Source organism: Andrographis paniculata, unplaced genomic scaffold (assembly GCF_009805555.1).
Source record: "Andrographis paniculata isolate CXL003 unplaced genomic scaffold, ASM980555v1 Contig82END, whole genome shotgun sequence".
Classification (NCBI taxonomy): domain Eukaryota; kingdom Viridiplantae; phylum Streptophyta; class Magnoliopsida; order Lamiales; family Acanthaceae; genus Andrographis; species Andrographis paniculata.
The window spans coordinates 740,844-846,432 of NW_026137620.1; the positions used below are offsets into that span (position 1 = coordinate 740,844).

General features: G+C 29.8%; 13 protein-coding genes and 1 non-coding gene across 21 annotated transcripts; 4 read left to right on the top strand and 10 right to left on the bottom strand.

The window, feature by feature from the left end:
* Positions 1-8,933: 8,933 nt before the first annotated feature.
* On the bottom strand, positions 8,934-10,067 carry LOC127241203 (F-box protein At3g19470-like). The gene has a single exon (XM_051260133.1). It carries the CDS (start codon positions 10,065-10,067, stop codon positions 8,934-8,936), a length of 1,134 nt encoding a protein of 377 aa, XP_051116090.1.
* Positions 10,068-12,264: 2,197 nt separating this feature from the next.
* Positions 12,265-13,377, bottom strand: LOC127241406 (putative F-box/kelch-repeat protein At1g12870). Of its 2 annotated transcripts, none has more exons than XM_051260438.1 (2): positions 12,539-13,377; positions 12,265-12,459 (listed from the first exon to the last, which is right to left on the bottom strand). In XM_051260438.1, the coding sequence occupies exons 1-2, from the start codon at positions 13,338-13,340 to the stop codon at positions 12,383-12,385; spliced, it is 879 nt and encodes a 292-aa protein (XP_051116395.1). In that variant the 5' UTR covers positions 13,341-13,377; the 3' UTR covers positions 12,265-12,382. The 2 variants fall into 2 exon arrangements, with proteins under 2 accessions (XP_051116395.1, XP_051116396.1); XM_051260439.1 differs by having other exon boundaries at positions 12,417-12,544; positions 12,640-13,377.
* Positions 13,378-14,663: 1,286 nt separating this feature from the next.
* Positions 14,664-20,768, bottom strand: LOC127241479 (E3 ubiquitin-protein ligase ORTHRUS 2-like). The gene is made up of 9 exons (XM_051260547.1): positions 20,169-20,768; positions 18,797-19,332; positions 17,884-18,009; positions 16,886-16,985; positions 16,746-16,807; positions 16,548-16,653; positions 16,225-16,366; positions 15,897-16,114; positions 14,664-15,352 (listed from the first exon to the last, which is right to left on the bottom strand). The coding sequence occupies exons 1-9, from the start codon at positions 20,592-20,594 to the stop codon at positions 14,963-14,965; spliced, it is 2,106 nt and encodes a 701-aa protein (XP_051116504.1). The 5' UTR covers positions 20,595-20,768; the 3' UTR covers positions 14,664-14,962.
* On the bottom strand, positions 17,355-17,502 carry LOC127241558 (U4 spliceosomal RNA). Its single transcript, XR_007836555.1, has one exon. It is a non-coding gene; the product is annotated as a U4 spliceosomal RNA (small nuclear RNA).
* A 5,590-nt stretch (positions 20,769-26,358) lies between the features above and the next one.
* Positions 26,359-29,413, bottom strand: LOC127241417 (sterol 14-demethylase). The gene is made up of 3 exons (XM_051260453.1): positions 29,238-29,413; positions 28,563-29,067; positions 26,359-27,597 (listed from the first exon to the last, which is right to left on the bottom strand). The coding sequence occupies exons 2-3, from the start codon at positions 29,043-29,045 to the stop codon at positions 26,602-26,604; spliced, it is 1,479 nt and encodes a 492-aa protein (XP_051116410.1). The 5' UTR covers positions 29,046-29,067; positions 29,238-29,413; the 3' UTR covers positions 26,359-26,601.
* Positions 29,414-36,243: 6,830 nt separating this feature from the next.
* Positions 36,244-40,646, top strand: LOC127241318 (protein NRT1/ PTR FAMILY 6.1). The gene is made up of 4 exons (XM_051260300.1): positions 36,244-37,144; positions 37,295-37,512; positions 37,630-38,210; positions 39,535-40,646. The coding sequence occupies exons 1-4, from the start codon at positions 36,901-36,903 to the stop codon at positions 40,388-40,390; spliced, it is 1,899 nt and encodes a 632-aa protein (XP_051116257.1). The 5' UTR covers positions 36,244-36,900; the 3' UTR covers positions 40,391-40,646.
* Positions 40,647-41,738: 1,092 nt separating this feature from the next.
* Positions 41,739-44,416, bottom strand: LOC127241323 (uncharacterized protein At4g14100-like). 4 transcript variants are annotated; one of them, XR_007836502.1, is made up of 4 exons: positions 43,919-44,416; positions 42,103-42,354; positions 41,934-42,018; positions 41,739-41,866 (listed from the first exon to the last, which is right to left on the bottom strand). XR_007836502.1 is itself a non-coding variant. In XM_051260308.1 (2 exons), the coding sequence occupies exons 1-2, from the start codon at positions 44,370-44,372 to the stop codon at positions 42,167-42,169; spliced, it is 642 nt and encodes a 213-aa protein (XP_051116265.1). In that variant the 5' UTR covers positions 44,373-44,416; the 3' UTR covers positions 41,739-42,166. The 4 variants fall into 4 exon arrangements, 1 of the variants encoding a protein (XP_051116265.1); XR_007836501.1 differs by having other exon boundaries at positions 41,739-42,018; XR_007836500.1 differs by having other exon boundaries at positions 41,934-42,354.
* Positions 44,417-46,328: 1,912 nt separating this feature from the next.
* Positions 46,329-47,253, top strand: LOC127241326 (40S ribosomal protein S27-2-like). The gene is made up of 4 exons (XM_051260310.1): positions 46,329-46,488; positions 46,572-46,673; positions 46,806-46,834; positions 46,920-47,253. Exons 1-4 carry the CDS (start codon positions 46,486-46,488, stop codon positions 47,044-47,046), a joined length of 261 nt encoding a protein of 86 aa, XP_051116267.1. The 5' UTR covers positions 46,329-46,485; the 3' UTR covers positions 47,047-47,253.
* Positions 47,254-51,223: 3,970 nt separating this feature from the next.
* LOC127241321 (ethylene-responsive transcription factor LEP-like) lies at positions 51,224-52,625 on the bottom strand. The gene has a single exon (XM_051260306.1). It carries the CDS (start codon positions 52,373-52,375, stop codon positions 51,578-51,580), a length of 798 nt encoding a protein of 265 aa, XP_051116263.1. The 5' UTR covers positions 52,376-52,625; the 3' UTR covers positions 51,224-51,577.
* Positions 52,626-57,620: 4,995 nt separating this feature from the next.
* LOC127241319 (MND1-interacting protein 1-like) lies at positions 57,621-70,300 on the bottom strand. 2 transcript variants are annotated; one of them, XM_051260303.1, is made up of 4 exons: positions 70,100-70,300; positions 68,526-68,626; positions 59,858-61,240; positions 57,621-58,306 (listed from the first exon to the last, which is right to left on the bottom strand). In XM_051260303.1, exons 3-4 carry the CDS (start codon positions 61,229-61,231, stop codon positions 57,812-57,814), a joined length of 1,869 nt encoding a protein of 622 aa, XP_051116260.1. In that variant the 5' UTR covers positions 61,232-61,240; positions 68,526-68,626; positions 70,100-70,300; the 3' UTR covers positions 57,621-57,811. The 2 variants fall into 2 exon arrangements, with proteins under 2 accessions (XP_051116260.1, XP_051116259.1); XM_051260302.1 differs by lacking the exons at positions 68,526-68,626; positions 70,100-70,300 and adding an exon at positions 63,204-63,434.
* Positions 70,301-70,933: 633 nt separating this feature from the next.
* On the bottom strand, positions 70,934-78,698 carry LOC127241317 (retinoblastoma-related protein). Its single transcript, XM_051260299.1, has 19 exons — positions 78,503-78,698; positions 78,296-78,397; positions 77,776-77,883; positions 77,487-77,611; positions 77,302-77,398; positions 77,158-77,204; positions 76,284-76,482; positions 76,048-76,114; positions 75,514-75,690; positions 75,228-75,424; positions 74,295-75,141; positions 74,036-74,195; positions 73,852-73,924; positions 72,875-73,051; positions 72,675-72,794; positions 72,457-72,601; positions 72,264-72,376; positions 71,495-71,610; positions 70,934-71,413 (listed from the first exon to the last, which is right to left on the bottom strand). The coding sequence occupies exons 2-19, from the start codon at positions 78,377-78,379 to the stop codon at positions 71,257-71,259; spliced, it is 3,009 nt and encodes a 1,002-aa protein (XP_051116256.1). The 5' UTR covers positions 78,380-78,397; positions 78,503-78,698; the 3' UTR covers positions 70,934-71,256.
* A 1,641-nt stretch (positions 78,699-80,339) lies between these two features.
* Positions 80,340-80,846, top strand: LOC127241204 (uncharacterized; the record flags this gene model as incomplete). Its single annotated transcript, XM_051260134.1, has 2 exons — positions 80,340-80,584; positions 80,697-80,846. Coding segments are annotated over 2 exons (285 nt in total), but the record flags the coding sequence as incomplete, so codon positions are not given.
* Positions 80,847-83,986: 3,140 nt separating this feature from the next.
* LOC127241320 (probable protein S-acyltransferase 7) lies at positions 83,987-95,556 on the bottom strand. 3 transcript variants are annotated; one of them, XR_007836499.1, is made up of 8 exons: positions 95,424-95,556; positions 95,076-95,237; positions 87,867-88,422; positions 87,618-87,794; positions 85,910-86,224; positions 84,722-84,955; positions 84,245-84,645; positions 83,987-84,107 (listed from the first exon to the last, which is right to left on the bottom strand). XR_007836499.1 is itself a non-coding variant. In XM_051260305.1 (7 exons), exons 3-7 carry the CDS (start codon positions 87,908-87,910, stop codon positions 84,385-84,387), a joined length of 1,011 nt encoding a protein of 336 aa, XP_051116262.1. In that variant the 5' UTR covers positions 87,911-88,422; positions 95,076-95,237; positions 95,424-95,556; the 3' UTR covers positions 83,987-84,384. The 3 variants fall into 3 exon arrangements, 2 of the variants coding, with proteins under 2 accessions (XP_051116262.1, XP_051116261.1); XM_051260305.1 differs by having other exon boundaries at positions 83,987-84,645; positions 87,618-87,774; XM_051260304.1 differs by having other exon boundaries at positions 83,987-84,645.
* On the top strand, positions 95,025-95,838 carry LOC127241325 (uncharacterized). Its single transcript, XM_051260309.1, has one exon. The coding sequence runs from the start codon at positions 95,100-95,102 to the stop codon at positions 95,661-95,663; it is 564 nt and encodes a 187-aa protein (XP_051116266.1). The 5' UTR covers positions 95,025-95,099; the 3' UTR covers positions 95,664-95,838.
* The last annotated feature ends 9,751 nt before the right edge of the window (positions 95,839-105,589 follow it).

Here is a 105,589-nt window from a genome sequence, read left to right on the forward strand (position 1 = left end):
ATAAAGGTGTATTTGTTTGGAGGTTTGAATTTTTAGTTGTGATTTGAATAGTAAAAATTTTGTATTTTAATAGTTATATGATGTGATATAAATAGATGTTCATATCATGTTTTGAATGTAATTGATTTTTAGTATAATATAAAAAAATAAAAAATAGGTGTTTGATTTGATATTTTTGGAAAAAAAAAATTGGATGAATAGTAAATTGAAAATTCAATCCCCCAAACAAACACACCTATATATATTTATTTATATCAATCAATTTGTTCACCCAACATTTTTTAATAAACTAATTTTTTATAAATATTATTAAAAAATTCAAATATTCGCACACATTAAAATAATATATACAATATTTACTCATAAAAAAAATCAACAATTCATCACAAAATATTATTTTTTATATTACCAACACAGTTCTACATATTACACACAAAAATTCAATTTATCTAAAAATGCTAAATGAACAGATTGAATATCTTTATATTAATCGGGGTAAAATAATTTTTATATACAAAAAATATTACTTCCTCCATCCCACTTAAATTGTCCTCTTTAGATTAAGTACAGAGTTTTAGATATTGGATAATTAATAAGTAATTAAGAAATATATTAGTAAAAATAATTATAATTTAATAAAAATAATTCTATATTAAAATTAATATAGCTAAATAGTTTAATTATAATAAAAAAATTATAAACTATGAATTTTTAATGTGATTAAAGTATATAATTTTATTTCTAAAAAGAGAAATAATAAATTATATGGAACGAATGAAAATAAAAATAATAGATAAATTAAGTGTGACAGATGGAGTATTAAAATATAATATTTATTGAATTTTATATAAAAAAGTAAATATATACTTTCGAAGTGGGCGAAGGAGGAGGGTATGTTTTTATTTAAAATATTATAATTCTTATTTAATATATATCATTTCATATTAAAAATTCATCTTGATTTGAATCTTTATTAATACAAAATTGTGTATTTTATTTTTAAACAATAATAAAAAAATAATATTTTGTAAAATTAAATAATTATAAATAGCACAATTAAAAATTACTCCATCCGTTCCATGTAATATGAGTGTATTACCGTACACACTAGAATTTAAGTAAAATATAATTAGTAAGTAATTAAGAAATATATTAGTAAAAATAATTATAGATTAAGATTAAAAAATTTAAATTTTAAATTTTAAAATATAATTAAAGTGTATAATTAATTTTCTAAAAAAAAATAAAAAATTATGTGGGACAAATAAAAATTAAAAATAGAAACAAATTATGTGGGACAGAGAGAGTAGGAACTAGAGCCAAAGAAGCATGACGATGCCATTGTAATGAAACAGTATTTGAACCTAATTCTAAAATAATTATGGATTTATTTTATTAATTAATTGGTTCAATAAATTCTATAAAAAAAATTATAAAACTACTATAAATAAACTAATTAACATTTATAGCATATTTAATAAATTTACATAATTAAATTAAACAAAATTCGATCAAAAGATATGTATCCATTTAAATTTTTTTAAAAAAATAATAATAATAATAATAAAATATTAAAAATATAATTATATAATTAGAGAATATTCTATTGTGTGTTGTAAAGTCAACATCGTCAAAGATTTCAACGATTGGGAGATTACGCGTGCAAAATTAAAGGGGTCTCTTTGGTGGGGCAGGTTGATTTTAATTTTTATTATATAATTATCATATTTTTATATATAAAAAATAAATTCTTTGTGTATTATTAAATACTCATTCTATCTCATTTGAAATAATTCATTTATTTAGCATATTTATTTAAAGTAATATATTTTGTTCGCTTTTAAGGATTATATTTATATTTTTGTGTCATTATATTTAATATTAAAAATATTCTTATATTTTTATATTTCCTCAGTCCAATGGAAATGTTACCATTTTTCATTTTCGTCCGTTTCAAAACAAGGTTACCATTTCATAATTTAGTAATTGTAGTACCTGACTAACATAATAAATACCTTTTCAACTTACAATTTATTACACAAATGTCATTACTTTTATATTACATCATACTAATAGAGGTATTTTTGTCTTTTTTACTACAATCCAATATAATACTAATATTCAAAAATCTACGTGCAAAAAGCGAATGTCACCCTTCCAACGGACGGAAGGAGTAATTTTTTTCGTACAAGTATCATTCTATTAGTATTATAAGATATTAATGAAAGTATTTTTTCAATTTTTTTAATTTGTATTATATTTTGATATAATAATTAATATTCAAAACTCATCTGTAAACAAAACTTTTATAACCTGAAGGAGGTAGTATAATTTAATTAATAATAGTGAATTATGATATTATTTTATTATATTTTTATATATGTAGTATTATTAGTAATTTTAAAATAAAAATTAATAGATAATTAAAATAAAATTGAATATGTATTTAAATATTTTAAATATTATTTATTTCGTCCCACATAATTTGTCTACTCTTTTTATTTCGATTCGTTCCATATAATTTGTCTTTTTTTAAAAAAAATATAATTATACACTTTAATATTTTAAAATTCAAAATTTATAATTTTTTATTTTAATTAAATAATTTAGTAATCTTAATTTTAATTTATAACTATTTTATTATATTATAATTATTTTTATTAATATATTTTTTAATTACTTATTAATTATATAATACTTAAAATTCAAACAAGTTAGTTAGAACATATGGAGTATATCTCAATAAAATATATGCACTATAAATATAATTTTGTAGAAATTTTTTTAAATAATATAAATAAATGAAAAAAAAGACTATATATTTATTTATAATTAAGATAAATTAATTTTATAAAAAAAAAAAATTTTAAATATAAATAAAAATATTTATTTAATAAGAATATATATAAAAATAAAATGATTTTGAATGTATTTTATGTGTTATATATTATAAAGTTAATGAAATTAATTTAAATTTATTAAGTACATGTAGATTAATAAACTTTAATCAAAATAAAAATGTGACCATTGAAATAAGAAAAAAGAAAAAAACGATAACATAAAAATATAAAAAAGTACTCCCTTCATTTCATATAATTTTTTTTTACTTTTTATTTTTGTCCGTTTTGCATAACTTGTCCTTTCTATTTTCTGAAATATAATTATACATTTTAATCTCATTTTAAATTTTAAATTTTATAATTTTTTTAATTGTAATTAAATTATTTACTTATTTTAATTTTAATTTATAATTATTTTTACTAAATAATAATTATTTTTACTAATAAAGTTTTTAATTATTTACTAATTATATTTTATCTAAATTTTCGTGTCTATAGTAATACATCGATATTACATTGGACGGAAGGAGTATTATTTAAAACAAAAAAAAAAATTATATTTTAAATTAATTTGAGTGTGAATGTGAGAGAGAGGATGGGATGGTATAGAGCAGAAGCTGACGTGGAGAGTGAGAGTTCCGATGGCGGCAAGGTGTAGGGACCACCGTTGATTTGACTCATCACACAACCAACTTTCCATCCTCACCGTCAATTTTTGCGGCTGCCGAAAATTGCCGCCCATACATTAGACATACTTCCCTTCCATCACATTATTTATTTCTGTTTTGATTTTCTGACATACTCCTATATTTTTAATTAATATTCTATCTTTAGTCGAAAATTATGTTCATAACTAAATACTCTCTTTTTTTCGATACAATTGATTTGTTTATCATTTTTATTTATTTTAAAACAATAGTCTCATTTTTATAAATAATTATATCACTATAAAATTATATTTATTTATTATTATTACACAATTATCATTACTTTTTACACTAATATATTCACAAAGGAAAAAAAAATTTTACTCGTACTTTTTATACACTGCTAATATAATATCAATATTTTTTAAATCATGCGCCAAATATAACCGAGACTATACTTCTGGGACGAATGGAGTATAATTTTTAATAAAAATAAATAAAAAATATAATTAGTATTTTTTATGATAATAAAAATAAATTAAAATCACAAAGATAATATTGGTTATGGTCATTCATCAAATTTATTTTTTTATGATATACTCCCTTCGTTCACAAACTGACGTCCTATTTTTTTATTTGAAATATTCAAGCATTATTGTTATTATTTTATTTTTATACACAAAATTTACTCTTTTATCCTTATTTTATTTACTTTTTTTATACCCAAAACTAAATACAAATTTATTATTTTATAACAAAAACTATAATTGCCTAAAAATGCATATAGATATCAAATAGAACATCAGAAAATTGAATGAGTGAGTAATTTTTAATGAGTATTTGCTTAATCTCCATAAAATACAAATATACATATAAATTAATATAACATATATATTTTCAACTCATAAAAACTCAATCACTAAATGTAAAATATTATTTTTTATATCACTAACACAATTTTTTACTACATACAAAAAATCAATTCATCTGAAACGTTGAGTGAGCAGACTGATTATATAATCAAGTTACTCGTTCTTTAAATAATTCTTCTTTAGTTCCATATTTTGTGTCCGAGTTGGTGTAGATACAAAATTTTAAAGAAAATATAATTAAGGCGCAGCAGTTGACTGGAGATCTAAGGGTAAAATAGTTAAGAAATATATTAATAAAATAAAAATTATATAATATAATATTCTTTTAGTCCGCTAAATTTATTCTCACTTTTCTTTTTAGTCCGCCCTCTAAATTTATCTCATTACTAATTTCGGAAAAGTCAACAATTTAACATTTAATTATTATCCTTCATTAAACACTTATTTATAACAAATACCACTAATTTTATTACATTTTCTCTATTTATTTTTTAATTAAATTTTCAAAAATAGCTCAAACTATCTATCACTTTTTCAATAAAATATTTATTTTTTTTAAACTCCGTGCGGAACCCAAATAGACTAACTTTAGTGGATGGAATGAGTAAATAATTATAAATTAATATTCCCTCCGTCCCAAAAGTAAATATTCATTTGCTTTTTGCACATAGGTTTAGAAATATTAGTATTATATTGAGACATAGTAGAAATAAAATAGAAATGACTAAATTAACCTTATTAGTATGTGTGATATGAAGGTAATGACATTTGCGTAATATATTGTAAGTTGTAAAGGTATTTGTCATGATAGGTAGATAGTACAGTTACTAAAAAAGGAAATGAATACTTTATTATAAAACGGACTAAAATAGAAAAATGAATACTTTGTTATGAGACGGAGGGGATATTAAAATTAACTAATTTAATTTAATTAAAATTTAAAATAAATTTAAAATATAATTAAAATAAATAATATTTTTCTTTAAATAATTTTTTTAACCTTTCCTAACAATGTAAAACAATATAAATAATAATTATCTCAACATTCTGTTATAATAAGAATAATAATTATCGCATCTTTCTATAGCAATGAATGTATTATTTTTATTGATTGTAACAATTTGTTAATTATTTAAAAATATTTTTTGTGCTTTTATGAGACAAAAAAAAACAAAATATTTTAGAGCAATAAAATCAATAATAATATAATCAAATTAATATTAATGTCAATACAAAATACATTAAATAAAAAATTAAAATAATATAAAATATTAATAACATTGAGTCGGTGAAATTATTTCATTATCGTTATCATAGTCATTATCTCTTACTTTTGTTGGCATCAACACTTTGAGCCTCACCTTTTTTTTTTTTTTTTTTTTTTTTTTTTTTTTCACTTTGAGCCTCACTTCTGTCCTATGATTGTTGAGATAATATGATTGGTTCGTTAGCAATGAGATTATTGAGATTTTGTAAAACATTTTTGTCAAATGAATTTTATCACCAAGAAAAAATAATATACTCCCTTTGTTTTACTAAAATGTTACTATTTTTCATTTTCGTCTATTCCAAAATAAGATTATTATTTTTTAATTTAGTAATTGTACTACCTACTTCACATAATAAATATCCTTTCAACTTACAATATATTACACAAATATCGTTACTTTTAATTTACACCATACTAATAGAGGTATTTTTGTCTTTTTTATTATAATTCAATATAATATTAATATTCAAAGATCTACGTGCAAAAAGCAAACGTCACCCTTATTACAGAACGGAGGAAATAATTAAGATTCAATTCTTGATCGAATGTTTACAATTTTTCTTTAATTTTTAAATGTTCTTTGATTGATTGGTTGAAATGGAATATTTATTTCTCTTGTTATAAATCAATTTTCAAAGCTATGGGTAAAAAAATACTCTTCCAATTCCCGAAGAATAGTCTCAGGGATCGACATGAAATTTAAAAAATAATGATATTATATTAAAAATGGGTATAAAATAAATAGAGAAAAAATTAAAATATCCTTGTAGGTGTATTTTTGTAAAAATAATAAAATTTGTGTGATAACGACGAAAAATATGAATGATTTTAAAGTGATATGATTATTTTTTAAAATAAGATTATTGATTTGAGACATACAAAAAAAAACAGTAGATTTTTTAATATTAGTATTATATTAAATTGTAGTAAAAAGGACAAAAATACTCCTATTAGTATGGTGTAATATAAAAGTATTGACATTTGTGTAATATATTGTAAGTTGAAAGGGTATTTATTATGTGAAGTAGGTAGTACAATTACTAAATTAGAAAATGGTAACCTTGTTTTGGAACGGACGAAAATAAAAAATGTTAACATTTCAATTGAACGGAGGGAGTATATGTTTAATCTAAAACCTCATTCAAAAGTATTTGAAGTGATCATGTTCGATTATCGGCAATTTTTGCATCTGTAGATTCTCAGTCGAATTGTTACTTGCATTTCCATGATATTGGAAATAGTGGTAGTTGGTTATCTTTATATAATATATTTCATCCGTCCCACGTAATTTGTCATCTTAATTTTAATCTAAAACTAATTAGTCATCTTAATTTTAATCTAAAACTATTTTTATTAAATCATAATTATTTTTACTAATACACTTTTTAATTACTCAGTAATTACATAATATCTAAAACTTTCTACCTAAACTAAATGAGATAATTTAGCTGAGACGAATGTAGTATAAAAATAATAAATGTGTGTAGTATATTAATTTTTTTAAAAAAATATATTAAAAATTTTTTGTTAAAGAAAAATAACCTAATTATTATTTTTATTTTTTTATGCATAAGGGGACAGTTATGACCATGATAACTACGGTGAAAGTAGGCACGGTATCAATGTCTAAGCCCACAGTAAACATACGATGAGATCAAACAAAAAATAAACACGACTTGAAAGTCCAGTCCGAGTATTTTACGTCGAGTTTAGGACTCCAAAAATAGATTTAAAATTTTTCGAGTTGTGCCTGGCCCGGCCCGGTTTTTAAAATAAAGACAAAAATTAAAACATAGTTTGATAGTAAAATTCTTAATTTGTATATATTTTACTATGAGTTCTTAAAACATGATTTGCAATCATACCGTGCTGGCCCAGCACGGTTTGGAATTGGGTCAGTCTGACCCGGTACAAAAAAAATCGGGCTGGTCCGAATTGTCACCCTTATTTTTATCGGACCCCTTGGATATAATTATAATTATAAGATGTGACTTATTTTTATTTTGAATTATTCGATTATAAAATAATTATTTTAAAAAAAATACTTTACTTTTTCTTTTTTTTTGAATATATATATTTTATCATCACATTATTATTTTTATATAAAAAATAAAGACACAATTATTTTTATTTTAAAAAATTTCACGGATTTCTTCGATAATTTTTTTAAAGTTAATTTCATCAAATTGTCACAAACATCCGTGACAAATTTTGATAAAGATATTTAACCCTTAAATTGTCACGAATGTCGGCAACAGTTCTTTTATAATTTAATTTCCAAAAATCATCACAAACATATGCTACAATTGTTTAAAAACATATTGATTGTTAATTATCAATTATTGCACATTCGAGACAACTAAAAAAATATTGCAAACTTAGGCAACACTCTTTTGATTATTTAATTTTAATAAAATGTCGTGGGTATTTGCAATAAATATTAATAAAAGTTATTCTTGTAGTGAAATTTTGCTAAAAAAAAAAATGTAATATTTTATTTATGATATAATTATTTGTTGCGAAAATCTGCGATAATAAAATTACAGATATTCTCTCTTTATTTACAGTATTATATCATGCCAATATAATACTGTCCGAGGCATTAACGTTGCATTTCATAATACTCCATTTCTTTTCAAAATAATGCTCTTATTTTGTCATTTTTGTCCGTGTCAAAACAAAAGTCATATTTTTCACAATAATTACAAAATTATCTCTAATTTTTACAATAATTATATAAAGTAAAAATATTTTGATTTTTTTAGAAACATTTTCCTTAATTTTCGTGCTCATCCTAAATATCTTTATTGTTTTGAAACTGATGAAATATATCTTTCTACAAGTTATATATATAATACATGGGTCAACCTTAACAAGCAAAACATATATAACAAAACTTGGTGATTTAAATTATTGCATGATCATTAAAAAAATAAAGAAATAAAAAATATCAATTTAATTAGCGAGACAAAATTATCGAACCAAATTAATATAAAATCTTTCCTAACAAGGAATTGAAAACAAAAACAGAAACCTATTTTAATTAATTAATACCCAAACACCCTGCAACATTTCTTTTCTGGTATGTCCAAACACCATGCAATATTTCCAAAATAGGAAATAATTAATTATACTTAATCTCCACCCCCACACTTTATCCTCTCACATCATCCAAATAAAAAAATAAAATATATATTTCTCTCAATCACATCACCTAATTTCTAAATTATCCTGCTTAATACTACCCACCTAAAAACTCGTGCCAAAAGCAAATGTTGCACCTTGTTTGAGACGGAGGGAGTACTCAGTTACCGAAGAAAAGATTATCTGAATATCCTATCAACGGATATCCTCGAACTACACCATCTGGTTTTACCATCAATTTACTCGTCTTTTCGATCAAACTATAGACTAAGACTTTACGATAACCAAAACTGAATATAAGCTCTCCATCATCGTCGGTAAACAACATACGGATCGACAGCCCATCGATCAAATCGTCATCGTCAAACTTATGATACATCGTCCACGGAACTGCCACGCCATCAAACTCCGACCATTCGCCGCTTCTTTTCTTCCACACAACACGGCACACGTCACTATTCATATCACCAATGAGCGCGCAAAATTGGCCATGCGAACAAGCGTAAAGACAATACGACGTTGCAGTGCTCGATCCTTGTCCTGTATTGTAAACACATTGATAGAACTTGTTGTCCCTCGGGTTGAATAAAACCAGCTTAATATCGTAGCTATTTGTTTCTTCTTGTTTTTCATACCCTTCTTGCAAACAAATATGACCGTCCAAGGAGAAGCTTCTAATGTCATCCGCGATTGTTATCTCCATAATCTTCGACTCGTTCCAACACCTTCTTTTGCTGTTAAACACCGAGTATTGTTTCATACTCACATTGGCGGCTACTATTTTATAGTCTTTCGATATTGGATCGAAACCAATGCCGCATGTGAAAACATAAGGATACGCAAAAAGGTTCCCCGAATTTGTACCGCGGGGATATGAAAAAGGGGTCCCCAAATTCGTATACTTTCTAGCAGATGGATTCCAAAGATGGATAGAGCGTTTTGCGCAAGACTTCCATAGAATGAGTATTAGGCCATCGCAGGATTCCACTCGACCGACGAAACTTCCCCGGCGTTCGAGGTCCACCGGCAACAGCTTTAATTCATTATTTTCCAATTTAGAGAGGGAGATTAATGCAGCATCAAAGGACCATAATGCAAGAAACATGTTCTTCTTGGACGATGAATGGATCTTGGAATGACGACGATGCGCAAGCATAAAGTCTCGGTTTGACACAGCTTCGGAGATGGTGTGATTCCATGACTTGGCGACAGATTTGAATCGATAGAGAGACTTGACGGGAAGTCGCATAAGGATGAGCTCGAAAACATCGGCACAAATTAATTCACTCGACATTGTTCGATCTACAATAATATTATTTATCTTCTTCGTCACCACCACTACTTCCACAGAAGATTCGATGCTACTGAATGTGTATATATGTATATATATAGAACCTGTAATAGTCAATCGAATATAAACAAATATATATAATGTCCCAAACTTGGATAAACATTGAATTTTGTTTATGATTGAATTAAATTGATTTTATGTAGATTCTGAATATCCAATCTCATCTAATCTTATCCTACATAATTAGTAATCTATGTGGTTATAGCCTTTGATGAATATTTTTACTATTTCTAAAACAAAAAAAAAAAAAATTCAAAAAATATTAAATTAAACATCAAATTTATATATGGAAAAATCAATTTTGATCCATTGAAAATCAAATAAATCAATTTTGGTCCATAAAAAAAAAAAAAAAAAAAAAAAAAAAAAAAAAAATCATCAAAACTTGTCCTAATAAAAAATCTTTTAATCAAATTTGAAACCTTAACTAAAAAATTCATTTAATTTAAAGTACCGGGGAGGAAGGTAACCCTAAACCCCACCGTTGATCACGACCAAGTTGCACCTAGCCGGAGCTCCGGCAACCTCGTCCGAAAATACAGTCATTAATTATATATCTGTAAATAGGAGTTATGAAAAGTAGAGATATGTAAAATTTGCGCATGCATATACGGCAAATAGGGACGGGCGTGACTTAAACTCAAAACCTAAGGCATATCGGATGCATAATGACCGTTTCACTTAAAAATTCAAATATCTACGCTAGTATATTTATTATTTAATGGAGTAGTATATTATCGATTTGTTTATTTTGTATTTTTAAATTTAAATACTCGTCCCACTCGGAACCACATTTACTTTCTTTTACCTTTAAATATTACTCATTTTGTTCACTGGTCACATGTATGTTTTGTCATTGTACTTAATAATGTTAAAAATATTCTTATATTTGTATAATTATTTTTTTTTACAAATGTCCTTCTATTAATATATAAAACACTAATTGAAGTAATTTTTTCAATTTTGTCTTAATTTGTATTACGTTTTAATATAATAATTAATATTCAAATATTAACACACAAAAAATATTAGGGACTTTTTTATTATATCAAAACGTAGGTATAAATCAATAAAGAATGGTAAAAAAAAAGTTATAATATATTATTGTGGGTTTGTTTATTTTGTATTTTAAATTTAAAATATTTTTGTGTATCTTATAATATTAATATAATGATATTTGTATAAAAAATTATACAAATATAAAAATATTTTTAATATTAAATACAATGATGCAAAATATAAATATAACTTTAAAAATGAAAGAATTTATTGATAATATAAAAAAATACTAAGTAATATTTTATATTTAATTGTTAGCACTGGCCCTATATATATAGTATGTTCATTTAAAAAACAAAAAAAAAAAAAGTTAAGTGGACAAATTTGATATTTATTTATTTTTTTTTTTATACCGATTTAAATATTTATTTTTATTTAAAAATTATACTTTCTAGTTTGATATGTTTTCATATGAGATATGAAAAATATATATATAACCTTTCTCAACAAGCAAAATATAGTATAACAAAACTTGGTGATTTAAATTATTGCATGGCCACTAAAAAATTCGTCAATTTAATTAGCTCGAATAAAATTAATTTGAAACAATATTTTCTGTCATGAAATCCTTTATCGAAACAAAATCATCAAATAAAATTAATATACCGTGTCTGCTACACTGTAGACACGGTATTGTCTGCTACACTGTAGATACGGTATTTTAAGAATGATGTAATAAGTAGATAATTAAGAATGTATTAGTGAAAATAATTATCCGATAATATAAATAATTATAAATTAAGATTAAGATAACTAATTAGTTTAATTAAAATTTAAAAAAAATAAAATTAAAAAGTTTAAAATGAGATTAAAGTGTGTAATCATTTTTCACAAAAAGGAAAGTGACATGGTACTTTGGGACGGGGACAGAAACAGTTACGCGGACATGGCATGTGGGAGAGGGAGTAATATTTTTCGTAACAAAAAATTCAAAATAAAAAAAAATAATAATAATAATAAAATTAAAAAAAAAATTAATTAATTAATTCAACTGCTGAAAAACAGATTATCTGAATATCCTATCAACCGATATCCACGAGCTACATCAACTGGATTTAACATCAATTTACTCGTCTTGTCAATCAAACTATAGACTAAGGCTCTACGATATTCAAAGATGAATATAAGCTCTCCATCATCGTCGGTAAAAAACATACGGATCGACAACACATCGATCAAATCGTCGAGCTTATGGTACATCATCCACGGAACTGCCACGTCATCAAACTCCGAGCATTCGCCGCTTCTTTTCTTCCACACAACACGGCACACGTCACTATTCATATCACCAATGAGCGCGCAAAATTGTCCATGCGAACAAGTATAAAGACAGTACGAAGTTTCAGTTCTCGAACCTTGCCCTGTATTGTAAACAGGTTTATAAAACTTGTCGTCCCTCGGGTCGAATAAAAATAGCTTAATGTCGTAGCTATTTGTTTCTTCTTGTATATTATACCATTTTTCCAAACAGATATGACCGTCCAACGAGAAGCTTCGAATGTCATCCCCGATTGTTACCTCCACATTTTTCAACTCGTTCCAACGCCGGCTTTTGTTGTTAAACACCGTGTATTGTTTCATGTCCACATCGGTGGCTACTATTTTATAGTCTTTTGATATTGGATCGAAACCAATGCCGCATGTGAAAACACGGTGATACGTAAAAAGGAACCTCAAATTTGAATGTCGAGGATCGGGATCTGGAAAAGGGCTCCCCAAATTCGTGAACGTTCTGGCCGATGGATTCCAGAGATAGATAGAGCGGCTTCGGCGAGACATCCAAAGAATGAGTATTAGGCCATCGCAGGATTCGACTCTCTTGATGAAGCTTCCCGAGCAATGGAGTTCCACCTGTAATGGCTTCAATTCGTTATTTTCCATTTTAGAGAGGCCGACCGTCGCGGTGCCGTAGGACCGTAACGCAAGAAACATGTTCTTCGTCGACAAATTGATCTTGGAATGATGGCGATGCGCGAAGAGAAAGTGTCGATTCGACGAGAAGACGGAGATGGTGTGATTCCATGACTTGGCCACGGATTTGAATCGGAAAAGAGACTTGACGGGAAGTCGCGCGAAGATGAGCTCGGCGACATCGGCCGAAATTAATTCACTCAATACACACGAACTTTGTAGTTGTTGTTCATCTACAATATCCATAGATTCAACGATACAATATATTTAACCAATTTAATAGTCAATCGAATGAATGATTTCATTCGATTGAAATATATATACAATATTTCGAATTTGGATAACCATTGAAATCTGTTTATGACTGAGTCAGATTTATTTGATGTACATTCGGAATATCCAATATAATCTCATCTCATCTCATCTATATCCCGCATAAGTAGCAACTAAATAATATTTTTGATTTCAGGTTTTATTTAAAAAATAATAACAATTTATTTGATTATAGTCTTTTTTTTTTTTTTTAACTGTTTACTATTTTTTTAAAAAAAATTCAAATAAATTAAATTAAACATCAATAATTGTTTTATATAAATTAACGATTTAACGAAGAATAACACAATAATAATGTATTTGATGATAATTGTAATACATATTTATTATGATAAAATATTTGTATTTTTAAAATATTATATTTATAATATAAAAACACATTTTTTAATAAATTGATAATAATTTGCTAATATATTTTAAATTATTATTTTTATTAAAATATTTTAATAATATTCTAATATTTATTACTCATACAATAATAATAATAATAATAATATATTTTTCAAGAATCCATCGACTAGTACAATACAAATTTTTTATAACATTGCATTAAAATTCAATAAAATTCATAAACTTTAAAAGTTCATGAATCATTGAATACCTATAGATTTCAGGTTTTAAAAGTCTGTCAAAATCTTATAAAATCTATTTTGAATACTCCCCCTTCATATAATGAATTTATTCAAAATTGAATTTAAATTAAATTAATATATAGAATAATTTATTAAATAAGAATTATTATATATATAATAAATATATTAACTAATATTAATATATTATAATCGGATTGTCGTCAGATACAAAGTAAAAACCTCAATCCCAATCTTACTCATTTATTATGGTATCGAATTCATGTCAGCCGATATACATAATCAAATTAAAATTCTCGATCCAAACCCAATTATTTTGTATTAAATTATTGTTTCAATTTTTTTCCAACACTAGGACTAATTCAAAATTAAACCCAAAAACAAAAGCAATAATAAATTTCAATATTATGTATATTGTGTCGAAAATGAAAATTTTTTAAAAGAATAATAATCATCATTGTCAAAAACAAAAAATAACTTCAGCCTAATTTTTCCAACACTAGGACTAATTCAACATAAAATATAAACTGCGGATCTAGTGCTTCAAATTTGATCGACTCAGCATATCATATACTTTTATATAATATATTTGACTCGATCAAATCAACACATATTCCGGCCCCAAAATCTATTTACAATCCTAACATGATAGATGAATCAAACACAAATATATATATATATATGTATACATACAATACCTATTAAAATTCACACCAAACATAAACACATTACCCATAATTTTAGAATGAAAAGAAAAAAGAGTACATCTAGAAACTAGAATGGCTCACAATAATATCACAAAATCCATACCAACATTACCTACAAACACAGTTCCCTTCCCTTCCCAACACAGATCACAGTCATGCATACAATAAAACACCAAGTCCCGAATCCGATCATCAACGACAATCCCAAAAATATATAAAATGTACGGATTAGGATACATTACCCCTGGCTGCCGGCCTTAAGCCGCTTAGAGCATCTCCTCGGACTGCTCTCGTCTTCGCCGCAAGCCACTCTGCGGCGTCGAGGAGTTTTGGCTTCAGGTGAGGATTGCTTTAAGTTGGTTTTCTCATTCTCTTTTCCCTCGGCAGCTTTTAGGGACTCTTTGTTTTCGTCAGCCTCTTCGACATTCTCGTCAGCATCATCATCTCCTTTTGCAGTGTCAATCTCGGCATCTGCATCCGCATCGTCGCAATTACTTTTTTCGTCAGCTTCTTCGCTCAATCCGTCTCCTTCACCATTTCCGTTCTCGGTGGCTTCTTCCTCGATCGTGTTTTCCTCTGCCATCTGTTTCTGAAGTGATTCGATCACGCCCATCAGCTCCCTGTTCACCTGTTTGAGTAATTACCGTAATGTTAAAACAATATTTTTTAGACTTTAAATAACAAATGAAACAATTTGACGAACCAAATAACTCACAAACCAAGCTCAACCTAACTTATTAACCGCTCGACTCTACTCATTTATACAACTAAACAAACAAAACCAAGCTCAAATTAAAAAATTGTTTTTCCTATAAATAAACATTTCAAGCTTGGCATACAAGCAGCTTAAATAAGCTTGTTAGTAATGATATATTAAATTTTTATAAGATAAATACATATACATATATATCATACATATAAAATTCAAATCAAACTCAAATTCGAGTTCAAGTTTGAGTCTAGCGATCCAAAGCTCAAACCATCATTTTAGCTCGAAATATTAACAAACCAAATTAAACATGTACAGATAGCATGTTTGCATCAAACTCGAACAATCTATACTCGAGCATGCTCAGCTCATTTAAAAGCTACCAAATGGGTATAGAATTAGGGACATTTTAACCACAAAATAAGAGACTACTGCTAGAATACGATGAAAGGAAAAAAAATACCTGAGGGTTTTGGAGGTAATCAGATATATCATTTTTGCAAGTCGGGCATCTCATTATATTTTTCTGAGTCCGGAGAGTTCTCGTCCCACCACAGGTCCTCTCTTTAACAAAGGACTGCCCCGCAAAAGCACCTTCCAAACAGCCCTTACAGAAGTTGTGGGCACAGGGGGTAGTGAGGGGGGACACCATCACATTTCGGCAAATAAGGCAACTAAACTCTGCAATTGTAATCAGCAGGCACAGTGAGGGACGTGAATTAATATATATATATATATATATTATGTGATTTACAAACTGGAATTTCAATAAAATCTATAAATGAATATACCTCTTAAAAGCCTTTCCTTCACAGATTTCTTATAGCCAGCTTTTGATCTCCTCTTTGTACCTGTTTCAGAAGCCTCACCATCACCGACTGATTTCCGGCTCTCAGGCGGAGGCTTCTTCCACGTCCAACAACCCTTTTCCTCCTACATTAAACCCAAAAAAAAGAAAGTATGAATAAATATCATATATCTCAAATTTACCATGTAATAAATACTATTTGCAAAAGTCGCAAATATTCTGCAAGATTCAGATCGGATGCTTGCATTGAACGCCTGCAAACATACATTTAAGGACAGTAATTAACAAAGCATACTAGATTCTCACATCGTATCCCCAGGAAGGATCGCCTTTTCTTTCCGTAATATCAGTCGCATGCTTCAACTCGGCAACTTTTGGAAGGGAGGATCTTGGCATATCTCCAAGTGTATCGCTGGTTTAGACAATCATAATGTTCTTCTATATGAAACTTGAGGAAAAAAATAAATAAAGTAAGTGCTATATAAAGTGAACATCACAAGATACCTCGTCCATGGAGCGGGATCATTATCGCATCGAACAAATAGATAGCGGCAAAGTTTGTGGCCCTGTTTTGATTGAACGCAAATTTAGTTAAGAGTATAGTTCAAGTAACAGGATAATGTCCCTTAAGACATATTTCCTACCTCTGATCCAGCCTTGCGCCAGCATTTCTCAATCCGGTAAATCCCATCATAGCGAACGCCTTCCTGGGGTGCATAAGAAGACCTTTTCTCCTTGTGCGACCTACACGAAAATTTGGTTCAGCATGACAAAAGCATCGGAAAATCTATGTTGGATAAACCAAAAGGAAATAGCAATCAGTTTCTCATTAATTTTACATACTCATCAATCTGAAATCAAACCATAGAAGCTTCAAAGTGTGTTTCAAAAGAAAGGCATATTAAGAAACTACAATTATACAAGCACATTCGATCTGGAAGATAATATTCCATTATAGATTATCATTTTTTTTAAAAATGTTTTGGAAAGTTTTTTTTCACACACCCTCTCCGGGATCGAACCCGGGTCACTAGCACCATTAAGAGGAATGCCAACCACTCGACCCAAAGGCAAGTCGGCGTTGAAAGTTTTCTTTTTTTAAAAAAAAAATAGGACTTTCCCTTGGAAGTCCTTCCAAAACTTCTTGACGGCCAGAGTCAAGCCCATGCCGAAGAGAGAGTTTGGAGATAGTTTTCAACAAGCAATAGACACGCCTTGATTAGAACCTCACTGGCTGCGTCACTGCCCCAACCACAAAGATAGTCGGCATTGATAGTTAGAATCAAAGAGTACGGCAGTTCATCTCCAACCAAGTAAAAATTAAGATCTAAGAAGCTAGATTTACTAAAACAGCAATCTCAACATTTCCATAGCCATAGCTAACACCATCTTTATTTCAAGGACCCTATTCAGTTTGTTGAAACCCTACAAGCTTTAATTATTGCCTTCAAGGTGTCAATTACTATTATCATTATTTTTTTTGTGATTAGACGACGGTCTTGTAAGCAAACCAAAGATCATGAAAAGGTTCCTTCTTTTTCATAGCTGAATCTAAAGTTGTTAGTGATCTTGAGGAAATATCAAGAGAATATTTATAGCAGACTATATAGTTCAATTATTCCAGAAAGAGAGATCATGTTACCGCACGACCCGGACTGGATATCCTTTTCTGCAGCTGCGTCGTAAGGCTTCATTAAATTTTTCAAAAGTTTGATCAAACGACTGCGACTTGTTTGTTCTTTTATTCCCACTGAGGTCTCGTCCACCACTGCAACAAATAAAAAAATTGATATTAAATTGAGCCAATGAACATACAAATCATTGAGGCAGGAAAAAGTGATATCACTAAAAATGATGGTATATATATCCATGTATAACATGCAATAACACACACATTAAATAATTTTTCAATATTTCATCCACAGGGAACAAAAAAAAATCGTTGAGCTATCACCATTGCATATACAAGAATACTCCAAAACAAGTATGAGTTTCCCAAGACAACAAAGGTTCATTAACAAAATTACCACCAAATTCAGTGCCGGTTGTAAAAAGCAATAACATATACAGAGCTGCGTATAATATGCATTTCTCTAGGTGAGCACACAAATGGCTGCTCACAGTAGTTTGCAAAAACTGTATACATGAGGGAACAAAGTGCCAAAACGAGCTAACTTACAGCATAAAGAGTAGTTATTAAGTACTATTAGCATTAGAGGAGAAAGATCCTATCAACAAGATTAACGGTGATGCAAATATTAAAGTAATTACCATAAATAAGCAAATGAAGTAAAAAATTAATGAATTGCTGCAATAAAATTACATTTAGGGCGCGAAATTCCATTATCTTAAAGACCAATAAATTAAATCACAAGATTTAGAGTTTGCACGTGATAATTAGATTGAAAGACAGGACAAAACTCGCACCGACCTAATTTATTATTGTTGAAAACCGACAAAATTCTTCATCTCCAACCAGACAGCATAATTTAGAAATTTTGGCAGATTATGATAAAGAGTATAACAATCAATATGAAAATAAATCAGATTTATACCTCCCAGTATAGAGGAACCAATCTCCATGGTCCTCATCGTCAACGTATCCACCAGAAAGTGCAACAGATTGTGCCCCACAATCCGCCTGCCCACAAATCCCAGCAACATGGGGAAAATGAGCACCCCACTGTCGGCACTCCATCCTATCCTCCCAAGTGTCGCCAACACAAACGCCCCTATTCCTTGTCGGGTCATTTTCAGCCGTTATTGGCCCGAAATGGTCAAGAGGTACTGTAACAAAAATCTTGCCACTACACGCATTCGCTTTTCCAGACTTTTTTGCCCGAGTTGTTGTGAACGCCTTATCCGGACGATCTTGATTGTGGATGACGTGATATACTTTTGGGGCACCACCTGAATGATTAGAATGGGAAAGTTTTGCCATTCTTATGGCCATGACAATAGCAGAGTTAATTCGCGGCTCCATCGCCATCTTGGGCGGAATCGACTTCCTACACATGGCACACGTCTTCTTTCCCTGAATTCCAACCCACTTCTGAAAGCACTTCAAACAGAAATTGTGGCCACATGGAGTCTGAAAACACAATAAATGAATTTCAGATGACAGTATAATAACTATAACTAGTTCGCATTAATAGATTTTATTATCCCGAAGGGAAGCATATCTACATTAATTGTAAACAGCAAAGCACATCAAGAAACAAAGTTCTAAACAGTCAATATTCCCCAAGCACCTCTCATATTTAGTTAATTAAACATATTATTAACAAACGGTAATATAAATGAAAAGTCAAAACGCTAACAAACTATAAAATGATTAGATGCTAACACATAGCCGATGTTATGATGTGCAATAAAAACTCAGCAGTGAAGGATAAAATATATATATATATATACATATAACATAGCAATCAATAACAAATCAGTACAATCTCAAAGAAAACAAAAAGCACTAGCAGCTTCAAATATAGATACAAAAATTTGTTGGTTAATTATAAAATCATAAAAACACATCAAACAAAAAGCATCCCTAATGTAAAGTGCCACTCAAATATACAAATTACAATCCTCATATGGTTCTTCATGAGAAGCCTTGCAGGTAGATATTCAGCCTGAGATGCAGCCCTACAGATCATCCCCACAAGGTCTCTATCAAACCTTTTAAGACCACAATATGCATCAATGGAGTCGATCTATCACAATGTATCCAAATAAACAGATCAAACAGGCAAAGCTTGATTTTCATTTTTTTTTTTTCAGAATCTTAATCAAATTAAGAAACAGAGAGATATCCCACATCATCAGCTGCAAGGTCAAACGATTTTCAAAAAAATCCCCAAAACCAGAATCGACAGCACAAAAATTCACAGAAACGAAAATCTCATGTGAAGGAAGCAGAGCAAGGCATACCGAGACCGGCCTATCCAAGAGCTGCATGCAAATGGAGCATTTAAACTGATCCCCCAAAATCCCCAAAACATCGCCGCCGCTCTTCCCCTCCTCATCCTCTATCCCACCGCCTCCCAAAAGCTCCTGACGCCGCACAGCCTTCTCCTGATCCGTCAACGACGAATCCGCCTCAATCGCACGGATCTTCTCCACCAGTCCCCCGCCAGAGACCGCCGATTTCACATCGGCGACCGTCGCAAGATCGGAACAATCAGGACAGTTCCAGTTGCGCGCGTCGCCTAGGGTTTCCAGCGGCGTGCTCAGGCACGACGCGTGCCACGGCGTGACGCACGTTTTGCAGGTGACAGTCTCCCCTTCCGCCGCCTTGCAGTTGCAGACCATACAGACGCCGTCGCCGTCGCATGGGAGGTCGCCGCCGTTGGCCATCGGAAAAGTACAAAAAAAAGGGGTGACGTTTGATGAGAGTGTACAGTTGTTGGGTTTGGGCGTCAGCGAGCGACGCTTCTGCGGTACGGTAGCGTTGGTGCGGTGCGGTGCGGTTTGGCCTTTAAATTTATTTTAATTGTAAAACCTGGGGGTTGTTTGGCGCGGACTCCAAATTCGGAATTAAATCGCAGAGGGAACTTTTTTGAAACTGAATTTTATTTTATTTATTTTTTTCAATTTATGTTTTTGCGCTCTTCGGGAACTGGAATTTGGAGAGACGTTTTCGGTCAGAATTTATTTTCCAAACGCGCCTTAATAAATCAACCTGCATTTAATAGGAAAAAAATTGGTGATACAGTAGGAGTATTTATTACGCAACCATATTAATAAAAGAATTCGGTTAATACTGTAACAAAATAACGTAATATTTCTATATATATTTTCTTTTTTTTTTATAATAATAGACATTTTTTAAATTATGTATTAATATGATATTTTAAATTTAAAATTAAATTGGAGTACTTTCTAGATCCTATAAAAATATATTTTTTTCGTCTTAATATAATAATATTATTTATTTTTGTCTGTTCAAAATAATAATTTTATTTTCATAAATAATTATATCACCATAAAATTATCCTTATATTTTATTATTATTACACAATTGTCAATATTTTTTACGCTAATATATTCACAAGGGCAAAAAAGTCATTTATCATTATTTTTTACCGACTATCAATATAATATCAATATTCCTTAAATCTCATGTCCAACACAGGACTGTACTGTTGGAATTGAGGAGTATCATTTTCTACTTTGGTTCATTCAAAACAATGATATCATTTCATAATTTAGTAGTTGTATTACGTAACCTAACATAATTAACTCTTACAATTTTTAATATATTACGCAAATATCTTTTTATATCACATAATTTAATATGAGTATTTTTATCTTTTTTTTTTATAAACCAATATAATAATAATAATAATAATATTTTTAAATTTACATGCAAAAAACAAATGTTATTCTTCTTCCATGACATGACGGAAGTAGTATTACTTTTGTTTTATAAGAAAAAGTATCATGTATTTTTTTTATTTTTTTTAGATTTTTAAATATTAACTATTATATCAATGTAGTATAAATCAATATAAAATGACTAAAATATTTTATATTAGTCTCTTTAAATATAAATACAATAATATTTAATGAATAAATTATATAAATATAAAAATAATTTTATTATTAAAATATAATGACATAAATGGTAAATAATATTGTTTTTATAGGAAGTAGTATAATAATATAATAAATAAATAATTATTTAATTTAATATTTAAAAAAAAATTAAAATAATAAATTCCAAAAAGTAAAGTTTGACAAATAAACACACCCTATAAAATTTCTATAAAAGCATTAACCTTATTTTTGAATTTTAAATTTTGAATAAATAATGCATTTACTTATTTTGAAATTAAGATAGAAAATGGTATGTATTGTTTCTATAGGGAACAAAATAAGTGTGTTGTTTTAATAAAATAAAAAAATGAAAATTGATATTAATTTTATAGAAATAAAAAATATATATAATTACATGATATAATATATTTTACCTACTAAAAAAAATCAATATAAAATATTCCGGTGACTCAATATTTTGGAACAATTTCTCATAAATTACTTTAAAAAAATATAAATACACACATTAATATAATATATATATTATCTACTCATAAAAAGTGATCATTCAATACAAAATATTATTTTTTATATTACCAATATAATTTTTTATAAAATTAAAAACGCAACGATATTATAGTAATATGTTGTGCTTTTATGTTTTGTATAGAATATTATGTTGAATAAAAATAACTAAATACTCCCTCCGTCCATAAACTAATATCTTATTTTTCTATTTGGGACGTCCAACAACTATTGTCCTATTTTATTTTTTAAATACAAATTTTACATTTTTACCCTTCATTCATTTATTACTTTTAATTTCTACCAGAGCAAATTCGTCAAATCATAACAAAAAGATAATCACTTAAAAAATCGTGCAAATATACTTTAGGACAATAGAAATTTGACGGGGAGTATATTATTGTGTGTTGTAAGCTGATATTTTATATACATATTGTAATATCATACTTTTGTGTTGAAATTAAGTAATATTGTGTTGTGAATAATATTATAAGTGTATATATTATATTTATATAATATTGGTATATTTTTCTATATTGTCAATATATATATATATTTTTTCGAGTAAAGTGAGTCTTTTAGTTAGGGATACAATATTTAAATATTCTAATTTAACATGTTAATTATAGTATTTTAATATTATTTTATTATTTTTTATATAAGTGATGAGGTTATTATTTTTAAATAAAAAATCATACATATAATTAAAATAAAATAAAAGAGGCATTGAAATACTTTAAATATTATATTTTTAATAAAATATACTCTCTCCGTCCCTTAATCATATATCAATTTTTTTATTTTGGTCCGTCCCAAAAGTATCAATTTTTTTTTTTAGTAATTCTACCAACTACCTAACATTACAAATATAATTTCAATTTACAATATATTACACAAATATTATTATCTTTATATGATACAATACTAATATGTTAATTTAGTCTTTTTACATTTATTTCTACTTTATCATAATATAATACTAATATTTCTAAAACTCCGTGTAAAAAACAAATTGATATATAGATATGGTACGAAGAAAGAATATAATATGAATATTATTATATAGAAAATATATTTTAATATAATATAAAAATATATGTACATTTATATATTATTAACATAAATTCATTTTATAAAACAATAAAAAAATGAAATATAGATAAAAATATTTATTTATTAATGAAATGTAGAAATAGATGAATTTTAAGTGATCATAGATTATGTATGATAGAGTATATATTATAGAGTTGATAATTTTAATTTATATTTGTTAAATATATTTTAAATAAATATAATTTACCAAAAATATAATTTTTTTAAAAAATTAGACATGACAAACTAAAATAAAAATCGTATCAATTGATTCAGGACATATGATATATTCATTTTTTTTTTATATTAAATGTCGTATTCAAATACCGCTTTATTTAATACGGTGGTATTAGAATCGACATTCTGTGTTCAAAATTGAGTGAATTTCATTTATATTCGATCTTATCCAAAAACCAATAAAAGGAAAGTAGAATAATATCTATCAAAACCTTTAGTTAACTAATCAAACGTCTTCAAGTTTCAGGTTTGATTGTTCGTTATTTCAAAACTCGTTAAATTTATAATTAGTTGATTGACACGCACACAACAATAAATTTTGCACTCGTGGGCGTTGAACATTATGCTGAAAAGTCGTATGGAGACAAATATTCGGATTTATTGATTTAACGGTTTTAGGTAAATGATTGTGATCTATTTTTATAGTCGACGCAGGTCAAGTTATATCAAATTGAGTTTCCATATTATCACTATGCATTCAACGTTAACTAAAAGTCTAATTCTTAATAATTTAACGAGTCGATTTTATAATCTGATTGGATTATATCGCGGTGATATTATAAAATTCAATTTTAAAATTTTTTTGATTGAATTTAAAGCTTTCTACACAATTTTTATTTTTTTAAAGAAAATTTGTGATATCATTTATCAATATCATTAAAAAAAAAAAAAACTCACATTTGTTAATTTTTACTATTTTTTGAATTTTTTGAAAAATTTTAAAAATCACTATCTAAATTAGAACCCAAGTCAATTTAGGTCTTGGAAATGGGCTGCTTAATAAATTTCTGGGCCATGTGGGTTGAGATTGGTCTTGTTCTGGGCTTTCTTTACCCTTTGAAGTGGAAATTTTATTAAGGTATGTTTGAATTTGAGATTTGTATGATTCAAAATGAATTGTTGGTTGTTTATTTGTTTGGAATTTTTATTTTTTTTTCAAAAAAAAAAAAAGTTGCTTTATTAGCAAATTTTTTCTAGACACTATTTACAATACCATAGGTGTGTTTGTTTGGGAGATTGAATTTTAAATTCACTATTTATTCTTTTTTTTTTCTTTAAAAATATCAAATCAGACATCTATTTTTTATTTTTTATATTATACTAAAAATTAATTTTACATTCAAAACATCACATCAACACCTATTTATATCACATCATATGACTAGTTTAATTCAAAATTTTTACTATTTAAATCCCAACTCAAAATCCAAACTCCTGAACAAACACACCTATATATTTCCTTTATTCCATAACAAATGATATATTTGATTAAATACATAATATTTAAGGTGATATTGGTTGGTTAGTTAATAATAATAAATTATGGTATTATTTTATTAATTTTTTTTTATGTAAGATATATAAGAAATTTGTAATATTTATTAAATATTTTAAAATATCTCAATATATTGTAATATGAATAACATTTTGTAAATAATCTAATTTTATATTATACAAACAAATTAATATATTTATTTATTTGTGATTAATAAAAGAAAATTTAGATGTAGATAAAATATTTATTTATTAAAGAGAAATATAAATAAAGAGATTTTAAATGAATCGTACATAATACTCCCTCCGTCTCATATTTATATATCAATTTGCTTTTTGCATGAAGTTTTAGAAATATTAATATTATATTGAGATAAAGTAGATTTAAAAATAAAAAGACTAAATTAACCCAATTAATATTGCATGATATAAAGGTAATGATATTTGTATAATATATTGTAAATCGGAATGGTAGTTATAACGTTAGGTAAATAGTACAATTATTAAAAAAAAATAATACTTTGTTATGAAACGGATCAAAATAAAAAAATAGATAGATTGTTAAGGGACGGACGAAGTATATGATATTATATGTTAAAATTAATTAAATTGATTTATAGTATTTGTTATGTTTCTTATCGGTATATTTTACCAAACAAAAATGAAATGGTGCAATTAATTTGTTACGAGACGTTTTATCATCTTAAAAAAATTACTAATATTTATTTACTCCACAATTCTATATATATATAACAAACAAGCAAACCCTATTTTTTATAAAGGAGATCTAGCCATGTTACATTATTTCTACTTTCAGCATAATGCTTATATTATATTGATAATGTTGTCCTATATTTTAGTATTTTATTTGTTACCTAACATACATATTTTATGCAAATGTCGGAATAAATGTCTCATATCATTACATAAGAAAATGAGCCAACTAAACTTCTTTTTTTGGGAATGTTTTTTAGTCCTTCTTACCTAAATGTTACACAATTTTCATTTTAATCCTTACTACATAATTTATTATTTATTTTTATTTTATTAAAAAAAATAATTATATACTTTCAATTATATTTTAAATTTCATAATTTATCATTTATATTTTTTAATTATTTATTCATTATATTTTAGTTAAATATCCAAAATATCTGAAACGTTAACTAATGAAAACCTTTGACAATGTTATCTTAGCCTCTTAACACTAACTATCGTAAAGTCCCTATTAATAGGTAATAATCTCGTGATACAGTATGACGGTAATATTTTCAGTATGAACCAACTGAAGGTGTCAAACCCTACGTTCGATCGAGAAAGCGTCGACGGGATATCTCGATTCTCAATTCGAAAATTCTTCCCAACACTAAACATGAGATGAACCAAGATTTCAACCTCACGAGTATAAAATCATCTACTTTCGAACAATTAGAGGATCAAGGCAAGAAAATCATCAACACAAAGACAAACCCAAAATCAGATAAAAGAAAACACCACAAGAAGTCGATAACAACGGCAGCAGAAATCGAAATCGAATCGACAAAACAAAACGAGCATACACCAAGAAACCAAAAAACCAAAAAAGTCTGTAATCGCAAGACTCGAAAACTACAATCTACCCGAAACTAACAGATTACGCTGCATAAAAAAAAAAAAAAAAAAAAAACGTACCTCCGACGACCTTTTATCATAGTTATTAAGCAGAAAGCACTCGCCGCTTGTATCGAACCATCACTTTCCCCTTCACCCCGACGACCATCGCGTTCCAGTCGATTTCCGGGAACGGCGAGATCAGCTCCATCTCGAAGTTCCTCAGCAAATGGCTCCAAATAGCTTTAATCTGCAGATACGCGAAGGGTTCGCCGAGACAGCCGTGACGTCCGCCTCCGAAAGATATGTAAGAAAACGCGCCGGCCGCTTTGTCCTCGTCCCTCCCGGGGGCGAACCTGTCGGGATCGTAAACGTCTGGGTCTTTGTAAATGTGCGGGAGCCGGTTCGCAAAGGCGGGGGACGCCGCGACGATGTGTCCCTTCGGAATGTCATATTCTTTTCCTTCCCGGGTCTTGACGGAGAAGTCGCTGTGGGAGCTTCGGAGCAGCATTATCAATGGCGGGTGGAGTCGAAGGGCTTCTTTTATGCAGCGGTAAAGGACTTCCATTTCTGACAGAGTGTCGTAGTCGAGTTTGTTCCCGTGCTTTCCGAGCAGGTTCTTTTGCTCGTCGACAACGGCCGACATGTACCTTGGGTTGCAGAGGAGGTACGAACCGGTCCACGTCGAGGTAATTGAGCTCGTGTGCTGGCCGGCGAAGAGGGCGGCGATTAGGAGGCCAGTGATCTCGCTTTCCGTCGTCGAACGCCCGTCTTTGTACTTGGAATCGATGAAGCACTGGAGCAGGTCGTTCTGCGACTTGCCAGTTTGTTTCCGGGAGGCGATGATTCTCTCGAAAATCTCGGCGAGTTTCTTGCGGGCTTGGTCGCGGCGGCGGTGGGCGGGGATTGGGAGATACGGAAATACGACGCTGATCGGGAGCATTCCATTGTCGAGGTCGTGGAAGAGAGCGGAGACGTCGTCAAATAGCTTGTTGCGAACTTCTTCGCCTAGCAAACATCGGCTTGCCGTCAGGATGATTAGATGTTCGAGCTCGTATTTTAGGTCGACTTCGCCGCTATCTCCCCATTTCGAGAAATATTCCTGCCGACAATTTGAAAAGGCAACAAAAGCGTTGTCATTTTCGATTCAATTGTAAGATGAAATTAACACAAGACACGCAATTTCACTGGAAAAATTTGCAAAAATATCTTCATATATACCTTATTATCACTTTGTCTTGTATTTATCTCGCTGGCAAAATATATCTCACATGTTTATAAAAATCGCTATTTATATCCTTTGGCCGCGCATGGCGTGAACGTCACGCGCGGCTAAAGGACATAAAGAACAAGTTTTTGCAAACATGTAGGATATATTTATTGCAAGCGAGATAAATACATGACAAAAGTGATAATAGAGTATACATGAGGAATATTTTTTGCAATTTTCTCGATTTCATTGCATTACATTCTCCTAGAACAAGCCCATTGCATCGAAACATGTAAGGTTTACTCTACACTTGCAATTGTATGGCGAAATAGGAAGTTTTGGAAACATCGAGTAAACAAGGATTATCGGCACGATGTAGCTATAAATGCATTGTTACAGAATACTTTTTTCTAACCATAGTAAAAACTATCGACAGCCTTTTTCTCTTGTCGCCATTCTAGAAGTTCAATTTAGCACCCGAAATCCGATAGATGTAAATGGAAATCAAGAACCTAGTTCAAAGCTGCACAAATAATGGCTAAACCCGGAAGAAGAAGCAACAGATTCATATGCATTTGAATATCACACGGCGTAAACCAACCGAATTCGAACAATTATCCAGTATCATTTACAAACTCAACTCATCATGCTATCATCAACAGCAAATCCATGAACTAAACCTAATTTCCCCCAAAAATCAACAAAACACAATGGTAGTATCAACTATGGCACAAGATTGTATCACTATCAGATGCATCAAAACTGTAAAAATGTCTTCGATTCAACCTCAATAGCTGTGCATCTAAACAATCAAAATGGACAGGATCGAAAAATGAAGATACAGAAGGGGAGAATACCTCAGCTTCCGTAACCATCTGATCGACATAACCTTTGAGCTTATTAACCCTGAGTGCCTCGGTGAAGAATCTGAACTGCTCCTGCCTAATACTGTAATCGACATCGAACACCACACCAGGTCCAAACGTAGGCACATTGAACTGGTACACCTCCTGCTGGCTGAGATCGGATTCCGGAGCCTTGAAGAAATGAGCAGAAACCTCAGGACCAATCAGGAACGTGATGCTCTTGTTCAGAAATTTCAGAGTGAACACACCCCCAAGCTTAGGGTACTCCTCCCGCAGCATCACCACCGGTCCTTTCATGAAACGGATCAAACCGCCGAGAACCGGCCACGCGCTCACCACCGGCGGCAGCCGCTTTCTGGATCTAGGCATTATCAACGCCGAGATCAGCTTCGCCGCCACCAGAGTCGCCACCAGCAGAAGCCCTACATTCAGGATTTTGGATTCCGATTTCGCCGAGTACTCCGCCGCCTCCATTGTCGCCGGACAATTTCAAGTTCTGCAACGCCACAATAAATTGGGAGAATTCAGACTACAAAAATTAGAAATAATAATAACGAAAAATCTCAGATCCAAACCGCCATTAACGAAAACAAAAACCATTAACCCTCCCACCAATCAATTAACACACAATCTAAAAAATATAAGTATCAGTGCGGATGAGCATACCAATTAATTGAGCAGGGGAATAAGCATCAGGGGGAGTGGGATTGATTAGGAGGAGATTTCCGTATCCATAATATATATAAAGATGGATCGAAAGGGAAAGGTATCGAATGGAATCGAAGATGGAAGGGGTGAGCTGTAGGAGTGTGGAGTTTTGTGTGGGGGTTAAACAGTGGGCCGAAGTCCCAATGGCTGGTTTTGGATGTATTGTGGAGTTAATTTTAATTTAATAATTTTGTTCACCATTAAAGTTAGCACAATTTGATTTTGGCTGTTAATAAATATTTTGTCCGTTCAACTATGATGTATATATTTCTTCAGTTCTGTATATTTTTTCCGTTCACTTATATTTATTTTTTTATGTAGATTTTTTAATATTAATATTATATTGAATTATAGTATAAAAAAGACAAAAATATTCCTATTAGTATGGTATAATACAAAAGTAATAATATTTGTGTAATATATTGTAAATTGAAAGGTATTTATTATGTTAAGTAGGTAGTACAATTACTAAATTAAGAAATAGTAACCTTGTTTTGGGGACGGACGAAAATAGAAAATGATAACCTTTCGATAGGACGGGGAGAGTATTTATTTTTGGCTTCGTATTTAATAAATAATAGTATTTTAATTATAGTGGACAGTTAAAAATAGTGTAACGATATTTTTGCATTTGTTTTTTTTTTTTTATGTAAAAGTAATAATGTGATGTAAAGTTGGCGTGTTTGTTTGGGAGTTTGGATTTTGAGTTGAGATTTGAATAGTAAAAATTTTGAATTTGAATATTTGTATGATGTGATATAAATAGGTGTTGATGTGATGTTTTGAATATAAAATTGACTTTTACTATAATATAAAAAATAAAAAATAAGTGTTTAATTTAATGTTTTTGGGGAAAAATGGGATGAATAGTGTATTTAAAATCCAATCCCCAAACAAATACACCCTAAGTGTATTTGTGAAAAAAATGAATATTTAATGAAATATTTACTTTGTAATTCGATGTTCCAAAATATAAATATGCTGAGCAGAAGGAGTATTTTATTAAAAAAGTAATAGATATTTGTAATATGTTTTAAATATTAAATTAGAAAGTAAAGTAAATAAATAGATAATATAATAAAATTAATCATATTTGTTTTAAATAAATATTAATGACAATAATAATTCAATGTTAATTTGTTAACCTAGACAAAATTAATAATGAGATAAATTTAATGAATAAACTAAAAACAAAAGTGCAAAATAATTTTGAGATAATATTTTATTAAAAATATACAAATTTTGATAATTACATAGTAAAATATTAAAAATAAATGTTTTATAATAAAAATGTATACAAATTATTATTATTATTATTATTATTATTATATCTCTATTTTTGGCAGAATATTTTACTGATTTTATTTTAAATTAGAATTATTGTTGTTTAGTAATTATAATTTTTAATAAAAATATATATATTTTGTTTTAAATACAGTGTAATATTTGATTTTGACATAAAAATTTAAATGAAAAGTAAGTAAAATAATTTAGAAATTAAATTATATAATTAAAAAAAATGCATATTTATTTTTTATTTAAATATAATATTATTGATATATGATAAATTTTAATAAAAAATTATTTATTTAATATTTTAGTTTAAAATATTTTTGTGTGTGTAAATAGTGAAAACTTAGATGGTAATATTTAAAATAACTAAATATAAACATTATATATATATATTTTAAAAAGAAAATTGTCAGAATAAACCCTAAATGTATAATAGTGAAATGGAGTATATACTTATTAAAAAATAAATATTTTTTATGCTTGAATTTATAAATAATAAAATTGATAAACATTATATATATATATATTTAAAAAAAAAATTGTGAGAATAAACCCTAAATGTATAATAGTGAAATGGAGTATATACTTATTAAAAAAATAAATATTTTTTATACTTGAATTTTATAAAAATAAAATTGATATATCGAGCAAATTAAAGAAATATTATGGATATTGAAATTTAATTTTAATTTTAATTTTAATAATATGTAAATATAATATTTTATAAAAATATAATTAATATTTTATTGAAAATCATCCGAACAAATAATGTAAAAAATATTTTTAAAAAAAGTCTTATTATTTTAATTAATCTAATCACGTGACATGCACTCACGTCACCTCTGTTCCTAGCATTATTTTATTTTTATTAATTTTAAATAAACATTATTATCAAATAATTTTATATTTATTCAAAGGCTAAGACGCAAGCTGCCTAACTACTTAAAAATAAAAATATTTTTCATTTACAACACAAGAAAAATTAAAATTAAATGACAAATATGATTTTTTTTTTCATCAAAATTATATTATTATTTTTTTTTATATTGTTAAATTAATAAATAAATAATTTTATTTATCCATAATTTTTTTTTATTTTAATATATAATAATTAATTTATTATTATTATGTCTGATTACTCTTATCACTTATTTATAAAATATTTAATAAATTTATACATAACCATATTGTACTTTTTACACAATTTTACAGGACATTAAAGTGTGTTTGTTTGGAGGTTTGATTTTGAATTGAGATTTGAATAGTAAAAATTTTGAACGTCAATGGTTGTATGATGTGATATTTTGAATGTAAAATTAAATTTTAGTATAATATAAAAAATAAAAAATAAATGTTTGATTTGATGTTTTTTGGAGAAAAAATAGAATAAATAATATATTTAAAATTCAATCCCCAAATGAATATTTAGTTATGGGACGAAGGAAGTAATATTTTTTGTATAAAGATTTTTTTGGCTTATGTTTCAATTTGATGTGGTCAAATTACTAACTTATATATATATATATATAAACTTATGGTTGTGTTCTTTTAGCAAAAAAAAATAAAATATAAACACATATTTTTAAAAAAATTAATATATCACATACGTTTATTATTTTAAGTGAATGATGATAGTACTATTATTATTATTATTTTATCGGTCCATCATATTTAGTTAATTTGGCCTCGACATGAAAATTTTTAAAAGATATATTTTATTAAAAAAATTAGAAAATATAAAAACATAATTGGATTTATTTTTGAAAATTTAGTTATTAGGAGTAATTAAAAAGAATGAATAGTGAATGTAATAAAATTGATGATATTTGCGGTAAATAAATATTGAATGAAGTGTAATAAGTAAATAATTTTTTCAATTATATTAATAAAATAAATTTAACAAGCGGACAAAAATGAAAATTAAGAATAAATTTAAATGACAGTAATAAGTACTATTTTTGTGTATAATTGAATTGTAAGAAGATTCATGTGTTTTAAATTCATAAACAAAACATAATTTTTCAGAAATGAACAAATGAGAATATTAAGAAAGAGAATTGGAAAAGTATAATATTTTTGACATTTATTTTCATATTTTATTTTATTACCTCCGTTCACAAATTAATGTCCTACTTTCCTATTTGGGACGTCCAATAACTATTGTCCTATTTTCTTTTTTAAACACAAATTTTATATTTTTACTCTTTATTTATTTACTTTTAATCTCTACCATACAATTAAGGGCAAATTTGTCAATTCATAACAAAAAGACAATCACCTAAAAAATCGTACAAATATACTTAGACAATAGAGATTGGACGGAGAGAATATAATTTTAATAATTTAGGTGGTAACGGATAAGATATTAATTTAATTTATGTTATATAATATTTTAATATTGACAATATATATTTATTGTAATATACTCCCTCTGTCCACGGGAATTGAATCATTTGATTAGAAACACAGTATTTAAGGTGAGAATATTTAATTAGTTAATAATAATTAGTTATGATATTATTTTTTTTGTATAAATAATAATATTTATAGTTTTAAAGAAAATTAAATATATATGATTAAGAAAATTAAAATGTATGTTTAAATATTTAAAAATTATATAGAAATTAAAAAATATATGCAATATGGATATCTTTTGTAGAGAATAATATCTTCTATGATACAAGTAAATAAAAAAATATTTTTGTTTATTTATAATTAACATAAATCAATTTTATAAAAGATGTGTAGTTTTAAATATAAATAAAAATATTTATTTTTTTTGAAGAGAGATATAAAAATAAAGGGGTTTTAAGTGAGTCCTACGTCATTTATAATAAATGTTGTATGTCATGTAGTTAATTAAGTTGATTTATATTTGTTAAATATATTTTAATTTAATAATTTTTACCAAAAATAAAAATATATCAATTGTTATGGAAGAGACAAAAATAAAAATAATGTCAATTATGATAGGACGAAGGGAACATATATGTATATATATATATATTTAATTTATAACTTATAAAATAATACAATATATAAAGATTAAATGCTATTTTAATTTGTTTTGTAGATATCCAATCCCAAGCCCCTACCCTCCCTTTAATTTCATTTGCTAATAACAGTAAATAATTAATAAATGTTAAGTAGTCTATAGGGTTTGGTTAACACTAAGGGTGTGTTTGTTTGGGGTTTGAATTTTGAATTGAGATTTGAATAATAAAAATTTTGAATTTGAATAATTGTATTATGTGATATAAATAGGTGTTGATGTAATGTTTTGAATGTAAAATTGATTTTAGTATAATATAAAAAATGAAAAATAGATATTTGATTTGATTTTTTTTGAAATAAAAATAGGATGAATAGTGGATTGGAAAATCAATCCCTGAACAAACACACCCTAAATGTATAGAGTTTAGGGTTTGAAGTTCAGGTTGGAATGGATCAGATTCATCTGTATAAGTGGATAGACTTTTTTTTTTTAAAAAAAAATATTATAAATTATTGAAAAATATGAAAATTTATTAAAATATTTGTTTTTGTTATTTTCAAAATATTTGTAAAAAAAATATTTTTATTAAAAAAATATATTCCTTTTTCATTACAATTATAATTTTAAATAAATATATTCATAATATATATATACATGGAAGTAAAAATTTTAATACTCCGTAAGGCAGTAAATGAATAAATTAGCTAAGTTGGGCCATTTGTTTGTGTGAGGCTTCAATTAATATCATGGCCCAGCCTAGTCTGGCCCAGCCCTTTCAATATGGACCGGTCCGAGCCTCACACAAAACAAACAAATTTTATATCTTAATTAAAATATTTATTAATACATATAAAAACAATAAAGAAAAACATTTGATTTTGTTTAATCCTCTCCTTTTCCCTCAGTCTCATAATTAGGTATCCATTTGTTTTTTTAAGTAATTTTAAAAATATTACTACTATATTGAGACGTAGTAGAAATAAAGTAGAAATGACTAAAATAACCTTATTAGTATGGTGTGATATAAAAGTAATGACATTTGTGTAATATATGGTAAGTTGTAAGAGTATTTGTAATGTTAGGTAGATAGTACAGTTACTAAAAAAAGAAGTGAATACTTTGTTATGGTACAAACTAAAATGAAAAAATAGATACTTTGTTATGGGATGGAAAGAGTATACTTTTGAATTTTTTTGACACAAGTTCTTTTCTTTTAACATATAATACTCCCTCCGTCCCAAAAGAAGAGTCTTATTGAGAGTTGACACTAGAATTAAGGAATAATAGTATTTAATTGAAAGCAGGTATAAAGTAGAATGTAAATGACTAAAATGCCCTTGTTTTTTTTAGGATTTTAAAGAGTATATTAGAGTAATAATTATGGGTAATATGGAAAAGTATGAATAATTTTGTTATAAAGTGGGGACTACGGCTACTAAATAAGAAAACAAAATAATTGTTTTGGGACGGATAAATCTTTTGGGACGGAGAGACTATTAAATTTTTTATTTTTTATTACAAAATATTACGTCAAATACTACTAATTTATTTTTAGTATCCCTAATTTATTTTTTAAAAATTCAAAATTATAAAAAAAAATATCTATCTAAAGAGAGCCTAGTTGATTTTCACATATATTTATTTTGAAGTTTTTTAATTTTTTTAATTTTGTAATAATACGTTTTGCCTATCTCATTAACTAATAATATAAATCCAAATTGTGTTTGTTTCCTAGGTTTGACTTTTGTGCAGAATTAATTGTTTAATATAGTATATATATATATATTTTAAAAATATACAATTAATTTTTTATAATATAAAAAGTAAAATATATATTATTCAATTTTCTGTTTTTAATATATAAATACTAAAACCACGAGTAAAAATCTACAAAGAAATTGAGCTGCACAAAGGTGGTTTTGGCCCGTGGGTTTTGGATTCAAATAAAATTTTAATTTTATATAATTATTTAATTTGATATAAATATAATTGATGTGATATTTTTAATGTATAATTAAATTAAATTATAATATAATATAATAAATACTTCTTATGTCTCCACTCAAATATTTTTTTTTACCATTTTCGTCTGATTTTTTATTTGGGTAAAAGTAAATATTTTTAATTTTTACTTAAATTATAAACATACAATTACTACATCTGTTATGCACTTTTACTAATTAATAAGATATTACTCTCTCCGTCCCATATAGCATGTTCACGTTGTCGTTTCTGTCCGTCTACGTTCTATGTCACTTTCTTTTTTTTTCTAAAATGATTATACATTTTAATCTTATTTTTATACTTTTATTTTTTATTTTTAATTTTAATTAAACTAATTATTTATCTTAATCTTAATATATAATTATTTATATTATAGAATAATTATTTTCATTATACATTCTTAATTATCTACTAATTACATTCTTCCTAAAATACCGTGTGTGTAACAGACACGGTATTGGGGACAGAGGGTACAAAAGCTATGGGACGAAGAGAGTAAAAAATATATAATTTAATTTAAAATATTTTTGGAGAACTTTTATTTGGAATACTTAAAAACAAGAATAAAAAAAAAAAAACTCACAAGCAATTTAAAGGCAGAGTTAATGGAATGGGCCAAACCTCGAAATTTTCTTCTAGTGATCCAAAAATGGCGGATCAGATTGGATGAATGGGGTGGGCTTTGAAGCTTCTGCTACCCAACCACTTTCTCCTCAGCTGTTCTGCTCTGCTCATCACTGCTGCCGCCATTAATGCACCTTGTTATTTGTTTTCTTCTTCTTCTTCCTTATTATTAACCTGTTCAGTATTTAATGCAGTCTTCCTTCCTCCACATGGATGTTAGTTGGATCCATCAGAAATATTTATTGCTCCTTCCCTCTCTCAATCAGAAAGCAATTAAAATTCCTTTGACAAACAACTTGTTATTGTTGAGCATTTTCGGTTGAAGATTATTATTATTGTATGCAGGAATTACTGGTTACCTTGTCGTACTGCAGTTGCTGTGGACGATTTTGTGAACTGTTGATGGATTAGCTAGCTTAGCTATTTAATCAATCATGGCGGAGGTTGGTTGTTGGTGTTGAAACTTTTGAGAGATTCTCTCTGAATATTGATTGGGAACTGGAAGCTCAACCATCATTGCTGCTGCGCCATTAATGGCGTCTGATTCCTGCAATTATGATTTTCCAACAGTATTTCGCATCAATTTAATCATGAATGTGATGTTGATGTACCGAGTTTAGTGGCTAGATTAATTTCTGTATATATAGATATATATGTTTGTGTTTGATTCTAATCTGGAAGTGAAGTGAAGAAATAGCAGAGGTTATGGTTATGGAAGGTAGGGAGATCAAATCACCTGAAGTTCTGCCGGAGACGCCTCTCGGCGTCGGAGATTGTCACCGGAGGAAGAGGCTGGGGATGTACTTTCTCGAGTCCGACGACCGGAGGACGGCGCTCGGCGGAGGATACACCGGCGGTGGATCGACGCCGGTGAACATCCATGGAAAGCCTCTCTCGGAGCTCCAAATTAACAAAACCGGCGGCTGGATTGCTGCATTCTTCATCTTCGGTATACATAAGCATATACAGATACACATATATATATATATATATAGATCGGTGATCTATAGGTTTAGTTGAAGGTTTATTGATCAATTTGAGGATTGGGGGAAACTGAAACCCTACTTTCGAATCTCGATTCGAAAATTTATATTTACAGGTAATGAAATGGCGGAGAGAATGGCTTACTTCGGTTTGTCGGTGAACATGGTGGCGTTCATGTTCTACGTGATGCACCGGCCGTTCGAGAGCTCGGCGAACGCCGTCAACAACTTCCTCGGAATCTCTCAGGCTTCGTCGGTGCTCGGCGGCTTCCTCGCCGACGCCTATCTCGGAAGGTACTGGACGATCGCCATTTTCACAACAATCTACCTTCTGGTAAGCAAATCAGCTCTGCAAATCATCTTCAAAATCACACCGATTTAATTTTAACCTAATTTGGTGAAACCTACCATTGGTGTTCGGTATCAATCAATCGATCGATCGATTCCGGAGGGGCTAGCAGGGATAACTCTGTGCGCAACAATGGCGGTTCTGACGCCGAGCCAGGAAAACTGCGACCAAATCGCGCTTCTATTAGGCAACTGCACGGCGGCGGAGCCATGGCAGATGCTGTACCTCTACGCGGCGCTGTACGTCACCGGATTCGGCGCCGCCGGAATCCGCCCCTGCGTGTCGTCGTTCGGCGCGGATCAATTCGACGAGAGGAGCGAGGATTACAAGGAGCATTTAGACAGGTTCTTCAATTTCTTCTACCTGTCGGTGACGGTGGGGGCGATTGTGGCGTTCACGGCGGTGGTATATATACAGATGAGTCACGGTTGGGGGTCGGCGTTCGGGTCGCTGGCGATCGCCATGGGAATGTCGAATTTGGTGTTCTTCGTGGGGACGCCTTTGTATAGGCACAAGCTGCCCGGGGGCAGCCCGCTGACGCGGGTGGCGCAGGTGGTGGTGGCGGCGTTTAGGAAGAGGAAGGCGGCGTTCGAGAGCAGTGAGATTGTTGGATTGTATGAGGTTCCCGGGAAGAAATCCGCCATTAAAGGCAGCAGCAAGATTGCTCATACTGAGGATTTCAGGTACACATCTGGTTTTTTTTTTTTTTTTTTTTTTTTTTTCATGCATTTTTGGCCGGGTTTTTGTTTGGAGGATTTTGGGACTTTTTTAGGGTGTGTTATTGCAATAATTTTATTTGTTTATCTATTTTTATTAACATATTTTTTATTAATATTATAAAATATATATATATATTTTTAATTCTTTTTATTTCTACTTATTCCACATAATTTATCTTTTTTTTAATTAAAAATATAATTATATATTTTAATTATATTTTAAAATTTATGATTTATATTTTTTTTTTATTTTGATTAAACTATTTAGTAGTCTTAATTTTAATTTTAATATGTATATTTTTATTATATTATAATTATTTTTATTAATATATTTTTTAATTAATTAGTAATTACATAAAATATAAAATTTAGTGTCCAACTAAACTAGACAAATTAGTTAGGATAGAGAGTAATAAAAAAGTATTCCATTTGTCAGGTGCAAATATAACTATTTTTTTTTTATGTAAATTTTAATATATTAGTATTCTATAATTAATAATACTCTATCCAACTCAAAACAAGATGAATATGAAAATTAAAAAATTAATAGTATTGTATTAAAATTGTTACGATGCTGATTTTTTAAAATATGCATAATATATACAAATAGTCATACCATTATTGCATACGATACATGATCTATGTAATAAATGCATGTATTATTTGTTCATAGTTACAAGTGTGCTTGTATGAGATTATAATATGTCTGGTTAGATTATATGTTGTATTTGTATTATATTAATATATATACTTTGCATTATCGGTTCAAACACATTATTGAATTTTATATTCTAGCAACCTCCGCCGTATATATTATATATTTTTAAAAAATACAAGTTATGTAAATTAAACTTAAAGTAAACTAATTTTAGTGAAATACCCTATGGCTGTTTTTGTTTGGGAATTTGAATTTTGAATTGAGATTTGAATAGTAAAAATTTTGAATTTGAATAGTTGTATGATGTGATATAAATAAGTGTTGATGTGATATTTTGAATGTAAAACTGATTTTTAGTATAATATAAAAAATGAAAAATAGAGGTTTGATTTGATATTTTTAGTGGAAAAAATTGGATGAACAGTGGATTTAAAATCCAACAAACACACTGTTTCTTACTAAACTTTTGTTTAGAAAAAAAAAACTTTAAAATTTTAAAATAGTAAAACTAATTCGATCTAATATTTTATAAAAAAAAAAAAAAAATTTAATACGATCTTTTAAAAATTTCGAATATCTTCAAAATGCAGTATTAATTGTTTAAACACAGCCGTGTTTGAATATACGCAGATGCTTGGACAAGGCGGCGCTAAAACTCAAGGAAGACGGCGTCGACCCGAGCCCGTGGAAGCTTTGTACCGTAACCCAAGTCGAGGAGATCAAAATCCTCGTCAAACTCCTCCCGATCCCAGCGTGCACGATCATGCTAAACCTCATATTAACCGAGTTCCTCACGCTATCGGTCCAACAAGCCTACACGATGAACACGCACATGGGCCAGCTGAAGCTCCCCGTCACGTGCATGCCCGTGTTCCCGGGCCTCAGCATCTTCCTCCTCCTTTCCCTCTACTACTCCGTCTTCGTCCCACTATCCCGTCGAATCACGGGCCACCCGCACGGCGCGTCCCAATTGCAGAGAGTGGGGATCGGTCTAGCCGTGTCGATCGTGTCCGTCGCGTGGGCTGGGATTTTCGAAAAATATCGACGGCAATACGCCGTCAAGCACGGGTATGAGGCGAGTTTCTTGACCCCGATGCCGGATTTGAGCGCGTACTGGTTGCTGATACAGTATTGTCTTATTGGGATAGCGGAGGTCTTTTGTATCGTCGGTTTGCTCGAATTTTTGTACGAGGAGGCGCCCGATGCTATGAGAAGTATCGGGTCGGCTTACGCCGCCGTCGCCGGCGGTTTGGGGTGCTTTGCGGCGACGATACTTAATAATATCGTGAAATCCGTGACAGAGAATCCCGCCGAGAGACGGCCGTCGTGGCTGTCGCAGAATATTAACACCGGCCGGTTCGACTACTTCTATTGGCTTCTTACGGTGTTGAGTGTTCTTAACTTTTGTGCGTTCTTGTATGCGGCGCATAAATATCAGTACCGGGAGAAGGAGGTTTCGGGGAAAAAGGTAGAACAAAATTTGTAACTACGGAAAAACGTACATTGGGTTCGTGAATTTTTATGTGCTCGGCGAGAAACGCCGGAGCGTAATGGCTGGGGGAGAGATTTCTGGGACGTTTAGTCGAATAGAGAGACTTACACACACTCTTTAATTTTATACATGGATTGATTGTTTGTTGGTGGATATTATCACTTGTTATGTTTAAACTTTGTTGTTGAATTAAACAATTGAGTGCATTGTAAGGGTGTATTTTTTGGAAATTGAATTTAGTTTTTTTATATGTTATTACAATGTTATTTATAAAATACACTATTTTCTATTCCTCATTCGTCTCATATATAATGTCATAAAAAAGTTAGCCATAAAAAGGTTAGCGTAGATAAAAAAAAAAACTTAGGAAAAATATGATCAATAAATATATTAGTAAAATTATTATAGTACCATACAAAATAACTAATTAGTATAATTAAAATTACACAATAATAAATTATAAAATTTAGAATATGTAATTTTATTTTATTTTATTTAAATAATATGAGATATATGGCAGATAGAAACATCAATCGTGACCTAACATATGGAACCAAAGAAGTATAAAATATTATATTCAAGGTTTTGTGTGAATTAAAATCCAAAATAAAATACTCCCTCCGATCCGCAAAAATTAGAACATTTGGGTCCGACGGAGATTAAGAAAAATAAATATTTTATTGAAAAAAACGATAAAAAGTAAAAATGTAATTGAAGATATTTTTGGAAAGTAAGTTACAAATTTTAAAAAAAATGAGGAAAATGAATGTAATAAAAGTAGTGACATTTATTGTAAACAAGTGTTAAATAAAGAATAATAATTAAATGTTGATTTGATGACTTGCCAAAATTAATATTGGGGTAAATTCAGGCGCACAAACTAAAAAGAAAAAGTGAGAGTAAATTTGACAGAAGGAGAGAGTATTATAAAATTTAATAACTGTTATATTTTATCGATAGAAGACTATGATAGATAAAGTTAAAATATAAATATTGATATAAATAAGTATAAATTTAAGGATATTTATAATATGTTATCGGTCATACACACATTTTATGTTTGGACAACAAAAAATAACATAATGTATAGTTATCGACGGAACAAGATTATAGTTTTTTGAATAACATTTTCGTATAAGAATAAAAAACTAAATCTAAATTAACACATTCATAATATGAAGATGTAATAACATAGTCGTGCAAGAAAAAGTAATTGTTTTGGTTTTGGGTTTTGATTTTGATTTTGAATAGTAAAATTTTGAATTGAAATAGTTGTTTGATGTAATATAAATATGTGTTGATGTGATGTTTTAATGTAAAATTAGATTTTAGTGTAACAAAATAAATAAGAATTGAGTGTGTGATTTGATATTTTTTGAGGGAAAAGAAAATTGAAATAGTAAAATCGGGGCTAAAATCTTACAAGTAAACAAATAAGTGATGGTCTCTAAGATACGCCCGATAAATGATCTAAAAAGATGCAAAATGCAATTAGTAATTATTCCTAAAAAGATCGAATTCGAAGATTTTCTTTTACCTCGCGGTTCTTTCACAAGAGCCGGGCTTTAGATGATTCGTATCCATTAGTTCGTAGCTTCTTTCATTCAGAAATACGACATTACCTGCTCGAGAACGAACAAATCAGAAATGTGAGATTAAGATCTTAAGTACATACATACATGATTATTCATAACGGCACGACAGACTATCCGTGATTCAGAAAAGTCGGGGAACTTATTGAATTCCATAGGCTAGTCGAGCAGTGTTAGGTCACAGCAGCATTGGCCCTCCGAGTAGGCCTTTTAGTCGAGGTTCCATGAAACCATCTTCAAATTTAGAGTTATATTTGGTATCGGCCTTTGCATCGCTCTTCTTATCAAAACAATACACGGGGGCTTGCCAATATGGATCTTCGAGCGCAGCGCCAACTTCAAACGTCATTACGTGGATCGATCTTCCTACGGTGATAGATGAAAATGCATCAAATATATGACAATTCCAAGAGTATTATTATTATCAAGCCAAAATCATCACTAGTTTGTTTTTTGTGATTTCGAATCAAAATCAAAACCTATTGACTTTGCACGGTTCTCAATAAAAATATATTATTTTTTTCATAAAATATCATATTAAAATATTATTTAAATAAAAACTTAAATCAACACTTTATTTCAATTCAATATCAAACCACAACCAAACAAACTGTCAGTTCATATGATTTATCCAGTAAAAATAAACAGTATTATTTTCTCTCACAAAATATCATATTAAAATACTTTTTAAACTTTAAACCAAACTTCAAATTCAAACCAAAAGCAAACAAACACAATATTTTCTATCCAATTACACTTTTTTTTTTACTTACATTTACAAAATTGTTTTTGCACTAATCACAAAAAAAAGGATAAAAAATATTACTTCAAAATTTAGTGTGTTCTTTTTACTTTTTTTCTCCTAAAGTTTTCCCAAAAAAATTAATACATTACACAAATTTATTATCTTTATATTACTTACACAATTCCCTATACCACACATAGAAAAAAATCCCTTCAAACTATTTCACACAACCACACGCTACATCGAAAAACATATTCTATTCTAACTTTATACTATTCCTAAACCAACACAAAAATTCCAAAACACATTTAAATGGAACATTAATTTTTCTGGAGAAGAACTGATATTAAGGATCAAGAAAATTCAAGGCTAGGCCTCCATCTTTGTCTCAATGTAAGGAAATTTCACTATCACTTGCTTGTCTTAAACTCTACCGTTATTCATGACAGCTGCTTTAGGAAAATGACAGGGAAACGAACGATTTTATTAGCTGTAAATCGACATCTAGTGTGAGATGGACATCCACTTTACATGGCCATTGTCCAAACTACAAGTCACCAATTTTATGAAATCATTTTCATACATATTCGATACTCTTCCGTGAACAAACTGTAAAGTTTAAACCAATCTTAGCTACATTACTCAGTCACTATAGGTTTGCTAAATCCTGCCCAAGCTTGTTTTTATTAAATTAGTAACATCGAACATCTGTAACAATTCCAGCAGAAGAACAACAATTCTGAAGTAAATCTTGTTAATGGAACATAATTTACTCAAACAATGGTTAGGATTCAAGAAATATCCTCACTAACAATGATCAAATTGCAGAAACAGATTTCACAATATTGATATCCTGATAGGATTCCATTCCAAGACGCCCATTATCAATTATGTTATCAAAAACAGGCCTAAAAGATAAGACTATACCAAAAGCCATAGCTAAAATACCTAATGTGTTCTTCTATAACACAACATTTGTGCTTCTTTTGTTGATGAAATGTTTGCATTTCAAGCTGGTGAGTTAACTGTTCATAGACTCCATCGATTTCCAAGTAAAACACAATCACACTGACTAATTTCGAAAAGTATAAAAAAACTTGTCGAAAACTTCAATTGATAGTCCGAACAAGCTTGCAGATGATAATTTTAATGGTAAAACGAAATTCAAGGCATTGTATCACTCACCAGTGTAGAAAACCCAATGTACAGGCCTTTTGGTGACGACATCCTCATAATACTTAATGAATTCAACTTTCGTCCAAACGTTGCACAAGAAGCCGTCGACATATTCCTGACCTAGGTATTCGGCGCCGTCCAGCCAGTTAGGGCGAAGAATTCCGACTTCGAGCTGAGCGGAGCTGCACTCCTTGTTCGAATCCAGAGTGTAGAAAAACGATGTGCCATTGTTCCACTCCAGATCGTACAATTTCTTGCCCAATTGGTCCTGTATGATGTTGAAGTTGCGGCCGTTTGGCCAATCGTACCAGAGGTCAATGAGTGAGAGCGATCCGCTGTAGTTAACGTAGAGAATGGAGTGAAATTGGAGCGGCCACACCGCCGGCTTCGGGACCTCCGCAGAGCATGCGACGGCGGCGAGCGACAGTAGCAGGAAAAGGACATAGCCGGAGGTGGAAGCCATTGGCGCCGCCGATAAAATGAGTGAATGGATTGGGTTGAGCTCAGTTAGATAGATTATAAATATATATTTTCATTTTATTTTATTTTATTTTATTTTTGTTTCGTCAGTTAAATTTATTTTTAAGATTTTTTAAATTTAAATTTAAATTTTATTATTAAATCTTCAAAGATATATTTACTATTTCTTTTATTTTTATTATTTCATAAAAATATATTATTTTTTTAATATACTAAAGGGTGTGTTTGTTTGGGGGATTTAATAAGATTTCTACTATTCATCCAATTTTTTTCCACCAAAAACATCAAATCAAACACCTATTTTTCATTTTTTATATTATACTAAAAATCAATTTTACATTCAAAACATCACATCAACACCTATTTATATCACATCATACAACTATTTAAATTCAAAATTTTTACTATTTAAATCCCAACTCAAAATCCAAACCCCCCAAACAGCATTATACTCCTTTCTTCTGTCTACTAATGTAATTTTTTGTTTTATTTGAAATTTTCAATAATTACTTTTTTTATTTTTATTTTTATACATAAATTTTATTATTTTATTTTATTTTTTATTTATTACTATTTTTAATATCTACCTTAAAATAAAGAATAATTTGTTTATTTTTTTTATTTATTTACTATTTTTAATATCTACCTTAAAATAAAGAATAATTTGTCTATTTATAATTACAAAACAATTATAAAAAAAACTGTATAAACATAATTTTGGACAAAAAAAATTAGATTGGGAAAGTATATACTAAGAAAAGTATTATATTACACATATTAAAAATTGTATTGATTTAGGTGAACAAAGTGTGTATTTTTTTTTTTTTCAAAACAACCAAATACTTCTATTAATATTCTATAATATAAAAATAATAATTTTTGTATAATATATATTATAAATTGTATAATATTTATTATATTAGATAGATACAATTACTAAATTATAAAATAATATTTTTGTTTTGAGACAAATGAAAATGAAAAATGCTACAATTCTTACGAGACAAAGGGAATATGACTTGAATATTTTCAATAATTTGTCTTATCATAATATTATCAGAGTGTCCGAGCCGGTCATATAAAATTATAAAATTTATAGATTTTTAATCTAACAAATATGTTTCAATTAAATTCAATTTTATATAATATAATTCAGAAGACAGTGAAAGTGAAAGACAATATTCTCTGCACTGTTGGTTTATTAATAAATTTTGAAATTACCAAAAATTTATTATTTGAGTCAGTTGATGTCTTCGCATTATTACATATGATATTAACATCATTTTTTTAAAAGAATTTATGTTTGTGAAATATTTTTTATACTTTAAGATAGTATACATTGACGCACTATTATCAATAAGAAGCATATTGTCTATGTTATTATTATTGTGAGACATTTAATATTCATATATATGTATATATTTTTTCTTGAAATATTTTGGCAAAATTTAAACAGTACTATAATGTCTTATTTGTATCCTAACAAAACTTCGAAATAATTTTTTTTGGAACACAAAATTCGTAATTCTTTTACTAACTAAAAAATACAAAATAAAAACATTATTTTTATATTAGCATTTTTCGACAAAGTATCATGTTAATAACATGTTATGTGATATATATATAATATAATATAATAATAACATTGTTTTATATATTATATTAATTTTTTATAAAATATTTTATGTTTTAATTTTTATAATTTTTATTAAATTAATTAATTAATTATTTTAATTTTAATTTTAATTATTTATATTATATTATTGTGGTTATATTTCATCACAAATCAAGATATTTATACACAAGGATCAATGTGACTAGTCATCAATGATAGTGCCACATGGTTAAGCTATTTAGACGACACCTATATTAAATAATGCTTCACAACATGAACAAAATTTTACGAGGAGAGCATATATATCTACATAAAAGACTAGAGGGGTAAAATTGTCAACCCAAATTTCTGACCCAAGGTTTCAACTACACATATATATAAGGCATCGTCAAAACCCTAGAATTCAGATTCCAGCATTCTCTTCGCTGCACTTCCTCAAAGTTTCTCATCGTCTCCCGGCGCCGCGTTCTTTGGATCGAAGATGGTAAACTTTCCAACCGGCTGTTGAGTAATTCGATTTTTGTTTCCCGTTTTGTTGGTAATCCGATAATTGATTCTCGTGAATAGGTTCTCTCAAACGATTACGATTTGCTCAACCCCCCGGCGGAGCTTGAGAAGAAGAAGCACAAGCTCAAGCGTCTTGTCCAATCACCGAATTCCTTCTTCATGGTACTCTCTCTGTTCTTTTTTTTTTGGTGGATTTCATGTCTTACATCTCAATTTTTATTTTATTTTTTGAATTTTTGTGTATGTTCTGAGTATTTTCTTTTGTATTTATTTGTTGATTGATTCTGCTTGTAGGACGTCAAGTGTCAGGGTTGCTTTAACATGTGAGTTGTTTCTAAAGCTATATTATCTGATTTCTGGAATTGATGCGTTGATCTTTTAGTCTAATTGTTTTCGGCCTGTGTGCAGTACCACTGTCTTCAGCCATTCTCAAACAGTTGTGGTGTGCGGCAACTGCCAGACGGTGCTGTGTCAACCCACAGGCGGTCGGGCTAGACTCACCGAGGGATGCTCCTTCAGGAAAAAGGGTGACTGATGGGCATGGTGATTTTCACTTCTGCCTGCATTCTTGTGATAGTCAGATGATAGTCTAGATGTTCCCTAGTGAGAATGTGGGCCTTGTGTTTTTGAGTTGGAATTTTGAGTATTTTGGTTTCTAATATATAGACAAGTTTAAGAAGTGACTGAAAATGTTATGCTACTACGTTTAATTTTGGAAATGAGAATGTTAATTTTAAGGATACATCTCCTTTGTTTTGTATAATTACTTCCACTTGCTCTTGAATCATTGCTGCTTGTTTATTTTCTGTGCCTTGTTTGGTTTTGATTAGTTAGTTAGTTCGTCAAATTTGTCTAGGACGTGTAGACTATTATGCATCAGCATTATATGCCTAGTTCCTAATCTAGTTACCATTACTAATCCTTTTCTATGAAAAAGGGCATTGATATTAATGTTTTTCGATAATGTTTTTCGAACTGAGACTTGTGCGAGGTGGGGATGGATCACTGTTATAATGGTATGCCATCAAATTGTTGCTTGCTTTTGAAGCCTCTGGATCTTGTTTGATGGTAGGTTTTCGATAATATGCATGTCCCGTCTCTTTAACATTAGATATTCAAACTTACAATGTGTCATATTTTCCATAACTCTGTAAAGCATATTGCTAGGAGGTGAAGAGGGTACTACATGTTTGAGCGTGTGAAACTATGGTTGTGTAGTAAATGATTTATAGTGTTGCAGGGAAACTGATTTTGGGGTTATGTTTTATTCTGCTATAAATTTATTGTTTGTTCTTTATATGGACATTGTATGACAATGATGAGAAATGTGAAACTTGGATTGATTCTTCAAGATTGTGGGATGCACCACAGTCAGCTTTATTCTTGATTTACACATCAAAGCACAATGCTTTTTGTGGAGTTGGTTTTGTGGGCTTTTGTATTTGTTTACTTCCCCAAAAATGTAGTTGAAGGTTTGAGGCTGGATTGCTTGATTTTGCCACAGAATTGGGACACTATTCCTGGAAAAGTTTAAAATGAAAATGATAAATCAAAATGTTTTTTTTTTTTTTTTTTTTTTTTTTAGCTGTGACAGAGGTGTTGGCAACAATTTTGCAATCAAGGGACTTAACTCGAGCTGTGTGGAGTTTTCGGAACTTAAAAGCTGGCTGGATCCTTGCATTTCAAATGGTACATTACTAATTCCAAACTTGATTCATTGTTAATTTGATACTTGAGCTCTGGCTTCTGATAATAAACATGTGTGTTTCTTTCTATTTGGTTTGGATCGAGTTTGAAATGTGTTCTTTATTTAAATAATATTTGATACGATATTATGTGATAGAAAAAAGTGTCTATAAAAGTGTTTTTTTTGTTGAGGGAATGTGGGGTTCAACTAGTAAAATTCTTTGTAGAGACTGAAAAGAAACACAGCATAGTCTAAAAAATGTTAACATAGACAGTCTGGCATAGTGTGCTTTCATAGTAATTGATATGATTTAAATTGATGTTTTTAAGTATGGTGATAAGATAAAATTGATGCAAGTGGGTTGGCAAGGCCTCGGGTTTGAAATGGTTTGGCCAAAATCGTAGAGATTTGGCCGAATTGGCTTGTAGCCAATTATTGTGGCGGCAGGGCCGGTCCTAGATTGGTTTATGACTAATAGTATTTCTTTTGTTGCATAACCTTATAGGTTTCGGTTTGGTTTGGTTTGGTTTGGTTCGAATTGGATTGGTCCCGACTCTTTAAACTAGAACTTGACTATTACTAGGCTTAGCCAAAGAAATGCTAAAATTAATAAAATTATAGTTGGCTGAGGATAATACATACATTTTAATCAATTAAACTATACATGTAATTATGATAGATAAAATAGCGTTATTCATTTCAATCACTTGAGGTAAACACACACACATACATTGTTATAGAATATACACAATTACTATTTGAATACTTAGGTCTGTTTGGTCATCAATTTTAGATTGTGTTGTGGAATATTATGATGTTTTGTTAATGTTAGGGTTATTAGTTGAAGTGATTTAAAAATCTTATTTCAAGAAAGTATATTTGATGTGAATGTCCTTTTTGTAAAGAAAACATGGTCATGCATTATTACGATAAATCAATGTTAAATATCAATTAATTATTTATTTATTTATTTATTTTTATATTATATTTAAAACATCAATTCATTATTAAGTTTTAAAATTTATTATCTTTATTATAGTTGTTGATTGGATAGAGATTATATGTTAAACCACATATAATAATACTCCCTTCGTCCATGTAATATGGGTGTATTGAGAAGTGTATTTAGTTAAAATAATTATTATATAGTAAACATAATTATTCATTAAAATTAAGATAGCTAAATAATTTAATTAAAATTAAAAAAAATCTAAAAATTAAAATTTAAAATGTAATTAAAGTGTATAATTATATTTCTAAGAAGGAAAGAACAAATTATGTGTGATAGAGCGGATATAATTTATAATATATATTTATATATATTGATATTGATGTAATTTTATATAGGACATTGTATTTTTTATTTCAAAATAATAACAATATTTATACATTCTATTTAAATAATAACAATCTAATAGTAATTCGCATTTCATTGTCAGTTAAGAAAATTTATTGATAAGTTTTCCAATTTTTTCCTGATGCTACGTGTTGAGGAAATTACAAAATTTAAACACTAACTATCGATGATACAGTGTTACAATAATTTTAAAGTGATCTCACGATGACACACAACAATATGCATATATAATTTTTTGATAAAACCAATACTCCCTTTCGTCCTATTTACCATGTTCACATTGCCGTTTCTGTCCGTCTTACGTTCAATGTCACTTTTTCTTTTTTCTTTTTTAAATTGATTGCACTTTAATTTCATTTTAAATTTTTTATTTTAAATTTTAATTTTAATTAAATTAATAATGAGTTATCTTAATTTAAAATTATTATTATTATAATAGGATAATTATTTTCACGAATATATTTTTAATTATCTACTAATTATATTTATCCAAAATTTTCGTATCTACAGTGATTCAGACATCCAACGTGGGACAGAGGGAGTACTCCGTTCACAAACTAATGTCCTACTTTTCTATTTGGGATGTACAACAACTGTTGTCCTATTTCTTTTTTTAAACACAAATTTTACATTTTTACTCTTCATTCATTTATTACTTTTAATTTTTACCATACAATTAAAGGCAAATTTATCGATTCATAATAAAAATATGATCACCTAAAAAACTGTGCAAATATACTCTATGAAAATAGAAATTCGATGGAAGAAGTATATAGTTGATACCTCGAATTATTTACATAAGAAACAGCTCCGCTGTCAATTAGAAGAAAGAGATTATCTTTGATTTTTGTTTTCAATTTCTTTTTTATAAAAATATAGATTCTCGGTATCAATTAGAAGTATTATTTCTCAAAAATATTCTTTTCTTATTTTGTTATTGCAGTAAAAATAATTATATAATATCATTTAATTTTTACATAAAATTTTTAAATATACCATTATACATACAATTAGTTTATAAATAATATTTTGAAGGCAAAATTGTCAAAAATATTTTATATATTTTCATCAACCAGTTACTCCCTTTTTAATTTACTATAAAATTCTAAAAAATTTATTTGCACTGACGAAGGGAGGGAATATTATTTATCTCACAAATATTACATTCCACTAAAAATTCAAAACCTAATACTCCCTCCGTCTCATTATTTATTTATTTGTTTTTTGCACGAAGTTTTAGAAATATTAGTATTATATTGGAATATAGTAGAAATAAAATAGAATATTAGTATTGTGTGATATAACAGTAATGGTATTTGTGTAATATATTTGAAATTGTAAGAGTATTTGTAATATTAGGAACATATTATATTTATTAAAAAAAAATGAATACTTTTGTTATAGGACATATTAAAATTAAAAAAAATGAATACTTTGTTATCAGACGGTTGGAGTATATTATAAGAAATTACATAAACTTTAAAGTTAAATTTATAAAATTAGTTACACTCCTTTTGCATATACACTTTTGTATGTTTTATATATTTTTCATCGACAATTTTTTCTTCTAAAATTTTCTCTTGTGAATATCACATTAAATACTAAGTTTATTATTATTGTTTTTTTGGTAAAACTTTTCTGAACTCAGCTGAATGAAAAAATGCAAAATTGAAAATTTAGTACCTAAACACTGTTTGGTCATCATCCATTCAGATATTATTTAGAATTATATTATAATATAAAAATTATCTAACCCAAAGACAAGAAATAAATAAATAAATAAGACTGCGTTTGTTTTGTATGGAAAATTGAATGGCGATGAACCAAAATTCCCGACAACGTTACAATGGGAAAAGTAAAACGACAAATGTGCGAAGAAAATTTCAACAACAGTGACAAAAAATTGAAAAACCACACATTTATAGGAATCCTAAAACCCGACAAGCCAAACATCCCCTTACCTTAAAATTTAGATAATTCGTAATATATATATATTTTTAAAAAATAATAGAAAAATGTAGATCAGAACCATCCTCCATACCCGCCGGAAAAGCTGCTTCTGGCGGGGTCCATGGCGGCGCCGCCGTCGTAGCTCAGGTAATTATCCGCCGCCGCCGCCGCCGCCGCGGCGCTGTCCACGCTCCGCCGCCCTTGTTCCAAATACCTCATATCATTCAGCACTCCATGTCCCATTTCCGACAGCACCGGCGGCTGCCCGGAGTACCAGCTGCTGGTAATGTCCGGCGGCAGCGGCGGCAGCTCGCTGCCGCCGCCACCTCCACCGCCGCCGCAGCCAATTATCTGATTTCCGTAATTACTCGTCTGGTGGTTCCAGGCGGTCTCCCCCGGCGTCAGGTGGAATCCCTGCGGCGGCGGAGGCGGCGCCGCCGTCTGCCTGGCGGCGGCGCAGTCGCCGAAGAAAAGCATGTTCTGGGAGGCGGCGGCGTCGTCGGGGAAAATCATGGAGAAGTCGTGGCGGCGGGAGGTTTCGTCGGGGGAGACGATGGAGGTGACGGCGGAGCCCGGGGGCATGTCGTAGTAGATGAAGTTGGTCCGGGCCCTGGAGCCCCGCATGGTCCTGGCGGCGCGGTCGTAGGCGAGGGCCGCCTCCTCGGCGGTGTCGAAGGTCCCGAGCCAGTGGCGCTCTTTGGTGGAGGGGTCTCGGATCTCGGCGGCGTATCGGCCCCAGGGGCGGCGGCGGACGCCGAGGAATCGGTTGGAGGAGGCCGGGTCTTGGGGGGTCCCGGACTTGTTTTTTTTGGGCTTGGGGGAAGGGGAGGAGGAGGAGCTTGGTCCGGGCCTGCTGCTTGAGCTGTCCATTGTGTATATATATAATAAAATGAGAGTTGACTTGATTTGACTTGACTTTGTCAGTAGATTTTCTGACAGTGGAAGAAGAAGAAGGTGAAGGAGAAGAAGAAAGCAATTGAAATGCAGAAGATGATGATGATGGAGACTTATTTCTTGATTGTGTGTTTTTGAAAAGTTGTTTGTGGCAGTTGATGAAATGTTTGGGGATTTAGGGGGGTGTTTAAATAGGGGGGTCTGAATTAATATTTTATATGTATTTAATTTATTTATAATAAAGCAAGGGACTTTATCTCTCTAAAACCCCTCTCTCTCTCTATATGTATATGTATATGTATGTAGTATTGGGATTGATTATCACATGGATCATGATTAGGCATTTGCATATTATGTGCTCTCTCAAATACACTAATCACATGAAGGAGCTATACCAACATCACCTTCAAATTTGTTAACATAAAATTATGAGTTTAAATTTTGGACCTTTACAAATTTAGCATATGGAGTTTTATAGAAAATTAAAAAATAATAGTATTTTATTACTCAGTGCAAATATATAAAAGATTTTGACATTTTTGTCTTTAATTTTTTTGTATAAAATAATTATGTAATTTATGTAAAAATCAAGGTATTTTAGTATTATTATATGATTATTTTTCTAAAATAAAAAATTAAAAATTATTTGAAATGAGACAGATGAAAATAGTATAAAATATTTTGAATTGAGACGGAGGAAATATGATTTATTTAGCATACAATATGTTATTTGTTTAGTATGATTTATCTTGCTAATTTAATCTATTGACAATTAAGTTTATGAATATACATAATTATGCAAGCTTAGACTCACCCTACGGTACCTAAAAATTATTTTCAACATAATTTATTGAATTAGTTAAATATTTATTTTATTTTCCAAATACTTTTATTAAATACAATTTTTTTTCTCTAAATCTTTGTTGGCATGTGATTCTTGTAGAATCCAATCATAGGCGGTACCATAACCAAAATATTATATATATATATATATAAATAGTTAAGGATGATCAATACATAAAATATGGATAATCAATATCAATTCCTAATATCATGTGACATGATGTGTAGTGTGCTGTAAGATTATGGGCGTGTTTTATTATGAGTTTGAAAAAAATTTGGTTTGAGTTTGGTAAAAAATAATATTTGATGGAATGTTTTGTAAAAAAAAAAATATATATATTTTTTTCGAAAAACGCAGAGTCTAAATAGTCAAATTTAAAAAAATATTGTTAAAGAAACATACCCTATATGTTATATAGATATTGTTATATTAACATATGTATGTGTTGTATATATAAACTAGTATTATCATAGATTGTCAATTGCAATTGTATTATACTCCCTAATGTCTTTTTGTTATGAATCGACAAATTTGCCTTTAATTGTATGGTAGAGATTAAAAGTAATAAATAAATGAAGGGTAAAAATATAAAATTTGTATTTAAAAAAAAAAAGAAATAGGACAATAGTTGTTTGACGTCTCAAATAAAAAAATAGGACATTAGTTTGTGGACGGAGAGAGTAGTAATGTAAATATTGATGTATATCTTATGTATTATCTCTTTATATTTCATGTACTGTATAATTTTATTTAATTTAGTGAGTAATGTATATATATATAATGTAAATAACTACGGCTATGTCTTTTTAGTCATGAGTTTGGAAAATTCATTGTGCTATTACTGTGGAAGTCTAATTAAGTCCCAAATCATCGTTCTTTAAGACAAAATCTGAAGTCTACATAAATAAGTTTTGATTTTTTCAAAACAGATAAATACACTTATGTCTGTACACTCATGCGGTAGTAGAATTAATTAACGATTTAACGTAATTATAAAATACAATTAAATAAAAATATATATAATATAGAATAAAATTTTATATAATACAAATAAATAAAAATATTTAATACAAACAAATACTTAAATCAAATTATTATTAATTATATAAATATAATTTAATACACTTTACATTACATTATTACCTATCAAATCAACATCTATTGAAACCCCTCAAACCAAAACAAAACCTATTAACCCAAATGAACGCATCTTTCCAAAACTACAAAAAAAATTTCAAATTCAACTCAAACCAAAACCAAATCTTTCCAAACTAATACCCAAGAATCACATCCTACAACTTTTTGCAGGTGAAGCTAGCTAGCTAAGAAGATGACCATGTAACGAATGTGGATGTATGATTCAATAAATACAATACGTGTATTTTTATGTATATATATATATATATATAGAGAGAGAGAGAGAGAGAGAGAGAGAAAGAGAGAGACGTGATTCAATGATGATTGATGCAGGTGAGGTAATGGATGGGGATCGATGGAAAGGATGATTGAAATAATGATTGGGAATCTCAATTCACCACTGATCGTGATCGATATATATATATATATGTATATAAATTGGGTAATGCCATCCATATATACGCCATTAATGTATTGAATTGGAGGTAGCTAGCAATGATTGGCAGGCAGGATCCCTCCATCATTAAACATTGCATTTCTTTAACTAAATTAACATTGAAATTCAATCACTAATTAATCAAATCAAATCCATATATATATATATATATATTGTATAGATGATGTGATGATTGATGAGATGATATAATCTGCAGCAGCTTAATTAACAAGAAAAACCTGCAATCTCATCATCGTCGTCTACAATAATCTAATCAAACCATACTGCAATAAATTATATATGTATATTGGAACACTATTGATGCATTGTAGCCCATGTGACATTCACATTAATAACACTTGATCTTCCTGTATTACACTTTTCCTGCTTTTTTAAATATTTCTTTCTTTTATTTTAATCTCTCTCTCTCTCTCTCTCTCTATATATATATATATATATACATGTGGTGTGTGCATTGCATTCCCTCCAAAAGATGATGCCATGAATTCAATCTTGAAACACATATTTTATATATATAGAGAGAGAGAGAGAGAGAGATGCATGGATTTGATTGAATTTAAGTGGGATCAAAGGGAAAAAAATATAGAGGAAGAAGAAGAAGAGAGAAATGATGATGAAATGAATAAAAGGTTAATTATATATATATTAGCATTGGGTAGCATGTGATGCATTGTCTTTTAGGAAAAAGAGTGAATCTTTGGTACTACCTAACACATATTAATTTACACCCTTAATAGCAAAAACCACTTTACATACACTTATATACACACACACATACATATATATATATATATATCAAATTAATATTATTCTACAACAAACTAATCAAACTATTCACACACACTAACTCCTTTGCTTAGCAATGCAAATTGAACAACACACTCTCACACACCACAATACTAATTAATAGGACAATAATAATACAAAGATTGTATCTTTAATAATAATAATAATTATGTAGCAAGATTAAAGCTTGGTGGGTAATTATGCCTTAGGGACAAAGAAACCCTTGATCTAATTTTATGTAGGTCTTGTCTTTGTTGACCCTTACCTTGATTTTGGGCAAATTAAGCATGCCACCATTTCATCATTCATCAGTCAAACCTTTGATTGTGATTATTTTGGTCTAACCCTTAAATTTCAGCAAAAGTGAGGATTTTGAGCCCAAAAATGCTCTCAAAAGTATTCACTAAATTTTTTGTGCCCCCACAAGAAAAAAAAAAAACAAAAAAACACCATTTTCTCAAAAAGGGTCTTCTCACTTTGTGTTCTAAACACAAGTTGGACAAAAAAAACTTGTGGGTTCCTAATTTGGGGGGAAATGTTCCATTTCTTGTATGGTTCTTTGACATTTATAACTTATATATATATATTTATACTCGTCGTTTCATCGAAACCTTTCTTTTTGGCTTGATCCAATCAATTAAGGGAAAGATTAAACCGAACGGGACTACGATGTTTTCGACACCGGAAAAATGTGTTTTTAGAGGCAACCCAATTCAATTCTTGGACAAGGGATTAATCAAGAAAAGGACTTTTAGATATATACACATAGAAAACAGTGTATAGTAGGAAAGTTTTTCGTATGAGAAAGCATTAACTAGGAAAATGAACCTACCTAATTAGTAGCATCATTAGATAGGCTCTTGATGGATTGACCATCTCATTATAATCCATAATAATAACAAGTAACATATCATATAATACTACTATCATATGTATATGTATATATTGTATGTAGTCAATCTTTGTACAATATTCTAGTCACCTTTATAAACCCACATTATATTCAATTCAATTTAATTTCCAGTTATCTATAAAGTCATCCATATTCAATATTAAATTTGACTTATACTACAATTGTTGTTATCCAAAGAACCACTATTGAAGATAGTGGCCTACTACTAAAAGCGTGTTTAGCATATTTAAACGCGCGGTTGATTTTTGTCCTCCCAAAAAACGACTTTAGACCAAAACCAAAATCACTCAAAAACACAAGGTGAGAGCACGTGAGGAGATGAGCCCACCATTAGAACTCTATACCAACTTTGCACATGCCTACTCAACAAACCAAACTTCATAATACCATTTTCTGTCACATACAAAATCATAAGAAACCGACTCTGTTTATATACATATTTTTTTAAAAGTTCAATCACTATTCAACTAAAAAAAATAAATAACTAAATAAAATCACATAAAATACCTATTTCATGTCGTAAAATATTACATCAAATACTTAACCGTTTACCATTTTCAAATTTTTCTAAAACTTCAAAACGTACAAAAACTTAACTTTTATCTAAACGAAGCCAATGTTTTAGAGTTTTAAAGTTTTGGAAATAGTAAAATATACTATTTTCTCTTACAAAACATCGCCACATCCAGATTAATATTCAAACCAAAACTCAAAATATAAGTCGAAAAGAACGAAGCTGTGTTTCAACCATCACACCCAATACCTAAATATATATATATATAACTCATCCCGTATTTCAAACCATCACATTTAATATCTATATATACCTCATAAAAACAGGTTTTCTATAAAATATTTTACTACTCACAAATGAACGTAAGATTCTAAAATACTTTTGAAGCATATATAAACACACTTCATCAATGGAAGAAGAAACTCCTTATTTGACAGGAGGAAATCATTCTTATTCTTCTTTCAATAGTTCTATATTTGCGCACGAAAACGACAATCATACACGCATCTAGACACTCCACATATCAATATCTATAAGCATATGCAAATGATTTGCGCAAATAGAAGATCATAGAGAGATAACAAATGAGATAAAGGATTGTTCCCCCACAGGGTCCACATGATAAAACTGATATAGAGTACTTCTAAGATTAAAATTATGTTTTTCATTGAAGTTTATGGCAAATCATCAACGAGCTGAAAATGGTAGCGGAAAAAGATCACTTACCTTTGCTTCGAAAATCCCTTCAGTTGCTGATCAAACTAGGAACTTAGACCACGAACCTTTATGGCCTCCTCAATCCCAACACGACAGTAGGGACAGCAGCTTCCTGCAGTGCTGCATTCGGTATCATAGCAATGGTGACACAGGACTTCATGGGTGCATGGTAGAAAGACTACAGATACTTGTCTCTCGGCGCAGATTATGCAGTCCCGGTTGCGGGAGTAAGATGAAGACTCGTCTTGGTCATTTGATTCTAGAGAAGGTATTTCCATGTTCTCAAAATAGAATTTGCCGTCCACTTTGGTTAAATCTGATTGTGCCCGACGAGATTTGAGGAGACCGGACAGTTCATCTTTGAGCCTTTGGTACTTGTCCATTGCCTGTTGACTCTCCATCTCGTAAATCTGGCGCAACTTATGCAGCCTTGCTTGTGTATTGGCCATTTCCTTTTCCCATTCTTCGGTCTTTCTATTTTCTTCGGCCAGAATGGCGAGCATCTGTTCTTTTTCCTTGATTTCTTCCTTCAATTTGATCTGCAATTGAGACCGATACGAAAAATAAATGGAGTTCAGTCTTCTGGCAATAACAACACAAATCATAAACAGATGGATCATATTTACTCATAAACCAGGTTCATTATGAAGTTGTTTTCATTTGCATATATATACACAAACATATGATATACAATTTCTAGAAAAAGAAACAGAAAAATAAAAATAAAGAAGAAGAAGAATGAGAAGGAAAATTCAACAGCATCCACACTTCAAGGAATGGATGGAAAGAATAAAAGAATCGATAGTCCAAGTATTCATTATCTCATTTCAGTTTGTCGATTCTGCTCACCACTGTTGTCACGGCGTTGCCATGGCGGTCCACAAAGCACATAAACTGTTTAGGGGCAGTTCTTTAGTTAATTTCTCAGGGCTCTACTTTATTAGTCCGCCTATGTTTCTACCCATGATTGTAGTTTAACTATCTCCTACTACATACTTAATTTCTTTCAAAATGAATAAATAAGATAAAATAGGTGCATGAATCATATCTAAATATAGCCAAGTAAAATGTGTCTGGTCTAGGCTCAGATTGATCACTCCCTCATATCATTATTGAGTGTGAAAAAAAAAATGCTCTTGGATGAATCCATCCTTTGGAAATTAAAATCAGATATTAACTTTTGCTACTTCATCTCTAGATGCACCATACATCTTATAAAGCAAATGGTATGGCATATATATATATATATATACTGCAAAGCATGGGGTGAGAGCAAACAAAAATTTCTGAGTTTGGATGTAATTTCAGACCCTGACTTACTGATTTTTCAGAATTTCAGCTCTTAGCTCAGTTTCAGTTCCTAGTTTCCCTGTAACCTTATCTTCTCTAGGTCCACTTTTGTATGTTGTATTTCTTTTGTCTTACTGTTTATACTGAAAATGCAGTTTGGTCAAGCATAGGGTCGCCTACCCTACCCGTGTTCTACAAATGTATTTGTGATTCTTAACTAAAAGATTCGGATTCCCAATACCAAATCCAGAGGAGAATAAATTCAAGTTTTTTAACAGATTCATACTCTTCCCTCCTTCACATTGAAACAAAAACTACCTTAGCATTCAAAAAATTCACAATATGTCTTAATGGGAAAGGCTGTAAAATTCTAGGAGCATGCAGTAAAGACAACTTGAATCCTCATTATGTAATATAGAAGTTGGTAATACACTTAATTAAATTCTGGGAGCGAACATAAGCTGCATTTAGTTAAAAATTGATTTCAATTCCACACAGCAAATGGAGAAGACTGGTAGTAAGGCTTCTTTATAAATTTCAACAAAGATTATACTAATGATGGCATAATGCATAACATCCAGGCATCTAGAATAGCACCCATAAGAGAAAATAAATTATCTTAATAACAGGTCCTAGAACGAGAAAACATTCAACATATAACAAGTGGGAGAGAAGATGTTCGGGCATGAAAAAGCAGGGGTATTTAATAGATGGGGAATTGAAGTTAATGTAAGTTTGTTTAAAAGATTATTGGAAACTTCTGTAAAGGGTTACCATGTTAAATCATAAGAATGGCGTACCTGAACTTCATCAACGTCCTTCAGAACTTGAATCAATTCCTGCTCCGATTGCTGGAGCCTCTTCTTGTCTTCACTACACTGTTCTCTGAGAAGTGCTGTTTCTTTTTCAGCATCAGCGAGTTTTTTCAAGCTTCTCTGTTCTCTCTTCAACACTTCTTTCACCAATTCATTGGTCCCAGATGTATTTAGCTTCAAGGCTTCAATATCCGCCCTAATTTCAGCATTCTCGAGCTCCAGCATTTTTGCTTCTTCAGTTGCAACCTTTAGGCTAAAATTTGCTAGATTCAAGGCTTTTTCCTTTTCCTTAATCTTCTGTGCATTAAATTTCTCCAAAGCCTCATTCTCTTTTCTAAGAGATTCCAAGTCTACCCTATTCATCCTTAGAGTATGAACCTCCAGCGAATGTTCACTCAACTTTTTTGCACAATCTATCACTTTCTTCTGAGACCACTTCTTTTGCTGCTCAACCTTTTCTTCTAGTTCTCTGATTTCCATCTTCAACTCAGCAGTCTGTTCTTCTGAATATTCGGGAAGGGCCTCCAGCTGTTTCTCGAGGGATTCTTTAGAGCTTCCAGCCACAGATGAAAGAGAAGAAGTGTCAGAAATATCATAACCTTCTTTAAGTTCATCCCTGACACTTGCAAGAGGCTTCTGCGCCGTAACTGAATCTACAAGAATAGGAAGTCTGTGGCTTAGATGAGTTGCTAGTGCAGGGTTACGATAAACCCTTTCCAAAAATGATGGTGCACGACCATTTGGTGCAGCAGAAGATGAATAACCCATGGATACACCTTTAGTTTTCTCATTCCCATCCTGAACACTAGAGGGCACTCTCAATGTTGGAACAGAACCCCAATCCTTCAGCAAAAGTTGGGACATTGCATCAGACCTTCTCATATTTGGGCAACTTTCCTTGATTTCATTTATCAGACATTCCAGCATGTATGAGCATAAATTGCTCATATTCTCGAAACAAACTCCTCTTCCCGTAGCATCTTCTTGAAGAAAATCAATTGTATTTCTCATAACATTGTTCGTAGGATCCAGGGGGCCTGTGATATACCCATTCTTCAACATTGCCTGTTCAATATCAGCCTCTGCATACCCCGCTGTTTTCAACAGCCAATCTTTCACTTCAGTATATAGCACGCTAATTCTTGCAACAAGAACTTGCTCCAATTCTTTTTCTCTAGCTGTGCTAAAGACTCTGGTTACTGTAGAATCTACAGTTGGTAGAGTATTCTTCCCCTTGGAATCCTCCGGTCCATCAGAAAAGTTGCTTGCTATTTGTTCTTCCAGCTTCTCACTATCTGTGCCAGACTTCTTCGACTTGGATCTTCCTTTTCCACTCTTACGTCCTCTAGAGCCACCCATACCTACTACCTGAAACGCAAACAGTTCAAGGGGAAAGTCATAAGCTACTCACAAGATGGATGAAAATGAACTGCAGACATATATGCTTAACAAACATCTTAATTGGGAAAAGAGTCTCCATCTTTTTATAAAAAGTAAACAAGACTCAGATATAGAAATCATTTGGTTGTTCAACAATTATGAATTTACAGAATGTTGCATCCCTCTATAATCCCAAACACTCTGAAACGACAGAAAATGGGTTAAAAACTTAATATGTTCCAGTTTTACAGGTCCATAGACCATTGCCCCACCCAAGTTTAACTTAGGTCATGCAAAACATACTCTACCAATAGTCATGACCTAAAGAATACTACGTAACTTACCAAACAGGACCCCTTTGGATTTATGTACCAAATAATTACTAGCAACATTAAACAACTGCTGATATTCAAATTCAGAAAGGTTTAGCAAGTTTTCCTACAAGGCAACCTGAGATTGGGCAATTAATGTACAAAACATAATCTAAAGTATGATTAATCTAGTAAGCAGAAAAATTAAGAAACTCCAGTTTAATAAGAATGAAATCTATATATCTATGATATTGCGGTACTTGATGCTCATGTCATTCAGCTTTCAGATAATACCCATCTATGTTAATACTACCTAGATATTATGTCAAGGCAATGTGTAGATATCATAAAAGATTTGTGAAAAATTATGGTCCATGGGTGTGCATAATTTTAAAATATAAATTAGATAATTAAAATAATGCTCCTTTTACTTTATGATAATTAAAAAACAGCAAATAAATTGAAGGAAAAATATAGAAAAGACAAGGCTGAAACAGAAGAGATAAAATTGATTTAAAATTAAAATTGAATAAGAAAACAAGATAAATGAGGGGGCATCGTAGTTGGTATGTGAAACCGAGGTACTTACCATCTATCCAACATAATTAATGCTTATACACGCAGAAGAATGAAGTTAAATACTTTACTAATAATGAATACTACCAATGTATTAATGCTTCAATTACACAAAGAAAACTTGAAAAGGAAAAAGTTAAAGATGTCCATTATAAGAAGAGTTCTTGAGACTATGTGATAATATGTGTAAGTGCATGTGTGCAAAAATTACAAAGAATTAAACAGCCACAACGGATTTTATTACTTTTTATACCAACAATATATCATAAAAGCCATATATCTAATGAATCACTACTGAATCATCATCATTTCAATTATACAAAGCAAACTCGAGAGAAAGATTAAAAATGTCCATTTAAAGAAAATTTCTTGAGTTTATGTGGCTATATATATATATATATATATATACATGCAGGGGTGGAACTAGGCTGCCCCTCAAGCCCCAAAATTTATATTTTAGTGTAAAATAATATAAAATTATATAGTTCTGTAAAAATTGCCCCCTCAAGTTTCAAGCTATCATCCCCCCGCCCCCCCGCCCCCCCCTTTTTTTCTTCTTCTCCTTCATTCCTTTCCTTCTTCTTCTTCCCATTGTTGATGTGCCAAGAGAAATAGAAGAAAGCGATGTCAGATCACCGGCAGAAGTATAGAAATATACTTCCTACCCCCAAAAAAATTGTTTATCCTTAGTGTATAGAAATATAAAATGTAAAAATTGCCTCCTCAAGATTCAAGCTATCGCCCTTCCCCCTTCTTTCTTTTTCTTTCCCTTCATTCTTCTTCTTCCCATTGTTGATGTGCCAAGGGAAATCAAAGAAAGCAGTGTCGGATCGGCGGAAGTGAACCGACATTCCGCACCCCCCAAAAGTTCGAAGAAGGCGGTGTTAGATGTTTGTGTGTGAAAATCAAGAAGGTATTAAACAGCCATAATTTTTATTTATTTTTTAGGGATGCCAACAATATATCTTAAACGAAATTTCAAAGCAACAAGTTCTTGCCACACAGGCTTTATCAAGGAAAATAGAAAAATATACAGAAGATCTGATGGCAGAGAAATATCCTACCTATCAACAGACTTCCCAGGCTTCGTAAAAAGGACGGAGCAGAAGCGATTCCTTGAGTTCCTAAGCTCCACTGCCTATATCATCAAACTTGTCAAAGGAACGCAATATGAAAATCAGAAGAAAATCAAGGGAAAGAAGATGAAATAGCGAAAAAATATCCTTCCACAGCTGGGTAAGGGCTGTCTAATTGAATGCTAGCCATTAATTGAAAATGAGGGCGATGAGTACGATGTGGTGGGGAAGCTGATATGGAGGAATCTTTTTTAAAGGTGGTAATAGAAAAAACCAGCTAAGCAATTAAGCGAAAGGCTAACACGTGGCTTTCATGCAGATATAGAGGTTTAAGAGACGTTTGGGTGGTCACTCTGAAAACAGACGTTGGGCTATGCCCAAGAATATTAAATCAACCTGAGACTTTGGGCTGTGCCCAAGAGTAATAGCAATAGACCATGTTAATGATGACTAGGGAAAGAAAAACAAAGTGTGTAGTATTTATATTTTAGGAAACAGATTCTTTTGTGATTAGCTTTCTAGAAATAAAATAGTTAGTTCCTGATTTGATTCCCAAAAGGTATTGAGAGTTGATTAGCTATGGCTCGCATGAGTAGTGTGCATATACATAAGCTTTGTTGATAGCAATAAAAAGATTGTTTTCTTATTTTTATCTTGTATCAGAGCCAAATGGTCAGAATTCCTGTTTTTCGGCCTTATTTTTCTTTTTGGTGTTTTCTTGCCTCGCACCTTCATTGCTGTTAAATTGACAATCCAGCCTTTATTGCTGCTTTTCTTTTCTCTAAACTGTGTATTTGTGGTGAACCGAAATGTGGAATTTTATGAGCTTGGAGTGTTGGATTGAAGTTTGAAAGAGGAAGAATCGTATGCCTTTCTTCGGTACTTTGAAGATGAAGAAGAGAGTAGAAACATTGAAGGGAGATCACTCCACCAACCACACCACCTTCATCAAGATCGGAGGCATCATCATCATTAAGTGAGATAACTCCAAGATACCGGAGAGTGAATTATCTCTGTGATGCAACCTATAGGTTTGATGATTACAACATATTTTTTTGTTGATGGATGGCAAGCCTGTCTTTTCAAGAAGCTGGAAAGGCAAGTGGATATGAAGAGATTCAAGCCATTAAAAAGAATGACATGTGAGAGCTAGTACCATGATCACTTAATTATCAAAATTATTGATGTAAAGTGGGTGTATAAGAGGTCGAGGGGTACAAAGCCCAGTTGATAGCAAATGGTTACAAGCAAAAGCATGGAGTCAATTATAAGAAGGTATTTGTCCCGGTGGCAAGATTGGAGACAATTCGACTATTAATCTCACTTTCATCGCAAAATCAATGAAAGATCTACCAATTGGATGTTAAGTACGTATCTCTCAATGGGTATCTTAAGAAAAATGTGTTCATTGAGCAAACAACCAACTGTGTTGTTCAAAGATATGAAAATAAAGTCTTGAAGTTGAATAGGACACTCTATGGGCTCATGCAAGCTCCTTGAGAATGGAGTAGTTGTCTTGACAAATATTTGCAAGATGATGGATTCTCAAGACGCCAAAATGATTGCATGCTCTATATAAAAGTAGAAGATGGACATGCGCTATTCGTTTTTGTCTACGAGGATGATCTCATTTTCATCAGAAGCAATTCAAAGATGGTTTCAAGAAGTCAATGGCTCAAAATTTTGAAATGAGTGATATGGAACTAATGTTGTATTGCTTAGGATTTTAAAAAATCAAATGGAAAAAGAGATTTTCATCTCCCTAGAAAGTTATGCAAAGAAAGTGCTAAAGAAGTTTAACATGTTTGAAAGCAAACCCGTGAGCACGCTCATGGAGTGTAGAGAAAAGTTGTCCAAAAACCAAGGAGGATGAAGCGGTTACATGGAAAAAGTCTTGTTGGAAGCCTAAGGTGCTTAACTTGCCCTAGACCCGACATTTCTTTATTTTCAGTGGGAATTATGAGCCGTTAAATAGAGTTAATTATGATATATTAAATGACCATCTCACTTAAAAGTACAAGTTGATGGAGAAATACATCATTAATTATATATTATCCGGTCTTTTTCAACATATGAAAAATAGGATAGAGAAAAAATGAAGATTTGAAATTTTCTTGCTTGCATTTTACTGTTCTCTTCCGTACTATATCTGAAATTTTTAGAGTAATTGTTGATTTTGAGTAGCATTGCTCAGATTGTAAACATGGTTAGTTAAATCCATTTTGTGAGTATTTGCATTTCTTTTATATATGTTTCATGCTTATTTTATTTATTCAATGGGTCTTTATCCATGAATTTAAGTGTAAAGCAAAGGGAAAACTCCAAGTCTAGATCAATGAGGAATTTTACAACCTTTAAGGAATAAACTAAAACTTCATAGACTAATTGCAATTTTATTTATTTATTTATTTTTTCTGAAGTACCCTCAAAGAAAATTTTGAAATATGGATCCGCTGAAGTAGGTTAATGGGAATATGGGATGGAAACCCTGTGTTGTATGATAATCAGAGTTGTTACCCTATGTCACTCTCTTGTATAACAACACCACATATCTATCGCCCTAACTGAATTGAAAGAGTAATGAACTCAATTAAGAAAGAAAGTTAAAAAGACTAATTATTATTGAGAGGGTTCACAAGGGAAAGTAGTAATGGCTGAGAGAACTGAACAAAGGAATCAGTGCTACCAATTCACCGAGATGCTAAGGAGGGTAAGTGACACTTAGCAACATTATTGTACAGAAAATAGATTTAACTTTATGCTATGGTTTAGTTTAGCTTGGTGTAAGTGCATCATCAGAGAAATTTGTAGCTCTCTTTCAGAGAACCTGAGGAATTTGCTTGGTTGAACCCAAGTCCAATATATATTTATTGGTAGATTATAATTCAGAACATCCCCGTTGCATAAATATGATTTCCATGAAACTCACGGAGAGCATGCATTTGCACTTGCGTCTTTCACAATAATTAATTGAACACCTTGGTCATTTCTTGCATGTATTAGGTTGACCGAGAAAATTGCAAAAAATATCTCACATGTATATCATTATTATTTTTGTCATGTATTTATCTCGCTGGAAAAATATATCCTACATATTTGCAAAAGTCGCTATTTATGTCTTTTTCCGTGCGTGGCATTCACACCACGCGCAACCAAAGGATAGAAATAGCAACTTTTACAAACATGTAGGATATTTTTTACCGACGAAATAAATATAGGGCAAAAGTGATAATTGAGTATACGTGTGAGATATTTTTTGCAATTTTCCAGGTTGACATGTCCCTTGTTTTTATCAATTTGTAATTCAGGACTTTTTAGGTTTTGGTTTGAGTTTTTTATTTAACTTTTTGCTTAAATAGTTTTTTATTTTATGTTTTGCAAGAGGAAATAGTATAGTGTTGCTCGGGGCCGAAACCAAACAAACCCTCAATTTAGTCTTTGTTTTTAGGTTAGTATATCCTCCTCACTTTCCTTGTGCGAAGCTAACTATAAAAACAAAAATGCTAGTCTATAAACACTTAGCAGAAGTCGTGCCATATTGAATGCAACACTTGGCTCGCCATTGCTTTCCAAATTATTACTACATCTTGATCATTTGCCCTTGCAACGTTAGAAAAAGACAAGTACCAAAATCACTGGGAGATAAGATGTAACAACAACTAATCTTAGAAAGGGAAACACTAGATTCAGCTAGAATTAGAGCATGTGTGATACATGCAGTGCTCTTCCCGATCTTTGTTTTTATTAACTATTTGAATGCAGACTTTGCAATCATCAACACCTTTTAGAATGTATGCTTAAGCTTTACACTAACTCCTGATCCAATCTATAGAGTTCATGTCATAGTTGTCAATAGCGCACTATAGCGGCGTAGCGTAGCGGAAAGAAACTCTGTCGGCCGCCCCGCAATTCTGCGTTTACGCAATAGCGGTGTAGCGGCCTATAGCGACACTCCGCTACGTTACGCTATGCCGCTATTATAGCTTATTGAATTATTTTTTAATACGTAAATAATTGAAATCTAATTTTAACTTATAAAATGTATTTTTTTAATTATAATATAGACAAAAAAAAAAAATATTTATCTTAAATCTTAACTAAGTTTTTAGATTCATTTCGAGAAAAGAAACAAATTAGAAAACCAAAAGTTGCAAGATTTGATTTATATCAAGTATAACAAAAATTTGTTAGATCATTATGGTAGCAATGATGTGCTTGGTTCTATTGTTTTGAATGATTCCAGCGAGTGGTTAATTAAAGAAGTTGATAATTGTGGAGGATAAGTTAGTCTTTGACAATGATAATTTGACTAGAGAAGTTGTTGTTGATGTTAATAGGTTTGCTCTCTATACTAAGATACAAACGTCAATACATCAATGAGAAAGAAAGCTATAGGTACTTCTAACTCTAAAAAGGGAAATTATATTATATAAGATGACGAACATACAATTGAATAAATGAATTAAAATGAAGAAGAGGAGAAAAAATATATTGACAAAAGTAATTAAGCAATGAGGATGATGAAAATGAGGAAGAAATTTTTTTATCAGATTTTAAATTTGATTAGCTTTGATATATATCTATCACACAATAGTGATCTAATTGTTTTTGCTTATATAAGTATCTAATAGTTATGATCATATATATTGACATTTTATTGGTTTGGGTGATAATTATGAAATTAATTTATAAGTTTTTCTTATGTATTTTTGTTATAATTTTGTATATATAATAATTTTTATATATATTCTTAAATATTTAAATAGCGGTCATACCGCTATCCGCTATCTCGCTATAGCATTTTAGATGTTGACCGCTATGCACCGCTATCCGTGATTGACAACTATGGTTCATGTTTGAATCCACATAGGTGCACTCACGCTCATGCATATAAAAGTGGCAGATGAACCTAAAAGCTAAAACAATTGCGTCCGGATAATGTGATCATAAAATATTGGTACTTCAGCCTCGAGACATTAGATGATGGTTCTAATAATTAATTTTGGAGCATAAAACAGTATGTGAAATGTGAGCAAGAGAGCCTTTTCTGAAGAAATCTTTACAAACAAATATGGAAGGATTGATTTCACACGATTCATCTTTTCATATGAAATTGCTGCATCGACATTGATTTACCATTGCATTTCTCCATATAGCAAATATTGATGTCTGAAAATGAAATAAATAAAAACGGGCTCAAGTTTATCAGCCCATCAAATCGCAAGGTATTCATTGTGATTGAATCTCAACAGAGAACATCCATATGCACAAAAGAATATTAATGTAGCATAGGAAGATAATGGAACTTACTTCAGTTTTGCCTTATCCATCCATAGATGCACCAGCCTTTGTGTCACCAACCTATTTTTGACCTTCGTCATTGCCAACAGATCCACCCTATCCTTTTCCTCCTAAAAGATTTATCAGGAACTCAATTACCTCTTTTCTGATTCACTTAATCTTGTAAAAAAGGAAAAATCAAGAAAACCAGATTCTTAATACAAGTGGTCATAAACAATTGTAAAACCTTTCAAACAATTCAAGTCATTCTGGCTTGAGCAAGATAACAATTTACGGTTCATGTCCACATATAAGGGTAAAAGAAAATCCTCCAACACAATGTTAAAATTTCCTTAAAAAAGCTCAGTGTTTGCAACAAAAATTATACTCCTTCTATCCGCGAAAGTTATGCTTACTTTCCATTTAAATATATCCGCCAAACTTATGCTTATATCCACTTAAATAGTACCCTTACTTTTAACACATAATGTAACTTTGAGACTATCATAAATCGTGGATGCACTACCAAAACACATTCCCAGTAAATTCCTCAAAATACCCCACATAACTTTATAAATACTAACTTTTTCTTAATCTCTATTGGGGGCCAAATAAGCATAAGAATCACAGATGGAGGGAGTAATAAGCAAAAATCGAAAGATCACACGCACATCATCATTATGCTAAACTACTGTTAGAGTATTCGTATAAAATCAATGTATACAAGATGCTGTTGGGAATGAAATTATCGAAAAGAGCACACTACAATGCCCACATAATATCAATTGGTGAAATGATGGATAGAGCACTCGTATAGACAATGAGTAGACATTAAGTTTGTTACCATTTCCCGTCACATTGCACATATATTAGAGAGCCATTAATTCCACAATACTCTTATCACCAGGATGGCAAAGAAGTTTTTATCAGTACTATCTAACCTTTAGCTTCACATCTAAACAACATTCCGTCTTTAATATCCTAACAATTTACAATCATTAAAGATTAGTTCATAGGGGTGACTTTCTAAGCAAATAAAAGGCAAATTCACAACAAAAAATACACAATCACAGCCCCACCTAATTAATTGTACTACAATTCCACATTAGGCATTTATCTACAACAAATTACACAAACAGATGCGAAATCGATCCTTGTGACATTACAAGCAAATAAAAGGTAAATACACTAAACTAAAATCCACCAACCATAGCCGGTAGACCCAACTAGTTAATTGTGCTGCAGCTCCACAGTAGGAATTTATCTACAACAAAATACATCGAAACTAATGAGAAGTTGATCATTGTAATCACTTTTTTCCTCTTGAAAAGTATGATCATATGCCCAAGTTCCAAATTTTCCTTCCGAAAAAGAATGGATTCCTGGTCAATTCTACACCACCCAAATTTCATCATTTTCCATGACTGAAATGATATTGAAATCAACGACAACAACTTCTACGCAGCATAACTACTATTGATAAATCAAAATTATAATATACCCTTAAGCCTGGCAGTATTTGAAGCCACATGAGAAAACCACACACACACACACACACATAACATATATATATATATTTGCGCCATTGTATTTCAAAGCAGTACCTTTGTTAAAATGATGGAAACTCCATTCAGACGGCAACAGCTCTGCCCTTTCCTTTAGTCTGAAGAAACTCGGCAAGTTCAAATATTTGGTCTTGCATTCCACGAAGTGAGTGAGAGTGAAAGCTCTGCACAACAAACCAACTTACCGCCGTAAAGCGGCTTTCAAATAGCAACTGAGATGAAGGTTACTACAGATAAGATGCCGAGAGGTTTTGGGCGCGTATTTCTTTTTGTTTTTTTAACCCCAGAAGTATATCACATGTAGGGATTTGGGCTTAAGCAACTTTTTTTGGTCGTTTTGGGTATGGTTTTGTGTTCTATTTTGGATTTTAGGTTTAAAGTTTAAAATAAAATAATATTTTGATATAAAATTTTATAATTTAAAAATAAAAAATGTATTTTAATGGAAAGTAAACAATTTTTTTTATGCAATATGAAAAAAGTATAGATATTTAAAAATTATAATAATTATTGTTTTAAATTCTTCATTCCAAAATAAAATATTTATTGTACTTATTTGTTTCTATCTAAATATTTTTTGTATGTGAATACATAGTCCAATTATAAAATAATTATTTTATTAAATACTTTATTTTTTTATAAATATTTCTATTTTAATATTATATCAATACTATTATGCAAAAATCAAGAACAAAATTATCTAACCTGTCCCGGTAAGAGATGGGAGGTTATGAGCTCACAATTGTTTTACCTGCCAAACATAATTGATCTAATAATTTACAGACTATTAAGTTCGACCGAAAATTTAGGCAATTTCGATAGCCCACATTGTAATAAAAATAAAAATAATAAAATAAAATTGTCTACACTACATTTAAATACTCATACCCATAACTGTATATTGAAATTTCTTGGATCTTAAAAATTACAAAAAAAAAAATATCATTAAGGTCCACAGCAAAGGTTAGTAGAAGGGTAAACTACTACAACTTTATTACAAAGCTAGCAGCAATGCTAAGTCGAAAACGACGCCAACGCCAACGACGCCAGCCGGGATCAGTGGCGGCTAATATGCGACAATTCACCGCTCATAACACAACCCCCGCATCATAATCATCATCTAAGCTAGTAAATTAAGAGAGACACCATCACAAGCAAATTTTATCTACATACCAAGGAAATCTCGGATTCCCCGGTCAAGATTCCGGTTGCTCGGTTTTCACGGGTGTGGGTGGGTGCGATGCTGTCGAGCAGTTACCGTTCTGGATGTAGAGGCTGTTGGCGACCATCGAGTCTGTTACCAAGCCGACATCGACGTCGTCGAAGTTGAGGGTTCCTCGGAGCTTCCGGGTTCTGAAAAATGCATGAGGTCGGTTAGTGTTGGAATGGATCAACGATCGAAAGAGTAGATTGGCAGGAGAATTTGAAATGTACCCGTTTAGGCGGTTGTTGATTGCAGTCAGGTCTTTGGAAGGGCTCTGGTAGGCGTGAGTGCTTTCGCCCACGCAGGCGTAGTAGCTTTTAGAGCTGTGAGAGATTAGTGCATCCATCTGTGGAACAAAGGAGAAATTATCTATAATTTAAAGAAAACAGTAACACGTCAGGAGGGGGTTGAATGACCGATTTATTTAGAATCTACTTGTGAAATTAGGGCATTCTTTTTCGAGCCGAATCCAAGTAAATTTCTCAATTTAAATATACTTAACAAATATAAATCAATTTAATTAAATTTTCCGCACGACTTAACTACTTTATTTCTATTTCTATTCTCAATTAATAAATAAATTTATTCATCTTTAAAATTCCTTATTCTTTTGTAAAACTAATTTATGGTAATAATAAATAAATAAATATACTATTTCCGTAACATTTGTACAAAAATTATAAAGATATAAAAATATTTTTAATATTAAATACGCAAATAATAAATGGATAACTTATTATGAGATGAAGTATTTTTTATTTATTTGTATTATATAAATGATATTCGTATATATTTTATTGAAATATAATGTTAAAAATATTTAAACACACATTATTAAATGACTAATTTATACTATCTAAATAATTAATCTATACTCTCTAAATTCTCGTGTCCAAATAAAAGGCTTCATCTTAGTTGGGACGGAGGGAGTAAGCAATTTCTCTCATAAAACATCGCAACTATTTAAACATAATATGCAAATACAAAATAGGTTGATACCTTGGATGATCGCAGAGGAGAGACATAAACATTATGCGCTGCCGAAACTTTCTTCGGGGACATGTCCGGAAGACTCGGGAATGGCGAAGTTTTGGGTGACGGCGAGCACGGACCTAATTGGACAGGAATCAAACGACGTAAAGAAAAGAATATTTTTTGTTCATCTACTTATAGATCCATTGACAATACTCACCATCGTTGCTATTCCTAGACTCCGGGTCTTGAGAATTACTCTGTAACGATCCACCAGGAGCGAGCTCAATCAGAAGTGGCTTCACCGCACGAACAAAGACCTCATTGTAGAATGTAATGATGTCAACATGATCCGGACCAGTTTTCTGTTCGAAACAATTCAGATGTTCAGAGATGCAACGTACCCCTAAAGGAGATTTAAGGAAAAGAGTGGCGTACCGCATTGTAACGGGAACCTGCCCGATCAAGATAGACGCTCCGAAAGACTTGTAGTTTGCAATGAGGTTGCTTTCTGTAGTTGAAAATGATTTCTTTGAATGTCAGGTTCAACTGGGAAATCTGCAAGAACAAATATGGTGTAAGAACATAGCGAGCATATATATAGCAGCCCAAAAATGATCGAGAAAGTGAGGGCAGACCTTAGAAACTCCATAGAAACAGCAGAGAATAATTTGATCGATATGTCGATTGAAGAACAGGGTTGTCTGCTGGCTAAGAATCTTTTGGAAAAGAGAGTAAACAGACTCTCTTATATTCTGGGAGAGCTGTAGCCGTTCAACCATGCCATTGATTCTGACAGCGGCTAACTTAACAATCTACACAGATTCGAAGGATTAGACTTATTAACCCAAACTAAGAAGCAACATCAGATTATTAATAGAACACGAAGAATGCTGGGCGGAAAAGTACTCATCATTTTGACTTAGTTATAAAAATACAAGACAAGTTATATAACAAATCAATTACGTTCATATTTACTCATCATTTTCACAAAAACAAAACACATACTACAAAACTATGTACATCTTCAAAACTATGTTTGCCAAGAACTAAAAAGAAGATTATACATAATACAAAAACAGATATTTTCTACAAGAGAGGATTAAAGGAAAAATATTAGAATCATATCCAGAAATAGGGAAGACGCTAAAAAATAAAAATGGAAATAAAATGGCCCCAAGGCCAAAAAAAAAAGTTCTTTTTAAAAAGGTAGTAAAGATTGTTGCATAGGTACGCTGTTCCACTTCATCACACCACAATTAGATCATAATGAAAATAGAGGAGCTGATTGGAATTGTCTAAGCAATTCACGTACGGAAAAAAGAGGGAAATACACATTTACTAGCAATAACCCCAAAATAGTTATTCACCACAGTCTAAGGCTTTGTTTCTCTTTATAATTTTTTCAATTTTTTTACTATTCAAACTCTCAATAAAAATACATTATTTCCTACATAATATCAAAATTCTATTTAAACCAAAACTCAAATCCATCATACAAAAAGTTGTTCAAAGAAACACACCCTAAGGCATTTATTCTATAGTGAGATTCACCTAAGCATCACATGTTTGCCTGAGTGCTTGTGTACATTAACTATCATAGCGATTTGTATACCTTGCTGAAAAACACATTAATTGATGTCTCTGCGCATGTTTCCCCGCCACCGCCAGGATTTGGTCTTGTAGGACTGAAAAAACGAGGATAAAGAGAGAAGTGAATAAGAAGCTGCATGTAAATGGCGCATTGACAACAAAAATTAGACAGATCTTCCTACTTCTAGAGCTTTCCGTGCAAGTACCTGGCAAAAGCAGACTGTAAAACAGGTGGAAACTTAGATTTCAGATTGTTCAGGACCAAAAGCCTGTCCTTCACAGGGGAAGTGAAGGAATTCCTCTCTACTAATGCACTTCGATACTCAGGGCATATTCTTTTTGGTGATCGAATATCTCCATTTTGACCTGAACATTGTTTTGAATCAACCAGTGAGAAATAATATTTTACATATTAAAGCACTAATTATTATAGCTTCAGGCCTAAAACTCATATAAATACATTACCCTGCTTTTCTAGCTTCAGCTGTGCTGGCGGTAAGATGCCGCACGACATATTATTGTGCAACGCAATTGCATCCAAAGATGGCATTGGTTCAGCAACTAGTCCAAAGCGATTTATCTCTGCAGAGAGGGCAGGTTTTGCTACAATCAAGGAGTTGTACATTGAAGAGCCTTTTTCCCAAACCAAGCTCTCCAGTAGTCGTTCTTCCAGTGAATTTAAATGCCTCCTGAGCTCCCTTGGGAGACTTTCTTCATGTCGTATGAAGCTCTCTATCACCTTACTAAGATCAAATGCTGTTATTCCAGTTCTCTCTAGTACGGTCGGAAACAACATTGTCACAGTTTTATGAGTGGCGAGAACCAATTCAGCAGAACATGCAAGCATACATCTGTGAAATCTCTCATTGGTAAGCAAAGATGTTAAGTTGTTCGCTTGCAAAATCTGGGACTCGGCAATGCACATTGCTAGCAGAACCCTGTAGTAAAGCTTCATTGCTTCCATGCGACGCTGTTCAGCCCATATATTATCCATCAAGCTTGCATTCTGTCCTGGACCACTGCTCGGAAATATAGCCTCAAGTATTATTTGAGTCCGCCTTGTGACATCAGAAGTTATATCCCTGTCACATGATGACAGAAATCTTTCCAGCTCTACTGAAGGTTTAGATGGAAGGGGAGCTATAATTGTTCGAAGCCATTTTGCAGTGGTCATTGCTGTGCTGACAGGAGTAGCTGCAATCTTGGACATACCACTAATGGAGACGCCGTTTGAAAGCCGTCCAGGAGAGCGATAAGGAGACAATGGGCTCATAATAGTCTTCGTTGGGGAGGAAATAGCATCAAGTTTTCTCTGAAGCATTAGAAACATAACAGAAAACATTATAGCAACAAAAAGTTGTACATTCTCGAAAATCATTAGATTGAACTAAAACCAACCTTAACTCCATTTCCGTTCATATTTACAGAACCAACAGACAAAGTTCCTGGAGCTAGCAAGCTGTCATTCTCATTGATAAAAATCCTCTCGTCCAATTCACCCTTGTGGATTGCAGCATCATAATCCTTTTCTAGTAGACTAATACTTGATGAGAAAGATGATGCATCCATTAATTTTTCAAAATAGACCAAACCATCTGCACAAGGACATAATGATAAATACGTTAAATTATAATATTAAAAAATGAAACGATAAACTCAACATTATAATATAATACAAACTAACCTGTTACAATATCTTTCAAGTTTTCTGGCTGAAATTCAGAAGCTAAGCAAGGTTTCTTCTTCAATATATCAGTAATCAAATCATTTGCTTTCTCTAAAGTTTTCTTTAGCTCATCTTCAGATGTTTCATACATATTGCAAAGTGATGCTATGAGGTCAGCCTTGTCACCTTTCATAACTGCAGAGCAAATAAAATGACTTGAAATTAGGATAAGGAAAAAATCAATGACCACATTTTTATTACTCCCTCCGTCCCAAACAAGGTGCAACATTTGCTTTTGACACGGGTTTTTAGGTGGATAATATTAAGTAGAATAATTTAGAAATTAGGTGATGTGATGGAGGGAGAAATATATATTTTATTTTTTTATTTGGATGGTGTGCGGGGATAAAATGTGGGGAAGAGATTAAGTATAATTAATTATTTTCTGTTTTTGGAAATGTTGCAGGGTGTTTGGGGCATACCAAAAAAAAAATATTGCAGGGTGTTTGGAATGGAGGGAGTATTATTTATTGATTAAGAATCAACATTTACCAATTTTTTCAGAGTCATTAACATTAAAATTTCTGAAGCTTGCTGGGACATGTATAAGGAGAACTGCCTGCAAAAAGTTAATAAAAATGTGGTTACTAGTTATTATTTTACACAAATTAAAGATTTACAGAACAAGTATATAAATAAAATCTCTTTCATCTATAATAGACTATCGTAGTAGAATTGCAAGGTAAAAAATCAGATACTCGTACACTAAAAAATACAATTATACTGACCAATACAGAAACCAAGCCATGAGTGCATGTCACCAGGTCCTTGCAAAGATGGAACACATGCACACGAAGAGCCAGAAATAGTAACCATCCAAAACGGAAATAGTCTGATCCATGCTTCCCAGTATTGTCAACATTAAAACAAATGTTGTTATGAGCCTCAGCCACGGTGAAAAGTTCCCTAAATGCACGCTCATATTTCCTGGAAACAGAGATAAACAAGAATATAATCAGGGCTTGAATGTCAGGTCAAAGCATAATTCATTGTGAAACAAATTACTAATTTAAACTACAAATAGTTGCTAGCTACAACACTAGAAACATTGGCAAAATAAATGACAAACATTCGCTCTCTCCAAGGTGTGGATGGAGTTTGCAGATGAATAACATGATATTAAACTCTGATTATTTGGAACTGGACAAATAATTAATGATATTCCTTAGCTCATCCACATGCATCACTTACTGTATGGCAAATAGTTAGAGGCCAAGTCACTGTGACAATTTTGTTATATAAGCAGATTTACCATAGAAAATACATACTGTTGCAGTTAGATGAAAATTTTAAAAGATGAAAATAAAATGGGGGGAAAATTCAACAATTCATCAGTTGTATCGATGAAGAGCTCATGATAAATTATAACTTGGATGAGTTCAGAATCCATGAAGCTGCTTCTGAATGTCAAAGGTCAGTAATGCTTTAAGATACACAATTGGCATATAAAAAAGTTAGAAACAAGGAATAGGAAGATCAATTTAAGTACCTTGGATTTATATACTTGGAAGAAAAGGAGTGTGATTCAATTAACAACTAACAAAGATGAAATATCGCCATCTACATTTAGATAAAAGCCCAAAGCACATAAGGTATACTCACTTGCTCAAAAGGGTCAAATGTATAAAGTTGGTTTGGGATTCCTTTGCCTATACACAGAATTAGAATAAAGAGATAAGGTGAAAGATGCTAAAAAATGGTTTATTCTGTTAAACTGAATAGATAAAACTCGTATTGCTCAAGCACCTCAAGCCTCTTCTCCCAGTCAATACCATAAATGCTACTCAATATTGACCCAACCTTGATCAGAAATTGATGAAGTTCTTTATAGAAATCAGAGATGCTGCAAGGAAAAAATGACAAAATTCTAATAAATCAACGATTAAAGTTCAACAAAAAACTTAAAGCAAAGCAGGGAAAAAGCAATATACTTAAGCTCTGCAGCTCGCAGAATCTGGCATAAAGTCAGTCCTTTTTCTTTCAGGCCACCACTCACGTTGAGTTGTCTTACTGAGTAGAGAACAAAAGAGAACCAATACCGTTCTGCTTCATCCGGCTAATAGAACAAAAATATGTTAAGCATTTATTGACTAAGTATAAACATCAAGTCACGTCTAAGCATTCAAATAATATGGTAACAATCAATAAACTACGAGCGAGCTACGGAAATATCAGCAAATGAAAAGCAGTATAAATAGGTGGATGTTGCAAACAACATACAGTTCCAGTTCCAATAGCAGAGATGTTAGCCTGCAGAAGATTCTTGGTCTGGCATAACAACTTTGTCGCTTCCCCCAAAACATTGTCGTCGTCCAACCGAAGATCATTCTGATTAATACATGGGGATGAAAACCAATTCAACGGCCAACGGGAACACAAAAATCTAAGAACCTTAAATAAACAATGACAAAAAGGAAATGCATACTAAAATACCCAAAGCAATTAATTGCAGCAGAGACAAAGAACATGAAACAGCTAAGGGAAACAACAACACTCTTGAACAACGAAATTCAGAGGACAAATTTGAAGACAGTCAATTCTCTCAAGGCACAGAGTTATTATCCACAAACAATTAAATAAAATTAAAAAACTCACAAACCACTGATTTACAACAGAAAATAAGAACACGTTAAAATTCAAAGCCACAGTACCACAAAGCCCCAAAAATTACAAGAAAAACCATAAACTAGCAGTGACGTAACAGAGAAATTTCTGAAAAACAAGAAACCAAAAGAGAGACCTTGCAAAAATTAGCAAATCGAGCTTCAATGGTTGCTCCGCCTCCATCTCCCAGAGGGCTTGAAACCTTCCTCAGCTCCGCCATGTATTCCAGATCTCCGATCTACTCAATCCACGGATCGAACAAAATTTTAGAAAAATTAAAAAAAAAAAAAAAAAAAATGTATACGCAATATTAAACAAAACCCTAGTCAGTCAATCAAGCAACCTTCAAAATGACAACAAAACCTAACAGCACGCCTCAGCTGAATTGCTACCGGTCGGAGAACAGCTGCACTGCCGCCGCGGCTGCTTCCTCTCCCCTTATCTCCTCTGCTGAAATGAACGGAGAAGAGAGAGAAAGAAAGGTAGATGAGAGCGAAACAGAGAGGCTGGGGTTGGGGGTTTTCTTTTTGGTATTTTTGTTATTTGGCATTTAAGAGGAAATAAAACCCTTTTAGCTCAGCCAGCGCGGGAAAACATGGCATCCTATGCTCCATGTCATGCCAGACATACATGTACATAGCCGACATACATACATAGGCACCCAATGTCCATCCGACACGTGTACGCTAGGTTAAGTTTGCCGCCAAAACCTCGCCCGTCCGACCTGTCAAAAGATTTTTTTTTTTCTTTTTTTTTTTTTCTTCAACAAACAATAGAAAATTCCAGAAGAAGAACAAATCGCCGTATCCCAAACACCCGGCCAATTCCAATCTAAAAATGATACTCCTCGTATCAATTTAATTAACACATTTTTTATTTTTTTATAACAATTAATATTCTTTAAATTTTTTTAAATTATTAAATTAAAATATATTTAACAAATATAAATCAACATAATTAATAATATATAACATAAAAGTCGCTCGAAATTTTTATTTCTATCTTTCCTCATAAAATAAATATTTTTATTTATCTTTAAAATTTCATTTTTTTTTACAAAATTGTTTAGATTAATTATAAATAATATAAATATATTTTTTTATTTACTTATATTATAAAAAAAAAAATTTATAAAATGATACACATATTAGATATATTTTTAATTGCAATATAATTTTTAAAATATTTAAATACATATTCTAATTTTTTTAATTATATATATATTTAATTTATTTTAAAACTATATTGTTAATTACATAATAAATAATAAAATAATATTATAATTCATTATTATTAATTAATTAAATATTATTGTTTTAAATACCTTATCACTAATAAAAGATATCAGCGAAGGGAGGAAAAGAAGGGTGTAAAAAATTTATTTTATAATATATATATTATATTAAAATTATTTATATCAAATAGAAAATTTATTTAAAAATCTAAATTCAAAATTTTAATCTAGAAAGGAACATACTAATAATGCTAGTGAGTGGATTATGTAATCTGATGTAATTTTCTATGAAAAGTAAGTAAATGAAGGTCTGATTATCAGCTGATTTAGTTGATTAAATTTAGTAAATTGTTATAAATTTTTGCAATACTAACTGCTATTATTAAATTTTTAAATAAAAAATGTGACATTGGAAGATTTTCATAATAACTATTATTATTATTACTTTTTTATTATTTTTATTTACAGAGAACCGTTCAAATGTTATAACTAACTCCAACTATATATAAATGAACGAAACCGCACGGAAATCGCTTCAACCATTTTCAGTTTTCCCAAACTTCCAACCAAAACTGCGTATATAATCCGATCGCATTTCCCTCGCTCTCGACCGTTCCAGGATATATCGTCACTCGATTTTGAATTTTCGAACGATTCGAGTTGCAGAAATGGCGTTCAATGCTCTGGTGAGTACGTGCAGATTGATGTGTGATTTCAATTTTTTTTGATGAATTGTGTAGAAAACTAACTGAATCGATTGATTTGATTATTTCTGATGCAGAAGCAAAGGAGATCTGCGATGTACGTTCATTTGCGGAGTCTGACGTCAACCGCACCTACGAGGATGGCTTCTCAGGGCGGCGCCACCGGCGCGATCCGCCAAACGAAGCAGGAAGGCGATAAGTTGAAAGGCCTGGCGGCGAAGTACGGTCCGATGTGGGCGGTGCTCGGAATAATAGGCGGATTGGTTGGCGCCGCTGGCTGCATCGCTATCCACACCGCGAAGCAGCAGCTGTTCCATTCGCCGTCGGTTCAGGTGACGAAGCAGAAGCGAGAGTGCATTCCGGAGGTGGATAATCCCGACGCGGTGATAAAATCGGCCAGTAAATTCGAGAACAAGTCGTTCCTACGGAAAATCGCGCACATCCAGGGCAAGGAGAGCATTCCTCACAGTCGACGTCCGCAAAATCGGTACGCGATTGCAGTTATTAGTTAATCACCACCACGACAATCGCGAAGAACAATTTCGATGTTCGATTCAAATTCAAGCAACAGGTTGTTTGAATGTGCGCTCCTCCTGCAGGGAAACTGAAACATTAAAATCAATCGGAATCAACAAATGAAACGGCGAATCGTTGGAGCATCAGATCACGATCCGTGGAGAAACGCATCCAGATCAACAATAAACAGAATAATCACCGTACCAGGTAAACCGCTCTGCCATTTTTGAATACATTGCAGCAGTGAGGTTCCTTTCCCTGTTTGAATAAGTTAGCTTTTGCTGTTTTCATATTAAATGTATGTATATAGACTATAGTCACTTTGTAAATCAAATAATATGCAAACTGAACTATTGTTTTTGTATTCTTGATTGTGTATCTATACATTACCATGTGTACTCATTTTGGATCAAATTCCTCTTTACCAATGTACCAATTTCAAAACACGTGTGTTCGGTTTTATACTTTTATTTATCATTTCTGAATTGAAAATTTAGCTAATTGATGTTTGCACACATTAATATCTATACTCTCTTTACAGTTATTTTAAGTTAGTAGGGAGAAAATAATGATAAAATATATATTACATATTTTGTTAATAGGTATATATTTTATATATTTTTATTATTATTATTATTATTTTTTGTAAATCTTCTGTCGAATTTAATATCCTTTCAAATTAGGTTTGATAACTCTTTATTTGTTCATTAATTTTTACTTAACATCATTCTTTATATATATTATTTTACAAAAATCAATATTACAAAAAATAAAAAATAAATAAACCCTTAAATTAAAAACACTAGACAAACACTCGTTATACTGTAATATAACAAGTTTATTGACAAGATTGTCATTTTTTTAATTATTATATATTACTATTGATGCCGATTTTCAACGATAAAAAGTAAAATTCGAAATTAGAAATTATTTTCGAATTTGATAAAATAAATGTTTGAAATTAAGAATCTCTAAACACTAAACACTGTACAATACATAAATAAACTAGGAAAATAAACTATTACAAAGTGTAAAAGTAAATGGTGATCACCAAGAGAAGTTCCAGATGTTTTTGCCAGTTGCGAACCCCCTCTTTAAATATTCCCAGAAGAAACGTTTTGAAACCGTCGTATGTTCGATTACAGCAACCGTCGTCAACCGCCCACTAAATCCTCCTCAATTGACACGTGTCTTAACCGTCTCGCCAACCGCTCCTGCCAATTACAGGACTTAACCGGCTCGACCGACCGACCAATCCAGATACTAACTGGTCGCTAGACCAAAAGACTCATTGGTCGCCAAATCAGGCGACCACCATTCAGTCCCTTCAAAATGGTTGAATAACCATTTGTCTAGACGGATTCATTGGTCGCCCAATCAAGCGACCAACCGACCCCCCTCTCAAGCGACTGAACTACTATTTGACCAAATGACCGGCCAATCTACCAGGCGATTAACACGTCGCTTAATTAAGCGACCAATTAACAGATTTTTCTTCGCCCGACCAATTAACAGACCTTTCCTTTCGTCCGACCTCCTTTTGATCGACCTCCGTGTCGGCCGTCTCATCCTTCTTCACCCAACTTTATCCTGTCCGACCTCCATGTCTGTCGATACTTCTTCTTTGCCCGACTTTATCTTGTCCAACCTCCGTGTCTGCCGATATATTTGCCCGACATCCTTTTTTGACCGACCTCCGCATCAGACCCCTTGGACTACACATCAATCTGATTTTATAAGCCCAATACATTATTATTATTATTATTATTATTATTTGTACTCAACAATTACAATAACAATTACAATAAATACTTGATCGCCATTCAAAATTATTGTATATGAACTTGTAGGGTAAATTTGTAATATTGTAAAGTATTGTTGTTTAGTTATTTGATTTACTTATTTCATTTAAATTATAAAGAATTATGTTGATAATATAAAGATTCACTTTTAAAAGATAGATAAAATATATACGGACAATCTTAAGTGAATAAACTTATTGTTAATTGAATTTTAATTAAATATACTTTTAAATACTTTTTAGTATACACTTTAAAATCCAAAATATATTCAAAAATTACACTTTTGCACACTATCCATTGCAATACAAAAATGAAATAGAACCAATGCAAAATTATTGAAAAAAAAAAACCAACATATTGTCATTTTATATAATAAACAAATTTATTCACAATATATATACACACATTTATTTTATATAATTAGCAAATTTATGCACAATATATATATATACACACATTTACATATACATATAAAGTCAATGACGGAGGAGGAAAGCCCACCAACATATAGTTTAAGAACTCAAACAAAGCCCATCAACAATAATTGAATTGGTCCAAGGGACGAACCTATGTCCATACGGCTACAAATTCAAAGTGACATTCTTTTAATATGGTCATCGACACCATATGCTTACTTAGTACTAAGATCATCTCCAATCATGCTCCATATCTGGCGTTTCAATACCATTTTTGCCGCTAAGCTATTCCAATCCAGCCCATTCCCAGCACCAAATTTAGAGTTTGCTACAGTGCAACACCTAAAAAGGTGTTGCACTGTAGTAAACGCTATTTTTTTTTATTATTATTTTTTAAAATTATAAATTTAATTTTTATTTTTTGTAATTTTTATAAATTTTATTTTAAATTATAAAAATAAAAAGTTGTTTAAAATAATAGAAAAAATTGAATATTTGAAGAATAAAAGTAAACAATGGAGTTATTGTTGGAGTAAAATTACTGTAGCAACTGCATATTTGGAGTTAAAACTGGATAAATGGAGATGATGGGTTGGAGATGGCCTAAGATGCAACATTTGCTTTTGACACGAGTTTTTAAATGAGTAGTATTAAGTATGATAATTTAGAAATTAGGTGATGTGACAAAGAGAGAAATATAATTTTATTTTTTTATTTAAATTATATGAGGGGATAAAGTGTGAGGTAAATATTAAATATAATTAATTATTTCCTATTTTGAAAATGTTACAGAGTGTTTGAGACATACCAAAAAAGAAATGTTGTAGGATGTCTGAGATGAAGGGAGTATGTCTTTTATCTTACTAACATAATTTGCAAATTATTGAGCTCAATCAAAATTCATACGAAGGTTTGGATTTTGGATTGATATTTAAATAGTAAATAAATTGAATTGGAATAGTGGTATGATATGATATAAATAAGTATTGATGTAATACTTTTTAATGTAAATTTGATTTTTAGTATAATATAAAAAATAAAAAATAAATATTTGATTCGATATTTTTGAAGAAAATTTTGATATGAATAGTGGAAGTCCTCCAAACAAACAGCTTGAAGTTGTAGCAAGTTGTAATTTGATAGCTCTCTCACAAATCACCAAATTAATCTTCCTTTCCTATGGCATTTTTAAGCTTAGCAGATCCTTCAACTACAATAATCAAATTCCACGGCTCATCCCCACACTTTTTTTCTACACACACAAAATTCAATTTTCCTGCCAATTCCAACCGCAAGAACGTCGGTCGATTGATTGATCGATCGAACGGGGGAGGTTTTACGATGGAGAAAACGTGCGACAGTTAAAAAAAAACTCGATTCAAACACATAAGAGCTTCGTAAAATCAAAATTACCTGGAATCGAATCGAACGCAATCCGTTGCGCCAAACATTGTCGACGTTCCTTTCCTTCGACTAACTTACCTCATCCCGTCGACTTCATTACAAAGCTCGTCTGAAACAATCGATGCCACATCATCCTAGACTCAAATCCTTCAAACCTCCTCGACAGCTCGTTCTTGTTGATCCCGTGTCGCTACATCCTCGTCGAAACTGTCCTGGCTTTCCATCTCCGCGTCGTCGAAGTTCATCAGCAACGACGGGGGAGCGGTCGGGTCAGATTGAACCATCTCCCGGAAGTTGTTCCGCGACGGAGGAATTCCAGCGCAAAACACTTCCTTAAAATTTCGCGAGCATCCCATGTTGTAAGGATTCGACCTGCGCTCGTATTGATACCGGAAGTTTTCGTATGTCGTCTGCAGCGACGCGGAGATTATAAGATATCGAAAAACGGGAATCATTCGAACAGGGAACGGGGAACGGGGACGAGACCTGGTTCGTCGAAATTAAGTAGAGATGGAATACTGTGAGGCCTCCGACGAACCAGCAGACCACAAACGAATACAGCACGAGAATCCCGGACACTGGTGAACGTCGGATGGCTTGCCACATGTTACAATCCGCACCGTCGGCGATCCTCTTGATGTTCACCGAGCAAGAAACTAGAATGTACAATCCTAGCAAGCTCGTCGAAGAAACGAACATGAAGAAGCTCCGGTAATTTCTCTGCGATGGATCGAGCAAGAGAAGATTCGCGGTTAGTTGTACATTGTTAGCGAAAGCTTCGTGTAAAAATATACTCTCTACATCGTTCAAATCTTTGCTCAAACTTTTAAACATCCTATTTGAAATGTTCTCATTTTTCTTTTTGGTCCGTCCCAAAAGAAGATTATTATTTGTACTACCTATTTAACATAATAAATACCCTTCAAACTTGCACTATATTAACTACAATCCATTATAATACTAATATTAAAAAATATACGTGCAAAAAGTAAACGACAACCTTGCACCGTGCACCGGAACGGAGGGAGTACTATGAGTGTATACTTTTTATTAATTTTAATTTTTTATAGTAAAAAATATTTGTTCCGTTCCAATTCAAAATATCATTTTTTACTATTTTCATCTGTCACATTTCAAAGTACTCATTTTCCATTTTAATAAAAATAATCAAACACTAACACCAAAATAATCTTGACTTTTACCTAAATTACAAACATATCGTTACATATACGATCACTTAAAATCAAATGACAAAAATATCAAAATCTCTTGCCTAATTTGCTAACGAGTATAAAAAAATAGTATTCCTTTCACCAGCCAAACTTATATTACTATTTTTTTTATTACTATATGTTAAATTTATATATAATTCATTCATAATAAACAATTTTATCTATTTATATTTTTATTATTCTTATTTTAACAATAATAATCAAATTTTCATTTACTATTTTTACTAATTGCATTAGATTTTATTAATTTTTAATAATTTTTTTATAATACCTCTCTGTATTTATTTCATTTTTATATTAAAATATTATTATTTTTCGTAAAAATAAGTTTTAAAAAAAAAAGAGCAAAGAACACTTTTTTTTAAAGAAAAAAACAGACAAAAAAACAAAAATGAAGATAAATTTAGACGACAAAAAAGAGTATATTGAAAGCGGCACTAACCTTTCCGATACATTGGCCAACCCAAGGGCAATGATGATCGAACCTTTCGACGCAGTTATTGCAGATGGAGCAATGGGAGCAACGCGGAGGGCGGTACATGAGACATGTTTGGCAAAATTTAACCTTCACGAGTGTCCCGCGGATCGCAATGCTTTTCGTCAATGGAAATCGAGGCATGCGAGCGCTGCTCGCGGCGCTCGTCAGCGCCGTCGGGAAGTTGGAGACATCCGAATCGTCGGGGATGAAAGGAGGGTGGCGGTTTCGGGGGATGATTCCGGGATCTCTTCCGGAAGTGAGCAAAAGAAGAACAATGACCTGCTCGAGACAAAAAGAAAGGTTTCTTCGCTCAATATTTTTAAGTAGAACAATTCTTTAAAAGATACAATGGATATGGACATCAATAAAAGTTATATAATGTATATATTTTATTTATTTATAGAAAAATCAACAATTAAATTTAACATATTATTTTTTATATTATCAATACAATTTTTCGTATATAAAGATAAATATATAAATCTAAATGCAAAGAGTGAACAAACCAAAAAAAGTGGGATATACTGTTAATTAAAAAACTACTATGATTATGTTTCCTACACGTCTCACCTAAATAGTCGTTTTTATTTATAATCTATCCCGTGATTGCCGATTTATACTTACCAAAATATCATCCCACATTGTACATGAACATAACCGTTTTACTGATTTTTTTTTAACTAATATTATTATTTTTAATCTAATACAATTTTTTTCCCGAAACTATTTAGAGAGACCAAGCAATGTTTTCTATTCAAAATATACTACTGAATACATATCACAATTGTTTTTTGTAATTTTAAATTGAAAATATTTATTTTCACAATTTTTAATAAAAATATACTACTCTCTCCGTTCTGTTGAAATGTTACCATTTTCTATTTATGTCCGTCCCAAAAAACAAGGTTACCATTTCCTAATTTAGTAATTGTACTCAACTTAATAAATACCATTTCAACTTACAATATATTACACAAATGTCATTACTTTTATATTACACCATACTAATATGGGTATTTTTGTCTTTTTATTATAATCCAATATAATACTAATATTAAAAAATTTACGTGCAAAAAGCAAAGCCACCCTTCCAATGGGACGGAGGGAGTATTATTTTTTCTCACAAAAATATCATATCAACATGCTACTCCTTCCCTCTATCATAACTCAAAGTACATTTTTTTACTATTTTTGTTTTTCTCACTCAAAAGTATCATTTTTATTTTAGTAAAAGTAATTATACACTCATAAATTTATTTATTTTTTATCGAAAAAAATACCTTAACTTTTACTTAAACTACAAATATATTATTACACGTACAATTACTTTATATATAAAATCAAAAGCTAAATTGTCAAAACCTCTTGACACTTTTGGTAACTAATAAATATTATTATTTTTTAATCTATTACAAAACTATATTAATCCGAATAGGAGTTAGTATCTTTTAAAAGAAAAATAAAACAAACAAACATTGACTATATATTAGTGAAAGTTTCAACATTATCATCAATAGTAGTAACTTTTTAAATAAAAATAAAAAAACCACCAAAGTTGACTTACAATTTTTTTTTTTTCAAAAACTACCATTCAAATCGAAGCCCTAAAATTTCATTTGGATCATAAACGACAATATCAATGGAGGATAAAAGAAGAAGAAGAAGAACTCACGTATGCAGTCAACACAGCGGAGAAAGCAACGAGAAGATAGCCATGGCGGAATCCATCAATCAAACCTTCCGCAACAAACCACCAAAATAAGATCATCGGAAGCAGGATCAAACTCAATGTGAGGAACAGAGCTTTAACGTCCGGACCGAATATGAATCTGCCACCGCACAAGAATTTCTGCAACACAAAATCAAAAATCTCCATTACCAAAGCAAAAAGGAACCAAACAAACATAGCCGCCATACATACATTTCTTCCTTTCCAGACTTGATATATTCGCAACGGCGAGCCATTAGAACCGGCGACCTGTTCCCGCCGTGCGTTGGCGTCGGAAAAGCATTGAGAAGGCGGGGGAGACGACGCCATAGCCGAATCTCGTCTGTTTTTGATTTTTTTAACCTAAACAAACAAAAATTCCATCGATCGACTTCTCCCCCACGAACACAAATTCCTCCTCAGGAACACGCAGTCGGAACGGTCGACGAATCGGAAATCGGAGGAGATGTGAAGGAGGTTTTGCTGTTGTTGTTATATGTCTCCTCCGATCTGTCTGTTCCGTCGGATCTGCAGAAATGAATTCGGAGGGGAACCCGATCCGATCGGAACCCTAGGGAGGATGATATTTAGGTAAAAAGTAGTCGCGAATAGAAGGAAGAATAGTGAGGTCGAGAGAGAGAAGAGTGGACCGATTTGGAGAGGTACGTTCATCTCCCCCATCGTTTCCTTTCCTTCCCCTCCACATTTCCCGCGCCGCCATTGAAGCGATGGATCAAATTCAAAATGAAGTCACCCATTCTCAATTTCCCTAATTTTACAGGCTTCAAATCTTATGTGCCAATTTTCCTCTTCCGAATAAGATTTAAGTTTAAAAAGTTATACTTCTTCCCTTATTTATTTATCTATTTTTCATTGAATTTTAGAAATATCAGTATTATATCAAGACGTGGTATAAATAAAATAAAAAATTATTAATATTATGTGATACAAATATAATAATATTTATTCTCATTTTTCATTTTTCTTTTCTATTCGTTCCTTAAATTTACATTAATACTATATTTAGAAAAGTAAAAAGTTACTACTATGTAATTATTACCCTTCTGTTAAACACTTATTTATAATAAATATTATCAACTTTATTACATTCTCTCATCGTTCTCTTTAATTACTAACTAAATTCCAAAAATACTTCAACTACATTTTTAATTTTTCTATTTTTTTTAATAAATTATTCTTTTTTTTAGTCCGTGTGCTGAGCCCAAATGAGCTAATATTCACTGACTGGGGAGTATCATTTTTATTATTTTTGTCTGTTTCATATCAAAATATTCACTTTAGAAAAAATATTCATACACTAATATCAAAATAATTTTTACTTAAATTATAAATATATTATTACACATACAATTATATTATACACAAAATTAAAATGACAAAATATTGACAATTCTTACTCATTTTTACTGAGTAATAAAATATTAATAAAATTTATTAATTTATCACAAAACTCAAAGGCAGCTCAGATTTGGACTGAAGGGAGGTTTTATTAAGCTAAACTTTTCTTATTTAGTTTTTATTTTTCAAAAAATACAAATTATATCAAAATTTATTAATTTTTATTTAATTAGTTTTTTATTCTATTTTTTTTATTATACATGTAAGATGATAATTGATTAGAAATATAGATGGTATAATTTAATAGGTTAATTATAATAATTATAAATATTATTTTATTATTTTTTATATAAATTATAAATAATATTTTTATTATTTTATTTTTACTAATATATTCTTTAATTATTTATTAATTATATACTCCCTCCGTCTCGAAATTAAATATTCATTTACTTTTTACACGTAGTTTTAGAACTAATAGTATTATATTGAGATATAGTAGGAATAAAGTAGAAATGACTAAAATAACCTTATTAGTGTGTGTGATATAAAGGTAATGACATTTGTGTAATATATTGTAAGTTGTAAGGAATATTTGTAATGTTAGGTAGATAGTACAATTACTAAAAAAAAAATGAATATTTTGTTATGAGACGGACTAAAATGAAAAAATGAATACTTTGTTATGGGACTGAGGAAATATCTTTTAAATTTTTGTATCTATGGTAAAATATAGATATTTTCCTGGAAGAGAGAGACTAGCGATTGTCATTGTATTATACATACATTGTCATTTAAATTATTTTATTAATAATTTTTTAAAAAAATAATCTTACAAAAATTTTAATTTTATATTAAAAATATATATATAGAAAGAATTTGTGTCTAGCCACACAAGCATAACTTTTATAGACTTAAAAGGAATGAACATATTTGTTTTTTTATGTGTAGAGGAACCTTCGTGTAAACTAATTTGCGCACATGCTTAAAAGTTATGTGACATTGATACATACACTCTATGGTGGTATCATGCATGCATAGGCATAGCCTTTCTGACAGCCAATAATATTCAACTTTTCTTACAGTCGAAGCAACCCAATTCATGTCGCCATTATTTTTTACTATAAATATATATATATTTTTTTTTTTTTTTTTTTTTTGGGTTTCAAAGAAATTATTTTTGCAGTTTCGAAACTATAATTTTGGTTGTGTTGAGGACGAAATTTAAAGAATATTGATAATAGGTAAAAAGTATAGGTAAAAGATATTTTTGTCTTTGTAAGTGTATTAGTGTAAAATATAGTAGTAATTGTGTAATAATAATGAAAGAGTAAGGGTAGTTATACAGTTATATAGTTATTTATGGAAATTATAATATTGTTTTGGGACGATCAAAAATAGTAAATAAGACTATTGTATTGAGACAGAGAGAGTAGTTTAATTTGGTATTAAAATAATGTTTGATAAATTATTTTGTGTGAAGATTTTTTTTTTCAAAAAATATAAAATTCAAATAGTAAAATATAAAAAAAAAAATAGCAAAAGAAACACACCCATATTACTCCTATTTTATTTGTTTATTAATTATTTTTCTTTAAAATTATTATGGTTTGTTTGTTTTGTGAAAACAAACCAACACATTTTATCAAAGAAATTAATATATCAAGTAACATCGTTATTTTTATATTATCTACACAATTCTTTATACATCATATAAAAAAAAATACCTTCAAACCATTTTATGAAATAAAAAAACCCTTAGACTCTGTTTACTGGTAAGATTTTACCTCTAATTTTACCATTCTAATTTTTTTTCCCTATTAACATATCAAATCAAACACCCAATTTTTATTCATTTTATTATACTAAAATCTAATTTTACATTCAAAATATCACATCAAACAACTATTTCAATTCAACATTTTACTATTCAAAATCAAAATCCAAAACTAAAAATTTCAAAAGTAAACACACTTTACACAAAATTTCAGCTTATGTAATTTAACAAGTATGATCCAAACTCAAGTAATAAATGAGTCGATAAAATAACCCATATCCATATACATATATATAAGAAGTTGACAATAAGAATTACTTAAATAAAATAGAGTGGTTACAAATATATATATATATATATATATATGTGTGTGTGTGTGTGTGAAAATTTCAAAACAAACAACCCCAATAGAAGGTGAGTTTGGTTCTAATTTCAAATGTAATCAACATTATTTACCATGGACGTTGAATATAAATTAATACTCCGTTCGTCTCAAACATCATGCAATATTTCTTTTTTTGTTTATTTCAAACTCAATGCAAAATTTTCAAATTTAAAAATAATTAATAATATTTATATACATATATGAATATACACTTCACTTATCTCATCACATTACTCGAATAAAAAAATAATAATAATAATTATTTATCTCTCCAATCACATCACTTAATATTCAAATTATCTCAAATTACTATACTTAATATTCCCCATCTAAATTCTTGTGCCAAACATAAATGTTGCACGATGTTTGAAACGGAGGGAATATAATTTAAATATATTGATTAGACTATTCATACTAATAACAAAGATTTTTTTTTTTTAGCTCACTTGGGTGTGTTTGTTTGGGAGATTGGATTAGATTTCCACTATTCATCTAAAAATTTTTTCCCAAAAATATCAAATCAAACTCTTATTTTTTATTTTTTATATTATACTAAAAATCAATTTTACATTCAAAACATCACATCAACACCTATTTATATCACATTATACAATTATTCAAATTCAAAATTTTTACTATTCAAATCCCAACTCAAAATCCAAACCCCCAAACAAACACAACCTAAAATAACTCAGAGTTAGATATGCATATTTTTCAAGAAGTGAAATATCTTATTTTAAGTTGAGCTTTCGAAATTTCTTCCTTAGAAAATCACAAAATGTAGAACAATCAGGTCTTGTAGATTGCTACCCGCCAATATTCAAGAAGTACAGCAAGAAAAATAATCAAGGAATAAAAAAAAAAAATAATAATTCCAAAAAATTTCACCAAGAAAATACAAAAATAAAATGTATTATATGAACTATAATTATATATTGTTAGTTTATATATTCTATTTGTATTATATTAATATAAAATTTATACTTTATGTGTCACATATTGTTTGTATTTTGTACGTTGATGATAACATATTAAATAATACAGTATAATCTAGTTTCGTAATAGCAAAGGATAAAAAAAAAAGATTTTAGGGTGTGTTCAGTGATGAAATTAGCATTTAAATTTTGGGGGAGTAAAATATTATAATTTATTTAATATTTAGCTAATAAATTTAAATAAATAATAATGACGGAATTATATATGAATTTAGATAATTTTTGGGGGTAAATTGTATATAAATACATAAAAATTAATATTTTTAATATTAAAAAAATCATAAAAAATTTGGCTTGAGAATTAACCCCCAAATTCTGGTGTAGTTCGGTCCTGAGTGTGTTTAGTTTTTATGTTTGTTTGACTTAAAGAATTGAAATTTAAGAAATAAATGATTTCTTTTAAAAAAATTATTTATCTCGTCTATAGAGAAATAGAGAGAATCAGGAAAAGCATTACATTCATTTCATATGCTGTATTTTTTTAATGTTTAATTATTTTTTATAAGAATATATTATTCAATTTAACAAACTATTATATTAAATTACTATTCAAATAAGAAATTAAAATAATTTTTAAAAAAATCATCAACTAAACGCACAAATTCTCAACCGCATTTGATATTTTGTAAATGTTTAATTTTTGCTATTCTTAATAATATTAACAATAATAATAATAATAATAATAATAATATATTACTCAATTTAACTATTTACTTAAATAAAATCAAAATTGATTATCGCCGTAAAAAAAAAAAAAAAAAAAAAAACACTAAATTTCATCAGAATTTGACAATTTTCTTTAAATTTTTCAACTTTTACAATTTTTTATAAAAATATAGTATTATTCAATCAAATAAAAAATATCTCCTAAGACAACAGAGGTTTGACCCAATAATTTTACTATCATACATCCAACTCTCACGCCACAAGACCATCCCTCACCAAACAACTAAAAAGCATTTCTTGCTGATCTATTTACTAACCTACAAAAGTAAAGATCCAATACTGTCATCTTTTGAAATAAACTAGTTAGAAAGGAAAACTGACGACAATAGCTTTTCTAAACTTTATTTCAATCAAGTTACAACTTTTTAAAACTTTTATATTTATCTTTATTATTACTCCGTTCGTCTCACGTATCGTATCTGCTACACTGTAGACACGATATTTTAGAAGGAATATAATTAGTAAATAATTAAAAATATATTAGTAAAAATAATTATTCTATAATATAAATAATTATAAATTAAGACTAAAATAACTAATTAGTTTAATTAAATTTTTTTTAAAAAAAATTAAAAATTTAAAATGAAATTAAAGTGTTTAATCATTTTTCAAAAAAGAAAAATGACATGGCATGTGGGACGGACATAAATGGCAACATGGACATGGTATGTGGAACGAAAAGAGTATTATTTAATGCCATGTATGAAATTTACACGAATCTCAAGATTGTGTTTATTTTATAGTATATATTTTTTTATAAGCAAATTATTTATATTTTTTAATTAATAAATACATATTTATTTGTTATATAAAATTAAAAATATTGTTAGTATTTAAAGAAAATTTGATGATACCTTTTTTTTGTAATATTTTTTAGCCTTTATATATTAATTTGATACATTAATATAAATGTAAATAAATATAAATTTTAAAATATTTATAATATGTAATATGATCAAACTTATTAAAATAAAATATAAGAATATTTTTAAGTTTAGATCGATACAAAAGATAAAAATATATATATCTTATGAGTGAACAAAAAATTGTATCCTTTTTTCATAAATATTTTTTGGATTTTGACATTGTTTAACATTGAACAAAATATTATACTATCTTCATCCTGATTAATTTGTCTCATTTAGATTAGATACTTATTGTATAATTAGTGAGTAATTAAAAAGTTATTAGAAAAAATAATTTTGATTTAATAAAAATAATTTTAGATTAAGATTAAGATGACTAAATAGTTTAATTAAAATAAAATATATATAAATTATGAATTTTAAAATCTGATTAAAATTTATAATTATATTTTCAAATAAACGACAAATTATGTGAGACCAACGAAAATAAAAATAATAAATAAATTAAGTGGGACAGACAAAGTATTAAATAAATATTTTTTTTACAATATGTCGTATTAAATACTAATTTTTTACTATATTTAAAATTTTACTATCTAAACAAAACTTAGAGCATGTCAAACCATTATAGGATAAATTTAATCGAAACAAAATGTATATGTTTGGTTGGAATATAAAACTAAAATTATTAGTTACTCCCTACAATTACCATAAACATATATTATCATTTTTACACAAAATATTATATCAAAATATTCCAATACAATAGTCTTGTTTACCATTTTGTTCTACTCAAAACAATAATATTATTTCCATGAATAACCATATCACCATAAAACTACCCTTACTTTTTCATTTTTATTATACAATTGTCGCTGCTTTTTACACTAATGCATTTATAAGGACAAAAAAAATCATTTATTCATATTTTTACCAACTATCAATATAATATCAATATTACTTAAATTTTGTGCACAATGCTACTCGATGGAGAGAGTAAATTTTAAAACCACAACACAATATTTTTAAACAAGGTATAAAGTTCCATTTAAAAATGAATTCCTCTAGGGAGTCCCAGGACCTCAACTCCAAAGATCAACATCCGTAATCATAATGGACGAGGAGTTGAGGCCCCTGGTCCAGAAAGTATACCATCACTCACAGAGAACTGCACTCATGTGCCCTCCCATGGAGTTTGATTCCATTTCCATACCAATATATATTTATATATTTATATGTATGTCTACGAGATTTCTTCGTGATTAATCCACAAGATCAAACCATTAAAGTAATTGAATTCAGTAACCAACTGACCTCTCAATCGGTCAATCAATCATCATGAAGACCGGAAAAGGAGCGAAAATCGTGAAGCAGATAGCGTCAATGGTGAGCCGAGCAGCCAAATCCACGTTCACCGCCGTCGCAACCAAATCCGACGCCGTCAAAGCGCGAATACTCTTCAAAGCGTTCACAGTCCTGTCCAGAAGGAAGAATTTCTCAATCGAATCAACTCGCGATAAAATTAACGACGAATTAGAAATTGACAATAATTGCAACGCCAACGCCGCCGTCGTCGTTGTCTACAGAGGCGGAGATCTATCCTCCACCGTCGATAACTCCGCCGGCGCCGGCGCCGACGACGAGGATGAGAAGTATCCTGACCTGAGGCACTCGCTGTTCGACGAGGAGGAAGAAGTGCTTGAAGATCTGCTGGAGGAATCGAAGTCGTCGGCGATAGACGAGGTGAAGAATTCGAAGGAGGATCACGGCGAGAGCTTCAATTTGGAAGATGAGATCAATGAGGTTGCGGATTTGTTCATCAATAAATTCCATAACCGTATGCGTCTCCAGAAGCTTCTGTCCTTCAAGCGCTACCAGAAGATGATGGAGAGGACTGCCTGAGCTGGGGAGGTCCCGGGACTGCGACACCTAAAGTATGGTTCAATTGAATGGAGTTTCGAATGAATTATAAATATATATTTTGCTAAACAAAATAATTATGATAACAAGTTAATATTTAATGTAATTGACTATATAATTTTTTTAAAAATTATTGTTATGTTTTAAAGTATGAAATAAATCCATAAACTCATGTGATAATATTGGCAAATTATATATAACTTTTTAGCCATGAAATCTACTAAAAATATATATATATATATATAAATCTAATTATGTAGTTTTATCTCTCATTTTATTATTTATATTAACAATACTATATAACAATTTTAACTATAAATATATTATATAAAAATATAATTTTATTTTATGATAAATATTACTTGGTGGTATCATATTCTTTTTTTACTTTTTTTTGTGTTATTTTTTTCCTTGATCTCGCTATAGTGTCAAGAAAAAATAAAATGATGAGAATGATGAGAAGTGAACCGAAAAATTGATTCTTACAAATTTTTCACACAACAAAAAAATAAACTACCAAATTAAATAAAAAAAATCAGAAATTAACTATTTAAAATATATTAAAATTGAAATAGAATAGTAATAGTAAAAATGTGAAATTGACAACAATTTTGCCCCTCCCTCAATCCGCAAGTTAATTCTGTCACTGAATGATGATTTAATCTCAATGAAACATTTGTATGTGGATAGTTCAAAATTCGAGTTTTTCAGTCAATTCAAGAAAATCTCTAAACTAGTGTAAATAAATACAAATAAAGATAAATTGCATAAATTTAGATTAAAAAAACAAAAGAAACATAAAATAAAAATATAATAATAATAATAAAAATAAAAAAAGATAAAAGAAGATTGTAAAGTTGTGTTGTGGGATTCCTCTTTCAATTTTTCTACTAATTTTAACTTTTTTTTTTTAAAGTCTGATTATTACCATTTAAGTCCCATTAGGTCTTCTTATAACTCTCTTCATCAAGCTCATTCATGAGATATAATAAATCTATATACTTTCATCATAAATAATGTATTGAAATTTTTTTAGTACTCCTTTATTGCTTTCTTTTTTATTGGGTTATAATCTTTTGTATTATCTAAAGTTTTTATTGACTTATATATATATATATATATTTCTAAAAATTTTAGATCATTATTTAAACTCTCCAAATAATCCCAATTGTCTTTTTTCTAGTCTTTGTAGACTTTTTTTTCAAGTTTCTTTGGTAATTTTTTGAACAAACTCTTAGTTAGGTCTCAATTTTTGATTTTTTGGACTTTAGATTAAAATTTCTCGTCAAATGATATTTCATTGAGTTTATTTTCTCTTCAATTCCTTAGGTGAAATATTTCATTGGATTTCAAATTTGGTTCTTCGCCCTTAGCTTGAATATTTTGTTATTAAGATTACTCAATATTTCGTTATTCTCGTAAGTTTGTTATTAATATATAAGGTGTATTTCGGTTGTCGAGATTCAATTATATTTTGTGCTTTAATTAAGTTATTTATTTTTTCACTCATATTCTTCAAAATTTCTTAAAGTAAAATCATTAATTATATGGTGTGTTTGTTTGAAAGGTTTTGATAAATTTATTGTTTATATTGTCGGATGCAGAATGGTCGTCTCACCTAAAAGTTCAAATTTTTAAGAAAATGCAGTCATTAATCATATATCCGCAAACGGGAGTCTCCAACACGCCCCCTCAGGTGCAAGTGGGATCTGTGAAACTTGCACATGCATATGGGCGCAAATGGGGACAGTGGGACTAAAACACTCGAGACCTAGCCAGGCTCTGATACCATGTTTGAATATTCGCGAAAATATTAATACGAAGTATATAAATCAAAAAATATGGAGTATATAAACTATTCGACGGGCTATGCAACTCAAAAAAAAAAAAATAAAAATTATAAGGTGTGATTCATCGTGTGTGATTTTCTTCTTTGCTCGCTGCAGAATCTTCACGCAATTTCGAAAAGTGTAACCATAGTTTTCGTTTTGCAGTTGATATGGTCGACATAAAATTTCTATTTTCCGCAAATATTCAAACATATATAATTTTTTTTTTCCAAAAATATAAAATCAAAATTTTGTTTTTATTTTTTATATTATACTAAAAAACAATTTTACATTCAAAATATCATATCAATACTTATTTATATCACATCGTACAACTATTCCAATTCCAATTTGTTACTATTCGAATCTCAACCTAAAAATTAAACCCCCAAACAAACACACCCTATCACTTAAATAAATAAATATGTTATACATTCAAAATATTATATTTAATTAAACAAAGTCATATTATTTGACAGAACTTTCAACCAAAATATGAAATGACCAATATACTCTCATCAAAACATTATTGATTTGTTTAAAATTTTATTTTTCTTCAGATAAAATACTATATCAAAACATTATTTAAACTAAAAATTCAAACCAAACATTTAATTTAAAACTAACAAACCCTTAGAGTGTGTTTGATTTGTGTTTCAATTTCAAATCGACACTATTAACTACCTCTAGTTCTTAATAAAAATATATGATTTTTTCTCACAAATTATTACATCAAATTACTATTTTCTTAAAAAAAATAAAAAAAAATAAATTCAAATCAAACCAAACTAACCCCTTGTTTTGTTTATATGAAAGTTTTGAAAGTTTTAAAAAATTTAAAAATAATAAAAAAAAAAATGAATACTTGATATAATATATTCAATCCACCGTTTAAATATAGCTAATTAGGTCCAACATGCAGATAAAAATATATTTTATTAAAAAATGATAATTGAAAAAATAGTTAGAAGTATTTCTTTAAAATTTAATTAGTAATTAATGATTATAAATCGATTGAATTTCATAAAAATAGTAATAATTATAGTAAATAAGTATTAAATAGATGATAATTAACTTTATTAAAATAAATAGTGAACTAAATTTAGAGATCGAACCATAAAATGAGAATAATTTTAGAGAATAGAAGAAATAAATAGACGTTGAAGTAATATTAATATTAATTTTTTAATATAATATTTATATAATATGTAGATATTTGATGTGATATTTTTTTTTAAAAAAAAATAAATTAATATCAATTACAGTTTCAAACTTTCAAAAAAATATGTATTTCAATATTCATAATTGCAAATGTTATAGTATAAGTAGGCTAGTGTGGAATATTACTAGGACATCCCCAATATGATGTGAAAAAGGAACTACCATTCTACCAAATTTAACCTAAAAAAATAAAACACAACAAGACAAACAAATAAGTAAATGTGCCACATGCAATTATTTAATTTTGTTTAATTAAGTGCTTTAAAATTTTTAATTTTAATTTTTTTTTATGAATATTAAAAATAATAAAAATAGGGTGTTTAAAGTGATATTTTATAAAAACAATAATTTAAAATTATATTTTTTAAAAGATACTATGAATTAATAGTGTTCACGTTGTGTTTTCTAACCAATGTGTTTTTTTAGATTATGTATGAAGAATCGTATCGTAAATATAAAAATTAATATTTTATATTAAAGTATTTATTTGTTGTGATTGACCAAAATTTTTATAATATATTGTATATATGTATATATATATTATATTTTGTAATATTTATAAAATATAATACACAAACACATTAACATAATATATAGATATTTTATCCACTTCTAAAACTCAACAATTCAATATGTAATATTATTTATTTATTTTTTATTTTTAATGCAATTTTTCAAATCTAATATTATAAAAAATTCATTCATCCAAAAACACAAAGTGAGCAAACTCACTTTATGTAACAAATATAGAATATTATATTATATCCAGCCAAAAAGTGTATATTTAATTTTAGAGTAGAGTTTAAAAAATAAAAATATTTAAATTGTATTGGATAGTTAAAAATAGTGTAAAGATAATTTTACATTTGTCTTTTTGGTGTAAAAGTAATAATGTGATATAAAAATAAAAATATTTTTTAAATGATTACTTTGTAATTAAACAACCAAAAATAAAAATATATATACTTTGTGAATGAATGGAGTTAGTATTATTTTTAATAAATGTGAAAATAATAAATTTGGGTGCATTTATTTAGTATTTTCGTTTGATATATCCTTTGAACAACTACAATGGCTTTGTTTGGAAAAAGCCTTCATATACACACGTGTCCAAACTTTTATAGATTTTCGATGGTAGGTAAAATTAGAATTATGCAATAATTTCTTTTAAACACATTTAGTAAATAATATGAAACAAACGAACACACACATTAGGGTTTTCATTCCTCCGTACCTTCTTCTTTCTCGTAAGAAATTTCATCGTCTTTTCTTTCTCGTAAGAAATTATAAATCACTCGCATTGTCGCTTCATAACCTCCAATTTCTCAGGGGCAACTCTGAGCACGGCGATCTCGCTTTTTCTCCCTGCTCGCCGTTATTTTGACCTCACAAACCGGTGGATCATTCTTAGGTAAGCAATTTTCGCATTCTTATTGTTTATTAAAGCAATTTGAAGCTTGATTTTATACTTCCAATCTATGTGTGTATATATATATAGTTGTATGTATTACTATTGCATACATACACACACCATATACTTTGGTTTTTATGTAAAATTATAGTTGAATTTTGATTTGTGTTGATCAATCGGCAGGTATGAAAACAAAGTTATTAAAATTTTGTGTATGTTCAAACAATTCCTATAGTAGATGATAAATGAGATTCTATATATATATATATATATATTTTTTAGCTTTCATCAAAATGTTTCACTACAATAAATAAATTAGTATTAAAATAAGGATAAGAATTGACTTTTGAAGAAAAGTTTGATGCTAAACTTAGTGTTATAAATGTTTTGGCAGTCTGAGTTAGTCTGATCTAAAAAAGATTTTGTGTTGGTTCTGAAAAACACATGTGAGAATTGATATTGGAACTAACAACTTCTAATATTAGACAACCTTTATGTTGATAAAAAAAATATATTGGCTTGTGATATATCGACTGCTCTTGCTAATTCATTTTGTCTTTTTGGCATTGTGGACTTGCTTAAGTTTTTTTTTATTTTTCTATATTTTTTTTTAAGTTGTTACATTCCTAAGATTGAATACAACTTCTCAATCAATTGACGAAGCAAGTTCTCCAAATGCGAATATGGCCGAAACAAGTGGTAGGTGTACCCAAAATAGAAGCGACTTTCAATGATACTAGCGGTTTTGAAAGTTTCCTCAAGAAATGAAAAAAAATCACAAATTATTTACATAATACATTATTATGTGTGACTGCCCAAATCGAGTGAACCGTCCCCTAGTAAATTTATTTAATAGATTAGGGGATTGAATGACTTCTTGAAGTATGAGTTTTAAAAATGTCGGACTATAGGTTTAATTGTATTGTTGTTGTTTACGATGTTTGCTTAATTTTCATTATTTAGTATTGTTTGCCTCAGAATACAAAATTGCTGACTGTTTTGTGTTGTTCTGTTTTGCGCCAAATGGAGTTTCTAGTAATGCAGTTTAATATCGTAACCTAAGATCTTACTTATCGTGCAGATTGATTGTTTCTTTTTGAATTTTCTATAAATTATGTCGAATTGATAGTAATCATCACTCACCACTTACAAATGTAATTGTTCCATTTGATTGTTCTTTTATAGGATTTCATTTCATATGTAATATACTCTATATAATAGTATAAATTTACTAAACCAAGCATATATATATACATGTGTGTGACTTAAATTGCAGCATTAATGTTATAATCTATATAATACTTTGTATATTTTTCATGAATTTAATAAACGTTATTGAATGTTATTATTTTATTTTTATTTTAAAATGCCCTTTAATAACATTATCAGTTAGCCTCCATGACATTTGTCAACAAATACACACCGCAAAACCAATCAAATGTACTATACATTCGTCAATAAATATACACCCCAAGTTCTCATATATTAAGCAATAATCAGAAAGAAACACTTAAACCTCCGCATGACAAGAGAATTCTCATACCACCTTATTAAAATTGAATAAAGAAGATCCAACAATAAAGATTGCAGCATTTACATTACCACAAACTCTCAAGTGATTTTATGTCTACTCTATCTAGTCATCATATTAAACACATCACTTCAAATATAAATATTTTTTGACGATACAATCACACTTGTGCTGCTGAAGTTGACATATACACAACATAAATAATTCATAAGGAACTACCAAATATATGACACAATATTTAAGATGATTTCAAATTGTATACTCTATTTCAAATATATTTTGCACAATATTCAAATTCATTTCTTCAACTATTTGTTCATTACTAGTATTTATTAATACCTTTTGTATAGCTTTGTCTGCACACATGAAATTATATAATTAGATTTTATGTAGAAGAATAGAAGAATAAACAAAAAGTGTATGTATTGAATCTGAAATGATCTCCTAGTTTAGGAATATAAGTGTAGTAATGATCAATATGTAATGCTATGTTTTGCTGCAAATCAATGCATATAATGTATTAATTTGACATTATTGAAGAACTACACATATGCTTCAATAATTCATATAAACCATATATATAATCTAAGGATCAAGCATAGAGAGACAAAAGAAGCATGAGATAGATTTCTAAAAAATATTGTTTGTTTGTTTAGTAGAACTTTGTCAACTAAATATAAAATTTAATTGATGCAGATTTTGATAAAAACATCGAATGCAAAACATTAGAGGAAATAAAACAACGCAAAGCAGACAAGCAAACAATGTACAAAAACATAATAACACAATATGATTTCTATAAAAGAATCAAAGTATAGTCCAATGTCACAAAAATTTGCTTACATTTATTTCTTGAAACCAACGACTTCAACCAATCAAAAAAAGACAACAAATTCATTTTTTTATATCCTCTCTACTCTTCTCATGACATAAAAAAAGTAATTATATCAGCTTTCATAATGAACTTCATTTATACAAATTAGACATGTAGATAACAATATTATAAATAATTTCTTAGCATTCATTCATATACACCACATTAATGATAAGTTCAGTCCTGCTCCATCTACACTAATATTTTTCAAACAATTAGATTCACATTACGGTTTCACTAAGGAAAAGAAAGAAAAAGATAAAAAAAAAAAAAAAGTAAACTTTTATGATTGAAGGTCATTTTTATATTTGACCTAAAAGTTTATAAGAGAATTCATACGCATACTCAATGCATGATAAAAACCAATTTTGACCTGCTCTATCTTCTTTAGCTGCTTTCAATGTAAAAAATATATTGTAGCTTCAAAATTGAACATCAAAATCCTATTACAGTTTACACAAAAAAATAAAAAAATAAAAAATAAAATCATAAACACAAAAAATAAATAAGCATCGTAATACATTTCACAGCAATAAAACATCATTTAAAAAAAAAAAAAAAACTCTAAATTGTGCAATTTTTATCCAAAAATAATATTGTAATAAACCATTTTACACATTCAAAAACAAAATTCTAATAAATGAAGTGAATTTTCTAATGCAAAATCCATTGCATTACAACAAAAATACACAATTATATATCCAACCTTAACATTATTCACCCAATACATACTATAACCAATGTATGTTAATCCAATCAATTCAGATATTAATTATTTTATTTTTATTATAAAAAATTCATTATAAAAAGATAAAATAAAATAGTGTATTTAATTACTTTTCAACCTAATATAAAATAAAATAAAAAATACCTCATTAGTCCATTTTTTATAATTTTTTTAATTACTTTTCAAAAAAAAAAAAAACCTCATGTTTATATAGTCAATTTTTTATAATTTTTTTAAATGACAGGCTATGGCGGCTGTTACTATTGAGTCAACATACGTTACTACTAATGATTTTGGATTTTCTTTTTTGGGACTAATAAACCTCTCACACGTGCCTAATTACGGGTCTCGGGTCTGTGTTGGCAGCGCACATGACCACAGTTACACATATATTGTATTGTGATTTGGCCCCTTAATTAATTATTATTACAATTATTATGTTTACTCTTTTTTTCTCTCTAAATTTAGTTTTATTTTTTATATTTTTATAAGAAGATGGAATTGAAATTTTCGAACAAAAAAAAAAACATTTATTTTGTTTGCATAAAAAAAAAATTAATAACAAAATAAATATTATGGTGATTCATATACACGGACGGAACTGACAAGGGGCTAGCCCATTTATCTTTTTTTAACAAAAAAAATATACTCATTTTTTAACTTAATTATATAATTTTGTCCTCCCAATTCAAACCTCGTCCTCTATTTTATTTTTTATTTTATTATTTTAATTTACAATACTATATAATAATCTAATTTTTAAATATTACTATAATATATTTTATATATTTTTTTTTCCTTTTTCGGTTATATATTTTTTTTTCTTTTTAATAATCCCCACTATAGTGTCAAGAGGAATTAAAAAACATAGAGCGATTCAAAATCAGTCCAAGTGAATGGATAAATTGATTTTTTTACAATTTATTTTTTTCAGACACAAAAAAGTCAAAACACTTGATCAAATAAAAAAAATTAAAAATTAACTATTTGAAATATATTAAAATTAAAATATAATAATAAAAATAAAATAAATTGAAAAAAATATTTGCCCTTAAAATCCGAAAGCTAATTCCTTTACTGTTCACAGAGACGGAACTACATAGGCGCTAGGGGACAGTTGACCCCCAACCTCCGAAATATAGGATTTTTTTAGTATAAGAAATAATAAAATTATGTATTTTTTTATTATTTTGTTCCCCCTATTTTTCAATTTTTTTTTTACGTTATAGTGTAAAAGAAAATAAAATTTTTGTAGTTTTGTTGATTTATGCTTTCAATTTTAATTTTTCTAATAGAAATTATTGAATTTTATTAAATTTTCTTGAAATTTTTTCTAAAAATTTAATTTTTAACTATTGTTTCTCTTTTTCTTTTTTATATTCAATTGCATTGAAAGAAATCAAAGAAAAAAAAAAAATGAATTGATTTTTCTCCTCCCCTTAAATTTTAGAGCTGGTGAATTTTAGAGCTGGTTCGTCACCGTGTATATATATATATATATATCTACATTTATATGTATATTTGATTTGATTTAAATTGAATAAATATTATTGTTATTATTATTATTATTTATTATTATTATAGATCTAGAAGGTGACTGTATTTGACTGCTGATTTGTCATATCTTTACACATTTGTAATTTTGCTCGAAATTCACCAATCATTTCTGCATATTTTTCTTGTCGTACTTATCTTTACATTTTAATTTTGAGCTTTAATTTTGGTAGAATTATAATATGATGTATTTTCTTTTCTTGAAAAAAAATGTTTAGTCGTAAAATTTTAATTTTAAATAGTAAAATTTTTGAATTAAAATAGTAAAATCAAAAATAAAATTTCACGAGAAATTGCATGGTGTGTTTGCTTTTTATGTTTTCAATATGCATTATTATGAATAAAAATCTCTTCTAGTTTTTTGTTTTACAAATATTAAACAATTATTTTATTAAAAAATCAAATCAAACAAACACTAAACCAAACATGGCCGTGAGTTTGGCATGAAAAAATATTTTTATGGCTGTAAGTTTGAATTTTTTTGCTTGAATTATGACTTGAATATAATTTTGTAAGATAAAATAATTATATTTTAAAATAAAATAACAATAAAAAATTTTAAAAAATAATTGCTAGCTAATTGTTGATTAAGTTGTGATTTCAAGTATAACCTGCCAATAATAAGTCGCCTTTGGTGAGCCTGATTGTCGATAGCGTTGCAAACTAAATAGTAGTATAATTTATTTTTATGTGTTTCTTTGAATTTAATTTTAAATTTTTTATTTAAATTCGAATATTTAATAAAATATTTTTGTAAAAAT

Bases quoted from the DNA above. Each gene is read 5' to 3' on its own strand.
- LOC127241203 (XM_051260133.1), bottom strand. From the start codon at position 10,067: ATGTCGAGTGAATTAATTTGTGCCGATGTTTTCGAGCTCATCCTTATG.
- LOC127241406 (XM_051260438.1), bottom strand. From the start codon at position 13,340: ATGGATATTGTAGATGAACAACAACTACAAAGTTCGTGTGTATTGAGT. The intron at 12,460-12,538 runs GTTCGAGAACTG...TGATATGAATAG, and splicing joins TGTTTACAATACAGGGCAAG to TGACGTGTGCCGTGTTGTGT.
- LOC127241479 (XM_051260547.1), bottom strand. From the start codon at position 20,594: ATGGCCAACGGCGGCGACCTCCCATGCGACGGCGACGGCGTCTGTATG. The intron at 16,654-16,745 runs GTATCTTGTGAT...TGTCTAAACCAG, and splicing joins GATCCCGCTCCATGGACGAG to CGATACACTTGGAGATATGC. The intron at 16,115-16,224 runs GTATATTCATTT...TTACAATTGCAG, and splicing joins GAAGGAAAGGCTTTTAAGAG to AGTTTAGTTGCCTTATTTGC.
- LOC127241417 (XM_051260453.1), bottom strand. From the start codon at position 29,045: ATGGAGGCGGCGGAGTACTCGGCGAAATCGGAATCCAAAATCCTGAAT. The intron at 27,598-28,562 runs GTATTCTCCCCT...AATTGTCGGCAG, and splicing joins AGATGGTTACGGAAGCTGAG to GAATATTTCTCGAAATGGGG.
- LOC127241318 (XM_051260300.1), top strand. From the start codon at position 36,901: ATGGTTATGGAAGGTAGGGAGATCAAATCACCTGAAGTTCTGCCGGAG. The intron at 37,145-37,294 runs GTATACATAAGC...TTATATTTACAG, and splicing joins TGCTGCATTCTTCATCTTCG to GTAATGAAATGGCGGAGAGA. The intron at 38,211-39,534 runs GTACACATCTGG...GAATATACGCAG, and splicing joins GCTCATACTGAGGATTTCAG to ATGCTTGGACAAGGCGGCGC.
- LOC127241323 (XM_051260308.1), bottom strand. From the start codon at position 44,372: ATGGCTTCCACCTCCGGCTATGTCCTTTTCCTGCTACTGTCGCTCGCC. The intron at 42,355-43,918 runs GTGAGTGATACA...CTATCACCGTAG, and splicing joins ACATTGGGTTTTCTACACTG to GAAGATCGATCCACGTAATG.
- LOC127241326 (XM_051260310.1), top strand. The intron at 46,674-46,805 runs GTACTCTCTCTG...TTCTGCTTGTAG, and splicing joins CACCGAATTCCTTCTTCATG to GACGTCAAGTGTCAGGGTTG. The intron at 46,835-46,919 runs GTGAGTTGTTTC...GCCTGTGTGCAG, and splicing joins TGTCAGGGTTGCTTTAACAT to TACCACTGTCTTCAGCCATT.
- LOC127241321 (XM_051260306.1), bottom strand. From the start codon at position 52,375: ATGGACAGCTCAAGCAGCAGGCCCGGACCAAGCTCCTCCTCCTCCCCT.
- LOC127241319 (XM_051260303.1), bottom strand. From the start codon at position 61,231: ATGGGTGGCTCTAGAGGACGTAAGAGTGGAAAAGGAAGATCCAAGTCG. The intron at 58,307-59,857 runs GTACGCCATTCT...TCTCAATTGCAG, and splicing joins AGGACGTTGATGAAGTTCAG to ATCAAATTGAAGGAAGAAAT.
- LOC127241317 (XM_051260299.1), bottom strand. From the start codon at position 78,379: ATGGCGGAGCTGAGGAAGGTTTCAAGCCCTCTGGGAGATGGAGGCGGA. The intron at 71,611-72,263 runs GTATCAACCTAT...TTTGTTCCACAG, and splicing joins CTCCTCTGCGATCATCCAAG to ATGGATGCACTAATCTCTCA. The intron at 71,414-71,494 runs GTACATTTCAAA...TGCATTTTTCAG, and splicing joins ATCAACAACCGCCTAAACGG to AACCCGGAAGCTCCGAGGAA.
- LOC127241320 (XM_051260304.1), bottom strand. From the start codon at position 87,983: ATGGCGTCGTCTCCCCCGCCTTCTCAATGCTTTTCCGACGCCAACGCA. The intron at 87,795-87,866 runs GTATGTATGGCG...TTTGTGTTGCAG, and splicing joins AAGTCTGGAAAGGAAGAAAT to AAATTCTTGTGCGGTGGCAG. The intron at 84,646-84,721 runs GTCTCGTCCCCG...GCGTCGCTGCAG, and splicing joins ACTTAATTTCGACGAACCAG to ACGACATACGAAAACTTCCG.
- LOC127241325 (XM_051260309.1), top strand. From the start codon at position 95,100: ATGAAGACCGGAAAAGGAGCGAAAATCGTGAAGCAGATAGCGTCAATG.